Source organism: Myotis myotis, unplaced genomic scaffold (assembly GCF_014108235.1).
Source record: "Myotis myotis isolate mMyoMyo1 unplaced genomic scaffold, mMyoMyo1.p scaffold_m19_p_39, whole genome shotgun sequence".
In the NCBI taxonomy this organism is placed as follows: Eukaryota; Metazoa; Chordata; class Mammalia; order Chiroptera; family Vespertilionidae; genus Myotis; species Myotis myotis.
In genome coordinates this window covers 1,541,902-1,680,492 of record NW_023416345.1, presented here as the reverse complement: position 1 = coordinate 1,680,492, position 138,591 = coordinate 1,541,902, and the positions used below count along the sequence as shown (strand labels likewise).

Below are 138,591 nucleotides of genomic sequence, written 5' to 3'. Positions count from 1 at the left end.
CCCCTGACCTCCTGGGATCACCCCTGACCTCCTGGGATCACCCCTGTCCTCCGGGTGTCACATTTGTCCTCCATGCAGTGAGATGTAGTATGACATGGGGGGCCCCAGTGGGAGGGGCCATTGACAAATGCAATGTGGGTCCAGACCCAGGAGTCTCCCGGGCAGATCAGTTCTAGAAAAATCTGAAAATTGGGTCCCTTAAAACTCCTTGTGGCCACCCCATTACTTATTTCCAAGGATCCCTGTGGCCCAGTTTGAAGATTCTGGCAGAAAAAGGAAGGGGATGGAGATGATGGGAGCTGAGTTGGGAAGGAAGTGGGCGGGAACCAGAGGACAGCAGGGTCTCATGGGACATGCAAGTGGCTTTGGACTTGATCCCAAGGTCCTGGGAAGCTACTAAAAGGCTGCAAGGAGGGGAGTGACATGATTAAAGGCGATTTTTTATAAAAGGAGAGCAGATGGGAGCCGTGTGGGGGCTGGTACTCGAGCACCAGCTGGGGTGCATTCCTCATGCCCAGCCCCCGGCAGCAGGTGGTCTTGCCTGATGCAGGCAGGTGGCCTGGTCCCTGAGCCTCCCTGCATGAGCCCGAGTGGCAGATGGGGACGTAACCGTGAGGAGGACACGGGAGACGCTGAGCAGCATCCGGAAGAGGCAGGTAGAGCCACACCCGTCGTTGCTCTCCAGACACCAGCGGGAGGACAGGTGCTGGTGGTACACGCACCGCCATCTGCTCCTATTTCTATTCACAAATGTCCAGAAACCCCTGATGCCAGTCTCTCAGGGAGGAAGCAGGGTCAGCTGAGGGTCAGCTGCACTTCCCGAATTGTTTCGAGGTTTTACCAGGAAGCACTGACGCAGCAAAGGCAGCCCCCGTGCGGCGTGTGTGTGTGTGTGTGTGTGTGTGTGTGTGTGTGTGTGTGTGTGTCCCGCCGCACGGCCCTGCCCCGTGTCAGGTGAAGGCGGAGCACGGGTGCAAGCCCTCAGGGCACGGCCTGCGTCTGGGCGGGGAGTGGGACTTCTGACACAGGACTCAAGTGGACAAAGAAGGAAAAGAAGCCAAGAGTGACCCTTCCAGGGCACTGCTACAGGTGTGGCCACGGGAGCCAAGACGCGGTGCCGGAGGAGGGGCCCGAGGAGGGCTTTCCAGCTCGCGGGCCACCCGGAGGGAGGCAGACCTGTGGCCTGGGACCCAGTCGCTGGAGGAGTGGAGCCCGTAGAGAAGAGAGTGCAGGTTCGCCCACACGCAATTCAATCTGACGTGGAATTAATTTAGAATGAGAAAAAATCTCAAAAAATAAGACTTTAAAAGCTGACCTGTCCAGACAAATTCCTGTGTACTGTAAAAGCGTGAGCCTTTCTTAGGATTATGAAACCATCCGACACTCCCTAGTCTGGCGTGGTAAGTAGGGATTCGTGTTTTACCACCGATTGTTAGGATGAGTGGAATAGCCACATGCTTTGGCTCTAATGCATATTCGATAAAATCATGATGTTCTTATGCAGTTTGAATGTAGCTCCCGGTGCTTGTCCCACTCGGCAGGTGAAGCCGACGGTGCGGTGAGCACGCCGACTCTGTCTGCACTTCCCTTCAGCGTCACGGTCGTTCATCCAGCCGGACCAGCGTCACACTGAAGGACGTGGTGTCCGGTTAACTTACTGGTTTACAGACAAAGTACAGGCTTGGCCCAGCTTCCTCCAGGGGCAGGTCTCAGTCTGTGACTCCGTCACCAGCGCTCGCCTCCCTCGTCACCCCCTCGCTGTCTGTTCTTATGTCTGTAACCCAATCACACATTTGCTAGACATGGTGACAGTATGTCATATTCCGTGTTTATGGCCTTGCATGCTTTATTTTGTTTTCTTTCTTGGGGCCTTTCGTGCTTTAAAACAATACTGAAAAGTGTTAAAATTGTTTTTCGCAAGTGTCTTCTCATAAATGGCTTCGCCCGCACCCTTTCTCCAATCTGTGCTCTCCTCCTCCATGTCCTTCGGACACTGACCTTTCTCTGCTGAAAGGCACGTGCTGTGCAAGCGGTCCCTCCCTCACTTCCCGCATGTCTGTCAAGAGGACACCAACGTGGCCGCCAGACCCTCCGGATGAGCTGTCGCCTCGGGGCCTGCGTGTCCGTCAGCGCTCTGTGCACCGGAGAACCCGCAGGGTCCCCCTGGCCATCTGCCAAGGGTGTCGGCAGCGTCCTGTGCGACGTCACTTCCTCCCTGGGCACCAATTACCCTGGACACGTGTCACTTGCCTTGACCTGTGGCCTGTTTGTTACCCGGATCCTGTCTCTCTGATGCCTCTGGGTGCCTCCCGGGCAGCAGCTCCACGCCTCCACCTCCCAGGCCTCCTCTGAGGTGTTCAGAGGGAGGACAAGCACTTCCTCTCTCACCCTCTAGTGCAGCTTTTCTTTTTAACATTTGTATTGATTTCAGAGAGGAAGGGAGAGGGAGAGAGAGAAGCACCGGTAATGAGAGAGAACCACTGATCGGCTGCCTCCTGCACGCCCCCTACGGGGGATCGAGCCTGCAACCTGGGCATGTGCCCTGACCGGGAATCGAACTGTGACCTCCTGGTTCATAGGTCGATGCTCAACCACTGAGCTACGCCGGCCGGGCAGTATAGCTTTTCTTATCAAAACTTAAAGTCCAGATTTTTCAGAAAAATGATTGTTTTTTCTCTTTTGGAGAACCATGCCAATTTCTATTGTTTACTGAATCGTATATCACTCTCAGATTTGTCCTCTCTGCCAAGAGCTGTATTTATTAGTTACTATCACTCCGCCAAACCCTCCCCTTAAATCTTTCAGAGCCTGGTGTGTCCACAGAGTTTTCACCATTAATCTCATGTTTTCAGCAAAAGATGTATTATTCTTACAACACTCTCACGTTCAGACTCCCTACACATATTTTAGGTTAAAATTTTTTTCTTACTCAGTATTTTCTCATTCTTTCTTCTTTGCCCAATATCATGTAATTTAACAAGTATTTGACCTTACCATGCACCACCTGGACCAGGCACCAAGGACACCACTGGAGAAGGGAGACGGGTCTTACCCTCGGGAGCTTGCGGGCCAGGCAGGAAGGAGGCAGGTCAGATGGACTTTTCTATTCACTAAACACTTGTCAGCGCCTCTCTCTCACTGACTAGTATCTCTAAAGGGAACACAATAGCCACCTGAAGATTAAGCAGTAAGTGACAGCAAGCCAGGGGGAGGGAGAGAAAAGCGTGGAATGGCCAGCACAGCCAGTGTCCACGGGTGTTTTTACCTCCTGACTCACCCGTGGCCTGGCCACTCGACACAGGACAACGCCGTGTTGCAGAGGGAAGCCCTCTGAGACGGCGGCAAGAGACCCACTTAAGTAGAGTGATCGCTGAGAAGTAAAGCTACGGGAACTGTAATAGGCAAACACTAACCCTCTGAAAGCTGGGGGGTCGTATTAACATGACAGCGGGTTTCAGAGGAAGGACAGTTAACACAAATAAAAACAAAATATACCCGGAAGACACTCCGAACGCTGTCCCCTTACGACAGAGCCTCAGAACACGTGAAGGAAGCGCTGACAATTACGCGAAAGGCCAGCAGCCGGCCTCAGAGCCATAAACAATGGAGCGAGGTTGCGGGATACCAGCTCAGTGTGCATTTCTATACACTAGCCAGGATGGTCCAAAGTAGAGATTAAACAATTTCATTTATGAATAAAAAAACAGCCCAGCTGGTGTGGCTCAGTGGTTGAGCATTGACCTATGAACCAGGAGGTCGTGGTTCGATCCCCAGTCAGGGCACGTGCCCAGGTTTCAGGTTCGATCCCCAGTGTGAGGCGTCAGGAGGCAGCCGGTCCATGATTCTCTCTCATCACTGATGTTTCTCTCCCTCTCTCTTCCTCTCTGATATCAGTAAAAATATATTTAAACAACAACAAATCTTAGGAATGAAATTAGCCGAGGAGACAAGGACAGACGCAGGGACCAGTGGCAGGGAATAGTCCAGGAACGAATCGCTGGTGTCTGGTTGGTCACCTTTTGACAAAGGCGCCCAGACGGTCCAATGGGGAAAGGCCAGCCGTCTCACATGACTGCTGCCAGGAAAACTGGATACTCACCAGCAAAGAATGAAACGGAGCCCTTCTCTTACACAACATACAGAAATTAACGCAAAATTGTTCAATACCTACACTTACGAGCTAAAATGATAAAACTCTGACAAGAAAACGGAGGGGAGTCGTCACGACATTGGAGTTGGCAGTGACACCAAATGCACAGGCAGCACAAGAAAAGACAAGCTGGACGGACATCAAACTGAGCAGCGTCCGCGCAACAAAGACACTGTCGAGGGGGAGGGGCAGCCCAGCATCGGAGGAGACACTTGCAAGTTACGTACCTGGTAAAGGGTTACTACCCAGGACATGGCGAGCCCCTAAACTCAACAATAAACACCAACCCAATTCGAAGATGGGCAAAAGACCCAACTAGACATTTCTCCAAAGAAGATACACAAGTGGCCAAAGAGCTCCTGAAAAGATGCTAACCGTCACCTCTCATCAGGGAAACGCACATCAGAACCACACGAGGCCGCCTCACCCCAGGAGGATGACTATTAAAACAACTGAAAAGGACAAGAGGTGGCGAGGCCGTGGGGACATCAGTCTGTGTGGCCACGGGGAAGGGGAACGTGCAGTCGCTGTGGCAGACAGCTTGGTGGCTCCTCAGAAACTGGAATAGAATCGCCATGTATTTTATAGATTTGAAAGTACATGTATGCCAATGCCCACAGCAGCATCGTTCACAATAGCCTAGAAACGTCCGGCGGAAGCAGCCTGATTATCTGGACGGGCAAAGGGACTGTGGAACAGGGAGCCCGTACATGCCCTGAAATAGCATTCCTCCCCAAAGGCGAGAATTTGCTGCAAAACTCGGTGGGCCTGGAAAATAGTCCGGGAAGTGAAATTAGCCAGACACAGCATGACAGACGTTTCATGATTCCCTGAATGCGAGGCACCCAGAACAGGCCGTGATGGAGAAAGAGAAAGAAGAAAAGAGGCCGCAGGGACCCTGGGCAGGGGCGGGGCTCTGCTTGGGGCCTCAGAAGACCCAGAGAGTGTAACTACGGACTTCAGTTAATAAGAATGTGTTAACATTGGCTCATCCAGTGGTTCTCAACCTTCCGGCCCTTTAAATACAGTTCCTCATGCTGACCCAACCATAAAATTTTTTCGTTGCTACTTCATAACTGTCATGTTGCTACTGTGATGAATCGTCATGTAGATATCTGATATGCAGGGTGGTCTTAGGCGACCCCTGGGAAAGGGTCGTTCGACCGCCAAAGGGGTCGCGACCCACAGGTTGAGCACCGCTGGGCTCATCAGTTGGAACAAATGTACACTAATGTAGGATGTTAAAAACAGGGAAATGGGTGGTTGGTGAGGGGCTGTATGAAAACTGTAGCTTTTGCTCAATATTTTCTGTAGATCTAAAACTGCTAAAATGTCTATTAATTTTTATAAATATCTAATTAAAAATATGTTATAGCCTCTCATTCCTCCCCTGGTTATTTATTTTTTTGCCAAAGTATAAAACGGGGACATGCATTTCACTCACGTCACGTGTCCTTGTCCCTGTTCCTTCTTGGCTCAATGTCCTTGCCATTTCCTGGCCCATTTTCTTCTTTCTGGTGGAAAACAGCCGCCAGCAGAGGACACTAGGAGGCAGGCGTCCCCTCTGCCGAGAGGGGCCTTGGGCTCCCGCTGGCTTAGCTCCAGCTGTCCCCTGCCCCCCGCGGGCACCCTAGGGATGAATCCGCGCTCAGAGCGCTCAGAGACCTAGGCTCTGTCTACAGGGCGGCGGGAGTATCTTGAAGAAAGAAGGTGGGCGTCTGGACGTGGGGAGGGGACTCCCAGCTTTTCGGGATGTTTGTGTGTCAGGAGCATTGAAAGGCTTTTGTTTGTTTGTTTTTTCATTTTGTAGACACCAGAGTTCCCCATCCAGCCAAATTCTCAAGAAAATAGAATACATTTCACTTAAGTTAAACACTGTTTGGTAAGGGATTCAGGTTTTGGCTTAATTTGCTGTAGCTTTTCAAAGGAAACTCCCAGTAATGAGAGCAAATAAATGAAGATATTAAAAGCTTCACTAAGAGTCTGCTTCTCAGAGCCTGTAATTAATCTGTAAAATCATTTCATGTTCAGGTCTTTACGTAGGAACTCGGTTCATTAAGAGTTTCGTTCGACTGGCTCATAAAATTCTGAATGTGACTGCCCTGTATTCCCAGAGGTTATCCAAGGAAGGACGTGGGCCGATCCCGCAGAGACATGACGTGGGAAAATGCTTGGACTATTTATAGCAGCTCTCCGCTCTGGAAATCCCAGGCCTCGCGGCTATTTATAGTCACTCTTGGGGTTAAGGGTGAGCGCAGAAATCTTGAAAATGCTGCCTGCTCTTCCCCGGCGTGGAGGCGGGGCAGCTGTCTCCCTGGGGTTTGGGCACCAGGCCCTTCGAAGAGTCGTTCTGGAAATGACCATAAACGCATCCTTGTTGAGAACAGCAGTCTTAGTCCAGGCGGGCGCTGTTTCCCGGTTCAGTGATACTGTGTCCAAGTTGACTGCAAACTGGACGCTGTCCCCAGCCAGGGGCCTGCCTGGTGAAATGTGGGGAGGGGAGTGGGGTCGCAAACATTTGCAGAGGGGCTAACGGAGACTCCCCAAGGCTGGTCGATTAAGCTGAATAAAATGACCAAATGTTCCTTCCTCCGAGGGAGACCAATTCTGAGAATTCCCCAGACCTCAGGCCCCCCTCCTCCCGCTGTGATATGGGGCACAGGCCTCACTGTAGGCAGCACGGACTGCGGGACCTGCCGGCGCTGGGAGCCTGACTGGTCGCTTCTCAGTGTGTTCTGCGGGGAGAGAAATGTTAGGGTTCCTGCAGTAGAACGTCCTGAGAGCTGGCCTGCTGAGCTGGGGGCTGGGGGGAGCGGCCCTGCTTCTTCAGAATGGAATCGGTTGGTTCAAGGGCTCAGAATGAATGGCCATGACTGCCATCAACACACTACAAACACCCAATGCTGGGAGGATGTGGAGAAAAGGGAACCCTCCCGCACTGCTGGTGGGAATGCAGACGGGGTCAGCCACTGTGGAGAATAGTATGGAGCTTCCTCAAAAACTAAAAATGGAACTGCCATTTGACCCAGTGATCCCATTTCTAGGAATATATCCCAAGAAACCAGAAACACCAATCAGAAAGGATGTATGCACCCGTGTTCATAGCGACACAATTTACCATAGCTAAGGTCTGGAAACAGCCCGAGTGCCCATCAGCAGACGAATGGGTAAAAAGCTGTGGGACATGGACACCAGGGAATCGTAGGCAGCAATAAAAAGAAGGGTCTCTGGCCCTCTGAGGCAGCACGGAGGGGCCTGGAGTGAAATAAGCCATCGTGCTGAGTGAAATAAGCCAGTCAGAGAAGACAAGTGTCACAGGATCTCACTCATGTGTGGAATCTAAGGAACAAAGTAAACTGATGAACAGATGGATCAGGAGACAGGGAAGCAGGGAACAGAGTTTGGACTCTCAGAGGGAAGGCGGGGGTGGGGGTGGGAGGTAATCGAGCGAAGACCTTGTGTGCATATATGCATGGCCCACGGACACAGACAGTGGGGTGGGGGTGGAGTGGGCTGGAGGGGCCAATGGGGAAAAGGGGACATGTAATACTTTCAACAATAAAGATTTATTTAAAAAGGACTCCCAGCAGAAGGGAACATAGTGCCTTGATCCTGACGGGACTTGTGCGGAAGCTTAGAGACGATTAGGGATGGAGACGTGCCAGCTAGGAAAACAACACGACAGGCGTGGCCTTGGCTTCCCCTGCACACGCCCCGTGCAAAGTCCCACCTGCCCAGAGGTACCAGTCCTCCCCAAGGCAGAGCTGTGAGCAGGGCCCTGGGTGGCAGTCGGCTCAGACCGAAGCCGCCTGCACGAAGCCGCTGTGCACGCAGTGCGCCCTCGGCCTGTGCCCGCTCCCGCCGTGTCCTGCTCCTGGTCCAGCCGGACTCCCTTCCCACAGCACAGGACCCTGAGGGCCATCCATGTCGCCTCACATGCAACACTGTTTCTCGCTGCACATCATCCACCATCCAGACGCAGCCCATCTACCCATCCTCCTATCGGTGGGCACCGGGGCTGCTTCCCGCCGGCTCTGCACCCACCAGCAGGGAGGAGGGCACCCTTCCCCACACCCTGGCCAGCAAGGTTGCTTCTTGATGTGCTGATGGCAGCCATCCTGACAGGCGGGAGGTGACAGCTCGCTGTGGTTTTGACATTCATCCCTCTGATGCTTAGCCACACTGAGCCTCTTTCTATGCGTCTGTTCGCTGTCTGTCTCTCGGAGAAATGTTTGCTCACGTCCTCTGCCCGTTTTGATTGGATGCCTTACTTTTGCTGTTGAGCTGTATGAGTTCCTATGCGTTTTGGATCTCCACCCCTTCTTATATGTATCATTGGTAGAATCTATCGCCCCATTCAGTAGCTTGTCTTTTTGTTTTGTTGACAGCTTTCTTCTCTGTGCAGAAACAAAGACTAACTCCATAGGGTTTGACTGATATGTGGAGTCCACAAAAAACAAAACAAATAAAACAAAACCAGACAGAGAAACAGAGATTCAACGGATGGTTGCCAGAGGGGAGGGGCGTGGGGAATGGGTTAAAAAGGTGAAGGGGACCCGGCCGATGTGGCTCAGTGGTTGGGCATCAACCTATAAACCAGGAGGTCAGGGTTCCATTCCAGGTCAGGGCACAGGCCTGGGTTGTGGGCTCGATCCCCATTGTGGGGCATGCAGGAGGCAGCCGATCCATGATTCTCTCTCATCATGGATGTTTCTATCTCCCTCTCCCTTCCTCTCAGAAAACAGTAAAAACATATTAAACAAAGAAAAGGCGAAGGGAACAGAGTCAACAACATTGTCGTAGGTTCAGGGTGACAGGTGAGTCCTAGAATCAGGGTGACCACGGGGTAAGGTATAGGAGTGTTGAACCACCATATTGTACATCGAAGCTAATATGACATTGTGTACCAACTCTACTTAAAATGAAAACATGAATTTCAGGAAAAGAAAAGTGGAGGTTGAGTCCCCCGAGCACAGGCCACGCTGGGGGCGCACACGTGGGCCAGTCTCAGTTTATCCTGAACGTTCTTGCACTTTCACGTGTCCTGAACAGAAGACACCAGGAGATTGTGGACGAAAGGGGCCACATGCTGACCTGACAAGCTCAGGAGAGGCCTGCATGGCAGTTTTGCAGACTCGGAGACCTAAAGTAACCACAAAGGATGGTCTGAAATTAAACCTTAACTAAAAGCAGTGATGGTGGGCAGTTATGTCCTACGCCGATTATCTTCACTGATAAGGTCAACCTTTACTGTAACTGAGCCTATCTGTCTTTTTGCATCCATGATAACATACCCTTGAAATGCCATTATAAACTTTTGAACAATAATAGATACAGAAGCAGAGCAGCCTCAAACAGATTGTCAAACTGCAGCGGGAAGGCCGGGGAGGGGTGGGGGGCAGGAGGGAGGGGGGTAAGAGATCAACCAAAGGACTTGTATGCATGCATATAAGCATAACCAATGGACATAAGACACTGGGGGGTAGGGGAGGCCAGGGGATTGTCAAGGGCGGGGGGAAAAAAAGGGACACATGTGTAATACCCTTTGTAAGACTGTAAGCAATAAAATAAAAATAAAAATAAAAAAATAAAAAAAAATTAAAAAAAAGAAATGTCTGGGTAACTTGTGATTTCCCTGTATCTGGAGCCCCTGGGGCACGGCCAGGTGTGCTGGGCCCAGGACAGATGCAGCAGATTCTTTCATTTGTCATGTTAATTGTTCCTGCACCCACCTAAGTATGTGTCCATCCTTTTACTTTTTATCCTATCACAGAGGTTCCCCACTTGGTTTAATCCCACCTCCTTAAATCTGTCACCAATGAATTTCATGTATAAATACGGATGTAACCCTGCCATTCTCCGGAGCACTATCTCAATTTGTTGAGGTTTTGCTTCCCGGCATATGTCGACAGTTTGGCTCAAATAAACTCACAAAAATTCTTTACAGGTTTCAATGGTTTTTTACGTTAACATTAATTGGCGTAGTCGTGGCAGGATTCCAAAGAAGCTCACCCAGGACCATCCCTTGGACTTTGACTCGGTACTAGGATCCAGCAAAGGGCCCATTGAGCCCCCCGGTTCTCCGCCCATTGGGTGAACGTGGGTGAGTTTTTCTCTTGGATCCAGAACTTTCCCTTCCTTTGGTCGAAGGTTGGACTTTATTTGAGCTGTTTTAAAATCCTTGAGGTGGAACCAGGGTTGCTAAGACCCCAGGTTAAGGGTTCATAGTGGAACCCAGGGTAAGGCAGGATTGGAGGAAAAAAATGGGAGGCTAGGTTTGATTTCGGCTTTTTAATTAAAACAGCTTTCTGAGAGTCTGAGCAAAAAAAAGAAAACCTTCGCTGTATAAATGGCTTATCTAAGGGGCCACCTTAAGGCTTGGTCTGCCCGGGCCCTAAACCTTTCCTGTGGTTTTAGACAGCCGGGAGAGAAACTGAGGCCACATTTGACGCACAGCATAACATGTCTAGAAAGTTTGCTCAGACTACAGATATTCAATAATAATAAAAAAAATTAACATGGGAAATTGTGCCTCCAAGGCTAGAAGCTCCCGAGACACCAGCCCTCATTTAATACTCCTGATAGGAAGCCTTTACTTGCAAGTACTTTAAAATATTAACTGAGAAATGGCTAAAATGCAGTTTGTTTGTGGTACCTATGGTAATATTTTGCATGCAGAAATTAGAAAATGCCAGCTCTGAAATTAAACTGAATGAGTACATGGGAAGCATATCTTAATTTAGAAATTAGAAGCTTCTAGAGGAAAACATAGAAAAAATTTATTCTAATAAGATGGATATTAATAAAATTTTAGAGACTGCCTCAGAACTATTCTGAAGTTAATTAATGTCTACACCCTGTTTTTCCTTTAGCCCATTGTTTGTTTGTTTTTTGAATAGTCCATTGGGAATATACTGAAATTCTAGAGAGGGGAAGTTCCTGAACCGGGGACAAAAGACACTGCTTTGGTAGTTTCTAATGCTGGACATTCTCTGCTGTAAACTTTTAGTGTGTTCTGTGCGCCTTGATGTTTTTGTGTCTTTGTTGTAGTGAAATAGGAAAAAATTTAAAATGTCTTTCTATTAATCATGACTTTGGGAAAAATACGCCATTTGAGTCATTTGCTGAAACTTCCCCAAAGCAGGATGTGGGGAAGGGAAGAAGGGAACACATGGCGATCCAATATGGACGCCTCCTCCCCAGGTATTCTAATTTAAAGTCTCCTTGTAATTGAAAATTTTATAAAATTCAAAAAAAATGCGTCTGGTACTTCTGTTCACATGTAAAGAGAAAAGCTGGTTTAAAACTAATGCGTGCAATTGTCCTGTTTTTGGACATTTAGATAGAGTTTTGAACTGGATTCTCTTCACAATGTACAGAATAAAACCCAAGACTAATTATTTCCTAAAGAAAATGGCGAGTTTTACCCAGGGAAGAAATGCAGGCTTGTTTTAGCAACAAGCCTCCAAAAGAAAATTCAGTAAAATTGTCTCTGTTACAAAAATTTGCCAAAGTAAATGCCTTAATAATAATAATTGGATTTGAATCTCAAGAAATTATGTAGCTACAAGTTTCCTTCTTGACTTTCCCCAGAGAAAAATGGTTGTTTTAAAGTCAAGGGCTGTGCCAGGCATGTTTGCCAGCCTCAGGTATGGTTTTCCAGAGCTGCTGGGAACTTGAGACCTTAAAGTTTACTGAATCAAACGATAAAAACTTATGTCTAGGTATTTTGAAGTGACATAATACATAATATTGATCTGAGTGTGCCTCATACGAAATCTAGAGGGTAGAATTGAATCTGTTGGTTGATTGTGTCTTATATTTTTGAAGTTTATTCTTAAAAATGTTACTGATTAAGAAATGCTAAATATTTGACTTGCCAGCTAAAAGTTTAAGGTTCGGATTGAATTGGGAGAAATTGTGTAGTTGTGATATTTTTGAAAAAAAATAATTTTGGCTTTCTCTGAAATAATTAGGAATTCAAAATATGCTACTTATTGGTCTGATTAAAAAAAAGATTAACTCTGTGATCTCAACTGAAATTTTTAATACAAAAACCAGTTTAAATTTAATTGTAAAGAACAGTGCAGACAGCCACCACTTTGGGCTGTGTGACTTGGCAGCCGCCATGATGGCCACATGGCTTGCCCCTCCCCTGGGGGCCACCATCTTGAAACAGCAAAGGCCAATCGGTAGAGACCATGCGCCTGAGCTCCAGTCAGGAGTAAGGGATGGTCACTGGGTTGTTAAGGCATCTGCATCAGAAAGAACTCGCAGAGCCAGGTTCAGACAGGATGCTCTCAATGGGGTAGGGTAGCAGCTGTCCCATCAGGGACTGGACAGCCAAGAGTCAGGATCCCCGTGTGCCGGGAGCCGGTCCATGCTTGCTGTTTCAAGGGACCTGGCATATATGGCATACTGTTCTTAATATGTTTGCTCACCTTCTTGGCACTATGTGTTTTAACCAAGGTCTCTGAGAAAGGGTGTTTCCCCAGGTAGGGATTTTCCCCTGAAGTTAGGGAGGGAATAAAACCTCTTAACTAAGTGCCAGGCGGGTAATTAATCACTTTAACTATGAACAATCATGCTTAAGCTACATAATCTTTACTCCCTGGAATGGAGATAAGAAACGCCCTAACCTTTGTAATAGAGATTGATAGGATTGAATCAACTGGTATAAATACAGATGTAATAAGACAGCAAGAGACAGAACTTAGAACACAGAACTTAGAATACAGAGCTTAGAACACAGAACTTAGAACACAGAACTTAGAACACAGAACTTAGGACACAGAATTTAGAAGACAGAACCTACACAGAACTAGAGACAGAAGAACTTCGCTGGAGAGAACATGACAAAAGATCCTGGACTGAACCTGACTACAGAAATGGGCAAGAGAACCTGACTAGAACCTGGTGACCGAACCTGGCTGGAGAACCTAGCAAGAGAACATGGACACAGAACCTGGCTGGAGATCTGAAGCAGAACCTCTCTTGAGATCCAGACCAGAACTTGGCTGGAGATCCTGGCTGGAGATCCTGGCTAGGCTGCTGATCAACTGAACGCTGCCTCCACGTCATTCCTTCTTCGCCGACTCCATCCACACCTTTGGGGACCCCTGGACCCGCTGGGGTTGGACCCCGGCAAATGGCGCCTGAACAGGGACCCCTTAGGTAAGCCCCCCCGCACTCGGGACGGATAGGACTCCACCATAGGAAGAGGGTGGATAGTCTTCACCGACTCCGTCCACACCTTTGGGAACCCCTGGAACAGGATTCCCCTAGGTAAGCCCCACCCCCATTGAGAACCCCCACAATCGGGATGGATAGGACTCCACCAGGGTACTGCAGACCCCCCTATAGAGGCTAAGTAGGGTAAGAAGGTGGATAGTACAGAACTTAGATTGAGAAGATGTGCCATACTGAGTCCAAAGAAAGAAGACTCTGTATAGATTTTTAGATTGAGAAGAAGTGCCATACTGAGTCTAAAGAAATAAGACTCTGTATTGATCTTTTAACACATATGCTTGCTAGCAGAGGAATTAAGGTTACTCCTAGTCAGACAGAACGTTTTATACAAGAAGTATGTCCATGCTTTTCTGAGGAAGGAAAGGTAAATGTAAAGGCATGGGAGGAGGTAGGCCCAAGGAGCCTTATCCTTAACCCCACTGCAGCCTTTCCACCCTGGGAAAGTGCAGGATTGGCAAGCTCTCCCTGGGGTGATAGATCAGGACTCAAGTAATATGGCATACTGTTCTTAATATGTTTGCTCACCTTCTTGGCACTATGTGTTTTAACCAAGGTCTCTGAGAAAGGGTGTTTCCCCAGGTAGGGATTTTCCCCTGAAGTTAGGGAGGGAATAAAACCTCTTAACTAAGTGCCAGGCGGGTAATTAATCACTTTAACTACGAACAATCATGCTTAAGCTACATAATCTTTACTCCCTGGAATGGAGATAAGAAATGCCCTAACCTTTGAAATAGAGATTGATAGGATTGGAATCAACTGGTATAAATACAGATGTAAGAAGACAGAACCAGAAGAAGACAGAACCAGGAGGCACAGAACCTACACAGAACGTTCTCTAGAGACAGAAGAACTTCGCTGGAGAGAACATGGCAAAAGATCCTGGACAGAAACTAGCCTCAGAACCTAGAGACAGAACCTAGCGAGAGAACATGGCAAAAGATCCTGGACTGAACCTGACTACGGAAATTGGCAAGAGAACCTGACTAGAACCTGGTAACTGAACCTGGCTGGAGAACCTGGACAGAACCTGGCTGGAGAACCTAGCGAGGGAACTTGGCTACAGAACCTGGCTGGAGAACCTGGAGAACCTAGCAAGAGAACATGGACACAGAACCTGGCTGGAGATCCTAACCAGAACTTCACTGGAGATCCTGACCAGAACTTGGCTAGAGATCCTGGCTAGGCTGCTGATCAACTGAACGCTGTCTCCATGTCATTCCTTCTTCACTGACTCCATCCACACCTTTGGGGACCCCTGGACCTGCTGGGGCAGGACCCCGGCACCTGTGGGGGCGTCTGCCAGTGATACTCTGGTGTTTGCTTTTCACAGATTGGGAGTTTATGAATTATTTTCAATGCTGAAAACGCTGCTTGCAATAAGCCATGTGCCTCATTTTAAAATCCTACATATTATTTATTAATTATAATGGAGTCTAAAGGTATACAAATTTTATATTCTCTATGTCATTTTACAGAGATTATTACTTACCAAAAAATTGTTGTCTTGGAATGTTAAAAGCAAAGTTTTTATCAAATCTATAACCATGCCACTTAAATTTTGCCATTCGTGGACAGCTTTATTCTGATGCATTTGTAGGTATATTATATGTTTGGAAAAAAATCCAAAGGACTCTGACTTAATCTAAATTGCAGGCTTGTAAGCAGGTCATATTTTTTAACTGGATGAAGATTTATAGAACTTCAAGGAATAATTGAATTCAAAAACCTACTGGCAAATAATCAGGATAAACAAAAATAACTATGGGACTAAATGAATTGAGGATAATTATTCTTATGACTGTTTAAAATATTGTTGACTTTTAAATCTTTTGTTTCCCAAATATAAGGAAAAGTAAAGAGCAGACATTCTGCATTGTAGGAACTAACAAAATTGGTAACAGATTCATTTCACAGTGCACTCCCGGGCGACGAAGATTTCAAAGATCATGGCTTACAACCAGGAGATTTGGTGTGGTGGAAAAGACACCAAATAAAAGACTCTCTCCAACCTCGTTGGAGACGACCTTACCAGGTATTACTAACTAACCCATGTGCAGCTAAACTTAAAAGAGTTAGCTCTGGATTCACATTTCTCATTTGAAAAAGGCACCTGACTGTGAATAGACATCTACTCTCTTCTCTGACACCCATCTCCATCTGCAGCGGAGATAAGAGACTTTTCAAGGACGAGAAACAGCTGAGGCCTTTTGAGGACGAGAAGTCGCTGACCACGGAGGCAGACAGCTATCCCAAGACATGTCAACAAGGCCTGTATACTCACAAACTGATATTGCTTGCTGTGGTGATTCAAAGTTTTTAATGGGGAATGTTATCTGTCTTTATTGTTTAAATATGTCTTTGTTGTTTAAAATTATTTAGCTAGTGAAATTTCTGTTTGTGTCTCTTAAAAAAATATGAATGTATTGCTAATCTAAGGAATGTTAATTATTTACATGTCACCTAAAAATTAAGGCTAAGAGTTCTAACTAACTGGAAAGTATGGCTTAGGTGTGACAGAGGAAGGTAAAGAGAAATACTTAATGGAAGGTCTGAGGCATGGTTATGCATTTTTGAAGGACATAGAAAGGTTTGAAGGCTAATTTGAAAGTGAAATTTGTGAAGAAAAAGAGAAATGTTGAAAGAAAGTTGAATGCATGATAGGCCAGAACAAGCTGGAACAAGTAGAATAGGGAAACTGAGCAGAAATCCTATCTTCCTTAAACCAAGGACACTTGGGAGTAAATAATTTGCATTTGCATCCCTAAACAAAGGTTAAATCGTTTATGTCAATCTGATTAGTATCATTTGCCGCCCACACCCAAGGACAAATGAAGTTAGAAAATAAGCCTTATTTTGATTAGTTCTTTTAGAATGTATGTTAAGGAATTTTAAAATTGCTCAAACCTTGCTGCCTTGGGTCCGGTTCTGCGTGTGTAAGAAGGGACAGAGTAAGGTTTAGCAGCAGGAGTGAAGAGGCAGGCAGGGCAGGAGCAGGCCAGAAGAAGCCGGCAAGGCCATCCAAACCACCCAGCCGCTATTGGCCAGAGCCGCCTCGGACTGGCAACAGCTGACTCTGACTGGGACAGACTGGGCTCTTTCCAATGGGCCCCCATGAGCCGATGGTCAAAATGAAAATCGGGGGCCAGACTGTGAACTTTATAATTGATACAGGAGCAGAGCACTCGGTAGTTACTCAGAAGGTAACTCCCCTCACCATTATTGGAGCTACCGGGACCACAGCTGCAGACTGTTCTGCCGCCCCCGCTGATGTCAGTTAAGCGGCCACCAGGTGGTTCATGAATTCCTGTATTTTCCAGAATGCCTGTACCCCTTTCTTGCTGGGGTCCAACCCCAGCACGTCCAGGGGTCCCCAAAGGTGTGGACGGAGTCGGCGAAGAAGGAATGACATAGAGGCAGCATTCAGTTCATCAGCGGCCTAGCCAGGATCTCTAGCCAAGTTCTGGTCAGGATCTCCAGCGAAGTTCTGGTTAGGATCTCCAGCCAGGTTCTGTGTCCATGTTCTCTTGCTAGGTTCTCCAGCCAGGTTCTCCAGCCAGGTTCTGCAGCCAGGTTCCCTCGCCAGGTTTTCCAGCCAGGTTCTGTCCAGGTTCTCCAGCCAGGTTCAGTCACCAGGTTCTAGTCAGGTTCTCTTGCCATGTTCTATAGTCAGGTTCAGTCCAGGATCTTTTGCCATGTTCTCTCCATCGAAGTTCTTCTGTCTCTAGGTTCTGTGTAGGTTCTGTGTCTCTTGGTTCTGTCTTCTAAGTTCTGTCTTCTTACATCTGTATTTATACCAGTTGATTCCAATCCTATCAATCTCTATTCCAAAGGTTAGGGCGTTTCTTATCTCCATTCCAGGGAGTAAAGATTATGTAGCTTAAGCATGATTGTTCATAGTTAAAGTGATTAATTACCCGCCTGGCACTTAGTTAAGAGGTTTTATTCCCTCCCTACCTTCAGGGGAAAATCCCTACCTGGGGAAACAACCTTTCTCAGAGACCTTGGTTAAAACACATAGTGCCAAGAAGGTGAACAAACATATTAAGAACAGTATGCCATATATGCCAGGTCCCTTGAAACAGCAAGCATGGACCGGCTTCCGGCACTTTCTTGGACGTGATCTCTTACAGAAATTACAAGCCACCCATAAGCTTGTTCGAGACGCCCTGCGAGTGCCACCTTGGACTCTGTACATCCTTTCCAGCCTGGGGACTCGGTGTGGGTAAAGAAGCTCACTACCCAAGGACTCACCCCAACTTGAAAAGGACTATACACTGTCGCCCTGCTGATGCATCCAGACCTGGCTACCCCACTCCCAACTCCTGCACCAGGAAACAGCCTTGATCCCAGCAGCCAGCGGCCTCACCTGTGAGAGCCAGGAGAAGGCTCGACGTCCGCAAGAGTGGAACTGGACTTCAGTGAGGACAGTACTAATGGGGACCGTGGCACTAGGGCACTTGGTAACTGTAAGAACATTTTTTTTTTCTAGCCAGTGAGAAAGTCCAGGGACAAGTGGGGCTAGATGCACAAGGGGACAGGAGAGCAGGAACAGAATAGAGAATGCCCCTAAAAGAAGTGGGGTGAGTAAATGAAAATTAAATGTGCCAAACTGGCAGTTTAGAAAAATTAATTCGGTCTAACTACTTGTAGTTAGGGGGCAGTACAATCCCCTAACTAGTAAAGATGAGTCCATGATTTGACTCATGTACATAAAACCAGTGGGGAATGAAGTATGGTACCTATTTGCTTTGCTTAACAGTGGAAAAGTTTTTTGATTTTCTGAATTGTATACATCATCCCATTCAATTGAATAATTATCCCATTGATTATTATCTTACTGGTTTTGGAAAGCACATTCTTCTGTACCTGGGAAACAGGACAGCGCAATTATCCTAGGTCGTTTTAGTGATCACAGATAATGCATTCCAGTTGACTCAGTGGTCCCAAGGCCAGGGCAGTGCAATTACTCTAAATTTAATGAGTTCCTGGCAACTCAGTGGTCTCAAGACCCGAGGGCTCTGGATAAGGTGTTTCTGTCAATTCAGTGACCCCAAGACCCAGAACTATAATTCTGCTCCTGTAAACTGTTTTTTTTTTTTTGTTTTTTTTTCGAACCAGGTTCCTCATTCCAAACCCTGGTATATAATCAATACTTTGGTGGTTTTTGTGTTCATAATATGTAAATATTACACTAGATGCAGAAAAGCAAAACTTAAGACAAACAGCAAAACTCAGATCATGATGGCTCAAAAATTAGAAATGATCCAGAATACTTTTTAACAAGGACGTATAGGACCTGACTGCCTCCCATTTACCTGCCCTTTTTTAAAAAATAATAATAATTCGACCTTAAATGCCATCTAAGGTTACGGTCTTGCCCCATCCCCAGTGGTCCACCTGTTCAGCAAGACATGCTGACACTGAGACATCCTAGGAATGAGCCTTCCTAGCACCGTGGGACTCCATTATCCAACCAAAAGGTTGGTCATCAAATGCATCCTTTGGATTGTTTTATGACCAAAAGGGGGATGTGTGGACGAAACGGGCCACATGCTGACCCGACAAGCTCAGGAGAGGCCTGCATGGCAGTTTTGCAGACTCGGAGACCTAAAGTAACCACAAAGGATGGTCTGAAATTAAACCTTAACTAAAAGCAGTGATGGTGGGCAGTTACGTCCTACGCCGATTATCTTCACTGATAAGGTCAACCTTTACTGTAGCTGAGCCTATCTGTCTTTTTGCATCTATGATAACATACCCTTGAAATGTCTGGGTAACTTGTGGTTTCCCTGTATCTGGAGCCCCTGGGGCACGGCCAGGTGTGCTGGGCCCAGGACAGATGCAGCAGATTCTTTCATTTGTCATGTTAATTGTTCCTGCACCCACCTAAGTATGAGCTGCCCGCAGACATCCTATTACCTCGGTAGCTGGCTGCTTTTATCCCCGAGGATCGCGGGCAGTGCGAGGTTGGGTTGGTTCTGATGATCTCGGAGTTGGCACTGGGGTTTGAGAGCACCCGTGGTGACTGAGTGGGTGAACCCTCCCCTTCCCTTCCTGAGGCTGTGGTCAGTCACAGGGCTCCACCTCCAGCAGGTGCTCCCCAAGGAGCGGCCTCCAGCCACGCCTAGAGCAGGGCCAGCACCCCGAGAGCAGGGCGGCGCCCCAGTGGGGCTGGTACCCCCGAGCGCGGGGCTGCGCTTAGCGTGGGCCAACCCGAGCCCCCGTCCCCCCCACACTCCCCCCTTCCCCCTGAACTCCTGTTACAGAGATGTCCCGGGTGCCAGGAAGTCCAATGCGGCTGCAATGTGAGTCCTGAGCGTGGACTCCAGGGGGAGGAGGGGGTTAGGCCCAGCACTGAGAACCCAGCCTCCGCCTACGTTCAGGCCCAGGGTGATTCTACCAACCTCCTGCCTCAGCCCAGGGAGCGAGCGTGAGCCTGGGGCACAGCTGTGCTTCCTGTGGGTCTAGGCTGGGCCCCAAGGGTACGACTAGGGGGCCCTGGAGCCAGTAGCCGCAGGAGGCCTGCTGGGAACTCTCAGGCCCTCACAGACGGGAGGGAAGGGAGGGGCCTCCGTGCGCTCGAGGAGGCTGCCTGAGCTTCCACTGCCCAGGGCCCAGCAGGTCCAGGCCTGTCCTGTCCCTCCTGTGCGGCCCCAGAACCAGGCTCTGGCCCTGAGTCCCGCCCTCCGGCCGGCCCAGCAGCTCTGCACACAACAGTGAACGGTGGGTTTCACCCGCTGGCAGAGACGCGTGGGCCGACAGCTGGCTGCATGCACCAAGCCCAGCCTGTCACCCCCCAACCCCGGCCCCCCGTGCACTGAGTTCACGGTGACAGAGAGACGGAGGGACAGACGGAGGACAGCTGGGGGAGCCCAGGACGGATTCCTCCCCAGCAGGCGTGGCAGCAGGAGGGATGCAAAGTGAGCTTGGTTTTAGTACATCTTCTCTCTGGGATATTAAAGATGTAAACTCCCCGTTCCCACAGAGAAGCTGTGAGTCCAAACGTTAACACTGATCGCAGATTAACAGTGACGATGGGAGCTGGGGTGGGGGGAGGGGGCGGGGTCGCAGGCCCGAGGCTTCGGGGAACAGGAACCCCTGACGACCAAGCAGGACCCGCGAGCCCCTCAGCAGGCTCGCCGCCGGGTCTGCTCGCGTTTGCTCCTCTCGGTTCAGTCGCTTCCATCGTCGTCTCGGGGAAGCGCTCACATGCTCCCGGGACAAACAGAGCATCTCTCTTCCTGGGACGGAAAACAGACTCCTCGTCTTCAATGACGTGAGACGCCAGGCTGGGAGCCGGGCCATGGGACTTCAGTCACAGCACGGGCCCCGTGAAGCGCATGCGCCCACTCCCAGAGGGCCGAGCAGTTAGGCAATGACCACACACACACACACACACACACACACACACAGTTGTAATAAAAAATTAGCCCTCTGTCTTCATGGTTTTGTTTATTATTTAAATATATATATATATATCTATTTACTGATTTCAGAGAGGATGGGAGAGGGAGAGAGAGAGAAACATCAATGATGAGAATCAGTGACTGGCTGCCTCCTGCACACCCCCCACGGGGATCGAGCAGGCACCTGCCTGCAGGAGGGTGGGAAGCCGCAGCTCTGGCCTCCAGAAAGGAAGGACTCAGCAGGCGGGAGAGAGGGCAAAGGGGCGGAGCTGAGCGCAGACAAACAGAGACAAAGGAGCTCCAGGAGATGCAGTGAAGGGGGAGGAGCAGGGAGGGAAGGCCGCTGGAGAGCTGGGCCTCCTTCATGGGCAAGGAGCTCTGAGCAAGGGGCGGGGTCTGCGTCGGTTCCTTCCCCTGTGGAGCCCAGAGACATCAGGCCTGGGGTGGAAGGGCCTCGGCTGCAGGAGGCAAAGCCACAGGAAGGAGGCAGCGAGCACCTGCCAGCGCGTAAGGCTTGGGCAGCGACCCGTTTCCAACAGGCAGGGATCAATCCCTTTTCAAAACGACAGCCACATTCCTGGACATGTACCCCAAACCAACCACAGCCCAGCGCCCACTCAGATGCCTCCACTGGGAACGTGCGGGGCTCTGGCGGCAGCACCAGGAACAGCATCTTCCCGCCTCAGTGTGAACGTGCCCTCAGGTCTGCCTCCGTCCGTGACTGTGACCGAGCCGCTGGGAGGCACTGTCCGGCGATGGGCCCGGCGATGGGCCCGACTGGCTGGTCCGTCCCAGACGCGGGGCCTGCGACGCCTCCCATGCTTCTGTGCACACAGCGCTGCGGCCTCTCCGTGCGCCTCTCCCCTAAGGGACGCTCTCGAGAGGAATGACCGGGAGGGGCTGGGTGTCCTGCTTCCAGGCACCGGCTAGAGAGACCTGCGGACTTCAGTCCTCACCAGTGACCTGCCCGGGAGGAACCAGGTGCCGAAAGGAGCGCGCGCTGCCTTCGGAGGGACGCCTGGGCCCGCCCGGTAGGTGTCCTCTAGGGCAGGGGTGGCCTCTGCTGGTCCGCGAGGTCCGAAGGCCTGGCGACCGCTGCCCCAGGCCCATGTTCTTACCGGTTTCTGCCTGACGACCTATTGCCGTGGTTACACCGAATCCACAGACCAACCTGAGAACCGCTGCTATCAATGTCGACTTCTAAAACATGAACGCGGGGCATTTCTCCATTTATCTAGATCTGTAACCTCTTAGCAATGTTTCATGGTTTCAGTACTTTTGTTAAATTTATTCCTATTTTAGTTTATTTTTAGATGCCATTATAAACTAATTGTATTTTTCCATTTTCAAATTGTTTATTGATAATATATATAGAAATACAATTAACTTAGTTTGGAATATTGGCTTTTATGTCCTGTAATCTCCTTAAAGACTATGTTTTCTTTGACTCCTTATATATTTACATATAGTGTCATGTGACCTGAGAACAGTCTTACCCTTCATTTCTAATCTGCGTTCTCTCATGTCTTCTTCTCTGGGTGGGATGTGAGGAGCGATGGTGAAAGCCGGCACCGGTGGGAACCGTAGAGACCAGGCCCCCAGCCCTGCAGCCTGGTGAGGGGTGAGGCTCGCCTGCGGCACTACCAGCAGGACAGGAGGCTAAAGGCGCTTCCAGGGCCGGGCCGGGGGCACCGTGAACCCGGCGGCTCTCGGGAGTCTCCCTGCGGCCCCGTGGTGAGGGGCCTGGGCGCCATGAGGGGACTGCGTGTGTTGGACACGGTTTTGAATCCAAGAGAAAGCCCTCCTCACTTCCATGCTGTCATGACCTCGACTCTCGAAGGTGTAGCCCAGCAGTTGATCTGTTGCCACGCCGAGGGACTTGAATCCTGGGGGGGTCACAGCTACGTGAGCAGCCGCCCCTCCCGCTCGCTCGGGGACTGGGCAGCGCTGCCCCTCAGGAGGCGACCGGGCGGCCGGCCAGTTCCCTCCGGGGACAGCAAGCCTGAGGCCAGCGTGGTGGACCCGCCCCTGCTCCGGCCCTGGCGCTCAGGGCCCTGTGCCGCTAACCTAACCGCTGCGAGTCTTGCTGCACAACCAGCACCTCACGACCCAGGGACAGCGTGGCCATCTCTGGTGACGGGGGCTAGAGAGACCCAGTGTCTGATGGAACTGAGGGCGAGACCATTCTCTGCAACGAGACCATGAACCGATCGCACTCTTTATTTACCAGGCGAGAGACCACGGTCTGGAGCTCTGATCACGGCCACTGCCAGACACAGGTGCCGGGCAGCCCGGCCTCTGGGACGCGGGGCCACAGGAGGACGCGGGCGGCGGCGGGACGGCCCTCTGGGGGCTCCTCCCACGGCCTCCGTCTCCGGGAGCGCCGGACCGGACGGAGCCGCCTCAGGTGCGGGCGGCCTCACTGCCGCAGCAGGTAGTCCTCGCAGGCGCAGACCGTGTGCTGGGTCACCGAGTCTGGGGAGAGAGAGGGCATCGGTGGGTCAGGGGCCAGGCGCACAGACGCCGTCCCCTTTCTATACAAGCCTGAGCTGTCCTGTGAGGTCTGCGGTGGCCCAGAGCCGCCTCTCCCCGCGTCCCCGCGGCCACAGCACATAAATCAGCAGGACATGAAACGCAAGGAAAGACCAGCCTCAGGCACACGCACCCCACGCTTGGCAGCCACCGGTGCTGTGAGAGCTGCTGGTTTAGCTCCTCAGACCACCGAACGGACCACGGGGGTGACGCCCGCGCCGGTGAGGGTGCGGGAGCTGCGGTCGGCATGGAGAGCACAGGCCGGCCCAGGAACGCCACGGCCACGCGTCCATTTCACAGACACACTCAGGCCTGTGCGGGCGAGTGAAGCTCCTGGGAACGCCTTCAAGAACGCAAGCATCACATCCAGGTAAAAGCAACACCTCGCTTCCTGGTGCTGGGAATTTAACGCTGTTTTCCTGTTTATTTTCATACACATTCAAGTGCCCAGACGGGTTTCTCTCTAAGAAAATCCCCATTTCTCCTGCTGGCTGAATGAGTCACTCCGAGTCGTGGCCTTGGTGTCCTGCGTGTCAGCAAAGACGGACCTGGGACTGAGGGGACACAGACGCTCCCAGAGCCTGGCTGTGGGGCAGCGGCACCTGTTCTCAGGGCTTCCCAGAGGCAGATCAGGCGCTGGGGGGGGGGGGGGGGGGTGCGGAGCAGGCGCTTGGGGAGGAGCAGGAGCTAAGAGTTAGGGGACAGAGCCGTAGATTTGGGGCAGCTCTGGGTAGATGGTCTCAGAGGACTCCTTGCCCCGCAGGCGGCACTTGGGCCGACAGTGAGAAGCAGGCAGGTCCACGTCAGCCGTGAGGGATGATTGCAGGGTTCTGCCGAGCAGGCACGTGGACACAGACGTCCACCAAGGCCCAGGCGCACGGAGGGGCGTGGGCAGGAGGCTTCCCCCTGGAGAGCCCTGTCCTATCCCAGGCAGCACTCTCAGGGAACGCCAGGCGACACTGCAGTCAGAGGTGCCCCCGACTTCTCTGAATCCCCAGAACCCAGCTGTCCCTGAGCCTGCAGTCAGAGGCGCCCCTCAACCTTGTGTTTTGTCCCCCAGAACCCAGCTGTCCCTGAGCCTGCAGTCAGAGGTGCCCCTCAACCTTGTGTTTTGTCCCCCAGAACCCAGCTGTCCCTGAGCCTGCAGTCAGAGGCGCCCCCAACCTTGTGTTTTGTCCCCCAGGACCCCGAGCAGGTTCCTACCAAGGATCCACTTCTCCGACAGGTACGTGACGGTCTCCTTCCTCCTCCCCTGGCAGGGCCCGATGAAGAGGCTGGCCTGGCGAGGGACCCCGGTGACCCGACCCCCACACAGGAGGACCAGCTCCCACAGCTTGGCTCTGGGGGGGTCGCTGGCTGGTGAGATGAACATCGTGGGCTGATCGGCGAACAGCGTCCCCTGGTACTGTCCCGCGGACAGGTGGCGCTCCTGGCGGCAGAGCTGTGGGCAGAGACATAGGGTTAGGCCTGAGCACCTCGTGGGGAACAGGCATGGCGATGCTCACGCCCTCTCTGGGGGGACAGGTGGCACAGCCAGTGAGCCCCGAATCTGAGGACCCAGAGCAGGCGGCAGCACACTGACATTCTCTGAAGCCAACAACTCACAGGCAAGAAAGGGTCAGGTCTCTGAGCTGCTTCGCGTTCTAACTGAGCTGCTGGGAACACCCAGCTGTGCAGACAGTGACCATGGTGTCCACGCGGCCGGGAGGGACGGGCACAGGGCTGTCAGGGGCACCGGGGACGGGGAGGCGCAGGCCTGGGCAGCGGGGAGCTCTCGGGACCCGGGAGGCGGGAACGAAGACGCCTGAGTGTAATGGAGCTTCTCTGCGTGGCTCACGGTGGCCGGAGTCCCCACGCCGCCTGTCGGAACTCTGAGCTCAGGCCTCTCGCCGTTCCCACTCCGGCCGCGCCTGCCCGTCTTGCTGCTGGCATGTTCCATCACTGGCCACGGAGCAGACAGGGCCCAGGTCGGTGTGAGAAGCACGGCTGCAGTGTCGTCTGAAAACAGCACTTTTAAAGCTGCTCACGTTCAGAACGAAAGCCGCTGGCACTGGAAGGGGCTGAGTCCCAGACGAGCAGGCCGAGGCCAGGAGTCAGGCTCCGTAGCAGTCTGACCGGCACTCCCCACCTACGGACTGTGCCCGGGACGGGTGGGAGGGAGGGAGACAAGATGACAGAACGGGTGCTCCCCGGGCAAATCCCACCTCCGCCACCTACTCTGTGACCTGAGCTCAGTGTGCGGGGCTGCCCAGGGCGGGGACAGGCCTCGCCCCCAGCCATGCTGCCAGGTGTTCACAGGGGCACCCGGCAGAAGAGCCTTCAGCCTGATGGACTCCTCAGCAGCTATAGACTCCGCAGCTCAAGCCCCTCCCACCCGCAGCTCAAGCCCCTCCCACTCTGAAACACCTGCCCCTGGGCCCCAGGACCCCTCTCTGGGTTTGCCCCTCCCTGGGCCTGGGCCCACCCTCTCCACCAGGCCACGCTGTCCGAGAATTCTCGTTCCACCGCAAGCTCCCTTCCACCAACGCGGCTCATTCCCGGCCTCAGCACAGAGCTCCGGCCCTCAGACCAACCACCCCCTGGTTCCTTTCCGATGACCTGCAGGCCTCCCACAAGCCACAGGCCCGAGTCCTCACTCACCCTCCTCACCCCACACCCGGCCCCTTACCCAGCAGCTGCAGTGACTGGGGGCCCACGGTGTGCTGGCGCCAGGAACCAGCCCGGGCACCCCTTGCCATGACCGAGGAGAGAGTCTTGCTGTGTCCGGCTCAGGGCAGACAGAGGGCCAGGTCCCACCAGGTCACGGAGCCCAAGTGGAGGCCTCGGGTTCCCACCAGGCCGCTCCGCTCTGAACAGACACACGGCTGCTCCCAGACTCTCCGGCCATGGCACCAGCCACCCCTGGTGGAAGCCGCGCCCAGGGAGTGCCCTCGCCCCCCCCCCCCCCCCGCCCCTGCCTCCAGGGCCGGATCTGGCGGAGCAGAGCTGGTGCAGGCACGGTGCCTGGAGCAGAGCTGGGGCAGGCACGGCGCCTGGAGCAGAGCTGGTGCAGGCACGGTGCCTGGAGCAGAGCTGGGGCAGGCACGGCGCCTGCTCTCCGGGAGCCCAGGACGCCCATTTCCTGGAAGACTGACAGCACGCAGGGGGTGAGCCGGTGAAGGGGAGCCGTGAGATGGGGGACGACGGCACCCACGCATGAGATGCCGGGCCTGAGCTCCGGGACAGGCAGTGAGGCCTGCCCCACCCGCTCCTAACGACACGACGGGAGATGAGGGGACGGGAGACCCAGTGGCCATGCCGGCCGCACACCTGCACCGACTGCGAGGTGCGCACACACACCACCTCGCAGTCTCAGGAGGGGAGACGGGAGGGTGTGGACGCAAAGCCAGGAAGAGTGGTGCCAAGGACGCCAAGAAGCCAGGCCTGGAGGGCGCTCCCAGGGTCAGTGCGTTTAAGTCGCATTAAGTTACTTTCTCTGGCTTTCCTGAGTGACAGGACGTGTAATCGGCCCTGACTTGACCACCACCACGTTTCAAAATGTTTCTCCAAACATGGAAACCGGGGAAGGAGGGGGGGATGGGGCCCAGCAAGGCGCGTCTCCCGCCACGGGCACGTCCACTAGTGGAACGTCTGTGCTGGTGTCCGGAGGAGGGGGGAAAGGCCTGCCTGGCATGCAGGGGTCTCCGACGACGGTTTCCGGAAGTTCTCGTTTTGGGAGGAAAGTGGAGTCAGGCCCCGGCGGGCACACTTCTGGCCCAGCCCCAGCCCCAGCCCCAGCCCCAGCCCGCACCGAGCCTGCCCTGTTCCCTACAGGCGGCTGCAGTGTGAGCCCAGGAGGCTGCTGAGCTGACCGTGTGAGGCCTTGGATTCTTAAAGCGCCGTTGGCGTTTGAAAGGCTCATGCGTGATGGGAACAGTCGTCCTGGGGACCCACAAATAGCCTCTAAGAGCCCGGAGCCTGGGCCTCCTGCCTCGCAGCGTTCATCGCGGTGAGAGGGTCAGCGCTGCGGCCCTGCCTGTGCGTCCGGCCGGCGCGGGCCTCCCTTGGCTTCATCATGTCAGCGAGCCGGCCACACGCCTCCGGGTCGCTTTTCGCTCTCAGTTTTCAAAAATCCCGGAAAAACACACATTCGGAAATCGCTCTGGATTCCACAGAGCTTTTTATCTGACCCTTAAACTGCCCGGTACGTGGCAAGAAATGTGTAAACCTACGGGAATCTGGCGCCCATGGTGTCAGTGGACATCGGGGCTCGGTGGGGGCCTGTGGCCTCAGAGCCCCTGGCAGTGCCATTAAGTTGGGGCGGCGGCCTCAGAGCTCCCGGGGTCTCCAGGGGCCAGGGCTGCGGAAGGACCCAGCAGAGGCCCACAACCCGGGCAGCAAGCAGGTCCCAGACGTTCTGGGGCAGCGAGGGGGTGTGGCCTGGGCGCAGCAGTTCACCCCCAGGTGACCTGTGAGCCACGCCATCCCATCACAGTCGAAGGGGCTCCGCTCAGCCAGTGTCCTGCCCTGAAAGGCTCTTTGCGGTTCTGAGGCCGGGAGCCGCGCACACATCTGCGAGGACGTAAGGAGTGGGTGCCATCTGCCTGGCATGGACCCGCCCCACCGACCACACAGCACAGAACAGGCTGCTGCCTTAGGAAGCTTGAAAGAGGAGGGAAAGCACGCACCTGAGCGCGGCTGCCAGGCCTCCTCCCAGGAGGGATTAACAGGAGGCGAGTTTCCACCTCGTGTGGCTGTCCACATTACCAAAGTGCTGGGGAGTTCACCACCAGCAGGTCCCCCTGGAGGCCTCTTAGGGGATCGGCTTCTCATCTGTGGGGTACAGAGCCCCGCAGACCCCGGACCAGCATGGTCAGTGCCCACTTCTCTTTCAGAGGCTCCCACAGGGGCGGAAGCTGCAGAGGCGGGAGGGCCACATGCCCTGCGCCGTGGGCTGACGCTGTCCCTGGTGCTCTGGCCACGGGCAGTGAGGACTGAGACCGGAGGGCTGAGGGCCAGCCCAGCCCAGCTGCCAGCCACAGACGGACGCACAACCCATGTCATGTCCGAAGAAGGAGCCCTGCAGGGGCCCGCCTCCCAACGCAGCGGGAACGCCGCACACAGAATGCGGGCTCTGGGGGCCCAAGAGCTGGTGCTGGTTCAGATTTGTTCCTGGCTGAATCAGCTTGGGTCTCTTCTGAGAACCCCACAGCCCACGTTCAGCGGGAACCATGGCCAGAGGAATCAGTGCTGCCTGCAGAACGTGCCGCGGGCGGGCACCCCTCCTTGCTGGGCCTTCCCCAGGGTTATCTCTTCCAATGCACACGTCCCAGAGGGACTGCACGGGCACATAATTCCATAAGCAACGATGGTATGGCTTCCAGGCATGTCCACCAGCTGCTGCCGCGCCTCTGCACCGACTCTGGGCCCGAGGTGTCCCCGAGCTCCCGGGCGGGCGGGCGGGGAGACAGCAAGGCTGCCTGGCGCCTCGGGCTCAGCAGCACGTGGTCGAGACTCAGCCACGTGGCTGCGTGTCCTCTTCATGCTACAGACGTCCTATCACTTTCTGACTCACCACAGTGTTCATCCCCTCACCTGGCATGGACACTGGCTGCTCCCTCTCCTCAGAACAGGACATGCGTCTGTTTCCCTGGGAACATACCCGGGAGTGGAGTGCTGGCCATGGTAAGTACTCGTTTCATTTCAACGAGAAATTGCCAACCTCTGAAGTTCCTGCCATTTTATACCCAGAAGCAAAGCATGAGTCCTAGTGGCTCCGTGTGCCATTAGCTTGGCACTAACTGGCTTAGCAGGTGTGCAGACGTGGCTTTCTGTGGTTTCCACAGCGACTCTCCTAGCATCTTCTCCTGTGTCCCTGAGCAGATTCCAGGACAGGAGGTCCATGTTTAAGAACTTGGATTGGGTGTAAGAATTATCTATTCTGACTGCAACCTCCTTTTCAAATATATGGGCTAGACATAGTTTCTTAATTCTCTCAACGCTGTCTCACTTCTATAATTTCTTTTCTACTCTAAGACCACACACCCGGGGCCCACTGAGTCTCGATCACTCTCACCATGGCGACGGAGTAAAACCCAACAGCACACCCAGGGCTGCAGAGGGTGGCCGGAGGTCGGGCCCAGGAGCAGAGTGTAAGTGGAGCCGCACTGGGCGGGTGACGAGGAGGGAAGGAGACAGATCTGGGTGCGTAGACCTGGCTGTGTGAACAGCGAGGAAGCCACGGAGCAGAGGGCCTCAGGCTGACCAGGTCGCCTGTGGGCCCGCGGGGGAAGGGACGGGCGAGGAAGACGCACTGGCCCTGCTGAGCAGGACCCAAGCCGGCGCCCCTCCCGCCCTCCCCCACCCTTCCCGCAGGACTCTCCCGTGTTCAGGTCAGGTCCTCCCCGCCCGTGGTTCCCGCCCACAGGTGCTGCCGGCACCTCCCACAGCCTCAGACTCACTCCGCCTGCCTCCCTTCACTGCCGGGTCCTCACAAACCCCGCCCAGGCGCGCCTCCCTCGTTGGTCGGAAGGCCTGTCGGACTCGAGGCAGCTCCGAATGGGCCGTCCTGCCCACGGGAACCTCCTGTCCTGGAATCTCTGCTCAGGGGCCCGGCCCCTTCCAGGCAGATGCGACTCTAACTCCAGATGCTGCGCAGGGCCCCGCACAGGGGCAGGGGCTGAGGGAACGGACAATGTGCACCCGCCTTCCAAACCTCGGAATCCAGCGGGAGAGACAGCCGTGAGCAGCCAGCCAGATGACACCCATGGTCCTTCTTTCTGAGTGTGGATGCTGGTGCGGTGAGAACAGCACCCCAACCACAAAAGGGGGGACTCATTCCTCCTGGGAAGAGTGGGGAACGCTTCCCAGAGGAGCCCGTCCCGGGGAATCAGGGAAAGGCTGTGTGTGGGGCCCTGTGAGGGGCAGAAGGGCGGGTCAGGCCGAGGTCGCCGCGTGGGAGGAGGTCTGACCTTGACCTTGGAGGCAAAGGGAAGTCCTAGAAACGTGGAAGCAGAGGGCAGCGCGCTGAAGCCTGGGGTCGGAGGTGACCGGGGGCAGCGGGTGGAGAGGCCAGCTGTCTAAGGCTCAGCAACATGCGTGGGCGAAGCGTGAGGGCGATGATGCCGGCGTCCCGCCTGCGCCCGTGTCCCCCGGGCCTTGCTGGGAGCACCCACAGAAGATGAGGCGGAGCTCTGCCTTCCCGGGGCTCAGTCCCTGCCTTCTTACCGTCTCTGCCTGTGGGGCGGCAGCAATGACCGCCTCACGTCCCCTCTCTGTGGTCACCCCACACCTGCCCCCCGACTGTGACCAGGCACTGCCATCTTCTCCACCTGGTGTGGGCTGTTCGTTGGGGTCGGATTGCACAGGCCTCCCAGCGCCCGGCGCGGGAGGGGCACCTGAACCATATAGATGGGGGCCTGGCCTCCTGCACCTCCCATCCCCCCGGAGCAGTTACCTTCTGAAGCTCTTGCATCGCTTACGTATCCAGACAGTGTTTCAAAGCCCACCTGTGCTTACACACTCGCCGAGGACCCATTCCTTCCGCTCATAGTAACAACCACACCCTCTGTTAAAGTGTTAGTAACTTAGACCCGTGATGAAGAGGCCTCTCCACAGAGGGCCACCAAGTTCCCGCCCGTCACATGGACAGTCTCGGTCAGACTAACACGCGGACACGGGGCATCGCGAGCCCGGGCCTCCCTTCGGGTGGGAAGCCGGGAGCCCGCTCACGGTGGACCTGAGCAGTGTGCCCACTGAACCCCGGATGTCACGGAGCAGCAGAGGGCTGGCCACACCCCCAAGGTCACGTCCACACGCCAGGCGGTCACTAAGGTGCCCACAGGGGTGGCTCCTCAGCCTCAAAGAGAGGTGCTGCCCGAGACCCTAGCAGCCACCTCACCAAGGGCGTTCACAGACCGAGCTCACCAGAGAGCAAATTCACCCGCAGGAGACAACACCACGCCTGTCGGAGGGCAGAGCCGGACTGACACCACCACGCCTGTCAGAGGCCAGAGCCGGACCGACACCACCAGCGCCTGTCAGAGGCCAGAGCCGGACCGACACCACCCTGTGCCTGTCGGAGGGCAGAGCTGGACCGACACCACCACGCCTGTCGGAGGCCAGAGCCGGACCGACACCACCACGCCTGTCGGAGGCCAGAGCTGGACCGACACCACCAGCGCCTGTCAGAGGCCAGAGCCGGACCGACACCACCACGCCTGTCGGAGAACAGAGCCGGACCGACACCACCCAGCGCCTGTCGGAGGCCAGAGCCGGACCGACACCACCAGCGCCTGTCAGAGGCCAGAGCCGGACCGACACCACCACGCCTGTCGGAGGCCAGAGCCGGACCGACAACACCCAGCGCCTGTCGGAGGCCAGAGCCGGACCGACACCACCAGCGCCTGTCGGAGGACAGAGCCGGACCGACACCACCAGCGCCTGTCGGAGGCCAGAGCCGGACCGACACCACCCTGTGCCTGTCGGAGGGCAGAGCTGGACCGACACCACCACGCCTGTCGGAGGGCAGAGCCGGACCGACACCACCCAGCGCCTGTCGGAGGCCAGAGCCAGACCGACACCACCCTGTGCCTGTCGGAGGGCAGAGCTGGACCGACACCACCCCGCGCTGGCGGACGTGAGCGGCAGGAACCTTGCTCGCACTCGCAGATGCGACGGTGCATGGCACCGTGGGCTGTTGCTTATACAACCAAACACGCTCTCCACACAACCCAGCAACCACGCTCCATGGTACTGACCCAGAGCTGAGAACTGGGGCCACACCAGAGCCCGCACACGGAGGCGGACAGCAGCGTCATCGCCGAGACCCCTTCCGTCGGGATGGACAGCGAGGCTGTGCTCCCTCCAGACCACGGACGGGTCTCAGATAAAAAGAACGGGCTGTCGTCATGGGGAGTCAAGGAGGGACGTGAATGTGCGACTGACAGCCCCCTGTCAGCGTGTGAGTCCCACGCTGTGACGTCCGGGGAAAGGCAAGGCCACGGGACATGGGAACAGGGGGTTTCCTGGGGGGGGGGGGTGAGCAGACACACAGGGCTTTTCCAGGTGTGACCCCTCAGCGTGACCCCATAAGGATGGACAGGCGCCACCACACACCTGCCCACACCCAGGACGCACAGCACAGAGGGACCCGCTGCCCTGTGGGCTCTGGGGGACGCCATGTAAGTGCAGGCTCATCGGTTGTGACAAACGTCCCCTCTGGTGAGTGAGTCTGAGAACGAGGGAGGCTGGAGGTGAGGCTGAGAATGAGGGAGGCTGGGGTGGGGTGGGGGAGAGGATATAGGAAATCTCTGTACCTTCCTCTCAATTCTGCTCAAAACCTGTAACTGTTCTTAAAAAAGTCTTAAGAAGAAAAACAAAGGCGCTTCGTGCTCCGTGCCTGTGAGAACAGCCGGTGGGCACCTGCCCCCGAGCCCGCATGGCCCCGGTTTAGCACGGGCTGGCCAGGGCCACACAGCCAGGCAGGGCCGGGCTCACTCCCGGGACCCCATTCCCCAGCACGTCCGTCCGTCCACGGCCCCTCCTGGGCTCCCCGTGACGTCCTGCGACGGGCGGGCCTGTGAGGGCAGCGGTGGGTTTCACACGCGGCTCTAGCCTGCGGCCGCAGCGTCTCCACGTGTCCAGGCAGCACCAGAGCTGCCTCCTTCAGGGCAGGACGACCCTGACCAGGGGCTGCTGTGTCCGCGCCAGCCCTGCGCTGAGCCCCCATCGCTGCTGCCAGACGGCGGAAGCCTCCCTGGCAGCACAGACAGAAGGAACAGGCCTCTCTTGGTCTTGGCTGTCCCCGCCCCTCCCGCCCCTCCCCGCCCCTCCCCACCCCTCCCTGCGGCCCTGGAGGCAGCAGAAGCTGCGGGTCAATCACTGTGTCGCACCCACAGACAGGACAGGAGGACAGGCAGCTGCATTTTAAAGACGTGCACCATCTCCACAGAACCTCCGTGGTCCCCACCCCCGCTCACGGCCTCAAACACAAACACGAAAACAAACCCAAACGAAGGTAACGTGAACCGGGGAAAGGGCGCCGGCTGTCCCCCACAGTGACTCAGCCCGCACCTGAGAATGCGCGCGGCCGCTTCCTGCCCAGAAAACACCAAACAAGTGGTTTCCTCTGCAAACACGCGATGACATCAGGCGCGGTTCCTATCATCCCGGGGCCGTCTCCCGCCCGCGTTTGCTTTGGCAAACGTAGAAACGCTCTCATCACAGGGGAGGAAAACAGCGCCCTGCGTCGCGATAAGAACCGCGCAGAGCACATCCCGGCTCCGCGCGGCAGGCTGCCTGCGGGGACAGGGACGGGGGACAGGGGACGGGGGACGGGGACGGCGTCTCGCAGTCCCGGCCCCGCGCCCAGGTACTGCCGAGTCACTGGGAGCGAATTCCAAAGGTATCGATGATTCCTGTCACAGGTTCCCGTTCTCTTAGGCATATCCTTCCGGCAGGAGGGCCGGCATTCCTGTGGGAGACACGTAACAGCCTGGAGGCCGCTTTGTGGGACTCGGGAGAGGAGATGGCCTTCCTTTCACGGCCTGGGGTGGGGGTGGGGGGTTCTCCCTGCACAGGGCTCCGTGCACGTCCACGTCTCTCCAAGCTCCGCACGGCCACGTGGCCGCTCCTCACAGCACCAAGGGAACCTGCTTCACCCTTTTTTAAAATGTAAATTCTTTATTGTTTAAAGTACCACATGTCTCCTTTCCCCCCTTGGCCATCCCTGGCCACTCCTGCCCCCCAGCACATGCCCTCACCCCACTGTCTGTGTCCATGGGTCAAGCTCACAGGCAGGCATGCAAGTCCTTCGGTTGGTCTCTTACCCACACCCTCCCCTGCCTTCCCTGAGGCTGGACCGTCTGTTCGTGCTTCCGTGCCTCTGGGCTTATTCTTGCCCATCAGTCTGTGCTGTGCATGGGTTTCACGCTTTCGGGGTTCACGGCCTGACGTCCTCTTGTCCCCTCGGGTCAGCGGGTGCCTCGCTCCTTGTCTCCTAGTGGAAAAGCACTCGCTTTGGAACTCGGGCCCTGAGCGGCGGCCGCTCCCTCCGTGAGGCTGGAACTGGTGATGGTTCCCGAAGGGCCAGCACCCGCCTTCTCTGGGGCTGCAGTGGCCAACCTCCAGGGCACATCCCTCTGTCTGTCCAGATCCCTCAAGATCCCGTGCGGGGAGCACGCGGGGGAGGGGGGGTAGTGGCCACACCCCGCTCTCTGCCCTCCTCCCGTGCTGGCCAGGAGAGCAAGGCAGGCGGGGGCAGAGGGGAGTGAAGAGCTGGCAGCTCCTCACCTCCTCTCCCCGCTCTGTCGCCTGCAGGCGGACTGTGGCGCAGCCGGCGAAGGACACGGCGTCTGCGTGAAGCATGCGAGGCACCTTCCCGGAGAAGCAGGGCTGGGCCGCCGTGCACAGCGCACCCGCCCTGAGCGGGACCGTGACCCCAGACGGCTTCCTAAGGGCGGGAGACCCCAGCCTGGAGCCGCGACCTGAGTGAGAAGACAAGAAGGAAGCTCCCTGTTTATTTGGGGAAAAGGAGAGAGAAAAGCAAGTGCCTAGATCACCTTTAAAGTAACGAAGTGCAGCCAAACGCCGAGCAGCTCCGATTTAAAAGGAGACACTGAGTCTTGCAGGAAAACCACTCTGTGTCTGGATTAACTCAAAGAGGGTGAGGACCGAGGTGGGGCCCATGCAGGGCGGGGCGGGGGCGGGGGGGGGGGTGCAGAGGAGGACGAGGGGCGGGGTCCCCTCACTTGCGCACCAGGTGCTGCCGGTCCTGAAGGGCCACCAACCCGGGTCTGAGCAGGACGGAGCCCTTTAACCTTCCTGGGCTGCACATCCCAGGCGGAGCCCGGGGTCCTCGCTGGGTCCCTGGGGCTGAGGGTCAGGACTCAGGGCCCCTCCGTCTCTCAAAGCCACTGTGAGTCTCCGCGGCTTCACTCCCCACCGCCTCCTGGAGTGAGGCGTCTGCAGCCCATCTCCCCTGGCCGTGAGGTCACGTCCCGGCGACCTCATGGGTGACTCCTGGCCGCGCCCCCCCGCCCGCCCCGCGGAGCTGAAGGAGCAGAGTCAGCCATGCACCAGGAGGAACTTGCCCTTCAAAGCCGAGAATTTTAAAATTTGTATTTTTTTTCTTCAAGAGTTAGTTGTGCAAAGAATGAACAGAACACGCGATGACAAGGGGCCTCTCCGATAGCAGTGCCAGCTCTAACCGCTCAGCACGGCTCTGACACGCGGCCCGCTCTCCTGTGGACGCCTGTCCTGCTCCTGCCACGTCGTCCCCTTAGACGGCACCGACGCGCGCAAAGAACCCGTGGCTCCAGAGCCACGTTCCCCCAGGCCCCTGGCTAGTGGGGGCCCAGGACCCAGCAGATCCTCTGGTGGCCACACATGGGATTCGCCCGTGCCCCCCAGGATGCCTGTGCCCCCCAGGACGCCCGCGCCCCCCAGGACGCTGAGCTGTGCCCCTGCTCTGCCTGTGGCCACATTGGCTCACAAGCAACACAGAAAACAGCAAAGGGCTTCCTCCTGCCCTGGAAGTGGTCCCTGGCCGATGCGTGTGTCCGGGTCATCCTCCCCGTCACACCACCCCACCCGCTGCGGGTCCACTCGGGTCCCAGAGTGACTGCCACGCGCCTGGGAGGGATCCCTCCCCCGAGCGAAGGAGACGCTCCTGCTCCAAGGCGCTTGGCTCCCCGTCCCTGCCCCTCACGGCGCCTGGTCCCCACGCCCTCGCTTCCCTGTTACAACAGGCTCCATGTGGCCTGCGAGGAGGGTGGCAGGTGCCATACGCTACACGAATCGCGGGCACGGCTGCCGTTCTGTGCGCATCCTGGAGGGACGTGAGGTGACACGGATGGACCGAGACTTCTCCTCTGAATTACTTGCATCCAAGAAGCACAGACGGTCGACTCCTGCAGGTGTTCCACCGCAGCTCCCCGTCTCCGTCGGAAGATGAATGAGACGCAGAGCGCGCCAACGGCCGCACGCAGATGCCAGGGGAATAGACCCAAGACCACACCCCGAGCTGCTGAGTTGCCACAAATGCCGGGGCAACCCCTGCAGCACCGAGGGCGGCGGGTCCGAGGGCCTGGGCACCCTTGTTCCCACTGCACAGCTCCTTGTGGTCACAGGAGGCGCAGGAGGCCGGGCGAGCGCGCAGTAGGCGCGCAGGGAGGGCTGCCCCCCTCCCCCCTCCCTGAAATAACCCCCTTGTGCAGGGTCCTGTCTCTCCAGAGCGAGGGCTGACGTCACCCAGCCTGGAATTCCTGGTGGGAAACGCGGATGAACTCACTGGATCCGAGATCCTGTTTTCATGCCGATATCCTCAGTCACAGAATGTGAGGAAAGAGAGGAAGTGAGACCAACAAACAAACATTCCTTACGCACTGTCAGTGTGTCTGTGCCGAGGAAGATTCCCGTAAGCTCAGGTACCGCTTGTTTGTCCAGAAGGAGAAAACGCTTAATAAGTGACAAAACTGTCATTTGAGTCTGAGTTCTGTAAAACGACCTTTTCTCCATGTCGACGTTTCTCCCATCTGTCACCACAGAGAAACCTGCCTGACCCTGGGCCCCTTCACCCCATATCGTCCCTCCTGCCCCTGTACCCCCCTCATCCCGCCCCGACCCTGGGCCCCTTGAGGCTCGCTGGAGATTACCCTGTTAGCCATGCACTGGGCTTTCTGAATGGGTAGCTTGGTGCCTGTCACCAATTTGGGAAACTCTCCAGCCGCTGTGTCTGAAATGCCTTCGTCCCCCCCCCCCCCCCCCCCCGGCCCCCGCCCCCGCCCCCACCCCGGGTCTCTCCCACTTTCCTGCGTCTCCGGAGCTGCCATGCCACCCTCTCAGTGACTTGTTTTAACTTATCTCTCAGCTCACGGAATCTCTAATCTTTCGTTAAACACGACCTTAAATGGCGATAATTGTACTTTTTAGTTCTGGGAGTTTTCTTCTCATATTTGTAAGATTTTTTCTTTTTTACTTTTCTGTCTCATTGAAGTGTTACCAAATTTTACTGTATGTACTTCAGCCTGGTAAGTGTTAGGGGTTGAATGGTGGCCCCCCTCCCCCCAAGATGTAAGTGCCAGCTCATCTCCAGTGCCCGAGACCTGGTCCCCAATGGGAAACGGGCTGTCACAGAGGTCCCTGCAGCCACGGGCCACGGAACGGCTTTTCCATCAAAGGCTCATGCGACCACGGGTCCCCGCGGCTGCGACCGGCTGGGAGATCCCTGCTGCTTGGTGTGTGCGCACAAATGCACGAGTGGGACTCGACGTCTAGATGTGGCGCGGTGTCTCTCTGCGTTAAACGTGACGAACGCATCCTGGGTGGTACGTTAGTTGCTATTGATGCGCGTCCTTATTAGTTGCTCCTCATTTCTGTAACTGACTAATGAAAACGGTCAGTTTTGCTCACTATCCTACACAATAAAAGCATAGTATGCAGCCCTGACCGGTGTGGCTCAGTGGATAGAGCGCTGGCCTGCGGACTGAAGGGTCCCAGGTTCGATTCTGGTCAAGGGCATGTACCTTGGTTGTGGGCACATCCCCAGTAGGAGATGTGCAGGAGGCAGCTGATCGATGTTTCTCTCTCATTGATGTTTCTAGCTCTCTATCCCTCTCCCTTCCTCTCTGTGAAAAATGAATAAAATATATATTTTTTAAAAAAGCATAGTATGCAAATTGTCCCCTCGACTGGGAGTTTGTCTGGGAGTTCGACCAGGGGGTGGGGCCGGCCAGGGGAAGGGAGAGGCCCAGCTGGTGGTCGAGGTGGCAGGCGGCCGGGAGAAGGGAGGGAGTACCCGGCCAGCAGCCGCTAGGGACCCTAACAATGCACGAATTTTGTGCCCTGGGCCTCTAGTCCTATACAATAAAAGAGAAACATGCAAATTAACTGTCCCTCCGCTATGCTCAAGCCATGCCCACAAGCCACACCCACCAGCCAATCAGGAGTGAGTATGCAAATTAACCCAACTAGGATGGTGGCAGCCAGGCCAAGGAGCTGGACTGATCAGGAGGCTTGGGTTGCCCCCAGTGATGGAGGAAGCCAAGCTTCCCGCCTGCTTTGGCCAGCCCTCAGCTCTGCTCAAGGCTACAAAGGTTCAATTATAGAAGATAAATAAATCCCAGATACCCGTTTCCAGACCAAAAGGAGACGCTGGGAGCTTGGGTCGCTGGGGGACGTGGCCAGCCTGAAAATGGCCCTCAGCCCCTCACCCAGGCTAGCCAGGCACCTCAGCGGGACCCCAACCCTGATCTGGGACACCTTTCAGGGCAAACCAACAGCCCCCCCCAACCCAGCCAATGCACTAGGCTTCTATCCTATATAATAAAAGGGTAATATGCAAATTGACCCTAACAGTGGAACGACTGGGAATGACTGGTCACTATGACACACACTGACCACCAGGGGGCAGATGCTCAATGCAGGAGCTGCCCCCTGGTGGTCAGTGCGCTCCACAGGGGGAGCTCTGCTCAGCCACAAGCCAGGCTGCCAGCTGCCAGCACAGCGGTGGTGGTGGGAGCCTCTCCCGCCTGTTCAGCAGCACTAAGGATGTCCGACTGTTGTTTAGGCCTGCTTCCCGCTGGCAAGTGGACATCCCCGAGGGCTCCCGGGCTGCCAGAGGGATGTCTGACTGCCAGCTTAGGCCCGATCCCCCAGGGAGCGGGACTGAGCCAGCAGGTGGACATCCTCCGAGGGGTCCCAGACTACGAGAGGGCACAGGCTGGGCTGAGGGACCCCCCTCCCGAGTGCACAAATTTTTGTGCACTGGGCCTCTAGTCTATATATAAAAGGCTAAGTGACTGGCCAATCGGCCAGTAGCTATGACACGCACTGACCACCAGGGGCAGATGCTCAATGCAGGAGCTGCTGAGCTTCGGTCCCTTGGCAGTGGTGGTTCTTGGGTGACGCACCTGGAACCGGAAAGCAGGGAGCCCAATTCCGGGCTGTGTCACCAAGAACCAGCCTCTTGCAATCTGGGGCCCGCGGGGGATGTTGGAGAGATGGTTTCGGCCCGATCCCCACAGGCCAGGCTGAGGGACCCCACCAGTGCACGGATGGCCTCTAGTTTGTTATAAGACCAGCAGAGGGAGCAGTGAGCATCACCAGTGGATTTGGTATCTGCATTCTCCTACAGCAAGCATGTCAAACTCACAGGCTCACACGGGCCAGATAAACAAGGTTGAAGTTTACGTGGCTGCAGAAGAGCAAAAGCTTCCATTTTCATAGAAATGTGGGTTTATTTCGATAGAGACATGCTGACTACAAAGGGCTGAAATAAATGAGTCATCATTAACAAAAATGGAACATTTTAATAAAAATTAATTTTTCTTGAACTGAATTATTCAGGCCGGGCTGAGGGACCCCCCTCCCGAGTGCACAAATTTTTGTGCACCGGGCCTCTAGCCTATATATAAAAGGCTAAATGATTGGCCAACCGGCCAGTAGCTATGACACACACTGAATAACTGTATAAATTAATAAGCGTCACACAAATAAACCTATTTTTCTTCTCCGAAAGCAAAATATTTCCTGTTGGGCACACCAAACAAATCAGTACAGACTAATGACTGGCAATTGGCTGCTAAAATATTTGTTGCTGGTATTAGTGGCGAGAAATGGTGCGCCTGCACTAAGGCGCAGAAGTGAAATGAATGCAACACGGTTATAGTAATCAGTCATTAGTGACCATTGTAGTTCATTATTAATAACTAGAGGCCCGATGCACAAAATTCGTGCAAGAGTAGGCCTTCCTTCCCCCGGCTGCCGGCACCAGCTTCCCTCTGGCTCCCGGGACCTGGGCTTCCCTCGCAGCCCGGCTTCGTCCAGAAGGACGTCCGGTCTAATTAGCATATTACGCTTTTACTATAGATAATGTATAACAGGATATTATAAAAATTAAGTTACGAAGTCTCTCTTAGCATGTTTCTTTTTTTTTTTTTTTTTTTAATATATTTTATTGAGTTTTTACAGAGAGGAAAGGAGAGAGATAGAGAGTTAGAAACATCGATGAGAGAGAAACATCGACCAGCTGCCTCCTGCACACACCCCACTGGGGATGTGCCCGCAACCAAGGTACATGCCCTTGACCGGAATCGAACCCAGGACCCTTCAGTCCGCAGGCCGACGCTCTATCCACTGAGCCAAACCGGTTTCGGCTCTTAGCATGTTTCTTACATACCGTCATACTGACTGGGCCACACAAATATTCCTGGTGGGCTGCATGTGGCCCATGGGCTGCGAGTTTGACATGCTTGTGCTACAGGTAACATTGCTAGTAGATTTTTGTTTTAGTTTTCATTGAAGTCAAGCAAAACTTTCTGACGATAAGTTAAAGAAGGTCACTGCAATGTGCATCAGGATTTTGGGGACAGCAAACTTATTTTTCTGTAACATCCTACTCGTGTCAGGGCTTTCGCAAACAGAGGTCAAAACGAGGTACTTAACACAGTTACCAATGTCCTCTCCTGACAGTCTCGGCAAAATGAACTTCCTTTCATCTTCTTTTTGTTTTTTTTTTGTTTTTAAATATATTTTATTGATTTTTTACAGAGAGGAAGGGATAGAGATAGAGAGTTAAAAACATTGATGAGAGAGAAACATCGATCAGCTGCCTCCTGCACATCTCCCCACTGGGGATGTGCCCGCAACCCAGGTACATGCCCTTGACTGGAATCGAACCTGGGACCTCTCAGTCCGCAGGCCGACGCTCTATCCACTGAGCCAAACCGGTTTCGGCTCACCTTCCTTTTGTATCAACCTTTCTTTGCATTGAGTCTCTTTCCTCGAAATAAAATATTTGGGGACGAACAATTCATTATTTTAGAAAAATAATTAAAAATTTTTTTTTTTTCATTTCAGAGAGGAAGGAAGAGGGAGAGAGAGAGAAACATCCATGATGAGAGAGAATCATGGATCGGCTGCCTTCTGCATGCCCCGCACTGGGGATTGAGCCCACAACCAGGGCATGTGCCATGTCCAGGAATCCAACCGTGACCTCCTGGTTCATGGATCGACGTTCAACCCCTGAGCCACGCCGGCCATGTGAAAACGGTTCATTATTAATGGTGTGAGTGCCAAGGCATCGCATGCGATGGGGCTTAGGAAGACAAGAGGTGCACGTATTGACTGGGTCATCAGGAAAGACGTAGGTCATAGGACGGCCACGCATGGATTTGTGAAGGAATAAGAGACGGAGTATTTTTATACACTTGATGCAAACATCACATCTTTTTATGCACAACTATTCTAACATCATTCTCCAAAAACTATAATTCCTCAAAAACACTTTTAATACATGTAACACCATAATCAAGCCTAATTTCCCAAAGGAAGATTTTTTTAATATCGAGTCAGACCGATGGGAATCTCCAAAGGGGGTCTGTGCTTTTATTTTTTTACTTCTTGGACGTAAGTGATTTTATTTATGTTAACCTATCACCAAGAGTGATAATATATCATCATGTAAATAGCATGCATGACATTTTTCTCTCTCTTATTTTGAAAGGCTTCTCAATAATTAAGATAAAAATTTTATAAAGTTATATTAAACAAAGAGTAATCTAGATGGCATTAAGCCCTTTCAAAAGAAATTCACTCTGAGGGAAATTAGGTTTTTTAGTAGAATGAGTATGACAACAGGCTAGACACATTTTTTTCACAAGCAACAGCACTTGAATTCTCTACACTGCTGTTGAAATAAATTTAAAAACATTTAACATAAAATTATAACTCATAAACCCACCTCAAAATCTCTAATATTGTTAGTCAAAGGAAAGCCTTTATTGACTTTACATTGGCCATGTGTAAAGCAGTTACCACTGACATCAATCCCTGAAAACAAAATGTTTGGCATTTTTTCTGTGGGGAGAAAACAGGACACAGAATTACGGGCAAAAGTATTATCAGGCGAACGCACTCATCTGTTGTTTTAGAATTTCACCCACCGGCTTTTTAAAGTTATGATTTGTACCTTAACCTTTCAGGCATTTTTTTGATGAGATGATAAGGCATTCCACAAAAATATTAGAGAATAAAAATATTTAAAAATCAGAGCATTTGAGATAACGTGTTTTTCTTAAATAACAGGAGAATTATATAAACCAAAATATTCCTAAAAATTCAGGGAATTCATCCTGAAATCTTAAACAAACAAACAAACAAAAAAAGCAGTTACTTGGCTGTTTCCCAAGTCCTCACGGTCACATAGCTATACAACGTAGCCTTCACTGCCACGGCTCTTCAGAGGGTGCTATGCTGGTTTTGGCAGAACAAAGAAAAAAGTCCAGGAATCTTTTAAGTTTCTTTTTTTAAAAAATGGGTCCTCAATGTCTTTTAGACATAACTTCCCAAGGTGTACTCTCGGACAAGTAGAATGATGAGTGCGTTTGGTTCCTTTGTGATTGAACAACCTCAGTAAGAAGGGCAGCCACCTCAGCCACCACCTGAGAACCACATTCCCTCAGATTATTACTCCAACTCGTCCATCAGGACCCGCCGCTAACCAGCAGCCGGTGCCTCCCTGTCCAGCAGCAGTGGCACAGCTGCAGGGGAGATGAGGCCCACGCTGCCCGGTCTGCCCCCACGCCGCCCATCTACCCGCTAGCCTACCCACTCACCTGCCCGCCCGCCTACCCGCTCACCTGCCCATTCAACCACCTGCTCACCTACCTGCTCACCTACCCGCTCACCTGCCCGCTCACCTGCCCATTCACCCACCTGCTCACCCACCCGCTCACTTACCCGCTCACCTACCCGCTCGCCCTGCCCACTCACCTGCCCACTCACCTACCCGCTCACCTGCCCACTCACCTACCCGCTCGCCCTACCCGCTCACCTACCCGCTCACCTGCCCACTCGCCCTACCCACTTGCCCTGCCCACTCACCTACCCGCTCGCCTGCCCACTCGCCTGCCCGCTCACCTACCCACTCACCTACCTGCTCACCTGCCCGCTCACCTACCCACTCACCTACCTGCTCACCTACCCACTCACCTACCCGCTTGCCCTGCCCACTCACCTACCCGCTCACCTACCCGCCCACCTGCCCGCTCACCTGCCCGCTCACCTACCTGCTCACCTACCTGCTCACTTACCCTGCTCGCCCTGCCCACTCACCTGCCTGCTCGCCGTGCCTGCTCACCTTGCCCACTCACCTACCCACTCATCTGCCCGCTCGCCCTGCCTGCTGACCCTACTTGTGTGAATGGAAACACCTGGAAGCGCCAGGAAATGGCTGCTCCCCAGGAAGGAGAGGGCCTGAGAACACGCCTGGCAAAGGGCTCTCCTCCCCTCGGCAGGCAGGTCCTGGTCCCTCCTCCCACAAGCTGGGTGCCAGGAGCCGAAGCCTCACTGAGGGGGCATTTAGGTTGTTCTCCAAGTCATGCCAGATGCCAGACATGCTCACCTGCAACCAGACAGGGACCCACGCTCCTCGAGGCCTCACACTTCATTCCAGAAACCGCCTACACTCTAACAGCGCAGCAGGCCCTCTGCCACCTCCATCGGGGGCACTGAAGAGGCAGAGAAAGGAGAAAACCTGTCCAAGCGGGAAAGCTGGGCACCAGCTTAGCTGATGCCCCTGGGAGGCCGCACCTGGACGCTCCCGGGCTAGAGCGAGGCCAGTGTCATGCCTGCTGCCCTGGGCGCAGCCAGGCCTCTGCCACTCGGATGCCACAGGCCCAGGGGCTGAGGCAGGCACACCGTGGGCCCTAGCGGCCTGGCAGCGCTAGCTAGCTCAGGGACCCACGGTCACCAGTAGGGAAACTGAGGCTTTAAGCATTGGCTTCCGATCTCACTGAATCTGGGTTCTAGTAAGTCTTCAAAACCTGCAGGCTTCACCTGTCCTGCTCTGTGACCAGTGCCCCGTGGGGACCAGGCGCCCCTGTCCTGCTCCGTGACCGGTGCCCCGTGGGGACCAGGCGCCCCTGTCCTGCTCCACGTCCAGCCTTCCTGAGTCGGCTGAAGACACAGCCCCTCGGAAAGACCCGGGTGCTCTTTACTCAGACACGGGCAGCACGCGCTGTCGGGGACGAGGGCGGTAACAGTGGGCGCCCGGTGGCGGACAGCCTGGGTGCCCACGAAAAGCACCTGGGACGTCTGCTGACGAGAAAGACCAGACACGGTGCTGCTGTGACCTCAGCGGAGACAGGCGGAGCCTCAGGGAGAGCCTGGTGCGACCTGGGCGGGACCTGCTGCCAGGGACCCTGGGGCCAGCGAGGGGGTGAGCTGCCAGGTGCAACGGCGTCTCGTGAGAACACATCCCCGAACGGATTCTCTCTGCAAACGCACATTCACCCAAGAATCGAGTCACAGTTCCGTGCTCCCCTGCGACTGAGAAGTCCGAACCTGTACAGAATCTCTGCGAGTTTATTTGAGCCAAACTGATGACAAGGCTGGGAAGCAGGATCTCAGCGGACTGGGCAAGTGCTCAGGGGCACGGCAGGTTCCATCTTCCTTCAAACATCGCCACCGGAGGGGCGGCCTGCCATCCCTGGCGGCCGGGGAGGGACACACCTCGTGTGCACGGGGGGGGGGGGGGGGGGGGGGCACAGGGCGGTAACTGACGATCAGCACCCACAGCGCGTGGAGGTGGTGAGGGGACAAGGTGGGCCCTGAGGGGTCTGGCAGAGGCCCCTCTGACCCGGCACAGGTATGCCGCCCAGGTGCGAAGGGCAGCAGGTGCTCACGCAGGTGAAGGGGACTTGGACTGAGGATTGTGCGCGAGGGACCGTCCCCTGGGTTCCTCTCGGCCCCTGGGTCTGGGAGCCACACCGGGAGCCGAGCTTGCATGCAGCTGCCTGGCCCTGGCTTTCCGGGAGGGTGTGGTCCCTGGGGCACCGCAGTGCCTACCAGTGAGGGGCGCCCGCCGGCACGGAGATGCAACAGCCACCTCCCTGGTGCCCTCTGCTGGGGGTGAGCGGAGCCCGGTCTCCCAAGGGCCGGGCTCAGGGACTCCGGGAGAGGCTGGGGACGCCCGGCCTCGGAACCCAGCCAGGCGAGTCCGCCTCACAGGCGAGGGCCTGAGCCATTCATTACACGGGGGCGATGGACGGGACCCTGGCAATGTCACACACTACGGGCGGGCGAGAGCGAGCCGGTCTGCACGCGCAGGTCTGCTGCTCCGCTGCCCTGCGCGCCTTTGGAGGCACCCTCTCCGGTCGCTGACATCGGGGCGGGTGTTTGTGGAAGAGACTGGGCGTCAGGGCTCAGATGGGACCTTCCCACAGGACTGAGCGAAGCGCAGTCTCCCGCCGAACGGAAAGGAAAACTCCGTCCTGAGCTGAGGGTCCGAACCCAGGCAGCACCCAGCTGCCCGGCCGGCCAGGTGGGTTTCTCCGCGGCTCCCCCTCCTGCTGTCACACCAGCCAGCCCTGTCACAGCTGCAGCACTTGGCTCCCGAAGGGACACAGGAACTTCACGTGCGTTCCAGCTGCTACCTCCGCTACCTGGCCAGCTGCACGGGGCGGGGCGGGCAGACGGGAGAGCCGGGCTCTCCAGGAAGCGCTCAATTAGGGAGGTGCCCATGCAACGGGGTCCTGCAGCCTCGCGTTCCCAGCGGGCTCCGCAGCCGGGCGGGAGGCAGGCAGCCAGCGGCGGGGTTTTTCCTGTTGCCGGGCTGCTGACCCCCCACAGGAAGATAACGGACCAGCCGGGGGCGGAGCAGCTCACACACATGCCTGGCTGCGCCGATCACTCATCATATAAGGAGCGGAGCCAGCGCCTGGATCTGGACACGCAGCTCTGGGCAGAGAAAGACAAGCGACTCTGATCCCGGGAACTCAGCCCAGCGAGCAGGGTCCTGGCCGGCTCAGGGACCGCTCCCGCAGGACGGGGCCGCTGGCTGCCAGGGGCGCAGCACAGGGCCGCGGATGGACCCTGAGCCCAGCGGTTGAGCCCGGCGTCCGTCCGTCCCACGCGCCCGGTGGGCTGCTGAGCGGCGGGGCCAGCGCAGACGGCAGGCATGTGGCAGCTCCTGTTCCTCACGCTGAGCTGGGACCTGGTCCCGGCCGCCGCCCACAGCCTCCACAGGAGCATGGACGGCGCGGGGCGGCGGCAGTACCAGGTGCAGCACGGCGCCTGCAGCTACACCTTCCTGCTGCCCGAGACCGACAACTGCCGCCCGCCCGCCGGCTCCTACGTGTCCAACGCGGTGCAGAGGGACGCGCCCCTCGACTACGACGACTCGGTGCAGAGGCTGCAGGTGCTGGAGGGCATCATGGAGAACAACACGCAGTGGCTGATGAAGGTAGGGCCGCGGCTCGGGGGCGGGGCGGGAGAGGGGGTCGCCGCAGTTTCCCGGGTCCTGGGGGCGTGGGTCCTGGCGAGGGAGGGTATTTGAAAGAGCCTGACTCCACAGCGAGCTCTGCGGGAGGGTCTCTGCGGAGGAGGGGCTCCGGCTGCTGCTTGTGGTTAAGCTCCAGCCCCGGAGGCCGTCCACGCTGGCAGGCGGGGCCAGGAAAGCCGTGACAATCCTGCTAATTGCTGATACATAACGGATGAGGAAAGTGCTTTACCAATTTCCTGAATTTATTTACTAAAACGGACTGGGGCTCTTGGTAAATGAGAGGAAATTCACTAATGCAGACCTCACGCTTTTCCGAGCCCTGGCTCCCCCGGGGCTGTCGCCTGTGAAGGGCGGACAGGCTGGACCCAGGCAGCCCCCTTGCCAGCGCCGCCGGCTGTGAGGGTGGCCCACGGGGGAGGCGCGGGCCGGAGCCCTGCACTTACTCCGGGACAGGGGGCCGTGTTCCCACGCAAACCCGGGCGCTATGTACACAGAACCCCGGGGGCTGCGTTCACGGGGTGTGTGCGCGGGTGACTGTCAGCCGGCGCCGCTCCGTCCTCCGCGGGAGGCTGGGGGCAGAGGACACAGGAGGGCAGAGGACACAGGAGCGCACACGCTGGCTCCATTCACAACTTCGCCCCAGAGACGCCCATCCCCGCCAGGCCTGCCTGTCACAGGAACGCTCGCTCAGGCTGCCGGATCCTAATCTCAGCCTCGATCTGGCCCTCATCTGCGTTTCTCATTAACTGGGCCTCCGGAGAGGAAGGGGCCAGGAGCCCAGGGTCGGAATGAATGGGGCGCGCGTCTCGGCTTCACAGGGAGCAAGGGCAGAGACCGTGCGGCTTCCCCTCAAAGAGCAGAAGCAGGAGCGCTGAGCGGCCTGTCCCCCCCCACCCCCCCGCCCCCGCTCCCCCGGGGTAACTTCCCTGAGAAGGTCCCTGTCTGCCCTTTTTAAATCGTCTAAAACGCACAGACATGGACACGACGACATTACACATAGAAAGCGCCCACGACAGACACCCCTGCCTCCCAGCCCCCTGCTCATGGCCCTTCTCTCTGGGACCTGCTCCCAGTCAGCACAGCAGCTCCCTGCCCCTCAGGGGCAGCGCCCACAGCCGGGGTTGGGGGCAGAATACCCTCCGTCCTGCGGCCCGTCCATCTCAGCTGAACAGTCAGGACAGGAAAGAGTGTGTGCACGCGCCCCACGCAGCCCCCCCCCCCCCCCCGACCCCGAGGCCCTGGGCAGGGCTGCTTTTCTTCTTTAGACACCCCCCCTGCCCCCGCCCGGGGGTCGTTGGGGCTCCGTTTAAAGAAGGAAAAGGACAAGGAATTCCACGTTGTGTTGTGTTGACAGCGGCATTTCTAAGCTCCTCCGAGCGGAGCTGAGCAGCCCAGGGACGATGTTGCCTCCTGGCTCTTGGCACCTGCCCGGCCGTGGGCCCCGCCCCAAGCGGCAGCCTGCACGCCCCCTGGGCCTGTGTCATGTGTCAGTGTGTGTGTGGGGGCTCCTGGTTTGGGAATAAAAGCACAAGAGCCAATACGACCCCCTGGGAAGCGAGCCGTAATCTCTCCGCGTGCTCTCCTCTGTGCTTTGTCACCTGTGACAATAAACATCGCTCTTTTCAGAAGAGAACAGAGATAACGGGTGACAGACAAGCCGCAGGATCAAAGGGTCGGCACCGCGCTCAGCGCCTCCTCACGACCATCACACAGCACCCCCGTGTTATTCGTCGTTTCCCACACTTCCTTCCTCTTGGGGCCGTTTATATATATTTTTTTGTTTCCATATTTCCTTTCTCTCCCTGACCAATGCTGAAAATGAGAGGGAGGGAGGGAGGAGGGGGGAGAGAGGGAGGGAGGGAGGGGGGGCCTTGACGCTTTCAAGAAAACCTGTCAAGGAGGAGAGTGAGACAAGTCCCTGGTGACGGGCAGATGAGCAGCCCTGCCTCTTGGGGTGGGCAGCGTCGCCCCAGGAGCTCGCACCTCGTCAGAGCTGCTGCTGCTGCGCCCCTCGAGCCGGCGGGCGGGGTCGGACTCAGGTCGGACTTGGGTGGGAGCAGCGGGGGGCCGGCGAGGCAGAATGGGCCCCGTGGGGGCGGACAGCCGCTCCGGAGGCCACACTGCCCGCGACTGCCCACACCTCTGCCCAGATGTGAGACACTTTGTAAAAACAGACAAATGACTTCGCAGAATGGCCTGTGTCTTGCTGGGAGACCAAATGTTTTCCCCAGTGAGCGGAAACAGGAACGGAAATAAACAACCACTTCACACTGATGAACACCTTACACTCGTAAACAACTGCGAGCCCATTGTGCCCAACAACAGAGCGTTTGAAAACAGCTCCTGCGAGGACCCGACGGTAAACACTTCCTGTGCTACCTCGCTGCTCTCAGGGCAGAGAGCCGGCTGGAAGCAGGCCTGCCCGCAGGTCCTCTCTCTGCCACGCGCCTGAGGGCGCGGCTAAGATGTGAGGCTGCGTGTCCCTCCACATGAGGCCACATGCAGCTTTGCTCCTAGAAACAAATTGCTGCCCGTTCCACGGGGGAGGGGACCCTGAGGCTGGGAGGCCCAAAGGCACTCGGCCACCAGCCCCTCCCCAGCCCCACCAGGGACTGTGTCATGTGTCAGTGTGTGTGTGTGTGTGTGAATGTGTGTGTGTCAGTGTGTGTGAGTGCATGTCAGTATGTGTGAATGTGTGAGTGCATGTCAGTGTGTGTGTGTATGTGTGAATGTGTGAGTGTACGTATGACTGTGTGTCAATGTGTGAGTGTGTCAGTGTGTGTGTGTATGTGTGGGTGTATGTCAGTGTGTGTGTGTGTCAGTGTGAGTGTGTGAGTGTGAGTGTGTGTCAGTGTGAGTGTGTGTGGCTGCACCCCGTCCCCGCTTGGCTCACTGATGAGAGGAGGAGCCCGTCCTGCCGTGGCCGTGCCCGCTGCGCCTGCTGGGAGGCGGCCTGGGCCTGCTCAGTGGGAAGCAAGTGCCATGCTTCCAGAGGAGCGGAGGGCCCTCTTTAAGGCGACAGAAGGGCCCGTGACTGACCATACGGCGGCTCCTGTGGCGGGGAGGACGCAACGAAAGGCGTCACCAGAAGGGCCAGTGTGGCCAAGGCACGTGCACGACAGAGCCGAGTGTGAAGGAGGGGTGCTGACTCTACGAAAGCCATGTGGGGGACACGTGCTTTCCACGGCCACGCAGCCGCTGCTCGTCACGCGGGCTGTGTGCTGCGCCGACCAGCTCTGGGGACCACACCACGGACGGGTGACCGTTGGCCTGCAGAGCCGAGAGCTGAGACGGCGGCCCGTGACTGCCTCCTGGAAACCCCACGCCCGCGGGGCCTCCTCCTGACACGTGGGAGGGGCCTGCCCACAGGCCGGAGCGAGTCGCTCAGAGGCAGGGCTCCCCTGAACGTGGAGGACGGTGTCGGAGCCACAGGCCTCATTTCAGGCCACAGAGCAGCCGCAGTTCAGCTCATTGGAGTGGAAATCCTTTCTGACCCACCTGCCAGCACCGCTCATTTACAAATCAAACCAAGAGACTACGGAAGCCACTGGCAGGCACTGAAGCTAAGCAGTCAGAGCCCTGAGACGGCAGAAAAGGCAAACCCTCCTCCCTGCTCTTCCGTCGCCTTCCTGCTTTCTCTGCATCACACGTGACCAAGGAGCGCGCTCGCCGCCAAGACGCGCCCCAGTCGCTGCTGTGACCCACGGACACACCAGAATCCCCTCTCTGGCTCGTGGAGGACGTGAGAGAGGCTGCGGGGGAGACGTTCATTAGGGGAAAGAGCAGAGGCACAGGAGGCAGGGTTAGAGGGCTGTGTGTGCGAGAGACAGACGGACACAGCTCCTCGGGAGGGAACCCATGGAGACGAGGGGCCACACTGCCCCCCGAGGGCACAGCAGACGCCGCCCTCACCCGCCGCGAACGGCTCGACACAGGCAGGCCCCGGCCGGGCACACAGGGACACGGGCCAGGGCGTCAGCGCAGCGCAGTCAGCGGAGGGGAAAGTAAACGCGGGGAGCACGCGCCCGCTCGCTGTCCGGGAGGCTGTGGCGAGGAGTGTGAGTGCATGCGGCTGGAGGCTGATTTCTGAGCGCGCTAGCGTCACTGGGCGGAAAGGTCGGGCCACCAGGTTCACTGCTTCGTCAACAGGCCAGCGAGCATTTGCGGGAGGCCCACGCGTGTCCAGCCCTGAGGGGCTGTGTACACTGATGTACACACACCCGCATCTACCGGGTCACTGGCATATTTTATCTTAAAGTAAAAAGGAAGTGAGTCTGAGAGGTTAGGGCAGGAGTGGAAGCGGCCCGCCCACATGCATCCAGGGTGTTCAGGGCACGAGGACCAGGCACAGCCGGGCACCCGAGGGCCACTGAGCGGGCAGCCTCTGTCCCCCGTGCTTCCAGGTGAGAGAGGCGACCTCACCGAGGGGCTGAGGGTGCGGGGAGAAGGCAACCGGGGCGTCTCCTGTGCAAGACGATTACATGCCTTTCCACTGGAGCTCAGAAAAGCAAAACACATTCTGTGACGACCAAGAGATCATGACCGACCGTCCCGCGGGCAGCAGCCCTTTCCCGGAGGGCGGCTGAGGGCGTCACCTGCATCTCCCAGACCATCTCCGAGCCCTGCCCTGAGCCCACGGGGATTTTAAAAACGACTCGAGGGCGTCTCCCACCGGCTGGTTTGAGCAGCCTCAGCACCAGCAGGACGCTGGTGAGCAGAGAACACACAAGCCCAATGACGACGGACCAAGAGCGCATTTCAGGGTAACGTGCAGAGCCACGCCCCGCGCCCGGGTGACGACGGCCGCGTCCGTGTGGCCTGAGAGCGGGGAGACGGGCTCCGCGCACGCCGAGCAGTGAGGCAGCGCTAGCTGTCGGCTTTAATTAGTATTTTAAGCAGATATTTCCCCTGAAATCGCCTCCCTTTCTCGTCCCGATCTGGGCGGCACCGCCAGGGTGTGACCCTCAGGAGGGGGCCTGCCCTTGCCCGTCTTCACTCCTCCAGCAGCCACACATCCTCTCTCCCTCCCCCGAGGCCTCAGGAACCGGATGAGTCCCCTGGGCCCGCCCCAGGGGCACCGCTGTCCTCCCTGCAGACTTCCACGTGCCTCCTTACCGAGACGCCTTACCACAACCAAGTGTCCACATCCAACACTTACTGAAAGAACCGACAAGCAAGCACGCTGAATATACACGTTACGAATATAACCTGCCATTTTAATATTCAATTTTATGTGGGTTGTGTGTGTGAGCATGTGTGAGTGCACGAGTGTGTGTGTGTGTGAGAGTGTGTGTGTGTGCACAGGAGTGCATGTGTGTGAGCGCATATGTGTGTGTTGTGTGCATGTGTGAGAGTATGTTGTGCGAGTGTGACTGTTGTGTGTGTGTGTTGAGTGTTGTGTGTGTGAGTGTATGTGTGAGTATGTGTGTGTGAGAGTGTGTTGTGTGTGTATTGAGTGTGTTTGTGTTGTGTGTGTGTGTGTGTGAGTATATGAGTGAGTGCGTATGTGTGTGAGAGTGTGTTGTGTGTGTGTGTTGAGTGTGTTGTGTGTTGTTTGTGTGTGTGTGAGTGTGTGTATTGTGATGTGTGTTGAGTGTGTGTGTGACTGTGTGTGTGTGTATGGGAATGTGTGTGTGTGTGTGTGTGTGAGTATATGAGTGAGTGCGTGTGTGTGAGAGTGTGTTGTGTGTGTGTGTTGAGTGTGATGTGTGTTGTTTGTGTGTGTGTGTTGAGTATGTTGTGTGTTGTGTGTGTGTGTATTGTGATGTGTGTTGAGTGTGCGTGTGACTGTGTGTGTGTATGGGTGTGTGTGTTGTGTGTGAGTGTGTGTTGAGTGTGTTGTGTGTTGTTTGTGTGTGTGTGTGTGTATTGTGATGTGTGTTGAGTGTGTGTGTGTGACTGTGTGTGTGTGTATGGGAATGTGTGTGTGTGTTGTGTGTGAGTGTGTGTGTTGTGTTGTGTGTTGTCTGTGTGTGTGTGTGAGTGTGTGAGTATGGGTATGTGTGTGTGAGTGTGTGTGTGTGTTGTGTTGTGTGTTGTTTGTGTGTGAGTGTGTTGTGTGTGAGTGTGACTGTGAGTGTGTGACTGTGTGAGTGTGACTGTGAGTGTGTGAGTGTGGGTATGTGTATGGACAGTGGTGATGGCTAAGGGAGAGATGGTGAGACACGGAGGCCTTGGGAGCATTGCTTCCCAGCGGTTACACGTGCAGAACATTCGGAAAGTCTTTCAAGGTGGCGTGCAGCCGGCGGCATTCCTCAAGGGGCTCCCCCGTCGGGACCACGTCCACGCTGCTCAAGGAAGGGTCTCCCTGGTGTGAGGGCGGTTCCCAGGGGCACTGCCCCTGCCCCTGCCTCCAGGACTCAGAATCCTAGGACATACACTAGTCAGCCTTCCCCGAGCCTGTGCCCGTGCCCGCGGGAGGGCAGGCCTGGCTCTGTGGTCTCTACCTGCCCCCTAGCACTGGGCTCGCTCCCTTGGAGCTTCTCTTCTCGCCCAGAGCTTGGTAGTCAGGTCGCAGCACAGGGGACAGACCTGCCAGGAAGGTGGCTAACTGGGTGGCCCCTAGCGCGGAGGCCACAGCCCTCGGCACAGCCTGCTCACTGCCTGTAGATGCCTGTGGCTCTGCCCGTGTGTCCCAGCATCTCCCCTGGTGCAGCATGCAGGTCCCAACGCGGGAGACTGTGAGCATGGCACCCCAATGGCCTCTCCCGCCGCATGCCTCTCCCTCCGCTCAGGGAGCTGGCTGGCCCATGTGCACCTCTCCCTGCCGTGAGGCCTCGGGGCGGATCAGTGTCCCAGGTGGGTGGTGAGTGTAAAGTGCCTGAAGCTGCCAGGTGTCGCCAGAGACTGTGGTCGTGTAGCAGCAGGAGCACCCGTGTCAGGACCTGCGCTGCTGCACGCCAACCCCACCCGCGGAGGCCGCCCGCGGAGGTGCCCTGCGACAGTGACCTTCCCAGCGCAGAAAAGCACGCCTGCAAGTGGTGGCAACGCTTGCACTTCTATCATTTCCATCGCACGGACTGGGCCCCTAGAAGCGCCAGCTCTGAAACCTGCCCGTGCCCGTCATGCCCAGAGGCCGCCCGTGAGCCCATCGAAGCAGCCAGGCTTTCCCGTGACCCTCGGCGTCTGTGCTTCGCTCTCGGGGCCACAGCAATGCCGCCCGGCCGTCTGCTGCTGCTCGTCCAGGAGCAGGGACCGGGGCCGGAGCCTCCTTCTGTGGCAGCTAATCAGCCCGCACCTCCTGGCAGGAAAGGTCCAATTCCCAGGAGGCAGACTCCTCTGAGCGCCGGACAGCATGTTCTCCGTCGTTAACTTTGTGGGATCGACAGACGGGATCAGCTCTTGGTTATGTGCTGGGTAATCAGAGCACTAGTCTGTAGCTAATTGAAGTATTCCTTTGAGTTTTATTAACTACGATCGAGTCTCTGAACAGTTATTACAAACAGATGTAGCTTAAAACTTCCCTAAGCAAAACTTAATGAGAAATTCTGGTGCAAAAATGCTGCGAGAGAGAAGATATTTTGCTGAATCACAAAAAATAACCAAACTTCAACCACAAGCTAATGACCTATGCTTCACATTTAGTGGGAGGGTATGCAATTCCTAATCATTTTCAGCTACGAAGGAGTATTCTGAAATTACCTTTAAAAAAAGCTTACCCAGTTTTAACCTAATACAGTGTTAGTGATAGGAATTCCTGACCAGAACTGGTTTTAACTCAACCGTAACAGTGAGGTGCTCCTAAAAGCAGCGATGGCTGGGACAACTCGATGGCAAGTTAACGAAACAAGATGAACCAGAACCCATCTCCCCAAACGACAACGGGAGGTTTGCGATCCGTAGGAGCTGCCACATCCTCCCGTGAGGCTCTCTCAGGGTCTTCGCTGGCACAGGCGTCGCTCCCTGCTCCCCTCTGTTCGGAAGGACGATGTCGGAAACGCAGTGGCATTTACAAGAGGAGCAGCCCCCCGCCGAGGTCACAGCTGCAATCCCCGGACTGGCTGACAGCTGCTTCCCCTTCCCCTCCCCAGCGCCCACCATCCACATGCGGAGCCTGAGGAGGGGGAGGACGGCCGTGCCTGATGGATAAACCACTCGCTCTCGACCCGTCTGTTCTCAGGGACTCAGAACCCCGAGCCGCATCTGGTACCCGGCTCCACTGCCCACTGTCCCCCTCCCCACGGACAAGGGGTTAGCAGCTCACGGCTAGGGCGCCAGCAGCTTTTGCTTGTTTGTTCACAAAGCCTCAGAGTCCTCGCAGCGGGATGCTGCTCACACAGCAGCAATGGCGGGAGTCAGAGCCGAGAACTCGCCCCTGGCGCTCTGGTTGTCTCTGTAAGATGACGTGAGGATGCTGCCGTCGTCATGGCGACGTGGGCTCAGTTACGTTCACCCGGCCCATCGAGCTCCGCGTGGCAGGGGACGGCCCACAGCTGGCAAACCTCCACTCAAGTTCTTGGTTTCGGACCTTTGTACAATGTCAGATTTTCCAAAGATGGAGAGAAAGGCCCACCTTTGTGTGTATCAGCAGAGCTCCCAGACCACCGGGTTTCCCAGCACCCAGCCTCTGACCCACAGGCACTCCGCCAGAGCTGCCCACCCCCAGGGCGAGAACCATCTGGGGGTGGGGGGAAGAGCCAGGGACCCCGGGCGGAGGGCCCGCCCCCGGTTTACCCTGGGGAGCGCGGGGAGAGCTGAGGGTCCCACGCCTAAGGCCCCGTCTGCCCCAGCTTCGCCTTTCACTCTCGGGACGAACCTAGACTGACAACGACGGCAAAACGCAGCTGTGACAGGGCGCAAGCACGTGCCCGAGAACAGCCACTGGCAGCCCCATCGTGGCACGGCTTCCGGCCTCGGGAGGAACGCACGCGTGAGCAGGTGCAACGCTCCTTGCTCCCCGCCAGCCCCCCCTCTTCATCCATCTGTCGTGCCCGACTCTGGGATTTCCCGTCTGCATTACAGAATGAACCCCACTTACCTTTCTTGGGGAGGGTGCACACAGGAAGGGGGGAGGGTGATGGTGCACACAGGAAGGGGGGAGGGTGCACACAGGAATGGGGGAGGGCGCACACAGGAAGGGGGGAGGGGAGGGCGCACACAGGAAGGGGGAGGGGGAGGGCGCACACAGGGAGCGGGGAGGGGGAGGGTGCACACAGGCGTAACTCGGAATAGCAGGAGCAGAGCCTGAGTGTCTGCCTGGGCGACTTCATGCCCCGTTAGCGGTCGGCCGGCAGTGCCGTCACCGGCCCTCTGCTGGGTGAGTCTCGCAGGCCTGGTGATCAGCCTGGGGAGTCTGTGCTGCAGCATAAACCCTCCCCGGGCAGTAAGGGCGTCGTGGTCAGCACACGGACGCGGCCTGCGTCCCGCTGCCCCTGCGGGCCGTGCCCCTGCGTCCCGCCTGCCCCTGCGGGCCGTGCCCCTGCGTCTCGCTGCCCCTGCGGGCGGTGCCCCTGTGTCCCGCCTGCCCCTGCGGGCAGTGCCCGTGCTTTCACGGGAGCCAGGCCTTCCCGGGTGGACAGCCCTGTCCTGCGTCTGTTGTCCTCGGAGCCCAGCAGCTGGGCTGACAGGAGCTGCCTCAGATCTCCCGGACCGGACCGCCCACCGCTCAGCACCCACTGCTCCCCGGGCCGGTGAGGCCTGGGCTGGGTTCCTGAGGGCCAGGGAGAAGGGACCTCCGCCCAGCAGCCTGCACGGTCCCGCCCAGTTACACTGCAGGGCGCAGGGCGGGGAGGGGACCCAGCCCCACAGCCCATCCTCTGCCCGATGGCCCTTCTGTCTTCCCCTCCCAACACCCCAACCCCAGGATCAGCAGAGCCAGATGGCCCCCCACACCTCCCCAGGCCAGAGCTTGCTTCTGGGGGCACCGGGACCCTCCTTCGTCCCAGCCGGCCTAACAGTCCAGCCTCAGCGAGTGCCTCTACCACTGGGAAACCCACCGTGAGCCCCGTAGCCTCCCCCACTTCCTAGATGCCTCTCCCCCCTCTTCCTGTGTGCACCCTCCCCCACTTCCTGTGTGCACCCTCCCCCACTTCCTGTGTGCACCCTCCCCCACTTCCTATGTGCACCCTCCCCCATTTCCTATATGCACCCTCCCCCACTTCCTGTGTGCCCCCTCCCCCACTTCCTATGTGCACCCTCCCCCACTTCCTGTTTGCACCCTCTCCCTCCCCCACTTCCTGTGTGCCCCCTCCCCCACTTCCTATGTGCACCCTCCCCCACTTCCTGTTTGCACCCTCTCCCTCCCCCACTTCCTGTGTGCACCCTCCCCCACTTCCTGTTTGCACCCTCTCCCTCCCCCACTTCCTGTGTGCACCCTCCCCCCTCTTCCTGTGTGCACCCTCTCCCTCCCCCACTTCCTGTGTGCATCCTCCCCCCACTTCCTGTGTGCACTCTCCCCTCCCCCACTTCCTTTGTGCACCCTCCCCTCCCCCACTTCCTGTGTGCACCCTCCTCCCTCCCCCTGCTTCAATATGCACCCTCCCCCATCACCCTGGTTCCTGTGTATACCCTCCTCCCTCCCCCTGCTTCAGTATGCACCCTCCCCCATCACCCCACTTCCTGTGTGCACCCTCACCCTCAATCCCACTTCCTGTGTGCACCCACGAGAGCTTGTAGCTCCCACTCAGTGAGTCATATGTGAGTCCTGAGTGACCATGAATGAGAGTCACTCTTCTGAAGATGAGGGAGGGAGGGGGTGGCGTGCGGCCTGTCATGCTGTCACTCAGAAAGCACCAATACATGCAAATACCTGACTCCCTAGCGACCGAGCCAGGCCAGCCCACCCTGCCATCGTGGCCGGGTGATGCTCAGCCCGCTGCTAAAGACGTGTCTCTTGAAATGACTTTTCCCCTCAAGTTGAGAGTAAAAATTCAAGCATGCGGACAAAAAAGTCAATTCTGAACGACATGCTTTTTATAGCTCTTGCAGGGCCAGGAATTTTCCACTAGTTTCCCCCAACGGCGGGCGGGGGAGGCGCGGACTCCAGAACTGAGGCTGATTCTGGGAAAGGGCTCGAGGGCTCGCGCTGTGACCACAGGCATTCGGAGCCTCGCACTGAGAACGCTCCCCCAGCGGCTCGGGTGTCCGGTGACTGGGTTTTCTAAGCTACGGGCTCGTTCGCCTGGACCACGGGAGGCGGCCAGCATGCAAGCTCACCAGCCACATGCGGAAACGAAGCACCGATGTGACAGGCACGCGCCCTGTCCCCCCCACGCCACCGAGCACCACCCAGGCCCCAGGCCGACCGCTGCGCAGGGCGTGCTCAGAGGGCTCCCCAGGCCACGTCAGCCCGCAGGAGACGCGGCAATCAACGCTCGCAAGAAACACGGTCGTTTTCCTCAACGTTTCCGCGGTCGGGAGCACCTTCCAGTGCACGTCTTGATGAAGAGCTCGCTTCAGTTACCAGCTCCTCACCACTCACTGGCTGCCCCACAAACACATGAAACCGCGGAGATGGCAACCACGGACCGCGCGTCTGCCCTGGGGGCGCCAGGCTCCACGTGAGATGCCGGCCATTTGCAGGCAGGCCCCTCTCCCAGCAGTGTTTGCTCACGGCACCTCTGGGCCAAGAGGAATACTGAGCCGCTCACATTTAAGAAGTAATTACGTCCAAACAACTCAGGTATTTCTGTCCTGACAATTTCGTAGCCAGTTAAAAACATAAAGACACATAAACAGAGAGAAAAGGGATGAACTTTACTTCTCTCTTAAGCGAACCCAACCACTCAGAGTGGAATATGGTTGCCAGTTGGGCATTGGCAGCTGCTCACACGCGGGCAGACGGGAGCCTCTTTCCAGCTCCAGCCTGATCTCCGTGCAGGCCTTGCGTTCACGACAGCACCCGAGCCCAGCTCTGCACGGCCATGGTCGGAACCGAGCCCCTGCAGAGCTGCTGATTCTTCCAGGGCCGGCAGGTGTAGCGTGCTGCTGGGGGACCCCCACATTCAACTGTCTCCCGGGCTCCTGTGAGGGTGCCGTGGCACACAGTCTGGGAACTGTGCTAAGTGGCTGCATTTAACTTTCACACTAACGCAGCCCAGGAGGCGCTCACGGCGCCCTTTATGCATGACGCACCTGAGCTGACCTGACTTCCCCAGGTGGCCGAGTCCCCACTTCACCCCAGGCACACAGAGCGTTTCCACTGATGCTACAAGTAAGAAATACCTGAACTGGAGCAACTCAAAATATGACTACGTTCAAAAGGCTAATTCACTGATTTCACTTTCCCAGAGTGATTCTGAACTTGTCCCTCGGAGGGTAAATCACGTCTCCCTGCACTGGAAGCCACCGCGCCCAGCAGAGCGAGCCGTGGCGCAGACGTCTGCTTAGTTGCTATTTATTTTTAGATCAATGGGAACGGCACGACTTCTTCCTTGGTCTTCCAAGAGCAAATGCCTTTTATGCCTGATCCGGACAGAGCGCCGCTGCCACCAGCAATGCACCCAACGGGGCTCTCCCCTCTGTGGCGGCCGCCATGCTGCAGCCGGGCTCTCCGCAGTCACTTCCAAATCACAGGTCCGAGGCCATCGTCTGGACATCTCTCCGGGGCGAGCAGGAGAGGCTGCCGACGGGGCACGCCCAGAGCAGCGAGGCCGCAGGAGGGCAGCGACTGGTGTGGCACTTCCCTCTTCACACGCTCTCCTGAGAGCTTTGTGCTGAGGGCTGCACTTCGGGGGCCGAGGCCGCAGGAGGGCACGCCCGGGAGGCCAGTGCACACCGTCGTGTGGAAAAGGGGTCCCCGCTGCCCGGGAGCCTCCTCACCCTCCTCTGGTGGCCGGAGGAGGCGGCCAGCAGGAGGTCTGGCTTCTGAGGCTCGGCTTCCCCAGCCACCCCCACGCCCGCCGCAAGGACCTACGGGCCGCCCGCTTCCTCAGGAGCCCGTTGGCCATGGACGCACTTTAGGAGGAGAGTCGCTTACGTTCCTGCAGCCTTGTCCTTCCCACCAGTCGCTGCCGTGTAACCATTTCATGTGAAAGAAGGAAAAGAGCCTGCTCTCGAGGCTGCAGCGCCGTGCCGCCAGCCGTCTACCAGGACTCGGCAAACGCACGCCGTGTAGGCAGAGACACAGCGACCTTTGGTGGGAAGCCGGTGGCGGAGAAGGGCGAGGAGGCAGCACGAGCGCTCGCTCAGCACGCGCACGGCCAGGGGTGTCCAGGTGCGCTGGGCGTGGCCCAGGGGCGGCTGCGTGTTCATTCTCACTCTCCTACGAGCTCTCACGGTGACCCAGGCCTAGGTCCTAATTCACAAAATGCGAGCTCAGCGATGCTACTGATTTACTGAATCTAAAGCACCCCCCGCCCCCCATGAACTGGAAGGGGGGGGGTATATTCGCATCCATGTCCACACAGGGAGACACATGTGTGTGTAACGTGCATGCCTCTGAAGGCGCGTTTCAGCCCGTCTGCCACAGAAACACTGAAACGTCTACTGTCTCCTCTCGGGCACCTCGATCTCAGAGGCAAGACCTTCAGTTTCATTAAAAAGACATGCCCGGCCCTGGCGGTGGCTCAGCTCCCAGCGTCGTCCGTGCACCAGAAGGTGCGGGTTCGGTTCCGGTCGGGCACACACCTGGGTTGCGGTTGGATCCCCGGTGCATGCGGGAGGCAACGGGTCGATGTTTCGCTCTCACATTAATGTTTCTCTCTCCCTCTCCCTTCCTCTCTCTCAAATCAACACAAACACACCCTCAGGCGAGGATTTAAATAAAAAAGAAAGCCCAGTATTGTCGCCTGAACTCATCCCCCTCTTCCCAGAGCTGCGTCCCAGCCGCGCCCCTCTGCACCAGCGATGATCCTGTTCACTTCATGGAGAGAGTTTAGGTCCCTTTACCGCATCTCAGCGTCTCCTCAGCTGAGAAGGTGCGAGAATACACCAGGGAGCAGACGTGGCGAAGGTGGGCAGAGCCCACGCAGGGGCCGCAGAGAGAGGCGTGAGTCTCTGTGGCTTTGGCCGGCGGCTGTTGGGCTCGCGCTGACCTCCTCACACACGGCCCCTCCGCGGTCTCAGCCCCGCCTGTCCTTCCTCCGGCCGTCCGAGTGGTCAGCCAGGGCACCAGGCTGCTGAGGGAGCTCTACCCACAGACCCCACGCTGCGGGGCCATCTGTCCCAAGGCCCTGCTCTGTCTCAGGGCCTCTGGGGGGACGCGCATCCTTTCAATCCCTCCCCACCCCCAGGCACTCCGCATGGACAGGCCCGGCGGCTCCAGCAGCACGTGGAGGGCAGCTGCTCCTGCCCAGCTATGCAGCCGACCCCAGCGCCTGGGGGCCTGGTGGGAACCCCTGAGTGTGGCGGGTGGTGCCCAGGACTGCCCTGGCCCAGAGGGATGGAGTTCTCTGTGCCAGGTGGGCGGCTCCTCAGACGCAGCCGGGGGCTCCCCTGGTCACCACGTGGCCCCGCTGCCGCCTCCCGGCCTGTCCGCGGCTCCTGGGACCGCGTCCTAAATAAACTTCCTGCATGTGGCCTGTGTCTCGGGCTCTGCTGGGGGAAACCCATGCGAAGGCCGTGCGAGTCTGAGATGGATACACACGTGGCATCGGCAACTGCAAGCGGGTCTCACTGTTCTCGCAGAAGCTGCACACACGGGGCCTGGGGCATCGCTGTCCCGCCTGCCCCGGCCTGCCCGCCGTGAGGGGCTGTGGCCGAGCCTAGCGGGCGGCAGGGAGCAGAGGCTCGGGTCCATGTTCACGGACCCAGGAGCCTCTACAGCTTTCGTGCCTGACACACAACACGTTTGCCACACGCGGCTCCTCCAACTTGCATAGGTTTTAAAGGGAAAAATAGTCATTTCATCGGCAGGAAACGAGCACAACATTTTAAGGGGAAATTACATTTTCCCTCAGACTTTGGACTGATGGTGAGGGAAACATACGAAGAGGCAAAGCCACTGATGGTGAGTGCGTGTCATTAACCCCAATTATGTCACAAAAACGACCACGGAGTCTCAGGTAGAAGCGAGGACGCGTATGTGACACTGGAGCACAGGGACACTAAGCCATGTTACCCGTTATCTGCACAGGAGGAGGGGACAGACTAGCGACGAGGCCCCACTGGTGCCCGCAGCTCTGCTCCTCATGCCCTTGAGCTCAAGGTCACCAGCGTGACCTTCAGTCCCGGCAGAGCAGTGAACGCAGGAAGGGCTCCCAGCAGTGTCAGCGGGAAGTCGTCCCCTGTTCCTCGCAGAAAACAGCGAGAAGCACTCAGAGCCGATCAGTCCCAGGAGGTGCTCCTAGAGCCCGAGCGGCGGGTCCATGCAGCAGGGGACGGGGATGGGGACGGGGACGGGGGTGGGGGTGGGAGGGTGGGGGGCGGCTGGCTATGACCACACCCTGCAGCCCGCCTGCCCGAGGGAGAGGGGCCAGAATCAGTCACCAGGCACAGGACTCAGGCCTGCGAGGCTGGGACACCTCCCACGAGAATAAGAAACTTCGCAAGGACGAGGAAAGCCCAGCTTTGCCACTGTTCTGTCTGAAGAGCTCATGACAGGGAACCAGGAACATCAGGTGACAAGCCTTCCAAACAGAAGATGCCTGATTCAGGTTTTCCAACAAGCCACAAGGGCCCGTGCTCTGCTCCTGCCAGCTCCGTGCCTGCAGAAAGCCCCCAGGGCTGCCGCCTCCCAGCAAGCGAGCACACGCCTCGAGTTCCAGGAGGTAGCAAGCGAGCACACGCCTCGAGTTCCAGGAGGTGGAACCGTGGGACCAGCCCAGGACGATTCCGGTGTCTCGATGCCACACAGGTCGTGGGGGTCATCTCAGGAGAGAGGACCAGGCAGAGGAGCCACAGGCCAAGGCCAGAGAGGGAAGTGGCCCAGGGCCAGATGCGGCCGGAGGCACGGAGACAAGGCCGGTCCCGGAGCGGGAGGGGTGTGGCCCTCCAGGGAGCCTGCATGCCGCCTGCAGACTAAGGGGCAAGGCTAAGGGCCAGGCCGCGCCTGAGCTGCCCAAGGTCAGGCCTGCACGGAGCCCGCAGCACCCGGTGGGCTGCGTGAGAGTCCGGAAGGACGGGTGGCGGCGTCTGAGGAAGCAGGGAGTGAGTCGGGGCTGCTAGGGAGAAGAATCAAGCGTCTCTAAGTTGCAAAGCTGGAGGGTAAAATGCTGCCAATGAAACCACAGGTATCTGTCAGTTCACTAGGAACTAAGGCGCCCAGGTGAGCAGAGACACAAGCTCTATAGAGCAGTGGTTCTCAACCTCCTGGCCCTTTAGATACAGTTCCTCCTGTTGTGACCCAACCATAACGTTATTTTCGTTGCTACTTCATCACTGTAATGCTGCTACTGTTATGATCGTCATGTAAATGTCTGATACGCAGGATGGTCTTAGGCGACCCCTGTGAAAGGGCCGTTCGACCGCCAAAGGGGTCGTGACCCACAGGTTGAGAGCTGCTGCAGAGAGGCAAGTGGTGGACTTTTTAAATTAAATTCTAAATGTCAGGCAGTTAACTGGTTAAGTAACGTCAGGGACACGCCTGGCAGCAAGGACCTGGTGGTCGGTGAGGGACCCACATCCGAGCCTCGAACCGGGGGCCTTTGTGAACGGTCTTCCTTTCCCCAGTTTCCAGATCACTTTCCTTTTGGTAGAAAAACGAAGGCGAGGATCTCGGTGAGGAGAGCGCAAGGGAATGACTTCCACGTGCACTCCATCTGCCCGCTGCCTCGCAAACGGTCACTGCAGACGCAGGAGGGCGGGGGGGCGCGGCCCGTCAGGACGGCTTCTCGCCCAGGACAGACGTCTGTGTTAAGGCATTTTGTTCTGTCCCTGGAGCTTCATGTGGTGCCAACTCGCAAAGACTGTGTCTGAGGCACAACTGCTCCTTTTAGCAAATGACAAGGACAGGCAGCAGCACCAGCACAACCGAAGGGACAGTCGCCTCAACGCGCCCACGGCATGCGGGCCGCTCGCCCGCGTCCTGGGGAGGGGACGCGGCACCAATTCCCAGAGGACAGAGTGACGTCCCCACGGCCCCTCAGACGCGCCCGGGGCCTCAGAGGGACTGGGACCTGCTCGGCACTGGGCCTCGTCACTGCAGACAGGAGGGTCCGCCATTCCCCAAGCGCCTGGCGAGCCGCCCTCCCTGGGGCTCGGGCTCTCCGCTGTTCTGACAAGAGCAGCGGCAGGAAAGGCCAGGGGGCTCTGCCTGGGGGCTCCTGTGCCTCCGCTCGCTGCGTCCCTCCTCGCGCCAGCCTGGCATTTCGAGGGCGGGGCTCTATGTGTGGGTTCCCTTGTGGACAGTAAAAACCAGGAACTACACAGAAAGGCACTTCAGGGCCATAAACTGGGAGGGAATGCACTGGTCCCGGTGCCCCTCCCTCAGGGGGAGCGACCAGCAGACGGGGTCAGGCAGGCGCCCAGGGCTCGGCCTCCAGCCCCGGGGTGTGCGGGGGGGGGGGGGGGGGGGGAACGGGCGGAGAATGACGCACCTCGTGGGCGCAGCCTGTGGAGGGGAGTCCCCTCTAAAAATTTACTGCTCATCTTGGGAGGGAAACGGATGCCTTTGTCAAGAAGCTCCCAGGAGACGGGAGGCGGTCATGGACTCCAGGCTTCTCTGCTGGTAACATGGCCCCACCTGCCGACAGCAGGGTAGGTGGTCGCTGGCTTTCAAGGCTGCCACTCCGGGCTGTGGATGGCACACTCACGCCAGCCTGGGGACAGGCCACCCAGAAAGGTGCTGAAAGGCAGGAAAATCGTGGGGTGGCTGGTGGGCAAAGCTCCTGTTTGCTGACATGCCAGCCCTCAGAGTGCTCACCCGCGATGCCAGGCACCCGGAGTCCTGGTGGCTGAGACGCGGGAGGAATCAACAAACTGGAACCGCAGTCACTGCGGCTGTCACTGCCTCTTCCTTCTAGAGAGCTCTCCCCGCACATCACCCCCGTCTCCTACACCGTCATTAATCTCATGGCTTCAAGGGCGAGGACAGGAGTCTTTCTGAGAATCAACACAAAATGTCTCATACCTGACGTTTCTGTATCTGGTCTCTTTCTCCCAAGGCTAGTTAGCAGCTGGGCCAGTGCAGGGCGAATTCCACTTCCTTTTGCTGCATACATTGTATACGGAGACTATACATATATATGACATCCACTCACACATCAGATGTACACACACGTCCCATGTACACACGTCACATGTACACACATCTGTAATTTGCTTCAATGTAAGAGGACCCATATACACGAGCGCGCGCGCACACACACACACACACACACACACACACACACACTATACATACACTTTGTCATCCTGAAAAGTTGAAAAGCAGTTGGGTTAAAAAGAGTTTTGCATTCTATCATTTTCAAACTTAGACAAAGTGATGGCAACAACGCTAAGAAATTTCATTTTTAAAATTAGGTCTTTACTGTCTTTTAAAGCTCCTGAGTCTAACGTGTGCTGACATCGTGACTCTCGAGGTGCAGACACAGCTGACCCAGCAGCTGCAGAGTGGGGCTGGGAGGGCTACAGAGCTCCGTCCCCTCTGGCCACACACACAGGGACAGGGAAGGAACAGCCCTTATCTCGCTCCTCAGGGCGACTCAGTAAGATGAGGCCCTTTATCTCTCTGAGCTGGCAGACCATTCCTCGGAGCACAGGCGTGACCCAAACTCCCGCCAGCATGCCTCCCCGAGCTCCAAACTTCCCAGGAGAAGGCTTTCTAAATACGACTTTGCAGGGTGTTGGAGTAACCAAGATGGCTTCTCTGGATGACTTATATCGCCCTAACTTCACCCTCAAAAACCCCACTATTCCCACGGTGAAGAGCGAGGTGAGCGTGGGCGGGAGGGGAATGACAAACTGCCATGTGAAGTTCCCTTAAGTTGGGCATCAAACCATGGACGTTTGTGAAGCGGGGAGGCCAGGACGCACCAGGAAAGAGCTCGCCACCGAAAGCCGGCGGTCATCAGGGCGGCAGGCGCTGCTCTGGGCCTTGGTGAGGCCCGTGAGAGGGTTTGTGGGGCTGCCCAGGAAGAGTGCCTGATATGCTCATGCCGGTCTAGTCTATTTCACTCACATGGAGAAGCCCAGGCCTCAGCAAGGTTTACAAATGGTCAGAGCCCAGTGTTGGTCAGGTTCACGCCCTGGGATCTGCCCAGCGGCCCAGGGGGAGCCGGGGGCGACCAGGAAGCATCCAGATGTGTGTGTGTGTGTGCGCGCGCGCGCGCGCGCGTGCATAGCTCCGGGAGTGGGAACAGTGCATGGTGAGCCAGCCAAGGGAGCCAGGAGGTACAGCTCCAGGGAGCATCCTAAGACCTCCTAAGGCCACCGGAGTCACAGTTTACAACTCGCACCGATGACCGCCCTTGAACTCCAGGAGGAGCTCCTGCCTGCCCACCTGTACCCTCAGGCAGGTGCATGGAGGGAGGGATGGGCGCCCCCACCTGTACCCTCAGGCAGGCGCAGGGACAGGCAGGCACCAGGAGGAGGACCCCTGGCCCGGGACTGTCTAGTGAAAGGATTCTCTGTGGTTTTACTAGGAGAGAAAGGCACGATAAGCAGTTTTGTGATCAAATTTTATTCATTCAACTTAATAGAAAGTATTTGAGCTGTAATTACGTGATAAGAAGATGAAAACAGGGCTTCTGTCCTCATGATCTGACAGTTTGGACCAAGGAGTGGAACTGTGGCTCCGTCACTAGTCATTACAGAAAAAGAAGAAGGAAATTGAACTTCAAGTGCCTGAGTTATGCGCACGCCGACTTTCACAGCACAGCTTAGCTCTATGGGGCAGCCTAGTGCCCATGGGCGTGGGAGGGATGCCAGGCTGTGGCACAGACACACATGGAACCTTAATCCGCCATATAAAGGAACGGAATCTTACCCTTCGCAACAGTGTGGGGGGACCTAGAGGGTGTTGTGCTGAGCGAGATAAGTCAGACAGACACATACCAGATGGTTTCACTCAGATGTGGAATCTAAAGAAAAAAATAAACAAACCAAACAGAAACAGACTCAGAGACACAGGGCAGACTGATGGCTGGGGCAGCACCGAGAGGGGAAGGTGAGGCAGTGAGCAGCACAGATGGGGGTTTCGGACGTCGAGGGGAGGTCAGCACAGCACAGGGACTTGTCAATGACACGGGAACAACCAGGCACAGTGCCAGGTGGGCACCAGTCCTGCTATAGGGGTCATTTTGTGAACTACACACCGTCTAACCACCCTGTCAATGAATCCTGAACACAGGCCTCTGGCCCATCAGAAACATGACTTTCTATATGAGGACCTGGGGCCTGAAGGTCAGCCAGCTCCTGATCAAAGGTTGCAGCGTGGGGAGCAGGCGCCCATGCCCGACCGCATGGCCTGCCACCCGCTGTCCTGCGTGGACAGTTCCCTATGTCACTCGTCAGCCGGGCCAGCTCCCCACACCCACACCCACACCCACGGGAGGGAAACGAGTGTGCACCCTCATGGCGACTCAGGCAGGGGAGGCGAGCAGCAGACAGAGCCCTGGGATGGGGCTGGCCGTCCACCCCAGCTGAAAAACCTGAGCAACCTAATGTGTGATGAATTCAGTAAGGGGGAGGGCTCAGAATGGGGGGGCGGTCCTGACAGTCTGGGCAAGTCCGAAGGCGGCCTCCCCTGCTCCGTCCGCGTCATCTACACTGCATTCTGGGAAACACATCTAGAATGAGGCGCACACAACGCTTCTCAGGACCAACTTTCCATTCCCTACAGCACAGGGACCCAGCGCCAGGGCGTGGCAGGGCAACCCTGGGGTCCCTCCCGGACACCCCGCAACTGTGCGCCCCAGTGCGGCCTCGCTCCCTCTGCCTGTCGCGGGGCGGACACCCAGGTGGCCTCCTCTGCACACGTGATGCCTCCTATCTGACTGCTGGCGGCTGAGGTTCCGCCTGACTAATGCCCCCCCTCCATGCCGTGCCCGCAGCTGGAGAGCTACATCCAGGACAGCATGCGCAGGGGCGTGGCCGCGCTGCAGCAGAGCGCCGCGCACAACCACACGGCCGCCATGATGGAGATGGGCTCCAGCCTCCTCAACCAGACCGCGGCGCAGACGCGCAAGCTGACGGACGTGGAGGCCCAGGTGAGTGTGCGGGCAGGCAGCCCACCCGGCGACGGCCGACAGCCGACAGCGCACGCGGCCAGGAAGCACAGTGGGCGAGGGGAGGCCGGGAGGACGGGAGGACGCGGGAAGGGCAGGACTCGCGCTAGACAGGAGTGACATCAGGACACGCAGCCTCACGGTCAGGGCTGAGGGTGAAGGGCGTCTGCTCATGTGCCTCTGCTCAAGGCCCTCGTCCTGTTCCGGCCCCTCACACGTGCGTCTGCCTCATGTGCCTCTGGACTCTCGAGGTCTCTTCCTCCGAGCCCTGAGCTGCTCGTGCAGAGAACGAGGCCCCAGGCAGAGGCCAGGAACCGCTCTCCTAGCTGATCTCAGGGGCCGTCCCAACGGTCTGCGGTACAAGCCTGTGCCATTCCTCGTGCGAGTCTACACCATCTGTCCTACAGGTTCATACAGTCACCGTCTGACTCGACAGAGAGGCAGATGGGGAAGCAGGGAGCACAGAGAGGCAGACAGACAGAGGGGAGCAGGAGACACAGAGAGGCAGAGAGACAGAGGGAGCACAGAGAGGCAGACAGACAGAGGGAGCACAGAGAGGCAGACAGACAGAGGGAGCACAGAGAGGCAGACAGACAGAGGGAGCACAGAGAGGCAGAGAGAGCACAGAGAGGCAGAGAGAGCACAGAGAGGCAGACAGAGGGAGCACACAGAGGCAGACAGACAGAGGGAGCACAGAGAGGCAGACAGACAGAGGGAGCACAGAGAGGCAGAGAGAGCACAGAGAGGCAGACAGAGGGAGCACACAGAGGCAGACAGACAGAGGGAGCAAAGAGAGGCAGAGGGAACACAGAGAGGCAGACAGACAGAGGGAGCACAGAGAGGCAGAGGGAGCACAGAGAGGCAGACAGACAGAGGGAGCAAAGAGAGGCAGAGGGAGCACAGAGAGGCAGAGGGAGCACAGAGAGGCAGAGGGAGCACAGAGAGGCAGACAGACAGAGGGAGCAAAGAGAGGCAGAGGGAGCACAGAGAGGCAGACAGACAGAGGGAGCACAGAGAGGCAGAGGGAGCACAGAGAGGCAGACAGACAGAGGGAGCAAAGAGAGGCAGAGGGAGCACAGAGAGGCAGACAGAGGGAGCACAGAGAGGCAGACAGACAGAGGGAGCACAGAGAGGCAGACAGAGGGAGCACACAGAGGCAGACAGACAGAGGGAGCACAGAGAGGCAGAGGGAGCACAGAGAGGCAGACAGACAGAGGGAGCACAGAGAGGCAGAGAGAGCACAGAGAGGCAGAGAGAGCACAGAGAGGCAGACAGAGGGAGCACACAGAGGCAGACAGACAGAGGGAGCACAGAGAGGCAGACAGAGGGAGCACACAGAGGCAGACAGACAGAGGGAGCACAGAGAGGCAGAGGGAGCACAGAGAGGCAGACAGACAGAGGGAGCACAGAGAGGCAGAGGGAGCACAGAGAGGCAGACAGACAGAGGGAGCAAAGAGAGGCAGAGGGAGCACAGAGAGGCAGACAGACAGAGGGAGCACAGAGAGGCAGAGGGAGCACAGAGAGGCAGACAGACAGAGGGAGCACAGAGAGGCAGAGGGAGCACAGAGAGGCAGACAGACAGAGGGAGCACAGAGAGGCAGAGGGAGCACAGAGAGGCAGACAGAGGGAGCAGGCGGCACAGAGAGGCAGACAGACAGAGGGGAGCACAGACAGACAGAGGGAGCAGGCACAGGGGGCTCACTCCCGCCGGGAGCCAGGCTCTGATGGTCCCGCCTCCGCGTGGCTGGGTAACAGCTGAGCGAGGCCCTGGGCTCCGGGACCTCAGCCGCGTGGCTACGGATGAGGCAGGGCCACAGGAGTGACTAAGTCCCTTTCAGCTTTAACAGTCTATGAGTTAATGGTTAATAGTAGAAAAGACCATGAAACATGAAAATATTAAAAGAGTAACTGCAAAACAGCAAAACAAAATTCATGGAGCTGCTAGCGGCGCACACAGGACAGCAGGTGAGTGCGGGGGAAGTGCTGCTGGAAGAACGCCCCCCCCCCCCCCCCAGCCTCTCCCGCGAGTGCTCCCAGCTCCCGGGCCGCTCCGCTGGGCGAGCACCTCCCTGCTCTGAGGACCGTGATGCTCAAGGAGCAGCAGTCCTAGTGCAGGCAAGTCCCGCGCAGTTCCCAGGGGAGTGGCCGCCTCAGCTCAAGGGCCGGCCAGCAGGTAGGAGCTTCCCTCCCCTGAGCTGGGCCGAGCTCTGAGCTCTGAGGCAGGAGTCTCCTGTCTCCCTGGCAACTGGGAGAGAGGGGAAAGGACACAGCAGGCGGTGGGAGAAGCCCACGTCAGCTCGTGTGAGGACAGCAAGAAGGGACCCGCTCACCTAACCTTTCCACCTTATTGAACAGTTTAGGAAAAATAGGATTTACACGATGGATCACAAGGGACCAAAAACTGTAATCCAAAGAGGTGATAAAAGGTAAGAATGAAAATGTGTAAAACGTTTAAAGGGAAAGTGTCAGGATCCCCAGCCCGTTATTACAGTAAGTGGTTGTGACGAAGCCACGCTGCCTGCTTCCGAGGGAAGGCTGGCGGGTGTGGGCTCGCCCCCATGTGCCCGGAAGCTGCTTCCTGTGCTCCCAGGCGACAGCAATGGAAGTGGCAGAGGCAGCCAGGACGCACACCTTCCTACATCCTGTGCAAGACCTGCCGGCTCTTCACAAGCCTTTTGTGGTTGGGCCCAGGGTTTCTAAACATCTGCTGTGAAGCCACATGTCACAGAACCCCGCTGGAACACGGGGACGGAGTGTTCGAGTGGACACGTGAGAACGCGGCCCGAGCCGGGGCCACACGGCTGCACTGTGTCGCCAGCAGTGACCGTGCGAGGCAGGGCTGAGTCCAAGCATGGACGTTGCTGTACAAAGCGTGACTCCTCGAGCCTGTGAGACGACAGCTGGGCCGAGGGGCAGCGGGGCCTGGGGTCCTGGAGACTCAGTGACGGACAGGCACCCGCAGCTGGAGGCCACGTAGGCGATGAGGCACTGCGCTGGGTGCCGGGCGAGAAGGGACCCACACGCCGCCCTCCGCACTCCCCACGTCCTCTCTGGGGCCCCGGACTTTCCACTCCCTCCGAGCCAGAGCCCACGCAGGATGCTGGGGCCACAGGGAAAGTGTGTGTTCAAGCCCCGCCCCAGCTGGCCAGGGCCTGCAGTTGCCGAGGAGTGGGCCCGGCCCTGCCCTGCCCACGGCCGGGCGAGCCTTTTGTGAATGTCATGGGCGCCGAGCAAACAATGCTTCCCTCAGTCAAGGACCCTGGTTCCTGGGCAGCCACTCTGCCCCAGCTCCCACGAGACCGCTCATCCTGTAAGGCCACCCATGCGGGATGTGAGCAATGGATGCTTCCTGCCGCAAGGCAGCCAAACGCGGAAGAAGGCGTCCTCGGTGCTGGAACGCGGTGGGGGCCACGACAGTGCATGTGGCCCTGCCAGAGGCCCCCCGAAGAGCCGGGCTCCGCCTTCCCACGTGGGCTGTCTCTTGACCAGCTGATGCCAGGTGTAGGAAAAGAAATGGAGGAGGCAGAAAATGCCAACCGCGAGACCAGCGACAAGGAAACGCTGGGAAAAGAGCTCTATGTGTCGAGGGGAGCAGGTGGCGTCCACCAGGTTGGCTGCGGACAGAGGGGAGGCAGGGCCTTTGCAGTCACCACCAGTCCCGCCATTCGGTGTGAGCGTTTCACACCCACCGCCTCACCGTACACGGCAAGCACGCAGGACCAGGAAACCAGCGCTTTGTTACGTGACACAAACACCACTGTCCAGACCTGGGAAACTCTCCCAATAAAGGCCAGGCAACAGGGCCTTCCCACACCCCCTGACGTCACCAGGCAGCCAAGCCTCTGACCCCAGGAAGGCCCGGGGTGAGCGCCGCTCTAGGGCTTGTCCCCTCCAGGGGGCCCCGTGTCCCACGGGGAAGCTGACCAGCGCGAGTCTGCTGTGTCGCACGCAGGTGCTGAACCAGACGACGAGACTCGAGCTCCAGCTCCTGGAACATTCCCTGTCCACCAACAAGCTGGAGAAACAGATCCTGGACCAGACCAGTGAGATCAGCAAGCTGCAGGACAAGAACAGGTAAGAAAGCACAAAAACGTCTACTTTGGAAAAGCGAGTCCATGTTTAGTCCAAGTGTTCGTCTTTAATGTTTCAAACTTCCGCTTCTGCAAAGCGGGAAACACGCGCGAGACCCATAACTGAGCCGCAGCGTCTCTCGGCGCATCGTGCTGAGGCCTCTTCACAGGCTGTGCCGCGCGGTCCTGCTGGGCGGGCGGGGCCGGACGGCGGCACGGTCACTCGCCGACGAGCCCTGGCCAGCTTGCTGACACACCGAGCAGCGGACACTGTCCCGCTCTGTCGCATTCACGACGCCGTGCTAGCACCCGCGGGCACGTTACTCCGCTGCCATCCGGGGAAAGGTCTGTCCAGTCTTACTGCCCTTTCCCCACAGACGTGGGACCCGGCTCCCGAGCTCAGACACCCCTAGCCCTGCACCTGCGGCCTGAAACAGCGGGAGTGGCTTCAAACGTGACCACGACTCCACTCCTTCAGCCGCCCTGGTGGGTGGGACTGTGTGTGACGCTTTACCACGTATGGACCGGCTGGCCCTGCCTTCTGACTCATCTGGTTTACAGGGCCCTCCACACTCTGCCACACTTTTTCGCAAACATGCTTCCCATCCCCCAATCAACTCTGCTTTCCCAGTGATGCTCAGCCAGTGTGCGCGAACTGAGGCTTAAACACCACAGGCCCTTACTGGAAAAAGTCCACGCACAGGCGGACCCGCAGTTCAGACCCGTGCTGTCCAAGGGCCACTGTGTTGATTCCTTTCATTGAAAGTGCCGGGTGCGGCTCCCTGAGCTGAGGTCTCGGCCAGCGCTGGGCCCCGCCCTGCACGTGCAGCGCTGCTCTGACTAGGACGAGCGGCCTGGAGCGCTGGGGGCATCTGTGCCCGCACTCCGGGGCGGCCGGCCAGGCTGTCCTCTGGTCGGGGAGGACCGAGCCTGGCGTGGCTCCTGCCTTCGAGAGGAGGCCTTTGAGATCAGCATGCGGCAGCCTCTGCAGCTATGCTGGTCCAGTCGGGGAGAAATAAACTCATTTCTTGAGAAAACTCCTGCCCGCGTGTCCCCACATCCACTCACGCTCTGGGCCACGTGACCCCATCTCTCACGCCCCCGTGGAACAGTGTGCGGGCGGCAGAGGCAGGACGGAGTGCCCGCAGGAGTGGCTCCAAAGCTGGAGCCCGGGGGCGCTGGCAATGACGTCCGGCAGAACGCTGACGCTTTGCGCATTTATCCTTGTTACCTTCTGCTGTGGTGAGTCACCTTGGTTTTTAATTAATGATGGTGACGTACAACTGAAAGTGACTTGGCTGATATCAAGGAACCTGTTCAGGAATGGCCACTGAGAAGGATATGGGAAACGGTGCACGTCGAGTGCACGTGACCGCGTGGAGAAACGGGCTACTTGCCGGCGAGGCGCTGACAGGAGCTACTGTCCCGATTCCCAGGGACCGAGGGCTGGGTGCAGCTACCAGATACAACTGAGTGTCTGATGGTAACTGTTCATGCTGAATGCTCACGCTCACGGTGAAGGCTTTACTGGGTGGCCGGTTCCGTGGCTGAGTAATGTCCACCGGGGTAAGATGGAGATATACTGCCCCAAAGAAGCGCAACCGAGTCAGACCACAGAGCAGAAGGGCCTCTGAGGCCACGCACCTCGTGCCTTCGTTTATAACGTCACTGTGATAGGCAGGGCATTCACTGAGAGCCAGAGAGCGCAAGGCCTGCCCAGGTAACATGCGAGGTCATGTGAGGAGGGGGGGCTCAGCCTGCTCTTCCCACGGCCCCGCCCACCTGCGCTCCCAATGCTGAGGCACCTCTGCATGGTCCACGCTCCTCTCCGCGAGGCCGTGGTTGCCAGCGTTCCTACCACAGACATCCTGGGACAGATAACCTGCCGCAGCCCTGACGTTCTCACTAGGACATGTCCTCCTCAAGTCCCTCCAGAGGGACGGCATGGCCACCTGCTGCCCCCAGAGCGGCCTGAGAGCTCCCTCAGGGCTGCGGCCACATCACCGTGCAACTGCTTGCTCTGACATCTTTAAAAGCTATGTTTATTGATTTCAGAGAGGAAGGGAGAGAGAGAGACATCACTGATGAGAGAGAATCAGTGATCGCTGCCTCCTGCATGCCCCTGCTGGGGATCAAGCCCGCGATCCAGGCCTGTGCCCTGACGGGGAATCGCACTGTGACCTCCTGGTTCACAGGTCGATGCCCAACCACGGAGCCACGCGGGCCGGCTCCTCTGACATGTTAACGTGCCCTGGAGAAGCAGGAACTCCAAGGACATGAGCCCCTGGGCGAGTTATGGGAGTGAGCGACGGCACGGCCTGGGCTGTGGGGCGCGGAGCACCTGCATCCCTGACTCGCTTCCCCTCCCCAGCGTCCTGGAGAAGAAAGTGCTCGACATGGAAGGCAAGCACACAGTGCAGCTCCAGTCCATGAAGGAGGAGAAGGACCAGCTGCAGGTGCTGGTGTCCAAGCAGAACTCCATCATCGAGGAGCTCGAGAAGCAGCTGGTGACGGCGACGGTGAACAACTCCGTCCTGCAGAAGCAGCAGCACGACCTCATGGAGACCGTGCACAGCCTGCTGACCCTCGTGTCCACGTCGGGCGGTAAGTGCGGCCACCCCCCCAGTCATGCACACCCTGGTGTCCACGCCAGCTGTGAGGGAGGCCACCATCCCTCAGTCATGCACACCCTGGTGTCCATGCTGGGCTGTAAGTGTGGCCATCTCCCCTCAGTCATGCACACCCTGGTGTCCACTCCAGCTGTGAGGGAGGCCACCCCCCCAGTCATGCACACCCTGGTGTCCACGTCAGCTGTGAGGGAGGCCACCCCCCCAGTCATGCACACCCTGGTGTCCATGCTGGGCTGTAAGTGTGGCCATCTCCCCTCAGTCATGCACACCCTGGTGTCCACGTCAGCTGTGAGGGAGGCCACCATCCCTCAGTCATGCACACGCTGGTGTCCATGCTGGGCTGTAAGTGCAGCCACCTCCCCTCAGTCATGCACACGCTGGTGTCCATGCTGGGCTGTAAGTGCGGCCACCTCCCCTCAGTCATGCACACCCTGGTGGCCACACCCACCTTAGCTCCAGTGCAGTGGAATTCAGTCAGTGAAATTCTCAACATTCTAAAAAATTCTCATCTTTCAGAAAAGGCATTTCTTCTCTTACATATCCTATATAATAAAAGAGTCATATGCAAATTGATCCAACGGCGGAACGACTGGTCACTATGATGCGCACTGACCACCAGGGGGCAGATGCTCAACACAAGAGCTGCCTCCCGGTGGTCAGTGCGCTCCCACGGGGGAGCGCTGCTCAGCCAGAAGCTGGGCTCATGGCTGGTGAGCGAGTGCAGAGGTGGTGGGAGGAGCCTCTCCACAGCAGCACTGAGGATGTCTGACTGATGGCTTAGGCTTGCGGGGAGTCGGACATCCCCCGAGGGCTCCCGGACTGCGAGACAGTGCAGGCTGGGCTGAGGCATGCCCTGCCCCAGTGCACAAATGTTGTGCACCAGGCCTCTAGTCCTAGATAATAAAAGAGAAACATGGTAATTGGCGTACGACTGCTACCCTTCCCATTGGCTAATCAGGGCAATATGCAAATTAACTGCCAGCCAAGATGGCGGCCGGCAGCCAGGCAGCTTGAAACTAACATGAGGCTTGCTTGCTTCAGTGACGGAGGACTCCAACGTTCCCCACCTGCTGCCTGCCGCTGCAGGCCTCTGAGCTGCAAGCAACTATGTAACAAACATAGAAGCTAAACAAAACCCCAGAAACCTGCCGGGTTTCCAGCAGGATCGCAACATTGTAAGCAAAGGCCAGAAACCTACTTTCAGCAGTGGAGGCCTAAGAGCTGGAGCCAAGCCTCAAAGCTAAAGCTGGCCCAGAATAAAAAAAAGAAAAATAAAGAAAAAAAGGAGCGGTTGGGAGCTTCAGTCACCCACCAGCCTGAAAACAGCCCTCAGCTCCTCACCCAGACTGGCCAGGCACCCCAGTGGGGACCCCCACCCTGAAGGGTTTGTGACCAGCTGCAAACAGCCATCATCCCCTCACCCAGGCTGGCCAGGCACCCCAGTGGGGACCCCCACCCTGATCCAGGACACCCTTCAGGGCAAACCAGCCAGCCCCACCCGTGCACCAGGCCTCTGTCCTATATAGTAAAAGGGTAATATGCCTCCCAGCACCGGGATCAGAGGAGCCGCGAGGCCTCCCGGCACCGGGATCAGCATGACAGGGGGCAGCGCCCAAACACCCTGATGGGCCCTGCTCTGTGAGTGACAGGGGGAAATGCCCCAACCCCCTGATTGGCCCTGCTCTGTGCATGATAGGGGGTGGCGCCGCAACCTCCCCATCGACCCTGCCTTGAGTGTGACAGGGGATGGTGCCCCAACCCCCCAATCGGCCCTACCCTGAGCGTGGCTGAGGGTGGAATCACAACCTCCCGATCACCCTGCTCTGTGTATGACAGGGGGCGGTGCCCCAACTCCCCAATCGGCCCTGCTCTGAGCCCAACCAGGGGCTGCACCTAGGGATTGGGCCTGCCCTCTGCCACCCGGGAGCAGGCCTAAGCCAGCAGGTCGTTATCTCCTGAGGGGGCCCAGACTGCGAGAGGGCACAGGCCGGGTTGAGGGGCCCCCCTCCTCCCCCAAGTGCACAAATTTTTGTGCACCGGGCCTCTAGTTTGATATAGAAGCTTTACAGGGTCTCAATACAGAACCAAGTAAAAAGGACAAAATGGAAGGAAGGGAGAGGGATGTATTTACACAAAATAACTGTTATGAAGCAAAACATCCCAAACATACTTTTGATCCATGGGCTTCACAGAGCCTATGAGTTAATTCCATCAATTGCTGGATATATGAGGCTGGGCAGGGTAATGTCTTCACCCCGAGGGCTGTGTGAAGACTGAAGGAGACACTGTCAGTCACTGGGTAACGCTGCTCCCTCCTCTAACACCCACATTTCAGCAGAAGCACATAGACAAGGATCCTACTCAGCCAGGACGCAAACACAGGGACACAGGACTAACCTGATGCTCAGCGCCAGGTCTCTCACGGGGCCAGGGTACCACACCCGGCCTCCAGCTAGTTTCAAACTCGTGCCATTTAGGAAAAGTGTTCTTTTCCTAAAGGCCCAGACTCTCTGCTCTGCTCATCCCAGCTAACATGGGGTGAGGGCTGAGGGATGCGTGCAGCCCTGGCAGGTACACTGCTTGGGGCATGTTCTTTTATTCTCCTGTAATAACTGTATCTGGTTCTACTCAAGATGGAAGAATTTGAAAAGTAATAGTTTGTTCTAGCTGATGGTGAAGCTGATGATGAAGCAGGGAGCATGGTCTGCAGGTAATGATCACTGAGGCCGCAAGAGTAAGGTTTTTGGAAAGGGTGGAAAACCAGCACATCCTTCCTACTCACTGTGAGAATTCAACCGTAATAAACTCCCCAAAGGAGTGCCTCTCGGAACCCACCTTCCATCTGCCACGAGCCCCACGTAAACGCTCTTGTATCTCTGGAAGCAGCTAGGCCGGCCCCGGCCGCGAAGGAGGAGCAAGTCACTTTCCGAGACTGCGCGGAGGCCTTCAAGTCCGGCCTGACCACCAGCGGCGTCTACACGCTGACCTTCCCCAACTCCACGGAGGAGACAAAGGTGAGGGCTCCCCCGGGTCCCCCAGCTGTGGGCAGGGCACTCTGCCCGTCCCACGGGCTCCAGGTCCGCGCTGACCGCACGGCGCGCTGCTCCTTCTCACTCCCCTCTCCTGGCCTCCGGCTTGTCTGCTGTCTTCCTTGAAGTGTGACACCCTTTCATTAAGTTTAAAGAAAACACCTCCCAATGAACAGCCACAGTTCCCCTTTCAGTAGTTACTTCAAGTATCAATGGGGCACCCCAAAGGCTCAGGGGCCACACCTCCTCCCTCCCCCAGGGCTGTTCTCTGGGACCAGCACAGCCAGGTGTGCAGGTGAGCAGACATTGCCTTCAGCACACTCCTGCCTCAGCACACACCTGTCCCCGGCAAACACCTGCCCCGCCACACACCTGCCCCCGCACACACCTGCCCCTGCACACACCTGCCTCGGCACACAGACGTGAGAAGGCGTGCACTCTGCTCTCAATCAGCCTTGGAAGCAGCTATGTCCCGGTGCCCTAGATGCAGTGCATCAGGGGAAAACCTGAGACGCCCGGCAGGAGGAGGCGTGAGGGCCGGGAGGGGGGAGGCGTGACGGCTGGAAGTATGAGGATGGGTGCTCCTTTCAAACATTAGCAGTCGCTCAGGCCCATGGCAGGGAACAGCCTTCTTTCTCAAGTTCCTTTTCTCTGAAACGGTCCAGGTGAGTGCCTTAGATTCCCTTCCAGCCTGAGACTGTGGCGACAGATGTGGGCTGAGATCCTGGCTCTGCCTGTCTGTGTCTGAGTCCGTCATTGCAGCTGGACGAGCTCCGGTTCCTGACCTGTAACGTGTTCCCCCCGAGGCCGGGGCTGGTGCTCACCGCCCATCCCACAGACGGGAGTTGTTACCCCGGCAGTGCCCTCAGCCGCCAGGCCGCCAGCTGCCTGCATGGCGGGCACCCCACTCTGCCCTGTATCAGCTCATTCCAGCGATGGACGCTGAGGAGATTTCTGGGAGATCTTTTCCAAAGCGGCCTAAATATTTCAACTTCGTTTCTGAAAATGCCCGGGGTCTCGGTACAGATGCTCAGGGTGGCGGAATGGAAAGCACTGCAGTGTCTGCTAGTTGGAGACGAACAGTTTCCTTCCAATTTCACGGGATCCCTGTCTGTGTGCTGTGAGCTGTTCAGTGGGTCCCGTACCGTGACCGCAGGCTGACCATTATCTTGCAATTGCTCGAGGATTTGCAGAGCCCTCCAGCTCAGAGCCGGCATTCTGAGCAGCCTGCTTCCCACCCTCTGTCACCTGCTCCGCATCCCCCAGTGCCGCTGGCTGCGTGGATGACTCTGACAGTTTCATGACCTAATTGGCCACAATAACTTCGCTTTCCATGAGCTCTGTTCCTGGAAACCTGGACAAAGTCTCGGGCGTCAGAGAACCGGGGCTGCATGGCTCACGCACACGCAGGGACCCTCCCCGTCCCAGAGGCTCGGCTCTGATTTCCAAACCAAGATGGACAGCTGTGACTTGACCCAGTGACTTCCGAACGGAGGGTGGGCGCCAAAGGACCCCACCCTGTAACAGGGCAGGCGCAGTGAGGGCCAACCACCTGCCCGGCCCGGGGGCGGGTCTGGGATCCACATCTCTGCGCACACACAGCCTCGCAGCCGGCAGCATGTGCAGCGAGCTCACCCGGTGGGTGTTACATGACACACGACGGACATGAGTGGCCGAGCCCTGGCCCCCAGCAAACAGGAGAGGACTGTGTACGGACCCACGTCGACGCAGACCTGCTGCGGGGCCTTGGGCCACGTCCCCATTTCTGGGGCCACGTGAGGTGGACAATAGTCCATGACAGTCCTGTGTCCCACTTCACGGCTGGACCCAACTACACCTCCTCCACTTCAGAGGCAGCCACAGCCTCGCAAGCCGCTGTCTGGCTGGAGAACAGGAGCAGGAACAGCCTCGCAGAGCCGCTGTCTGGCTGGAGAATAGGAGCAGGAACAGCCTCGCAGAGCCGCTGTCTGGCTGGATAACGGGAGCAGGGGCTCCACGGAGCTCTGCACAGGTGTGCCCAGCGGCAGCCATAATGAACAAGGTGCTGCAGCCCAGGGCGAGGGGTTCCCGCAAGCAGATCAAGTCTAATGTCCAATGACCTGAATATGGGAAATCACTTTATTCTTAACTAGAGGCCCGGTGCATGAAATTTGTGCACAAGTAGGGTCCCTAGGCCTGGCCGGGGATCAGGGCCGGTTGGGGCCTTCCGGCTGCCGGCTTGGACCTTCCTTCATTCTGCGCCGCCCCCTGGTGGTCAGCACATGTCATAGCGAGCGATTGAACTCCCGGTCTCCTGAATTCTAGGGGAAAATTTGCATATTAGGCCTGTGTATATATATATGTATGTACACACACATATACATCATACACATACACATATGTATATGTATGTGCATATGCATGTATGCATAGATAAGACGAATTTTCTTTTTTTATTTGTTAATCCTCACCCAAGGATATTTTTCCCATTGATTTTTTAGAGAGAGAGAGGAAGGGAGGGGAAGAGACAGAAACATCAATGTGAGAGACACATCGACTGGTTGCCTCCTGTATATGCCCTGACGGGGCCGGGATGAGCCTGCAACCCAGGCGTGTGCCCTTGGCCGGAGTCCAATCCACAACCCTCCCGTCTGCGACCAACACTCCACCCGCTGACCTAGCAGGCGAGGCTGCATTTTTCTTTGCAATGGACTTGTTTCCTAAGGGAGAGGCTGGGAGAGGGAGGAGGCACCGGCGCAGGCAGCCCTCACGTGGAAGAGTCCCAGGGCCTCCCGGTGCTCCAGCCCAGCTCGCTGGGAGTTTAGCACACAGAGCAGCACGTTTAAACCTGCCTGTCAAAATGTTCGCCATCATCACCGAAAGGGCCGTGGAAAACATCAAAGCAAGACTATTCCTCATTGTTCTGAACCTTAACTTCCACATTTACTACCTGGTATGCTGCAGGGAGTTTCTCTTCATTTTCAGGAAAACGTTTCGTTCCACCATAATCTCATTATTTAGAGCTTCTTTTGTGATCTTATCTCAGGGGGTTTTAGTTTCATAAGAAACCTCCAGCTGAGTTGAAATGGAGCATGCATGCTCCCATCCCCAAAAGAATTCCGTTCTGACAAAGTTTAAACCCGCGAGCCGGCGTGGCAGCAGAGCTGAGAGGCGCTGGGGGAGAGGGGTGGGGGGTGCCCCGGGCAGTGAGCAAAGGGCAGAGCCTGGCGCGAGTCGGAGGCAAGCGGCCAGGCCACACTTGGATCACGCCAGCACGTGGCCCTCAGGCCCCTGGTGCTTGATGCTGAGGGACGGCCGACAGTCTTGACCCCACGTGGGGAAGCGGGGTGGCCCCAGGACACACCATATCACGGGAGTCCTGGGAACCCAAACTGCACGAGGACCCCTCCATCCCTCCTGCAGAGGTGCAGGGACTGGCTGCCGTCACCAAGGTTTTCAGGGACGTGGATGGGTCCATGCACGTCTGCAGGGGGGAGGCGAGAGGGCGGGGCCGCCTGCGATGCCCCTCACAGCGGCTCCGAGGAGGGCGCTCCGCGTCAGCAGCTGGTGCGTCTCGCCTAAAACAGGACAGTCATCCCTTCATCCATCACTAGCCTGCGTAGTATCACTGTTCACCTTCGTCCTTTTAAGTCATGGCTTTCAATTCACTTAAAACCATCTGTTTCTTGGAAGACCATGAGATTCACCCCAAAGAACCCACCAGCACATGCTCTTGGGCACCTACACGAACCTCGCTCCTCACATTTAGCAGGAGACCCAGTCGCACCCGCACACCCGTCACCGCGCCCTTCCCTTGCAGGCCTACTGCGACATGGAGTCCTCTGGGGGCGGGTGGACCCTCATCCAGCGACGAGAGGACGGCAGCGTGGACTTCCAGAGGACGTGGAACGAGTACAAAGCGGTATGAACAGTCACTGAGCCACCTGGAAATCTCTTTGTGAAAGTAACTTTCCAGACCCGCACAACTTGCACCACAAACGCAAACCAACCAATGACTCAGGACAAGTTTTTAACCAAAGGGTTGTGTTACCGGGTGTGTCCGCCCCCTCGCCCACCCCCCATTAAAGACCAGCCCTGTCGGTACAGTGTGGGCCACGCCGCGAGACAGAGCGCGTGAGCACGGGGCTCGCGTCCGGGCAGCTCGTGGCTGGCCAGCCCGCTGTCTGGTGCGCTTCGCTGTCCACACACCAGCCGCTGCCCCAGCACGAATTCCCTCCCGTGCAGCTCAGTTCCTTAACACTGGCCTCGCCCGGGCCCCATTCTTCTCTGGAGGACCCCACGTCTCCCAGCACAGTGACATCTGAGGTCGCTGCACGGGAGGGAGGTGGAGGGGTCACTCAGCTCAGACACGGGAGCCCACGGGGAAGCCCATAGGGAAGCCACGGGAAGCCCTCACAGGGGAGCCCACGGGGAACCCCATAGGGAAGCCCACGGGGAAGCCCACAGGGGAGCCCACGGGGAAGCCCATAGGAGAGCCCACGGAGAAGCCCACGGGGAAGCCCACAGGGAAGCCCTCACAGGGGAGCCCTCACAGGGGAGCCCTCACAGGGGAGCCCACGGAGAAGCCCACAGGGGAGCCCACGGGGAAGCCCACAGGAGAGCCCACGGAGAAGCCCACGGGGGAGCCTTCACGGGGAGCCCACGGGGAAGCCCACAGGGAAGCCCACGGGGAAGCCCATAGGAGAGCCCACGGGGGAGTCCACAGGGAAGCCCTCACAGGGGAGCCCACGGGGAAGCCCACAGGGGAGCCCACAGGGAAGCCCATAGGAGAGCCCACGGGGGAGCCTTCACGGGGAGCCCACGGGGAAGCCCACAGGGAAGCCCTCACAGGGGAGCCCACGGGGAAGCCACGGGGACTGACTTCCCGCTCGGGTTGCAGGGCTTCGGGAACCCGGCGGGCGAGCACTGGCTGGGGAACGAGTTTGTCTCCCAGGTGACCGCCCAGAAGCGCTACGTGCTGAGGATCCGCCTGGCTGACTGGGAGGGGAACGAGGCCCAGGCCCTGTACGAGCACTTCTCCCTCTCGGGCGAGGACCTCAACTACAGGTGAGGACTTGCTGGTGCCGTTCCCTGTGGTCACGGGTCCGGCCACCCCGAGAACACCTCTGCTTCCTAGAGCTCTTCGCCCTGTTCCGGGGGCTTCTCCGACAGGGGCCGCTGTGAGGACAGGGTTTGTCTGTGGTCCCTGCTCTCTGTCTGCAAGGAGCCAGCGGCGCGCCTGGCAGGTGCCGGGCACCGACACCCTCCGTGGGCGTGGAGTGTGGCCTACAGGGCAGTCAGGACGGCGTCCTACATCACACACCTAGGGCGGTTTTATTATTCACCAAAGGCTTTCAGACCACTCTGTCTTCTGCAGGTTAAACACACCAAGTTGTATGATTCAGCCCAAGGTCAGGGTGCCTGCCAAGTTCAAAAGTGCAGAATTGGGGGGACGGTGGGCAGTCACCCCTGCAGCGCTCTGCTACGGCTCCCTTGCCCCTCACATTACCTTGCACGCCAGCTGGTGGCACTAATCCTGAACGCTCTGAGAAACAGGGCAACCACGGCCCAGAATTCTCTCTGGCTCTAAAAGCGGTAAGAGCCGAAGGGCAGCAGGGGCTCTGAGAGCCAGGACCTTGAGGCTGTGTGGGTGAGGCTGTGCGGGCGGGTGAGGCTCTGTGGGTGGGTGGGGCTTGCAGAGAAGGCACTTATGGGTGTGTGGTTCCTAAGGACTCAGAATGTGCCCGTGATGGGAACAGGGAGAGGGGGACCTGCAGGAGTGTCCCAGGAGCTGGTCTGAGGGCCCTGTGGATGTCAGCCAACCCCACGCCCCAAGGAGCCTGGCAGGCAGACTGGGGGTGAGTGCCAACCACGCAGCCCACGTGCACCGCCCACGCTGAGGTCGGAGATAAACCACGTGCAGGGGACTTCACGGGAACCGTCACTGCCTGGCACAGCCCCACGCGAACCCTGCCGGGGCGGCTCACACCCTCTGCCACCAGGACAGTCTCGGGCCCGAGCTGGCTCCCAGGGGAGGGACGGCCAGCAGCTGAGCATGCGGGGACCATGCGGGGCCGTGCAGCTCCTCAGCGCTGCCCCCTCCCCCAACCTGGTGCGTTGTAAAGGGCCCAGCAGAGACAGAGACACGCCCGAAAGCAGGCAAGTGACATCCAGCCAGCGCTGACCGCGGTCGGGAGTCCTGGACAGTCCACAGGCCCACAGGGAGAGCGGCTCCCGGAGAGCCTGCCCCCCTCGGGCAGCGGCGAGACAGGTGTCGGGCCTCACCCCCCACCAAGGACGCTCCAAAGATCGAAGCCTCGAGGAATGTTCAGACACCAGTGGTTGGTCACTGTTTTACCTCCAAGCTAAATATTTTGTCAACTGGCAACAGTTAGGAATCTACAACAGAGGAATTTAAAAAAAGAAACACAGAAATTAAGGATTAGACTGTTTATATAAGATTTTAGAAAACGGGTCATTACCCTCGTATGCTGACATTATAAAAATGTTTTAATCTGAGTTGGTTCATAACAGATATTTCCTTTAGAAATGTAACTCCATTTCTGAATGTGCCGTTTTATAAAGCGCGCGTTTGTTTAAAGCACAGTTTAACGCGCTGGCAGTATGAGACAGAGGTCACCCTGAAAACATTACCGTCCCGGTGAAACATGCCTCGTTTTATCAGAACAACTGCCGATGGCTCAGAAAGGCACCCGTCCACGGAAGCTGCAATGTATGGTCCCCAAATGGCAGAAAACTGAAAACCGCACCAGTAAAAGACAATTCTTTTACTAAAACTGAAACTATTTGCACATTAAACTTTATCACTGGCCACTGGTCAGGCCCTGAGGCAGTTCCGTGGACACGGAGATGTCATGTGACCTGCGTGTCCCTCCGCCTTCACTCCTCTGCTCCGCGAAAGGGACGGACAGCAGAGCAGCTGAGTCCTCCAATCCCAAGGCCAGAAGAAAGCGACTTCCTGCCGTGGCCCCACCTGCGAGTCTCACAGAGACGAGTCTCAGAGACAGTCAAAAGCACAGCCCTCCCGGTTTGCTCCCCTTTGGGGAGGCAGGAGGGTGAGGAGGCGGCGGCAGCCTCAGGCTGTGGGAGGCTGAGGAGAGGGCCTGCGAGAAACCCAGGGCCTGAAACCAGCAACGAGCAGGGCCTGCACGAGCCTTTGTGGCAGGCGTGCCGGGGGCCGTGCGGGGACCATGGGGCAGCCGTGTGGCAGGCGTGCCGGGCCATGCGGGGACCGTGTAGGGGCCGTGCGGCAGCCGTGCCGGGGGCCATGTGGAGGCCGTGCAGGGACCATGTAGGGGCCATGCGGCAGGCGTGCGGGGGCCGTGCGAGGACCATGTGGGGACCATGTAGGGGCCATGCGGCAGGCGTGCGGGGGCCGTGCGAGGACCATGTGGGGACCATGTAGGGGCCGTGTGGCAGGCGTGCGGGGGCCGTGCGAGGACCATGTGGGGACCATGTAGGGGCCGTGTGGCAGGCGTGCGGGGGCCGTGCGAGGACCATGTGGGGACCATGTAGGGGCCGTGTGGCAGGCGTGCGGGGGCCGTGCGAGGACCATGTGGGGACCATGTAGGGGCCGTGTGGCAGGCGTGCGGGGGCCGTGCGAGGACCATGTGGGGACCATGTAGGGGCCGTGTGGCAGGCGTGCGGGGGCCGTGCGGGGACCATATGGGGGCCGTGCAGGGCACCTTGGAAACAGGTTAACACTGAAATTCGGAAATTCAGTCAATGCCTATGATCGTGTGTCCAGAGCTGCCACATCTAAAAACTCTGAAATCTAAGTCACTCACACAAAGGTGCCGGGACCAGCGCTTCCTGGACTCCATGGGACAGGCTCCCGCCCGGCCTCCATGGCCGCCGCCTCAGTGAACAGCCCCCCCCCGGAGGAGTGTGTGCCTGGGACCCTGAGGCGTGCGGGCCCGCCCTGCTCCACGACGAGTCCCACCCGGAACCACAACCACCCGTGTGTGGAGACGGGAGCGCGGGCTCTCGGGCTGTGCGGTGTGGACGCTCGCGGGAGGGCCTGGCGGAGCCTGGTCACTCGGTCCCTGACCCATCCCTTCTCCACCCTCGTCCCAATGTGGTTCTTGGAAACAATCTCCCAGGTCGTGGCTGGCAAACGCGTGGGCGTGAGCGGGCGTCAGGGACGCCGTCACCTGGAGCTGGAGTGCGGTCCTCCCTCCGGCTTCGCAGGGTCTGTGCCGTGGACCCCAGGACGGGCAGACCCGGTGCCCAGGCTCCACACCCCACCCAGCACGTGGACCCTGCTCTCGGCCCCCGGCCAGCCTCCGCCCACGGCTCCCCTGAAGGGGGTTTGCCCACCGCCTCCGCGTCCCATTCCCTCCCAGCATAGGCACAGGCCAGCCAGACGCTGCTGCCTTTGACAGGAGGGGCCGTGCCCACTGTCTCGCGGGTCAGCACCTCTGTTCCTTCCCCAGTGCCCAGCGGGTGCCTGACCGACTGCACAGACACCGGGCACAGCAGCACGAGGACTCGACTGCCTCTCGGTGCTGTGGCTCTGCTCTAGACCCAGTGCCCCTTGCTCGCTCCTGCTGGCCTCCCGCCCACTCCCACCGACAACGGTGCTGAGGTCGTCCCGTCACCACGACGCGGTCCTGTCTGGGTGAAGCCTGCAGACCTGGACAGAGCCCCCCTCCTCCCCCCCCACGCGCAGCCCCCTTCCTGTTTATCTCAGAGCGGCAGGAAAATGAGTGGAAGGGCCCAAGTCCCGCTGAGGCCTGTGCCAGTGATATCCGCGGCAGGTTTCCCCAAACACGCTCTGCCTAGGGACCTGACGATAAGCGGGTTCCTGTTTATTCCGGTGGGAATGCTCGGTCCAGGCTGCTGGGGCACAGCGGGCCCGGCGCCCTTGGGCAGAACGGCTTCTTTGTGGGAAGTGTTCCTCGGCGACACAAACCCCCGCTCATCCCCCCTCTTCTCCCCTCCGTGCCCCCAGGATCCACCTGAAGGGCCTCACGGGGTCGGCCGGCAAGATCAGCAGCATCAGCCAGCCGGGGAGCGACTTCAGCACCAAGGACGCGGACAAGGACCGGTGCATCTGCAAGTGTGCGCAGATGCTCACGGGAGGTAGGCCCTTCCTGCTTGTGTGGGCGAGGGCCCTGCACCGGCCGGGAGATGACAACATCCACATCCATAGACAGGCCTGCCCGCGGGAGACGCTCGCTTTCCGCTTGTCCACCTGGAGCTGCTCCCGCAGGATAGAACTCACGGACAGGTGACTCAGTCCCGGGGCCACATCGCAGAACATAACAATGTAAACACTGCACCAGAGTATTTTCCAAAGAAACAAAACATCCAGCTACAAGTACAGCCCCTGCCCCAACCCCGCCCGAGCAAACACTGCGTGAGGTTCATTCACACCAACAGCCACGCTCCCGCCTTCCGTGTCTTAGTTTCATATAAATGGCATCACTCTCTCTGTCCTTCCAACACGATGTTTCAGGATTTACTCAGAACCACGCCCTCTCTGCAAACCTGGGCACCTGTGGGCTGGGTCAGGGTGAGAGCAGGTGCCAGGCACTGGGTGCCACTGGGTGCGGATGGGGACCCAGCCCCCGCTGTGCCACACACTCACCCAGCTTCACCCAGCTAGCACTGCTACGGCCTTAAATTTTTCTATCTAGCTCCACTGGACACTTAAAACTTGGGGTTATATTTTAAACAAAAAGAATTTCTCAGGGGGCGGGGGGAGCCTGGATCAGTCCAGTTCACTGAGCTGGGGAACTGGAAAGGGTGTGGCTGCCGAGAGCCACCCCGAGGCCTTGGTGTCCCCGTCCAGATGTTCTGACTCCCGTGCGTGGCCGTGGCCTCCCCTCCCAGAGCCAGAGCAAAGGGGAGAAGCCTGTCCGAGCCCCGCTCACAGTGCAGGGGGCACCCTCCCTTCTGCGGCCCCACCCAGGGCACTCAGGACACCCTCACGTAAAATGCAGTGAGTGTGCCGCGTGGACCGGCGGGTGCTGCTCCCGGGAGGGTGGCCCATCCTCACCCTCTGCTGCACTTCACAGGCTGGTGGTTCGACGCGTGTGGCCCCTCCAACCTGAACGGAATGTACTACCCGCAGAGGCAGAGCACCAACAGGTTCAACGGCATCAAGTGGTACTACTGGAAGGGCTCGGGCTACTCGCTCAAGGCCACGGCCATGATGATCCGGCCTGCGGATTTCTGAGGCCTGCGCCTGCGGTACCCCTCCACCTGAACCCAGGGGACACAGCTGCGTCGTCCCTCCACCCCAGAGGGACATGCCCGGGGCCTGAGTCAGAGCCCTCGAAACTCCCCACGGACACCTGCCCTGCTTGGCAACCCCAGCACAGCCCGACCTTCACCTCGTGACCTGCAGGCGTCTGCGCAGATGAGCTTAAGCTGCAAATGAGAAGGTGGCTCGCGGGCTCCGTGTCACACCGTGTCAAGCACATCAGTGAATAACTGGAAACAGCTCTGGGCTCCGGGGTCGTCTGGCTGCACCCACGCCCCACCCCGTGCACAGACTCAGGGGCTCCCTGGGAGGGTCACAGTGTCTTTGCCCTCCTCTTGGGTGCTTTACATTTTCATCTGAAAATAGCGTATTTGCATAGGCGTCGCCAGCTTAGTTCTAAGCTAATGCTCAAAAACACATGTCAAGTTTATACGGAGAAATTCCCAGGATGTATTCTTTTATTTTATGTAAAGATTGTACTACTTTTTTTGCTGCCTGTTAACTATGAAGTTATTTTAGTAATTAAATATAACTTATGAGATGACGACATTGAACTTTCATGATAATATTTACAATCCCATTTAATTCCAAATCAACGGCCGTGCGTCCTGACCAGGACTCTCCCTCTCAGGACAGACCCGCCCTCACCCACCAGCCCCCCGGGGGCTCTTCCCTGCGGGGCGGGCAGGCCGAGGAGGGGAAGCCCAGACGTGGGGCGTGCACGAAGCTGTACCGCTCGAGCTAAACGCCCTCCTTAAGTTATTTCAGGAAAAAAGAAATCTGTATTAGTACGGTATTTACAAATGTCTACCAGGAAACTTTGAAAAAGGGGTTTTGACGCACAAAACCGAAATCTGGTGCTCACCTCGCAGTCGCTCGCCCAGGCCGCACCCAGGCCCCGACCAGGTCTGACGCGGCAGCTGCCCCACGGTGAGCACGGCCGCTCTGAGCTGCGAGGCCCTCGGGCATCTGGTTTCCACCCAGTTGCCAGGCAGCTCAGCCAGCTGGACAACCAGCCACTGTTCACGGGTCTTCACCCTCTTCCGTCCCCCACCGCCGTGTCCCTTAGTCCGTGCTCTTCTCTAACTGCTGTGGCCCCACAGGCCGCCTGCCCCCGCAGCTCATCACAGACCGGCCGGTCGGGCGCGCTCCTCGCTCCGTCCCTCTGACCAGCGTGAGGCTTTATAGCCCATCAGAGGCGCCCGCCTGTGTGGAGGTGAGAGCATCGATGAGACACACGGCCGGAAGGGGCAGCACGTTCCAGGTCTCAGTGAGCCCGCGGCAGAGCGAGGGGAGGCCGACACGGGAGAGGCCGGCAACGCCACCACGCACACGGCTCGCCCACGCAGGCAGGTGGGTCAGGCGCATTTAACGGCGACCCGCCCGGCGCACGCGGGGCTGCCCGTACTCTCGTGCGGAGGGGACCTGGTGCGTGACTCTACGCTTCACTTCCTTACATGGATGTCAAAGGGCCGCGCCGAGAGGACATTTTTCTCTCCTTAAGAAAACATTTATGAAGTTGACAGGAAATCAAAGCAGTCATCTTACAAATGAAAACAAAACAACCCAACAAGCTGAGAGCCACAGCGATTCAGGGCAGAGGGCAATGTCTTGTCACGTGATCATCACCCCAAACACTCGAGCGGCCAAAACGCACCAAGGCTGGTGCCGAGACCATCGCCGTCCGTCTTCCAGGTCATAACCTTCTGCGTGAACAAACCGTCACACACCAGTCGACAGCTGCGCGGTCCTGCTCCCCAGCCGCCCGAGACCACCTGCGGGATCAGGCCTCAGCCTTCGGAAACCAGGCCCCGGAGCCTACCCATCCATCGGGAGTTTAGGGAAACGGGAAAACAAAGCCGCGGCACACTGCAGGAGGCCACGTTTTCACACCGATCAGTTCTGTCTCTACGGGCAGCGACAGCATCACCTTTCAAAGCTGCGAGCGAGATACAGAGTTCCTTTTCAAGACCCCGCCTTCTCACTTTTGTTTCTCAGTCCCGAGGGCTCCATAATTAAGACTTTTTGAGAATGCATTTCTCAAAACTTTTTGCAAAGATTTTCACATTTGTTCTCACAGATAAACAGATTAAAAAGTATTCAGTTCTGTGGATGTTTTAAGTTTTTTTAGTTATGGGCATAAGTGTTCTGATTTAATAAACATCTGAGCCCTCAGCTTCGCTAATAACAGTTTCTCAGGAAATTGTAGTTGTGGCTCCACCACAAAGTAACGCGTGACTCACCGGAGCGGCAGGAAAGGAGTCGGAGAGCTCGAAGGGCTCCTCAGAGATCCAGTGACCCAGCTCCAAAGACCACAGGACCTGCAACGGCACAGAAAGCAGCATTTCAAATATTTATGTTAAATATTCTGCGTGAATAACAAGCCATCTCGAAGATCGAGCAAAAGGAAAACCCAGCGGCGAGTGCACCCCCAGATCGGAGCAGGCGTGTGCTGCACCCCAAAGGGCCCCAGCACCTCCAGCTGCACACACGGCACACGGGTAAGGGCCTGGCCAGGTGACGTCGCGTGCTGACTGGACGCCAGGGCTATTGTCCCATGGAGGCCAAGGACGGCCAGAGACCACCCTGCTCCTGGACCCGGACCAGGACGTTTCTTTAAGGCGACACGTTTCCAACTTAAGGGGGCAGGCGGACGATGCTCAGGAAGTGTTTCCAGTCTTATTAAAAAGAAAGGCACACAAATTAGGGGAAGACAGGCCACAGGCCTAAACGTATGCAGCAGCCCCGTGGTGTGTGACTGTTCCTAACATCGTCTGACTTTCAGAAGTTCCCCGGAGCACACGTGAGACTCCCCGACTGTGAAGAGGACGTAGCTCATGAACACGCTTCCAGCAGCTGCAGCATCTGAATCCACTCATTCAAACAATCAAAACGACGTTTTCATTTTGATTCAGCAACGCCCGAGGCTCGGGCGCCGTCTGCTCTGTGACCGAACCCCTCCAGCCTGTCTCTACGCTCCGGCAGGATTCACAACCGGAGTCACCACATAACGCACGTGTCAGTCACGCCACGTCTGATATCCCTTCTTCCCGCAGTGGCTGCACAGAGCTACGTCCTTGTGGCTGAACTGCTGGCGATGGGGCGGAAGCCTCCCTTTGGGAGTTCCTACAGCTCAGCACCATCTACGGGAGCCGGCCTGAAGCATCCCCTCCTGCCAGCACAGCCAGCACGACCCACACTGGACAGCCACGCTGTTTCTAAGCGCAAGTGCGTGTGGCAGGGAGGTCGGGCACAGGGCACGGGGTCCGAATGCTACCCCCAGCACTGGCCTGGGCCCGACAGACACGTGGAGTCACCCACAGCTCTTTCCTGGCTCATATATCGCTCATCTGTGACCATGAACAGGATCCCACGCCAGGTCCTGGAAATACACCCAGACCCCGAGGAGGCCAGGCTCCGTGGGAGGCGGGGGGGGGGGGGGGGCGGACCACAGGGGGTGCTCCAGCACAGGCCGTGGGAACCCAGAAGGGAAGCCAAATGGCTGCCTAGCAGGGGTGGGGAACCTTTCTCGCCAAGGGCCGTTGGGAGATTTACAGCATCATCCTTGGGCCACACAACATTAGCAACTGACTTGGTCCAACATTTAATGAACTCGGCAGGGCCAGACCAAACGATTTCCTGGGCCTGAGACCCATGGACGCGAGGCTCCCCACCCTGGTCTAGGAGAACCCAGAAAGGGTCGGCCACGAGCTGACGTTTACACGGAGCTCAGCAGACAAGGGGGAGGGGACGCCAGCGGAGAGAGGACTCCAGCCAAGACGGCCCCTTTTCCGGCTGGAGTGGGGGTGCTCTAGAAGAAGGGTAGGAAGATGGGGGGGCCATTGGGGAGGCATGAGAGATGCTGTTTCTTTCCCCGTGTGCTGGGGGCCTCGGCTCGGAGCAAGAGGATCAGGAGAACAGCCAGCAGCGCGCTCCCGGGCTGGGCCCTCCACGGCCTGGGGGCAGCAGGCCCAGGGTGCCGGCCTCCGTGGGAGCGGGGGCGCAGGCTGTGTGCTCGGGACCCACTCCGCCTCCAGGTGGTCCTGTGAGGCCGCCAGCACTTTGCCAATTAGGCCGCTTGTTGGTTGTCCCTGGTTTTCACTGCCTGACCAGCATTAAAAAAAAAAAAAGACTTGGGAAGTTCAGTGAAAGGAGGTTGGATAAGTATGGAAACTCGACCCTGAGCCATGCTTCCCCGCTCTCTCTGGGTGGTTAAACACTCAGAACAACTGTGTTCCTGACTTTATCGGCCACGGCCACTGACAGAACACGCTCGCTGCGTGGTTCCTCACAGTCACATGCTCAGCCCAGGACCCAGGCTCAGCGTGGACAGGAGGCAGCGTGGCCAGCAGGAGGCCAGGAGCGCCAGAGCCAGAGCCAGAGTGGCACTGAGTTCAAGTAGAAGCCACACAAAAATGCCACCGGGTTCAAAAGCCTCTGGGGAAACTTGTTCTCTGAGCTGGGCCCTCTAAATGTTATGGAAATAAAGCCTAGGGCATCGACAGCACAGCTTTGGTAAGTGAACTGTTTCATTTCTCTGTGTACTCAAAGAATGAATATTTACAGAGATAACAGGAAATAGGTTCCACTGTAAGGAAATCAAATGAGAAATATACTACAGAAAGAAGTACACACTTTTCCTTAGTACCTTCACCAGCCAAACTGATCTTTACCTCCGTATTCAAAACAGAGACAGTATCTTCTGCCAGACCACAGTCAGGACCATAAGTGACCTTAAAAATAAAAAGTTAACCCAACGTACTTCCCATCAGATATGTGACAGGAAGTCACTAAGAAGCCAAGCAAAGCAGGGATGGAACTGAAGGGGTACAGAGGGTGCACCCCATGTGTCACAGCCCTGACAGGAGGGTATTTCAGATTCACCACACATGAACATATTTCTCACACTTGTAAAGCATGAACCTTGTGAATTCAACGAGAAACCATTTTCTTGCCTTATTGTTCCCTCGATAGCAACTGATGATACCAGGTTCCATAACGTGGGAGCCCTGGCTCCGTGCAGCAGACCCGCCGCACCCATGCTCTCCTCGCTTTGTGTACATCATTCCACTGGGGGGGGGGGGGGGGCAGTGATTGCAAACCAGCCGGAAACCTGCTGTCAAGTGCACGGCAGGGAGGGCATCCCACACGAGGACAAAGTCGCCTCCGGTCACACGGCACCTTCAGCACATGCCCACAGGCAGCTGAAACGATGGGGTCAAAGGCAGGGAAGGGTCTGCAGCAGAGAGCTGGCCGAGAAGCTGGCTCCATGGTCAGGGCTCAGAAGGGCGGAGCACAGCTGGGATGCAAGCGTCCAGAGAAGGAAGTCGACAGGGAGTGTCCAGTGACCGCTCCCGACTCCCCGAGACAGGGACAGGCGGCAGGAGAGAAGCCTGAAAAGGGTGTTGAACAGGGAAAAGGGGCCTCTCCTCCCCGCCCACTCCCCCCGGGACGAGGCAGACGTGAAGCCAGACGGAGCAGAACTGGACGGTCAGCCCTCACGCTGGACACCGGCGAGGCCCTGAGCAGGACACGGGCGTGCCTTCCTGGGGCAGTGACTGCCGCGGAAAAGGCAGACACACAGACACGACGCGTGGCCTCCCTCCATCCAACCCCACCCACATACATCCCACCGTCCACACGCCGCCCGGCACGCAGCTCACAGCACGCGTCAGTGCCGGACATCACCCGCGATTCATGCCACGAGCTACGTCTCTACAATAAAGACACGGGCCAAACCAAACACGGGCTTCCCGGGACCTCGCTGCCGACAGGCCCGGTACCAGCGGCGCCACAGCCTCGTGAGGACCCGTCTCGGGGGGAGCGGCAGGGCTCCCGGGTCGTGGTGCCCAGCAAAGCCTGCGGGACTGGAAGGCTCCCTGGAGGCGGGCAGGGTGGGAGAACCCAGACTTTCTGACATCCCCATCCCAGCAGCGACTCGACAGGCACACAGAGAAGGAAGCCATCGAGACAGTCAATGGTCACCTCAGGAGAAACAAACGAAACTACCCAAAAGGAATGGAGTCAGCACATACACGGTTCAGCTCAAACAGCACTCGCAGAAGACCCACACGTGTGCGTGTGCGTGTGCGTGTGCGTGACTGCGTGTGTTCATACTCCTCTATAGAACTTCACACAGAAACTCTCACCACAGGGGCAGACGGGGTCCTGGTTCAGTCTTCCTCAGACGCCTACAGATAATACCCCAATACAGCAGGAGGGCGTTTCCATTAGAAACACGCGGGTAAACCATCGGAAGGCTGTTTAAAGGGGGGAGTCGGGCTCGGAAACAACGGGCAGGCAGTGGCAGTTTCATGATAAGCCTCATAGATTACACTCGACTTTCTCAGCACTGCACTTCGGAAGACGTCAGCCGTGCAAGAGTCGCCCGCACGGTTCAGAGCGTCCTCATTCCGTCCCTGGAGTCTTCCCCTGTAGGTCCCTCCAACTGGCTCGTTTCAAAAGTGCTTTGCTGACCAGACCCACTTGTCGAGATCTGCACACACCTCATGCTGGGCTTGTCCCCAGAACTGGGGTGAACCCACAGACCAGACGCGTAGAGTGCCACACCCTCCAAGGCACAGCCTCTGCCCGTTTATCTTGGTCTGGTTTGATTTCTTTCACAAGTTTTGTAGTTTTCAACGAACAGATCCTGCCAGTGTTGTCAGATGTAAACTTAAGTACTTTCATTTCTGGGGTGTAATGTAAATTGGGCTAAAAAGTATTAGAATTCCAGTTGTTCATTTCTCGTAGACAGAGATACAACTGAATTGTGCATATGACCTTGCCTGTAACCCCGCTGGGCGTGGGCTACGAACTGTGGGAGCTTCTCTGTGCATCTCCTGCGTGTGGGCAGTCGATGCTCCCGCTGCCCCCCCCCCCCGCCCGCCCCGCCGGCGCCTTTATTTTTCTCGCCTTGTTGCCTCAGCTAGGGCTCCCCAGCGAGAGCAGCCGAGCCGCGTGACCCACCCTGTGAGGCAGCCTCGTGTGGATTATAAGACGGAAGAGCATACACCCGTGTCCTGTGTATCAGTTCGTGTTTCTACGGAACGTGGAGGCTTTCCCCCTTAGTTTGATCTTGTTTTTAAGTAAAAAAGCATAGACTGTTCCCCAGTCCTGGTGCTGGCGACTGGTCATGGTGCTCTCGCCCACCGCCTGAACTTCCTGTTCCCCAGAGAATCAGAAAATTCCGAGGGGTCTAAAGTACTACGGCTCAACCTCCGTAAGTGTCCCTTTCCAGGACAAAAACCACCAAATTACCTTTCCTAACATTCACCTTAATTTCTTAATATTTTCTTAATTTCCTAAGAACTCATCTTAAGTGTTTAAAAAAGATTAATGTAGTCACAAAAACAAGGTACACTTAATTTTTGCCTTCTCAAAAAAGAAAAAAATTTAAAGCAGGGAAAACAACACAGATTTCAGTCTGAGTGATGAGAGAAAGCTGGGATTAAAGAAAAAGCGACCGACAGGGAGATTTTAGGTTGTACTTGAAAAAATGAAACACTCCGTGTAATAAAGACCGACTCCTGGTAGAAAAATTACAGCTGCACTATGAAGCTGATTTACTGATCATGTTGAAAATATTCACGAGGACTCAGTGTGAGCTATTATAATCGCATTGTTAGGTTTACTCCAAATTCCTAAGTGGTCAGCTGCATCCATCGCTGTTGTGGATATGTGTTCAGAGCACACCACCTGCCGTATGTAATTGTTAACTCCCACAGCAATATGGCACCAGGAGCACATGGGAGAACACAGCAGGCACAGAAAAGGGAGTCCAGTCCGGCCAGCATAGCTCAGTGGTTGAGCATCGACCTGTGAACCAGGAGGTCAGGGTTCGATTACGGGTCAGGTCACACGCTTGGGTTGTGGGCTTGATCCCCAGTGAGGGGCATGCAAGGGGCAGCCCATCAATGATTCTCTCTCATCATTGGTGCTTCTATCTCTCTCCTTCTCCCTTCCTCTCTGAAATCAATAAAAATATATTAAAAAAAGAAAAAAGGGGGCCGCTGGAGGGGATACGCCAAGAAGAACTTATACAAAACACCAGCTGACACTGAGAACCTGTGCCGCGGATTTAACCCACGGGGATCCCGTTAATTCCAACAGCTCAAGCGTCTGTCTGCTTTCCCCTCACTCCACCACCTTCCTCCTCCAGCTGGGCAGGTGCAGGGACAAACACTTGCATTTGCCAAGCCTGCCTTTCCTACAGAAGAAGAACTCAAACAGTAATTGCCATTTTTTTCTATTTTAAGCTAACACCAAGATTACAGGATTTTTCTCATCAGACTTCAGAGGCTTTGTCTCAGCTGTGAAGGTCACAGTGTTCTCAAACAAGAGAATCTGCTACTGTGTACATGGCCCTTATTCTTTTCTAGAGGGAGAGTGTGTGTCTCTCCCACAGCTAGACAGTGTAGTGAGCCAAGAACTCAGAACCCTCACACCCGGGTTAAACCGATCTCCCCCTCTCCACAGCTTTGTGACAAAAGACAAGTCTGTCCCATGGAAACACCACGCGTCACTGAGAATGAAAGCGTCCCTGTGGGCAGGGAACAGTCGTGCACAGAAGTTACACGGAGGTTAAACTTCGGGAGGAAGACCGGCTGTCAATCGTGTAATTTTCAAGACTAAATAGCCGAGTGCTTATGTCCTGGACACTGTGGAGCCAGGAATGAGGGAGAACTAGACTTCCGAGAAGACCCACTTGGACTGGCGAGGTTTCAAGGCAGTAACACGGGTTCCAAAGTAAGCCATTCCTCCTCTTCCCAACCATCTCTGAGAACCAAGGAAGACTTTCTGTAACTCATCAGGTTTCTCTAAAAATACAGACCTATGCAGCAGACGGAAGGCTGCCTCCCAGAGACTCTGTAACGGAGTGCAGCTCACACGCTACCCACGAACTATCTAAAGGGCAGTGGCCTTCAGCGGACGCGCATGCTGTGCAGCCACTGCCTCGCCCAGCTTCAGGGCCTCTCACGCACTGGGAGCATGCCCGGTGCCCACTGGGCACCCCCGGACTCACCCAGTGGACACGTCACACGGAAGGACACACAGCACGTGCCCGCCCTGCTCCCCTGCCTGCACGGTGCAATACTCAGAGCTGCCTGAGCAGCTGACTTGGATACGGAAGCAGCTCGGTGGGTCCAACGGCCTCCCTGCCATGGGCAAGGTCGGCACTAACAGCACCTCCCACCCGTTCACCATTCAGACCCACACATGCTGCGTGCAGTCACGGAACAAAGACACCGGCGTTTGGGGGGGGGGGGGGGGTGACCCAGGCTACCTTGGGAAGGGGGGTGCCTGGGGAACAGGGGTTCGGAACTGGGGAAACGCCGAATTCAAGTTCAAGACCCCCCCATTTCCAAGCACTGTGAGCCAGTGACTGAACCCCCAGCAACATCCCAGCTGGGACGAATGCACGTCCCGGGTCCCCAGGACGGCTGTGCCCGCTGGGTGTGCGCGGGTCTCCTGACAGGGCAGCTCCGAGCCAAGAACTTTCTAGGTGAGGACCACGCACGTGGTCGGGAGCGGCCCGTCCCCCACCCGCTCGCTGCCCCCAGCACCGCCCTGGGCAGCGTGGTCCTGGACTAGCTGCCCGCATCCCCTGTGAGCTGGTGGCAAGCAAGAAGCTGGGGACCAGCCCTACAGAACCCGGACCTGGTCTCCTGTGTCTTTAAGGCTCAGAAAGCACCACGCAGCTGGCCCCAAAGTGGCACTAAACCAGGGCCTCCACACGACCTACGTGACCACGACAGAGAAGATAAGCAAAAACGTCCTAAAAATAAGTAGCTGGGAACCCTTTCCCTTTAAAAAAAAAAAAAAAATTTTTTTTATTGATTTTTTTACAGAGAGGAAGGGAGAGAGATAGAGAGTTAGAAACATCGATGAGAAAGAAACATCGATCAGCTCCCACCTGCACATCTCCTACTGGGGATGTGCCCGCAACCCAGGTACATGCCCTTGACCGGAATCGAACCCGGGACCCTTCAGTCCGCAGGCCGACGCTCTATCCACTGAGCCACACCGGTTTCGGCCCTTTCCCTTTTTAAGAGATGTGAGCGGACAGACACTAAGCCTCCGATGGAGGAGCGAGGAAGCCGCACGCAGCACGGCCCATGGCGACAGCGATGGAGACCACAGGATGCTGAACGGCTATTCTGGGGCTGGGAGCTCCGCACGCCTGGCGGCCACGCCTTACATCTCACCAGCACAGAGCAGGGCGACCCCGCCTCCCTCCAGCAGTTACGCGCGAAGGCCAAGCGTCTTTATAAATAACACGGGCTCCTATGTCCCTTATCAAAATGAAAACAAAAATAAATGTAACACATTCCAACGCAAGTGAGACAAACAGCAGGGGCATCTTTATGGAAACAAAGCAGAGCTCTCAGCAGCAACAATCGTCCAGTGTCAGGCGCTGGGAGCAACTCGGGCTCCTGCCCTTCTTCCCATGAACTTGGGCTGCAAAGTCCTTTTCTCACAGGAGCCCAGGTCACCCGACTGTCCTGAGCTCTCACAGGAACTCACGTAAAGGACACGCTTGCAGTTTATGGTGATGCACGATGCCTGCATGGGACATTCTCAGCTCAGAGGCCAGAAGCAATTCTAAAATTCTTTTTGAAAGCTTTATTGTTGGAAGTATTACCGATGTCCCCTCTGTCCCCCAATGACCCCTCTAGCCCACCCCACCCCCACCACACGGTGTCTGTGTCCATGGGTTATGCCTACACCAGTGATGGCGAACCTATGACACGCGTGTCAGAGGTGACATGCAAACTCATTTTTTTGGTTGATTTTTCTTTGTTAAATGGCATTTAAATATATAAAATAAATATCAAAAATAGAAGTCTTTGTTTTACTATGGTTGCAAATATCAAAAAATTTCTATGTGTGACACGGCACCAGAGTGAAGTTAGGGTTTTTCAAAATGCGGACACGCCGAGCTCAAAGGGTTCGCCATCACTGGCCTCCACCCATAAAGTCCTTCGGTTGATCTCCCCCCCCACCCCAACCCCCACCTTCCCTCAGAGATTCCAGCCGTTCCAGCCTCCAGGTCTCTCGTTCTGAGATTGTAAAGTACGTTCAGCCTCTCTCTCGTTTACTCTCACAGGTGAGTGCTGGCTTCGGGTCCCCCTGGTAGCAGCCAGGGAGGGACCCCCACACCTCCTCCCGCGCCCCCAGGCTCTGCTCCAGCTCCCAGAGCGCGGGCCTCCCCGGTACCTCTCATGAGCACACAGCCCCAGGTCAGATGGCCGCACGACACCCCAGGACGGGGGAAGGCGGCGATGTCCGAGTGGCCCCCGTCTGGCCAATGAAAGGCCTGCACCGACACCGAGCTCAGACCCCCCTCCTCCCCGACACAGCTGACAGGCTCGCCGGCTCCCTCTCCCAGGCACGGACTCCACCCCTGGGGACAGGAGGGAGGCGGGTCACCCTCCCCGGAGGCCACACCGAGAGCGCGGGAGACACCAGCCCGTGACGGCGAGGAGCCGAGGAGCGAAGAAGGATCCACGGAGCCCACGGCTGAGCACAACACGACGGAATGCGGTGTCTCAACCTAACGGGGCCTGTGGTCAGGCCAGTTCCTCCTTTCCCGCTGTGCCGCGCCCGCCTGCTGCCCACGGACACGCCACGCCGCCGTCCTCTCTACCTCCGGCACCAGCGGGAAGCGGAGACCCAGGAGCGGGAGACCCAGCGTTCTGGGCCGCCAGCGCGCTTCCCAAAGAAAAACACGAAACACATGGGTTTTGTTAGAAAAATCACCACAGTATTTGAGAGACGGCGTGGGCCACAGACAACCGTCCGTTTGGAATTACGGCGAGGATGCGACGAGAAATTTCCAGAGGCCACCACACGGCCCCGAAGTAAACACTCCCGGCCGGTGTGCCTTGGAGGCGAGCTGCTCACCAGGAGTGCTGAAGAATCCCCCACGCTGCACTGGGGCACTGGGGAAGGGGGGACCACAGAGAGCCGTCCTCTCGCACAGACGGGCTCCCCGAGGGGCACGGCGGATGCTGCCACCTTGGCCCTGACAAACTGCCTCCTGGGCCGCTCGGCGCGTCACCAGGCCGCTGTCACCAGGCCGCGGTGAGCTCCCCACGGGCGGGGCGGCAGCTATGCTCCCTCCAACGCTGTGGTGCCGTGGTGCCGTCACTCCCTCGGGCCTGAGTGGCTGCTTCTTCCAGCAGACCCTGGGGACCCGGCAGGGACCGGCCCTGTACAGCGGGGCCGTGACTTAGGAGTGTCCCGACCAACGAGTTTTTCGAGATATGAGCCGTCTCTCGGCCGATTTCTTGCTTTGAGTTGCAAGTTAAAATTCGGGTTATGAGCCAGCTTCAGATACCCCGCCGCTAGCTGGCGCAGTGAATGCCACAGTGAACGCCACCACATCAGCCCAGCATCACGTGTCTCACTCGTTCACTTTATGATTTGATGTAAGAGTAATTTGAGTTACGAGCTCCGTCACGGAACGAATGAAACTCGTAAGTCAAGGCCCCACTGTATTAGCCATGCACTGACTCCCCTTCCCCCGCCCCCCCACCTTCCTCACACTCAGCGGCAAACCCCACAGAGAGGAGAACCCCACAGACAGGAGAACCTCACAGGCAGGAAAATCCCACAGGCAGGAGAACCTTGCACCTGGCTCCTGCTCCGCTTCTGCAGAGGGTTCGTGGGAGGCCCAGGCTACACCCTGGGGGGCGCAGAGGCGCCCAGGGAGGCAGAGGGGACACGCCAGGTGCCAGGGGGGCAGAGGGGACACACCAGGTGCCAGGGGGGCAGGCTGGCACAGAGGCATCTCCATAGATACAGGACCTTCTTCCTCTGGGACGTGAGGGGAGGAGCCGCTGTCTGAGGAGGCCACGTCGTGACCAGGAGAGAGAACAGGGCATCACTCACGGAAGCCGACTTACAGGTGCCATCTCATGCCCGTCTGTGTGGGTCAGTCCTGACATACGATCAGGCACAGTGACCCCCAACCGCCACCGATGCGGACAGAGCGTCCCAGGCCATTTCCCTCCCACTCGGGACCTTAAGCTCTGATGTCTTCTGCTTCCCAGGCCTGAGAGCTGGTCCAGAGCTGCCGCAGGGCAGAGCACTGACAGCCCTGGAGGGAGCGAGCACAGTGTTACTAGGAGTCGTCTCGGGAGGCGCCGGGGTGGACAGTTAGCAGATGCAAGAGCCACGCAAGGAACGGTCGACACCACTTGCCCGACCGCGAGGCTTCGGAGTGACTGGGTGAGGAGCAAGTAAAAGCAATAGATAATTTCATTTTTTACGAATAACATAAACAATGATTAAAAAAAGTAAATGGCCTTTCATTCACAGAAATGAGGGCAAGTAATGCTTCCGGTAGATGTGTAAGACAGAACATGTCCAAGTGGACACCTGTACATGGCTCACCTCAGGGAAGCCATCTGCAAAACCATCAGCCAATTCTGGGGGCTTTTGAAACCACCCCGACGTAGGTCACATTACCTCTCGCTCAGACGTGGGAACGCGGGAAAGTACGTGCAACTGTGAGAACATGCACAGGGCGTCTCCCTTCCCTTCGGCTCTAATCGGGCTTCTTCCGGCGGCCGAGGGTCCTCCCCCCGCCCCCGACCCGAGAATGCAGGCAGGGCCGCAGGAAGGTGTGCAACCAAAACGGTGTGCAGGGCACGACTCTCCTGCCCACATTTCCGGGCAACCCAGCCCACTGCAGCACCATCAGGGTCAGAACCTGCGGCCCAGCACAGACCCCCACTCCCAGGACGGTCTCAGTGGGAACTCGGGGCCCAGCACAGACCCCCACTCCCAGGAGGGTCTCAGTGGGAACTCGGGGCCCAGCACAGACCCCCACTCCCAGGAGGGCCTCAGTGGGAACTCGGGGCCCAGCACAGACCCCCCCTCACAGGACGGTCTCAGTGGGAACTGGGGGCCCAGCACAGACCCCCCCTCCCAGGGGGGCCTCAGTGGGAACTCGGGGCCCAGCACAGACCCCCACTCCCAGGATGGTCTCAGTGGGAACTCGGGGCCCAGCACAGACCCCCCTCCCAGGAGGGTCTCAGTGGGAACTCGGGGCCCAGCACAGACCCCCACTCCCAGGAGGGCCTCAGTGGGAACTTGGGGCCCAGCACAGACCCCCACTCCAGGACGGTCTCAGTGGGAACTCGGGGCCCAGCTCAAACCCCCACTCCCAGGAGGGTCTCAGTGGGAACTTGGGGCCCAGCACAGACCCCCACTCCAGGACGGTCTCAGTGGGAACTCGGGGCCCAGCACAGACCCCCACTCCCAGGACGGTCTCAGTGGAAACTCGGGGCCCAGCACAGACCCCCACTCCCAGGAGGGCCTCAGTGGAAACTCGGGGCCCAGCACAGACCCCCACTCCCAGGAGGGACTCAGTGGGAACTCGGGGCCCAGCACAGACCCCCACTCCCAGGAGGGCCTCAGTGGGAACTCGGGGCCCAGCACAGACCCCCCTCCCAGGAGGGCCTCAGTGGGAACTCGGGGCCCAGCACAGACCCCCCCTCCCAGGAGGGTCTCAGTGGGAACTCGGGGCCCGGCACAGACCCCCACTCCCAGGAGGGCCTCAGTGGGAACTTGGGGCCCAGCACAGACCCCCACTCCAGGACGGTCTCAGTGGGAACTCGGGGCCCAGCTCAAACCCCCACTCCCAGGAGGGTCTCAGTGGGAACTTGGGGCCCAGCATAGACCCCCACTCCAGGACGGTCTCAGTGGGAACTCGGGGCCCAGCTCAAACCCCCACTATCAGGACGGTCTCCGTGGGAACATGGGCCCAGCACAGACTCACCCACTCGTAGGAGAGGATCCAGCAGCCGCGGGCCAGGCCCAGCAGCACGTTGAGGGTGCGCAGCGCCTGCCCGGCCAGCACGTGGGTGGTGCTCTCACACACTTCTCGGGCCAACGAGAAGCCTCTCAGTTTGGCCACCACCCGGGTGACGATGCTCTGCTTGCTGTCGGAGGGAAAACAGCACCGTCAAGGCTTCCTGCAGGAGCATCGGGGACGCAGCCCATCGAAAGGCCAGGACGGCTGCGCTTCTGCACCCCTTTCAGCTGTGCTGCCACGTCCCCGTCTCCCACGCCATCACTGGGACCCCGGGAGACACAGGGTGTCGCTCTCACTGAGCGTCGCGTGAAGGGCTGAGCGCAGGCCCGGCTGCGACGGCTTCGCCACGCCCTAGACGGGCAGGAACCAGCCGGGAGTGTGCAGCCGGAGCGCGCCCACCAGCCGCGGCGGGCCTGCCTCTCAGTGGTGGCTCGGCAGGAAGGGACCTGCTCCTGCGATGCGTGGAACTCGCACGCCTGATTTTCACGGAAAGGGCCCAGGTTTCGATGAGAATCTCAAAACCTTAAAACCTATGGCTGACATGAAGAAACACAGGGGTCCCTGTAAACAGGAATTCCAACATCTGTCACGAAGATGGTGCCGCATTTCCGCTGAAGTGCCGTGCTGTCCAGCGGCTCTGCACCCTCAGGACACGTGTGGACGCGCACCAAGCATGCAGGGAGCTCCCGCCAGAGCCTGCTCAGCACTTCAGGGAAATGGGAGCGGGCTCCCGGCCGAACAGGTGCGACCCTGGGCTGGGTGCTCACACTCGCGCCAGCTGAGCAACAGGCAAAGCAACAGGTGCGAGCCCTCCGCCCGCTCCGCACCCAGCTTCAGGGCGGACCTGCTCGGTCTTCTACTTTTTCAATCCTCCCCCACGATATTTTCCATGGATTTTTCGGAGGGAGTGGAAAGGCGGGGGAGAGACACACGGACTGGCTGCCTGCCGCCAGCGCCCCTACGGGCCGGGAGCCAACCGCAACCTCAGGACGTGCCCTGCACCCCGCGACCTGCCAGGCCCTGGGCTGATGCTCTAACCACGGAGCCTGGCCGGGGCACACTCAGTCTTTCAGGTGCTGAGGGATTTTCTAACTCGATGTTTGTGATATAGCACAACTGAGAGACAGTCCTGGCCGGCGGCTGCCAGAGCCCAGCCCCCGGGACATACAGGAAGCCAAGGCTACAGCGCTAGATGGAGGAGAAAGCCATCCAACGGCGAGTACTTACTCAGCGGGCATGCTGGTCATGACCAACGTTCTCACTGGCTAGAGGGTTCAAGAGAAGAAAAAAGGGTCAAAAATGTAAAAAACATTTTCCCACATAAATAAACAGTGACATGTGTTTTTCTACAGTGACATCACTTAAAAATAAACAGTTAAGCAAATATCAAAGGAAAACAGCTTTGTCTTCCTGGAAACCAACAGCCTATGAGATAGAAAGGGGGATAGTGTCCCCACACCAACCCAGAATAACCCAGACGTGAGGTGGAAGAGAAAACCCAGTCCCCTCCGGATGCCCGCCCCCCGGACGGCGAGAGGCCCCGGCCACTGTGCGCGGGCTCACGGCTGCTCCTCGGAACAGACAGACCAGCTTTGTGGTCCCATCATGAGTGAATGAGCTAAACAGTCATTAACACGTGTCCATTTCCTGCAGTGAGAGTTTGATGCACCTTCTAAAAACCCCCTACGAAGGTCGTCCACGGATGAGGCCCAGACTCATGGGCAGAAGCAAACGTCGTGGCCAGAGATGCACAGTCCTCCCTCCCCCCGCTGCCCGGCTCTGATTGGCTCCCAGAGGCCCATCCAGGGGCCATAGGACTTGGCTGGCTACCTGGTTTTCTGAAGTTACTTTTCCTCTCTACTAGTTTTTGTTTTGTTTCGTTAACAGATAAACAAAGGCAGGCCCTGGAGGCAGTGTGGGCTCCGCACCAGACACGGCGAGGCGTGTCACAATAAAGCAAGTCACGCATTCCCGTCTCCCAGCGCACGTAGGCTGTCTGTGCGACACCACAGTCCACTGAGTGTGCGGCAGCATCACGTCTAACCAGTGTGCGCACCCTGATAAAAACACTTCGCTGCTAAGAGAGAAAGCAGCAGAGCGAGTGAAAGGTCTTCAATGTGCACACAATGCTAAGCTCCGCCCGCCCGTCCCTGCCTCCTGGGAGCAGAAAGGCCTGGGCACCCGCACCCAGGGCCTGGACACGCCCACGGCTGGAGGCCGAGCCTGACCCTTCACTGAAGGATGGGTGGGCTCCTCACCTCCTACCCCTCAACGTTTGTTCAGGTTATAGAACAATTTCTGGCACAGCCGACACTCTCGCCTCGAGAGGGGCCATTGGCATCTCTACAAGCCACACGGGCCAGGAGCCACAGGGCCCCAGCCTCACACAGGAGGACAGCTCCCCCCCCCCCAAGCTCCCCCCCCCAACCCTGCGAGCCGGCCTGGGGACAGTTAGTGGACCATCACACACCAACCTTGGGGCCTCTCGCTCTCTTCTTCGTGGCCGCGGGTCTGGCGAGGTCCTCACGGCCTTCCTGGGCGCCTTCCGGGACATCCTGCCTCGCCGGTCCAGGCCTGACACCTGCAACCAGGGCCTGGAGGTCAGTCAGCACTTGCCACGCACTGAAGGCCCAGGCAGCCCAAGCAAATGGAACGTCAAGGGGCACTTGCGCGGGTCCGGAGGCAGAGCCTGCAAACAGCAGCGCAGCCTCTCCCGCGCTGAGGTCCGCTCCGGACCTTCCCTTCGCGCCGCCCAACGTGCCACACAATCCCCCGACTCGGGGGTCAGGTATGACTGCCGGATGGGCGACAACGTGCTGCTCCACCGGCCCAGGCGTCCACCTGCCCGTGAGGACAGACGCCTGCATCTCCCGCAGTTCTGTTTTATACGACGATCCAAGCCCGCCCTCCAGAGGAGGACACAGGTCTCAGCCCTGGGTGAGTGCCAGTGGCTGGAGATGAGCCCCCTCCACCCCCGGGCACCAATCTGCAAACTCCCTACGCATCTCTGCATCTCCACCCGACACCAGCGTCCGCTGTGAGGACACACACCCTCAAAAGACCCCATCGAGCACTGGCCGGTTTGGCTGTGGTTAGAGCGTCAGCCCCAGGGGCTGCGGGTTGAGTCTGGTCAAGGGCACACATCTGGGTTGCAGGTTCAAGCCCCTGCCAGTAGGGGGGGCAACCAATCGCTGTGTCTCTCTCATCCATGTTTCTCTCTCTCCCTCCACTGTCCTGAAAAAAAAAAAATCCATGGAAAAAATGTCCTCGGGTGAGGATCAAAGAAAAGAAAGACACCCATCCAGTGACGTGGCCTCATGTGTCTCCTTGTCCTTGCTTGCCCTCCCTGGATGGCCGCCCACGCTCTGAACCAGCTGCTGTCCTGAGGCCTAACACCACCACCACCTGCCTGGCCTCCAGGGTCCAGCAGGCAGCGGCCTGGGGTCACTCCCGCCCCAGCCCGGGCAGGGGCTGCTCAGCCGGCCCACGCGGCCGGTGACGCACCTTCCTGTAAACACTGCTCGCTGCAGATACGAGGCAGAGCACGGCCCAGCCTGGCAGCACAAGCCAGCAGACAACGCAGCAGACGAGTCAATACGAGGCAGAAACAACGCAAGCACCAGCGAAACCAAGTGACCCAACACGAGAGGGGCTGACGCGGGCACTCTGACACGAGGCACAATGACGCTGAGGGTCAGACAGAAAGTGTCAGCCCTTCTTCCAACCAAGTGCCAAACGAGGGCTGAATGTTTTCCTGAATTAAAACTAGTTCTTTGCAACTCAGGCCCTAAAAACGCCAGGTCCTGAGCACCTAGGAGCAACTTACCCGAGGCCTCTGGAGACACAGCTGACCACATGCTGGCCCCACTGTCTCCTCAGCGAGCTCTACACTCGACTTGCATTATTCAGCTCCCTCCTGGCCTCCTGCATCCCAGCCATGGCCTCAGGGGGAGAGACCCGGCGTAGCGCAGGTGGGTCAGGCCATGTCCAAGGGCGTCTGGCCTCTCATCGCACTGCCAAACCACAGCGAGCCCCAGGCTGCCGCGGCCTTTCTGACCTCACCCCGTCCCCGCCCCCTTTGACACGTAGCCGATTCCCAGGGGAGGTGATACCATGGCTGAGGATGGGCCACCGCAACACCACGGGTCTTGACTCCATCACCACAAAGCCAGGCTCAGATCAGACCAGACGATGCGCAGGCCTCCTTGGCCCTGAAGGGCCAGGATCTTGTCCCTGTGGCATGACAGGGGCTCCGAGTCACCCTCTGCGTGGCAGCCCACACCTGGCGGTGGCTGGACTGGAAGTTCCTGGAGGCCTGAGCTACCGACCTCACAGGGCGCGGGCACTGGGTGAGTCCCCCAAGGACCACCAGCCGCCTCCTGACACCCCAGGGCGCACTGCGTCCCGACACCAGCTCGCCACACCTGCGTGTACGTGCTTTGTACGTGGGTGTCACAAATAGCACTCGAAGCTCTGAAATACACAGGGCACAGCCAGGGATATCCTGAACCACCAAAACTAGTCTATGGCCCAGTGTTCTGAACTCCCTTTACAGTCCACACCATTTTAAAATAAATATTTGCAAACACATACTAAGCATAATGGAATATAAGATACACTTTCTTGTCAAATTTTATATATTTTCAGAAAAATGAGACATAAAAATTAAATTAAAAACATACAAAATCCTCTTTGTGAGATGATTTTGGGAAGTTCATTTACTTCCAAGGAAAAGATATACAATACATCTACGATTATTTCAACCCCAAACTTTCCATCTTGAAAAGGGTGGTTAACAGCATTTGAGGAACAGAAAAATGGGGAAGAATACACTTGGTCTTAGTGAAACATTCAGCCCAACCGTTGGTAAAGACAGTTGAATTTCAAGGTTTCGCATTCTGATGGCTGACGCACAGTTCTGCTCAAAGCCGGAAAGCGCAAAGCGTTTTCTGATTCTGCTGCCTTTGCTGAAATTACTACAATGCAGAGCTCGCTAATATGGCCACAACTAAGTTACAGAGTGGAATAAATCTATCTGAATGACATTTAACCTATTTAAAGCAAAATAAATAGAATTAAGGAAGGCCTGCTGCCATGAACCCCTTACGAAGGAAAACATTATCTATGTCTTTATAGCAAACAAAGCCCAAAGCTTCTTCAAAGCAAATACTGATCACATATGTCCATGCACTTTCCACACCTTCCCTGTCCCGACAGAATCGGCCGACGCCACCTTCACTTCCCTCTGAGGCGACAGCCCCCCGTGGGGAACTGCGATCACCCGAGTGGCCTGCACAGCAGCTGCGCCGAGGCTGCCGGCGGTGCCTCCGAGGATGGCTCTCGCCTGAGAAGGTAAGGGTGAGAGAAGCAGGTCCGTAGCAGCAGGTGGGACCCAGAAACCCCACAGAGAGGTGAGCCAGGACCCTAAAGAACGTACCATTGGAGAGTGTCAAGCCCACAATCTTTAAAAAGAAAAATATGTTCAATTACAGAAAAGCTCTGATGAATGTAAAGATGGATACGCCATGCCACATTCCTGTAACAGACACGGGCCGCCGTCCCCTCTGCACCCTCTGGCTACGTCTTCCCGTTCTCTGGATCCTCCACACTCCGTCACCTACAACACCCAGCTCCTCACTGAGATTCACCTGCAGGGGAACTCAACCGTCCAGAGGTGGCGTCCTCTTCCCGCGGGTGCCTCACATCCGCCGGGTCCCCGCTCTCCTTGCCGCCGGGGGTGCCGGCCCCGTGGTGTCCCTCAGGGCTCCCGTCTCCTCTCTGAGCATCCTCAGGGGGGCCGCGCCCCGGAGCGGCCTCGGCAGCAGGCATGTTCCTCGGGACAGGTGCGTGGGACCCCCCACTTGCAGGTGCATGAAGCCCCGGGCTGGCCTGGGCAGTGGCACTGGCAGCGGGGACCAAGCTGGGGTCCTTGCCCAGGCAGGAGAAGTCGGACATGCCCAGGATGCTGGCTCGCTCCCGCCTGGAGAGCCCGGCTCTGCAGGGGGGGTGGGCGGGGCCAGGAGGCGACTGCAGCCCTGGAGGGAGAGTCCCCAGGCTCCTCTCCCAGAGGTTGTCTGGTGAGAAGTAATCCTCATAGGAGGACGTGCCCCCAGGAGGAGTCCCCAAGGCCGGGCTGGCCGGGGCCTGGCCCCTGGGGGAGGAGAACAGCCGCACAGCAGACTTCCGGCCGCACTTGGGCTTCTTCGGCCTCCCCTCCGGGGGCGCGTGGGCGTGCTCCAACGGGCGCTTTCTCTTCGCGGAGGAGCTCCTGGCTACGTGTCCCAGATGGTGGCCTTTAGTTACCGAAGGCTGCTGGTCAGGGGTGGCCGCCACGCCTGCAGGGTCCGTCTGCCAACCCGCGTCCTCCTCCGCACGATGGCGCTCAGGCATCTGAGGTGCGAGCCGGCCGAGGTACCTGGGAGACGCAGGTGCGCGAACGCTGCTCGTTTCCAATGCCGGTGACGAAGCACACAGGGGGCTTCTAGTGTCGTCAGCGGGTCCTCCCGATTTCCTCTCCTGATCCCCATGCCCCGAGTCTCCACAAGGATCGTCAAAAGATGACTGCAGGCCGCCAGCCCAGGAGTCCTCTGGAAAACAGGGAGCGAGTGCACTTAGAAGGTCTCCATCCCCACGGGCACCGGAGCTCCCTCACAGTGGCACCTTCCCAGCACGTCCTCGGGTCAGGGAGACCCCAGCCTGTGGGGGACGCCCGGGAGGTGTGTTGTGACCCATGTGATCACACTCTCCCTGCACCCACTGCACAGGCTGCGGAACCCGCTTCTGCAGCTCCTACTGTGCTCTGTACTGGACGCTTGAATCGCAAGTTAGCTCACCTGAGATTGTAACTGTTTGTTTTCTTTTAATGAGCAACTGATTCTGTGCCCAGAAAGAAAATGCCCAAGAGAAAAACCACAGGAACCACAAACACGTCATGTGCTTATTACAATGAACTACTTCTTACTATAATTCCTAATTTCAGGGTAAATTCAGGGAATTCTAGTTTTAAGTAACTAGTCTTCTCATCAAATAAAATTCCAAATAAGAGAAAACATAATATTCTTAAAGCTAAAATATCACAGAAAATGATCTACCTGAACACAAAGTGTCATGTGAGATATTCAAAGAAGCTTCACAGGAGGCGTGAGCTGGGTTATCGAAAGACTTTTCCATCATCTGGGAAGCTGGAAGCATAATCAAAACATTAGATACAATTTTGTTATTTTTTCAGATGCAGCCAGCAGAAAGCCCACATTCTACTCTTAACCCTGGAGAATACTAACTATACACTCAATATACGCCTAAAATAAAGGTGTTCCAAAAAAATGTATACACACTTTAAATAATTATTAATTCCAATGGGTTAAATCTGAAAAGAAAGAAACATCAACCGAGCTACTAAAAACTGTCTGTGTATATATTTTGGGGGGACACCTTATATTAATGAAGCATAAGGAATTTCTGGAAGAAAATTTCAAGTCTACCCGGAGACAGATTAAAATCTGTTGGAATCGGGTAACTTTAACTCAAACACTTCCCACCACAACTGATGGGTCAGCACAGCGCTCATCTGACCACGTGAGGCTTACAGGTAGGGGAGAGGTTTGCCCGCTTCTCCTTCATCTCCTGCAGCCTCTGCTCCATGGCGCGGTGACGACCTCTGTACGCGGTCGCTGTGGGGCTGTACATCAAGGCACCATTGGATTCAAACAAGAGGACAGGGACGTCGTTATCTGGAACAAAGACAAGCCATAGCTACAGAAATGCTTATTTGTACCCATGATGTACAGGGTTGGTCTGAAACACTGAATTCAGAGGCCGGGTGACACAGGCAGAGAGAAATACCCAAACACATAGAGTACTTCAGAGTTTCACGACATTAAAGTATGTGTCCAAGTCATTAGAAGGATATATCTAGTGAATAAATGGGCAGAGGTGCCCGGCCGGCGTGGCTCAGTGGCTGAGCGTCGACCTATGAACCAGGAGGTCATGGCTGGATTCCCCGTCAGGCACATGCGGGAGTTGCGGGCTAGATCCCCTGTGTGGGGTGTGCAGGAAGCAGCTGATCAATGATTCTCTCTCGTTATTGACATTCCTCTTCCTCTCCCTTCCTCTCTGAAATCAATAAAAATATATTTTTAAAAAATTTAAAAACAGAACTGCCATATGTCCCAGCAATGTCACCTCCAAGGAGGTAACCAAAGAAAATGGAAGATATGTGCACCCATGTAAAGGCAGTGTTGTTGATAACAGTAAAGATATAGAAATAATCCAAATGTCCACCAACGAGTGAATGTGGTACACATATATACAATGGAGCATTACTCAGCCATAAAACAGAACGGATTGGACCTTGAGAGCATTATGCTGAAGGAAACAAGTCAGACAAAGTAAGGCAGATTCTGTATGAAACCACTAAGATGTGGACTCTGAAAGAAACAAAACAAACAAAACAAGCAGCCCCTGAACGCACTGACACAGAGGACAGACTGTGGCAGCAGGCGTAGGGGCCGCAATATGTGAAGCCTGCTGAGCGAGCGCACCTCCAAAGCACGCCTGGTGCTGGATGTTCACAGGTGTAACTGATGCCAACCCATCAGGCTGTTCACCTGAAACTGACATCCTGCTCGATGCCAATTACAGCTCAATAAGCAGAAACTGTTCTGGGACCGACTAGCTCAGCCACATGGCCCTGCAATGGCCACTATCAAGTCACAGGCGACTTTATTCTGTTTTCTCTCCCTGGCTGGAGCCGCTGCAGGCCCCCTCTCGAGGCCGTCCCACATGCCACTGGCTACCTCGGTGTGCAAGCACAAACACAAAGGAGGGTGCCATATTTCTTCTTACCTAATGTTGTTTTTTGCTTTTGTAGCTCATTAGCCATTTTCTCAAATTTCTTTTGAAGTCTCTTATCATTTTCTGGTGTTTTAGGAGTAAAATCTTTGGGCTGCATACACCTATGCTGTGCAAAAAAGAACACAGACATTAACTCTCAGTGCTGCCTTTGTGCAGGCCAGGAACGGGACCTGCTCATGTCCATTCCGGGCATCTCTGATCACAGTAATGACGAAACCCTAAGGAGGCATTTGTTGCACTACATGTGAGTTTGTACGATTGTGAAAACATATAAGGGCCCTGGCCGGGTGGCTCAGTTGGTTGGAGCGTCAGCCCGCGCACCGAAGGGCCTCAGGCTCAGTTCCTTCCGGTCAGCCACACACCCAGGTGTGGGCTGAGGCAATCCACACGGAGTCTCTCACATCAGTGTCTGTGGTCCTCCCTCTCCCTTACTCTCTAAGAAACCAATAAGTACAACCTCGGGGGAGGATTTAAAAAACACGACGATACATCACTAGGGCTGGCTGTACCAGCAGCTCTGCTTCTGGGGCACTCAGTACCCCAGCATTCTTCGTTCCCATGAAGATGGTGTCTCCTTCTTACTTTTGCTATTGACATTTGCCATTCTCATGGTCTCTCCCTGCCCCACAACATTATGACGTAGTAGTAAAACACAAGAGCAGTCATTTCTTAACTGCCAAAGGAAATAAACATAACTTAATCTTATCTCTAAATCACAGTAACCCCACTGAGCCAGTAAAAAGCAAGACGTGTAACTACACATACACAAGGTGACAGAGTCATGAACCTCAGCCTACGAAGCCCTCGGGAAGCGGGTCCCCATCGGCACAGCTTTCCTGTGAGAACACCCGCGCTCTCCCGGCTCTGCATTCCAGCCGCACGGAACGAGGGCATCTGACTCCACCCAGCTCCTCTGCCGTAGCCGCAGGGCGCCGAGCTGGGCGCGGGTCCCCTGACTTGGTTTCCTCTTGGCCGACAGCAGTCCCGTTTCTTACAGGTCCCCTCAAAGCACCCAGAGGGCAAAACCACCTCTAAACCACTAAGGACGCTGTGACAATGGCAGCATCAACAGTGACACTGAAGGCAGTGCCGGACTCCACTGCTAAAAACTTCCTTTCCAGGAATAAAGTAAAAGAATGAATAAATGAGTAACTGCCTACACTGGGTCAGATACTTACTTTTTTTTTAATGAGGCAGGGCAGGTGTTCGTGGGTGTTCGCCGCAGGAAACAGGGCCTCATCGATGTGCGCCCCGGCCGTCCTGCACCTGTGTGAGGAGACAAGTCCTTGGTGAGCATCTGTCTGCTAAACGCGTAGTGTGAAACCTGCACGTGCCCGTGTAACGGAGGACACCCACACACAGGCCACCTAACAGACACGTATACTAAATAAGTGCCCACGTGGCCAAGTACAAGAGCCGATGCCTTCTCACTTCCCAACATCTCCTCCACCTGGTGTTTCTGAGGCCGAGAGCCAAAGCTAGAGGCACGCCCAGGAAGCATCCTTCTTCTGCAATAACTTCAGATTTGTAACCCACTTCAGAATGACCAGTGCACGGTGCTCAAAAAGGTGTAAGCACGTGCCATGAAATGCATAATGAAAACAGAATGAAAAGGAGTGATTTAGGGCTGGAGGACCCCAAAGAGGTTGAAGGCAGAAAGCTTATCTTCCCTCCAAAGCCAGTTCTCTCTGTGTTTCTCTCCATACCTGTCCCCCCAGCTGGGCTGGGAACTGCTTTCCAAAACAGACAGTAGAAGAGGGGAGTGGCAGGATCCCCCACTCTGCAAATGGCACCAGAGCTGGGTCCTCACACCGAGTTCACACCCCACGGGCTGTGGCTTCCAGGGCCTGGCCGGCACCTGCCCTCCATCCAGCAAACATCACCTTATCAGCATCATGAAGCTGCACCTGGCTGACCCCCGACTCTGACCACTAGCTGAGGGTCCTGTGGACGCCAGGCCTGTCTCCTCCACAAACCTGTGCTGAGACCGGGAACGTCTGTGACTGGTAACAGCGAGATGGTGCGCGCTGCTTGCTGTTTTTGACTCACAGCGTCACCAAACGTTTGCTGCTAGCAGGACGGTCCAGCTGGCAGGTGGTTTAGAAGCACTGCTCCTTTTCACCCCGCTTTTCTCCGCAGGAACAGGCTCGACAAACTTCAGGTTGAAGAACAATCTTGAACCTGAGATCTCAGTTGTCTGTTCTTAGAAAGGAAACTCCCAGAAATAACCCCACGAGTGGGATTCTAGCGACACCTAGTGACCTTTCCTATGTACTGTTCACGTTTTCAGTGGAAAACAGGAGCCATAGCCTGGACAGCCCCTAACAAAGCAGACACAGAACCTAACATAAAGGTCTAAGTTCTGGTGAAGGAAGTTCAAGTGCACTGAAAAATAAGGGAGCAGCATGACACCGACTTTACGTTCTCACCTACAGAGGGGGGACGGCGAGAGGGCGCGGTGCGAGGGAGGCTGTGGGGCAGGTGCCTCACTGCGGGGAAAGCACGGAACTGGCACTTTCCCAAGAGGTAATCTGACAGCATCCACCACAAACGCAGCATGCGAGCCCTCGAAACCCAGACGCCCACCTCTGGAAGGGAACCCACGGAAAGACGTGTCATGCAGGCAGAGCCTCCTCGCCCACCCGTGGTCACTGCACCGAGGATGAGCCAGGGGAGTTCAGATGGCTCAGTGGAAGCACAGCCATAAACAGGACAGGCACGGGGGATGCACTTTACTGCCGGAGTCCAACCCCAGCAGGTCCAGGGGTCCCTAAAGGTGTGGATGGAGTCGGCGAAGAAGGAATGACACAGAGACAGCGTTCAGTTGATCAGCAGCCTAGCCAGGATCTCTAGCCAGGATCTCCAGCCAAGTTCTGGTCTGGATCTCCAGCGAAGTTCTGCTTAGGATCTCCAGCCAGGTTCTGTGTCCATGTTCTCTTGCTAGGTTCTCCAGGTTCTCCAGCCAGGTTCAGTCACCAGGTTCTAGTCAGGTTCTCTTGCCAATTTCTGTAGTCAGGTTCAGTCCAGGATCTTTTGCCATGTTCTCTCCAGCGAAGTTCTTCTGTCTCTAGGTTCTGTGTAGGTTCTGTCTTCTTAGTTCTGTGTTCTAAGTTCTGTGTTCTAAGTTCTGTGTGTTCTAAGTTCTGTGTTCTAAGTTCTGTGTGTTCTAAGTTCTGTGTCTTGCTGTCTTGTTACATCTGTATTTATACCAGTTGATTCAATCCTATCAATCTCTATTCCAAAGGTTAGGGCGTTTCTTATCTCCATTCCAGGGAGTAAAGATTATGTAGCTTAAGCATGATTGTTCATAGTTAAAGTGATTAATTACCCACCTGGCACTTAGTTAAGAGGTTTTATTCCCTCCCTACCTTCAGGGGAAAATCCCTACCTGGGGAAACAACCTTTCTCAGAGATCTTGGTTAAAACACATAGTGCCAAGAAGGTGAGCAAACATATTAAGAACAGTATGCCATATATGCCAGGTCCCTTGAAACAGCAAGGATGGACCGGCTCCCGGCACTTTACATGGGAGCAGAAAGACCACAGTCCCCCGCTACACAGACACGTGGGTGACAGAACAGAGTGGGTTTTAACAGCACAACCAGGGAGCAGAGCGCCCAAGGGGCCTCCTACAGACTGGGGGACAGAGAGAGCCTCTGGGCCGGGAGCCCTTCCACTGCGACAGGGGGAGGAGCTGCGCACCAAACAGGGGAGAACCGGGGCGAGGAGGCAGCATGAAGGGATCCAGAGTCCATAACACGCACAGTGTCCAAAACTCAGCCCAAAGCGATGTCATGAGGAGCCAAGAAGAAACCCACCGACAGATGCCAACTCCATGTGCTGGGATTACCAAAGACGCAGTTACTGAACGACAACAGGACTCTGCACGGAAACGCTCCTGCAGTGAGACAGGGAAGCTGAGACACAAAACACACACGTGAGAAAGAACCGAGGGCCCGGCCGGCAGCTCAGTGGGTCAGAGTTGTCCTACACCCAAGGCTGTGGGTGCGGTCCCAGTCGGGGCACCTTCAAAATCAACCAAGGAGTTTGTGTGAATACAGGGAACAGCAAATCGCTGTTTCGCCCTCCCCCCCACGTCTGTCTGTCTCTCTCTCTCTCTCTCTCTCTCTCTCAAGTCAATAAAAACAAAAATAAAAATAAGACAAATGGAAATGTTACAACTAATATTGCCCAAAATAATGTACTAAGTGGACATAATGACAAAACAGAGTTGACAAAGAGTCAGTGAACTTGAAGATTGATTTGGCGAGGAAATAAAAACTGAAAAATAATGAACAAAGCCAGGCCTCAGGACAGTGGGAAGATGTCAAAGGTCAAAGGCTGCTGACACAGGAGGGACTGACACGGAGGCCCAGGCCATCCCGGCCCCATCACACCCACCTCTGCTGCTTCTCCAGGGCTCCCTGCGCCCGCAGAGCCGAGCAGCTCCATAGACACCCAATGGCTCTGTCCCTTTCCAGAAAAGCCGGATCCCCGCTGTGCAGCGATCCAAGTTCTAGGCAAAGAGGGTCAAGGGGCAGAAAAGCCACTTGAAAAAACGGCCAAAACCTAGTAGCTCATACGTTCAAGCACCTCTGCGAAATCCACACAAGACAAGGAGGAAAGCACTTCAGGGAAACGTACGAAAATCAACGTTAAGAAGAAAAACTAAGAGAAGGCAGAGGAAAAGGGCACGTGACTTCCAACTGAGAAAGGAGGGGCATGACCAGGCCTCCTGAGCCTGAGGACAGCAGGCTGTGGGGCACCTGGACCTGCTGAAGACGAGCCACTGTCCCCGGAGCTGCATGTCCCTGCAAACGGCACCACAGACGAACCGGAATAAGGGCATCTTCAGACAAGGAAAACGAAGGACGTGTTGCCATCTCATTAAAGAGACGCTACACTGACAGCCCTGAAGTGAGAAATAAGCCACTAACAATGCCGTTTGGAGACGTCAATGTGCCATTTAATGGTGGACAGATCAAGAGGAGGACACAAAACTTAAAAGAAATATGGACCAACTACTATTGACCTGTCAGAAAGGCACAGAGAACATCCCTTCCACAGCCACAGAACACAGCCTCCCAGGGAGACCAGTGTGAGGGCGCGGAGCACGTCTCAATTACCTGGAGGAGACTGAAAAAATACAAAACATGTTCCGACCACAGCAGAACAAAGTGAGGAATCAAAAATAGAATGAAGTTTGGAAAACTCAAAATATGTGGAAATTAAACAAGAACCTCCTAAACAACCAATGGGTAAAATAAACTGCCAAACACACATTAGAAAACACTTTGAAGTAAATGACAACCCCTCAACCCAGCTAAGACCTACTGCCCGCTCACCACACCCTCCCCCACCCCCCCTCCCTTCGGGGCAAGCCTGGCGTTGGCTGGTCCTTCATTATCACGGCTTTGCACTCCCCTCCACTCCCTCCGTGGAGGCTGCTGGCAAAACCCAGCCCTGATTAACCCACTCCGCCCGCCTCCTTCCAGCTGTGGGCTGCTGGGTAAAGAGCGTGCCTGCTCCACCAGCCTCACGTTCAACTTACAACCACCATCCTCACGTGAGCTGCCGCTGGTGAGCGCCTGCCTCCAGCCTGGCTCACTCAGTGCCTCCGCCCCAGACCTGGTCCCACACCTTCTCCTCCCTCACATCCCACAAGAACTGCATCATGGGATGCCCGTGACCTCTCCCACCTCAATCTCCTCTCATGCTTCCCCTCAACACTCCCATCAAGGGCTCCACTGGGCCCCAGAAAATTTTTAAGCCCTAACCCCCAGAACCTCAGAACATGACTGTATTTGGAGAGGGGCCGTCAAAGACCTAGTTAAGGTTAAATGAGGTCATATGAGTGGGCCCTAATCCAATGGGACTAATCTATATATACTAGAGGCCCAGGGCACGAAATTTGTACACGGTAGGGTCCCTAGGCCTGGCTGGCGATCAGGGCCTATCTGTGGGGTGACTAGTGGGGTGATCAGGCCCCCCTCCCTGCTCAGACCTGCCTTGGCTGGCCTGGTGCCGCTTGCTCGCTGCCGCTGGTCAGGGCCTGCGGGCTGGGGATACTCCGGACCCCTCGGGGGATGTCAGAAAGCCAGTTTTGGCCCCATCCCCACAGGCCAGGTCAAGGGACACCACCTGGCGGAGGGACCCTGCTCACTCCGCAGACGCTGGGGAGGGACCGTGGGAGGATGGCTTCAGGGAGTGTCCGGCCCTTCTCGCCCAGTCCTGCCCCACTGGCCACCTTCTAATTAATTTCCTTTCAACGTGCAGGAACCTGTGCACCGGGCCCCTAGTGTCTCTGTAAGAGATTAGGACATAGACACTCAGGCACAGCCATTTGCAGACCAAGCAGAGAGAGAGGCCTCAGACGAACCCTGCCTTGCCAGTACCTGACCCTGAGCTCCAGCTCCCAGAACAGTGAGAATTACATCTGTTGTTCCAGTTCGGGAACACTGCTATGGCCACCCGGGCAGCTGATACAATCACTTCATGGCATTTGCTCCCTTATTGTTTCCTGAGCACTCCAACCACAAGCTTCGGACTGTGTGCTCATCACCCTCCAGGCGGGAGGTGGGGGTGGGGTGGGGTGGGGAAGCTATGCTATAACCACCCTCCAACTTGGAAACTGAGGCTTGAGGGTGTCAAATGACTTGTCCAGTGAGAAGCAGAGAAAAGACGGCAATCAAACATCACCCGATTCTGTGATCCATGAAAAATATACTGCTCTGCTTTACTAACACTAGATACTCAGGAAAGAAAGGACTCACTTTTCGACCCAGAGCACAGAGACGAGCTTGACGCCTCTCTCTCGGGCTTTGTCCCAGGTGCGTGGGTATCCGTCTTTGAACACAACGTGAGTTACTTGCTTGTTAAAAGTTTTTGAGACCTGTGGATAAAGTGCAGGAAAAAGAATTACATTATTATTATTTGCACACAATTTCATAAAGTATAAGCGAGTGCCATTCATGGAGACAGTTGCAAAATAAGCAACAAAACAGCAAACTGTAGCAACCTACAAAAAGGATAATACTGGGTGGGCAAAAGTCGGTTTACTGTTATTCACATGAAAAAGAGTACAGGAATCTATAATAATAAAAGCATAATATGCTAAGTCGGCCCGACAGCCGAACGACCTTCCAGACGTCCTTCTGGACAACCTTCTGGACGAAGCTGGGGCTGCGAGGGCCAAGCCCCTTGCACGAATTTCATGCATCAGGCCTCTAGTTAATAAATAACAACTCGAGAATAAACTGTTTTGCGTACCCACAACTGCAAACCTACTTTTGTCCCTGAACATCCCCACCACTTGAATGTATTCCAGGACTGCAATACATAGGTTAACATGGAAAAAAAAAATCAATAATGATTATCCACTATATTAACAAAATAAAAGGTCATTACGATCATCTCAATAGATGCATACAACACACCTGACAAAATTCAAAAGTTTATTCCGAACGACAATTCTTAGTAAATGAGGATCTCAATGCTGGTACAAAATGCAGTGACTAGCCTTAACTACCTCAAGTTCCAGTTTGGTACACCTAAAATCTGTCAGCTATGCCCAATGTCCCAACTTCGCAACCATTCCCTAAACACCTGTTCCCTCCCTGCATACCCCACCTGACCAACAGCATCACGCCGCCAAGGAACCAACGGCAGGATCCATATTCTCACCCTGGAGCCCTCTCTCATTAGCACAAGACCAACCGTTGCATAAATCCTACTGCGCCAAACTCTTACTGTGGTTCTTTTTTCTCCTGTCACTTTCCCACTGTCTTCTTTTCCCTTCATATCTAATAACTCCCCAAATTATGTACCAGAGGTCTAATACATGGAGCAATGGTGAGGTGAATCTGTTACATGTAGCGATGGTGGCATGAATCTGTTACTCACATGTAGCGATGGTGAGATGAATCTGTTACTCACATGTACGATGGTGACATGAATCTGTTACTCACATGTAGCGATGGTGAGATGAATCTGTTACTCACATGTACGATGGTGACATGAATCTGTTACTCACATGTAGCGATGGTGAGATGAATCTGTTACTCACATGTACGATGGTGACATGAATCTGTTACTCACATGTATGATGGTGACATGAATCTGTTACTCACATGTACGATGGTGAGATGAATCTGTTACTCACATGTACGATGGTGACATGAATCTGTTACTCACATGTATGATGGTGACATGAATCTGTTACTCACATGTAGCGATGGTGACATGAATCTGTTACTCACATGTACGATGGTGACATGAATCTGTTACTCACATGTAGCGATGGTGAGATGAATCTGTTACTCACATGTACGATGGTGACATGAATCTGTTACTCACATGTAGCGATGGTGAGATGAATCTGTTACTCACATGTACGATGGTGACATGAATGTTACCCACATGTAGCGATAGTGAGATGAATGTTACTCACATGTACGATGGTGACATGAATCTGTTACTCACATGTACGATGGTGACATGAATCTGTTACCCACATGTAGCGATAGTGAGATGAATGTTACTCACATGTACGATGGTGACATGAATCTGTTACTCACATGTATGATGGTGAGATGAATCTGTTACTCACATGTAGCGATGGTGAGATGAATCTGTTACTCACATGTACGATGGTGACATGAATCTGTTACTCACATGTAGCGATGGTGAGATGAATCTGTTACTCACATGTACGATGGTGACATGAATTTCTTACCTTTGCCCCCATCTCCACAAGTTGGTTTGTAAATGTCTTTGAATAATTTTCTGTTCCATTGGCTGACCACACTTCCACATAAGCCACTACATCTGAAAACAAACAAGGTGTCAGCATGAAATATACTGAAATCCCATCATCCCTTGCCCGAGTTTTTCGATACATTTCTCGTTATATTTACACCAAAAACTTCTTTTTAAATTTCTCCAATTACAAGCCTATTCAAAATAGCATCCGTGCTATTATGGTTCTTAAAATTTCAAGCAAAGAACGACGTTAGACACGCACATGGCCGTGGACAGTTTACATGAACCCTCCATGCGCTCCCCAAGTGCTCAAACCAGGCTCAACTCCTCCGGGGCGCGAGTCCTGAAAAGGTCGGGACAGTAAACAGTTCAGACTCGGGGCCAAGGAGACGTCCTGGCTGCAAAGCAAACACTGCCACAGACAAAGCTGAGGAGGGGGCAGAGCTGTCTTCCCATGAAACGTCACAGGCGGTGAAGGGAGAATCGGAGGGCATTTTCCTGTCTCCCTCCTTCTCCTGTGCCCCCCCCCCCCCCTTTAGAGCAGCGGTCACAGCCCCAGCTGCCGGCCTGCGGGGACAGGAGCAGCTTGGGGTCGGGAGCTGGGGGGTCGGGGGGCGGGGAGCGGGGTGCGGACGCCGCGGCTTTTCCTCCAACCCAGGGCCGGAAAGGGGGCCCAGGTGCGCGGGCGGAGCAGAGGGAAGTGGCGGAAGCGCGCACATGCCGCAAGAGGAACAGCCACGCGGGCAGCGCCTGTCGGGCGGCCTGGGTCTCCCCCTGACTCGGGGCCCGACCCCGCCCAGCGCCTAACTCTGCCCCCGCCCGCCCTGCCGCCCGGGTCAGGACCGAGGGGCGGGGGCCCGCACGCTCCGGCCTCAGTTTCCCGCCGGCCCAGCACTCGGGCAGCTCCGGGCACGGTCGCGGGGGGGCGGTGTCCGCACGGCAGGGACACGCGTGGCCGAGGGCGGCTTTCTTTTCCTAACTTGTCACCCGCCCCGAAGCCACCGGCCCCGGCGCGGGGAGCGGGGAAGCGGGGATCTATGCCCGTGGGGCTGGGGGTGTCCGCCTCCCGGGCCCGGGGCCCCGCACACGCCACGGGGTCCGGGAGCTCCCCGCCCGCCCCCACCCGCCCCCCGAGGAACCGGCTCTCACCTTTCAGAACCAAGCCCCGCGGGGCCCCGGGGGCCGCCATGAGGGCCGCAGGGAGCCGCACCGCCGACCGCGCCGAGCCGGACCCGCAGCCCCGCGAGTGCGCAGGCGGGAGCCGCTCCCCGGCCCCGCGGACGGCCGCTCTCCCGGTTTTCTCCGCGGCCGGGGTGAAGGCGGGGGCCCCGGGACCGGGGCCGGGCGTTTCCTGCGTCGAGCCGACGCGTCTCCCGCGTTCCCGCGGGTCCGGGTCCTGCTCCGCGAGGCCTTCGCTCTGTCCTCTCGTCCGCTGGGAGGGCGGACGGCCCGTCGGTCCGAGCCGCACCCCTCGGTGCCCAGAGGAGACGCTGACGCTCTCGGCGCCGCACCGGGGCCCACCTGGGAGCGGGGCGGGAGGGCGTCGTCCGCTCAGGCCCGCGGGGGCCGCGGAATAACCGCTCAGAACCACCGCGCCTCGGTTCCCCGCGCTCCCGAGCGCCGCCCTGTCGTTCGCGCGCGGAATGGCCGCTCGGGACGCCGGCGCGGGTGGGGAAGCCTCGCGGGCGCCCCTGTCAATCAACTCCGCCACTCGCAAACCCCGGATAGGACGTCGTTTGACAGGACCGGACGGGCTCCGCGCTCCGAGACCACACTGCGTCCAAGCGCTCCGCCGTCCAGCTTCAAACCTCCCGCCCGCGGAGCCCCGCCCACCCCGCGCAGGGCGCAGGCGCAGTCCCGTCCCCCGAGGCTCCGCGCAGGCGCAGTTCCGCCCCGAGGCTCCGCGCAGGCGTCTTCCAGGAGCAGGCGCCGGGCCGGTGCACCCGGGAAGGTCCCCTGGGGCGGGTCTGGGGCGGGGCAGGGAAGGTTCTGCTGTCAGTCTGTCCTTCGTTCTATCTGCTCTCCCTGCGACTCGGGACCAGTTACGGATCGATACCGCCTGCCGTAAAGGATGACCCCAAAGCGTGAGAACGTTCCCTTCCGGGGTGGGTGGGGCTGGGAGGAGGGCGGGGAAGGGCGGGGCAGATGGAGATATAAGACCATCAACAATAAAAATATATTAAAACCCGCTGTCAATTCCAGGCCGTCAGGACCAGCTTTCGGTCTGTCGCGGAGACTAGACACACTCCATTCCAGCTCCACGGGAGACGCGGCCTGAAGGGTGAAGGGCCCCTGGTCACCTGGGGTCAGAGGTCAGGCTCCAGGTGGGGTCAGCTGGGTGGGTCCCGGTGGACCCGGGTGGAGACTTGTCTCCAGATGTTTCAGAGCCAGCGGTCCATGCGCCATTGATGAGCTGCTAGATCTCGCCGAGCTTCATTCCTGCAGAGGGGCCTTAGAAACGGAGCAGCCTATGCGTCGCCAGTCATCCTACCGAGGAGGCGCGTGCATCACCCTGCATGTATTTCCCTCCTCGGTCCTCCCTGAAATTCCATTATTGTCGAGGTGTTTATCCTGGTACCGGGAGGCTAGCCGAGCCCCCGCCCCGCTGCCTCCCCAGCTCCTGACGAGCTCTCAGGGCTTCCTCTTGTTTCATGGGATTTCATGCGATGCTCACAAGGGGACTGTTGCACAGAAACTGTAATTATAGGCATCGTACATATAACTATTATACAGATACATAAATAGTAGAGGCCCGGTGCACGACATTCATGCACGGGGAGTGGGGGGCCCTCAGCCCAGCCTGCACCCTCTCCAATCTGGGACCCCTCGGGGGTTGTCCGACTGCTGGATGGGGCCTAAACCGGCAGTCGGACATCCCTCTCACAGCCCCCAACTGCCCCCTGCTGCCAACCAGGTCGCCCCCAACTGCCCCTCCCTGCTGGCCTGGTCACCCCCAACTGCCCCTCCCTGCCGGCCTGGTCGCTCCTAACTGCCCTCCTCTGCCGGCCTGGTCACCCCATGCAGCCTGCTGTTCGGTCCTTTGGTTGTCCTTCACTAACCCCTCTGCTGGCCTGGTTGTAGGCAGCCATCTTATGAGGGCGTGACAGTCAATTTGCACATCACCGCTTTATAGCATGGTTCTCAACCTTCCGGCCCTTTAAATACTGTTCCTCATGTTGTGACCCAACCATAAAGTTATTTTCGTGGCTACTTCATAACTGTAATGTTGCTACTGTTATGAATCGTCATGTAAATATCTGATATGCAGGGTGGTCTTAGGCGACCCCTGGGAAAGGGTCGTTCGACGAGACCCGCTGTTATATAGGATGCCGTTATCATACTGTTAAGCAGCAAAAGGTGAACCAAGTACATTGTAAAGGCCTAACGGGCTGACTGAGGGTTCGCAGGTGAGGCGACGTCCCAGCCAGCAAGCAGGAAGGCTCCCGAGGCTACAGGAATGGGAAGGGGGGGTGGGACAGGGAAGTCCCACTTTTTAAAAAAGGATTATGTTCCTTCTTGGGGGACAGTTGGGAGGATTTAAATTTAAATTTTGGGTATTAACACCTCCTTGATGCTGACCAGGAGACGCCAAACTGGCGGGCTACGATTACAATCCCGGGGAGGCTGGAACTAGAGCAGTGATGTGTCGGCGTGTCAGCATTTGAAAAACCCTAACTTCACTCTGGTGCCGTGCCACAAATAGGAATTTTTTGATATTTGCAACCATAGTAAAACAAAGACTTATATTTTTGATATTTATTTTATATATTTAAATGTCATTTAACAAAGAAAAATCAACCAAAAAAATGAGTTCGCGTGTCACCTCTGACACGCGTGTCATAGGTTCGCCATCACTGAACTAGAGTTAAGTCTTGGTTTGCAGATGTGGGGCTTAGCATGAGTGACCCTGTTCTGGGCCTGTTGTTTCTTTATTATTATTACTGAGTTTATTGGGGTGACATTGCTAATAAAATGATACAGGTTTCAGGCGTACAATTCTGTAAAACATCATCTGTATTTGTATTGTTAGTTCGCCACCCGAAGTCAGGTCTCCCTCCATCACCATTTACCCCTCCTGTACCCTCTTCTACCCCCACGTGCTCTCCCCTCTGGTAATCACTGTGCTGTTGTCTGTGTCTATGAGGCTGCTTGTTTGTTGTTGTTTTGCTTAATCCCTTCACCTTTGTCACCCAGCCCTGCAGCTCTCCTCCCCTCTGACAGCTGTCAGTCCGTTCTCTGTATCTAAGAGTTGGTTTCTATTTTGTTTGTTAGTTTATTTTGTTCATTAGATTCACATAGAAGTGAGATCATATAGTACTTGTCTTCCTCTGACTGGCTTATTTCACCCAGCACAATGCTTTCCAGGCCCCACCCTACTGTCCCCAAGGTTTCCTTCTTTTTTACGGCCGAGTAACATTCCATTGTGTAAATCAGGGGTCCTCAAACTTTTTAAACAGGGGGCCAGTTCACTGTCCCTCAGACCGTTGGAGGGCCGGACTATAGTTTAAAAAAAAACTAGTCGGCTGCTAAGCAACAGACAGCGGCGGCAAAAACACCCGGCGGGCTGGATAAATGTTTTCGGCGGGCCGTATGTGGCCCGCGGGCCGTAGTTTGAGGACCCCTGGAAATGAAACGCTGCTTTTTCATCTACTCATCCACTGATGGGCACTTGGGCTACTCCCGTAGCGTGGCAACATAACTCTGCAGTGAACATAGGGGTGCATATAGGCTTTCAAACTAGTGTTTCTGGTTTCTTCAAATACATTCCCAGAAGTAGGATCACTGGTTCATAGGCAGTTTCGTGTTAATTTTTGAGGAAATGCCATACTGTTCTCCACAGTGGCTGCCCCAGCCTGCATTCCCACCAGCAGTGCAGGAGGGTTCCCTTCTCTCTGCATCCTCAGCAGCACTACTTGTTTGTTGACGTACTGAATGTAGCCATTCTGACAGGTGTGAGGTGATATCTCACTGTGGTTTTAATTTGCATCTCTCTGATGATTAGTGATATCGATCATCTTCTCATATGTCTATTGGCCTTCTGTATGTCTTCTTTGGTAGTGATTCTCAACCTTGGCTGCACATTAGAATCACCCGGGGATCTTTTTAAAATCCTGATTTCTGGGCCTCATCCTCCAGAAATTCTGTGTCTTTGTTATGGGGTGGGGCCACAACATTAGTAACAAAGAAACAGAATTTCCGGAGGATGAGGCCCAGAAATCAGGCTTTTAAAAAGATTCCCAGGTGATTCTAATGTGCAGCCAAGGTTGAGAACCACTGCTCTTTGGAAAAGTATCTATTCAGGTCCTTTGCCCATTTTTCAAATTGGATTTGTGTGTGTGTGTGTGTGTGTGTGTGTGTGTGTGTTGAGTTTTATAAGTTCTTTGTAAATCTTGGATATCTTGGATATTAACACCTTATCAGATGTACCTTTGGCAAATATGTTCTCCCATTCGGCGGGTTGTTTTTTCATTTTGTTGATGGCTTCCTTTGCTGTGCAAAAACATTTTAGTTTGATGTAGTCCCATTTTGTTTATTTTTTCTTTTGTTTTCCTCACCTGAGGTGCTATATCAGGAAAAATATTGCTGTGAGAAATGTCTAAGATTTTACTGCCTATCATTTCTTCTAGGATTTTTATGGTTTCGTATCTAACATTAAAGCTGTTGGGTTTTTTTTAACTGAACCACAAGAGGGGCTCCCTTGACAAGCCCTACAAACTCATTAACTGAAAGTAACAACACAGGATGTGTTAATCAAAAAATTCCTCACTCAGTGGGTAGTGATGGGAAGTCACATCGTGCAGCCTATATGATAGACTGAGCTTTAGTTGAGCAAGCTCAGCCCGTTGTTTTTGTATACAATGGAACCTCGATTCTCAAACTTAATTCATTCTGGAAGGCTGTTCAGGAAGTGATTTGTTCAAAAACCAAAACATTTTTTCCCATTAGAAATAATGTAAGCCCGGCTGGTGTGGCTCAGTGGTTAAGCATCAACCTATGAACCAGGAGATCACGGCTTGACTCCTGGTCAAGGGCACATGCCCGGGTTGTGGGCTCCATCCCCAGTAGGGGACGTGCAGGATGCGGCCAATTATTCTCATCATCGATGTTTCTATCTCTCCCCCTCTCCCTCTCTAAAATAAATACAAATATCCTATCTAATAAAAGAGAAACATGGTAATTAGTGTACAACCGCTACCCTTCCCATTGGCTAATCAGAGCGATATGCAAATTAACTGCCAGCCAAGATGGCGGCTGGCAACCAGGCAGCTGGAAGCGAACATGAGGCTTGCTTGCTTCAGTGACGGAGGACTCCAGCATTCCCGCCTGCTGCTGCCAGCCTCTGAGCTGCAACTCTAAGCAACTATGTTACAAATATAGAAGCTAAACAAAACCCCAGAAACCTGCTTTAGTCCGCCGGGCTTCAGCCAGCAGAATCGCAACATTGTTTCAAATACAGAAGGTAAACAAAGGCCAGAAACCTGCTTTCAGCAGCGGAGGCCTAAGAGCTGGAGCCTCAGAGCTAAAGCTGGTCCAGAATAAAAAATAAAAATAAAAAAAGGAGCGGTTGGGAGCTTCAGTCACCAGCCAGCCTGAAAACAACCCTCAGCCCCTCACCCAGACTGGCCTGGCACCCCAGTGGGGACCCCCACCCTGATCCAGGACACCCTTCAGGGCAAACCAGCCGGCCCCACCTGTGCACCAGGCCTCTATCCTATATAGTAAAAGGGTAATATGCCTCCCGGCACCGGGATCAGTGTGACAGGGGCAGCGCCCAAACCCCTTGATTGCCCTGCGGCTCTGTGTGTGACGGGGCGGGGCCACAACCTCCCTATCCTTCCTGCTCTGTTCGTGACAGGGGAAGGTGCCCCAACCCCCTGATCAGCCCTGCTCTGTGCCTGATAGGGGGAGCTCCCCAACCCCCTGATCGCCCTGCGGCTCTGTGTGTGACAGGGTGCAGCGCCCCCAACCCCCTGATTGGCCCTGCTCTGTGTGTGACATGGGGCAGCGCCCCAACCCCCTGATCGGCCCTGCTCTGTGTGTGATGGGGTAGAGCCATAACCTCCCCATCAGCCCTGCCCTGAGCGTGAGAGTGGCAGCGCCCCAATCCCCTGATTGGCCCTGCTCTGTGGGTGATAGAGGGCAGCGCCCCAACCCCCACCCCACGGGCCCTGCTCTATGTGTGATGGGGTAGAGCCATAACCTCCCATTGGCCTTGCCCTGAGTGTGACAGTGGCAGCGCCCCAACCCCCTGATCGGCCCTGCTCTGTGGGTGATAGAGGGCGGCGCCCCAACCCCCTGATCCGCCCTGCTCTGTGTGTGACAGGGGGCGGTGCCCCAACTCCCCTATTGGTTCTACTCTGTGAGTGACAGGGGAGAGCTCCTCAACCCCCTGATCGGCCCTGCTCTGTGCGTGACAGGGGGGAGCTCCCCAACCCCCTGATGGGCCCTGCTCTGTGCGTGACAGGGTACGGAGCCCCAACCCCCCTGATGGGCCCTACCCTGAGCGTGACTGAGGGTGGCATCGCAACCACCCAATCCGCCCTGCTCTGTGCATGACAGGGGGCGGCGCCCCAACTCCCCAATAGGCCCTGCTCTGAGGCCAACCAGGAGCTGCACCTAGGGATTGGGCCTGCCCTCTGCCACTCAGGAGCAGGCCTAAGCCAGCAGGTCGTTATCTCCCGAGGGGTCCCAGACTGTGAGAGAGCACAGGCTGGGCTGAGGGACCCCCCCTTCCCCCCGAGTGCACAAATTTTTGTGCACCGGGCCTCTATTATATATATATTTTAGTATATTTTATTGATTTTTTACAGAGAGGAGAGGAGAGGGATAGAGAGTTAGAAACATCGATGAGAGAGAAACACCAATCAGCTGCCTCCTGCACACCCCCCACTGGGGATATGCCCGCAACCAAGGTACATGCCCTTGACCGAATCGAACCCGGGACCCTTCAGTCCCCAGGCCGATGCTCTATGCACTGAGCCAAACCAGCTACGGCACAAATATATTTTTAAAAAATAAATAATGTAAATTGCATTAATTCATCCCATTTCCCCAGATGATGCCCTGTTTTAGCCTTTCTTATACACTGTGCACATCTAATGTACTGTTTAACCTACAAAAAAACACTTCTTTCCTTTCATTTATCCAATCACCCCCCTCTTGGCCTTAAGCAGTCACTGTCAGCACCTGGCCCTGGGGTGCCTCCCATGCTGTCAGATGCAGCAGCTTCGCTGCCTCCGTCCCGTCCAGATCCTGCCACTGGCTCCCTGCTTCTCCCTGATCCAAACCAGCAATGTTCTTCTGCCTCTTGCATTGCCTGTGATCCTTGTCCCTGTGCCACCCTCAGCACCATCAGGGTCTTGATGGCCTCTTTATGTTTAAAATTGTGCTAAATGTCCATTTTGCCAGCAACAGAAACAAATATTATGGAAACGTGTCCTTTGGGTGACCTTACCTAAAGCCTAAATAATTCTTTTTTAAAAACATTGGATTTCCCTGTCCCACCCCCTCTGTGCTTTTACAAACCTCCCGTTTGCGTAGCCCCTGGAGTGCCTGTCCACTTGCCAGTGGGACGCTGCCCAATCCGTGAATCCTTCAGGAAAGCCAGTTAGATCTTTACAAGGCACTTGGTTCAGTTTCTGTTGCTGAACAGTACGACACGATCATATCCCTATATCTATATAACAGTTATACTTATCCTATATAATAAAGAGGTAATAGGCAAATTGACCATCACGCCCTCGCATAAGATGGCCGCCACAAGATGGCCTGCAGGGGAGGGCAGTTAGATCTTTACAAGGCACTTGGTTCAGTTTCTGCCGGGAGCCGGTCCATCCTTGCTGTTTCAAAGGACCTGGCATATATGGCATACTGTTCTTAAAATGTTTGCTCACCTTCTTGGCACTATGTGTTTTAACCAAGGTCACCTCTGAGAAAGGTTGTTTCCCCAGGTAGGGATTTTCCCCTGAAGTTAGGGAGGGCATAAAACCTCTTAACTAAGTGCCAGGCGGGTAATTAATCACTTTAACTATGAACAATCATGCTTAAGCTACATAATCTTTACTCCCTGGAATGGAGATAAGAAACACCCTAACCTTTGGAATAGAGATTGATAGGATTGGAATCAACTGGTATAAATACAGATGTAACAACACAGAACTCAGAAGACAGAACCAGGAGGCACAGAACCTACACAGAACGTTCTCTAGAGACAGAAGAACTTTCCTGGAGAGAACATGGCAAAAGATCCTGGACAGAAACTGGCAACAGAACCTAGAGACAGAACCTAGCGAGAGAACATGGCAAAAGATCCTGGACTGAACCTGACTACAGAAATTGGCAAGAGAACCTGACTAGAACCTGGTGACTGAACCTGGCTACAGAACCTGTCTGGAGAACCTGGAGAACCTGGCTGGAGAACCTAGCGAGGGAACATGGCTACAGAACCTGTCTGGAGAACCTGGAGAACCTATCTGGAGAACCTAGCAAGAAAACATGGACACAGAACCTGGCTGGAGATCCAGACCAGAACTTCGCTGGGGATCCTGGCTAGAGATCCTGGCTAGGCTGCTGATCAACTGAACGCTATCTCTGTGTCATTCCTTCTTCGCCAACTCCGTCCACACCTTTGGGGACCCCTGGACCTGCTGGGGTTGGACCCCAGCATATGGCGCCCGAACAGGGACCCCTAGGTAAGCGCCTCGCACTCGGGACGGATAGGACTCCACCATAGGAAGAGGGTGGATAGTCTTCGCCGACTCCGTCCACACCTTTGGGAACCCCTGAAACGGGATTCCCATAGGTAAGCCCCCCCCCCATTGAGAACCCCCACACTCAGGACGGATAGGACTCCACCAGGGTGCTACAGACCCCCCTATAGAGGATAAGTAGGGTAAGAAGGTGGATAGTACAGAACTTAGATTGAGAAGATGTGCCATACTGAGTCCAAAGAAAGAAGACTCTGTATTGATCTTTAGATTAAGAAGATGTGCCATACTGAGTCTAAAGAAATAAGACTCTGTATTGATCTTTTAACACATATGCTTGCTAGCAGAGGAATTTAGGTTACTCCCAGTCAGACAGAACATTTTATACAAGAAGCATGTCCATGCTTTTCTGAGGAAGGAAAGGTAAATGTAAAGTCATGGGAGAAGGTAGGCCCAAGGAGCCTTATCCTTAACCCCACTGCAGCCTTTCCACCCTGGGAAAGTGCAGGATTGGCAAGTTCTCCCTGGGGTGATAGATCAGGACTCAGGTAATAGCGGAAAGCGCCAATCCTACTCTTAAAATGGATACAAGAGAGCATTTGGGGTTTTTCTTTTTAATGCCTGCTTTTAAAAAATAAAAAAGGGGGAATTTGCCGGGAGCCGGTCCATCCTTGCTGTTTCAAAGGACCTGGCATATATGGCATACTGTTCTTAAAATGTTTGCTCACCTTCTTGGCACTATGTGTTTTAACCAAGGTCACCTCTCTGAGAAAGGTTGTTTCCCCAGGTAGGGATTTTCCCCTGAAGTTAGGGAGGGAATAAAACCTCTTAACTAAGTGCCAGGCGGGTAATTAATCACTTTAACTAGGAACAATCATGCTTAAGCTACATAATCTTTACTCCCTGGAATGGAGATAAGAAACGCCCTAACCTGTGGAATAGAGATTGATAGGATTGGAATCAACTGGTATAAATACAGATGTAAGAAGACAGAATCAAGAAGACAGAACCTACACAGAACCTAGAGACAGCAGAACTTCGCTGGAGATCCAGACCAGAACTTGGCTGGAGATCCTGGCTAGAGATCCTGGCTAGGCTGCTGATCAACTGAACGCTGTCTCCGTGTCATTCCTTCTTCGCCGACTCCGTCCACACCTTTGGGGACCCCTGGACCTGCTGGGATTGGACCCCAGCAGATCAATGCTGTTTTAGGGGCAGTTTCAGGCTGCAACAAAAAGCCTTGCTTGTGAAAAAGGCAGAATTTGCCCTGGCTGGCGTAGCTCAGCTGTTTGGGCGTCCTACCGGGCACCAAAAGGTGGTTCGGTTCCGGTCAGGGCACAGGTCCGGATCGTGGTTCGGTTCCTGGGGGAGGGGAGGCAGGCAGGAAGCAGCCTATTGATACACATTGATGTGTCCTTTTCTCTCTCTCAAATCAATAAAACGGGACTCTTCCCCTCCCCACGTGGACGTCTGTACTTGTTCTTCAATAAATCTCCATCTTTGCTAAAAAAATAAAATGAAATCAATAAAAATATTCTAATGAAACATTTAAAAGGGAAAGGAAAGGCTTGAGCCAGCCACAGCATAGAGACCCGTGCCCACAGCACTGCGTGTCAATGATGTTCGTATTCAGCCCAGCACCGTAGAGATCAGAGCAACGAGGCCACAGCTCAGAACCACAGGCTCCCCTCCCCTCAGGGTCCGGCCCGAGCCCGGCCGCGGGCACAGCTCCAGGCCCTGGGTGTTTTCATGCCTCACGCCTTCTGTGGCGCCTACTGAACACTGTCTGTGCACCATGAGCGGCTACATGTAAATACATGGTAACGACCTTCCCTCATTTGCTCCACGACCTCTTCACATCAGGAGACTGTGTAACAGCGTCATCCAAGCGAAGGACCACACTCCTCAGACCCTGGCCAGTGTTGCTCAATGGTTAGAGTGTCAGCCTGCGGACTAAAGGGTCCTGGGTTCGATTCTGGTCAAGGGCACGTACCTCGGCTGCAGGCTCCTCCCTGGCCCAGGCCTTGGTCAGGGTATGTGCAGGAGGCAACCAATTGATGTGTTTCTCTCACATGGATGTTTCTCTCTCTCTGTCTCCCCCCCTCCCACCCTCTCTAAAAATGAATGGAATAATATCCTCGGGTGAAGATTAAAAAAAAAAAAGGACTATACCATTCCTTATTAAGGACAACGTTAGTTGAATTAATGAGTTCAAAGAAACTCGGTCTCTGCAGGAATACACTCCAGTTTTACTAGCATATTTGTCATTGCGTTTCTGGTCAGGGTTTAAAACATATTTTATTGAACTTATTGGGGTGAGATTGGTAAATAAAATTATGTAGGTTTCAAGGGTACAATTCTGTAACACATCACCAGTATATCCAGGGTTTTAAATAAAAACCACTTAATCTAAAGAAAGGGTTTATCGAAGTCTAAAGTAAGTCATCTGTGCCTTTTCATGTTTCCTCTCTGCAGAGGAATAAGCGGTGAGAGGCATGTTCTCTGCCAGCCCTCCCGCGAAATGAAAGGGCCGGAGACTGGGAGCTGCGTACACACCGGGCCGCGAGGCTGAAAACACTGCCTGCAGCTCCGCGGCGGGCGGCGGGTCTGGAGGGCGGGAGGCTCCTGCCTGACAAGCTGAGGCCGCGGGCAGGAGCCAGGCCGGCGGGTCCCTGAGAAGTCCCGCAGGAGTGAGATGAAAGGCCCGGGGTCAGGAGGAAGCGGGCGCCCAGGGGCTGACCTTCCCCGGACCCGTCCTCACCAGCTCTGCAGACACTCGGGCAGGGCTGGGCCCACAACCCGGGATGTCAGCCTCCGTTTCCCCACTCCACTTGCCAAGGCGTTTTCCAGCTTCCTCCTATCCTCCCTCCCTCCCAATGTGACGTTTTTATTATTTTTGTTAACCCTCACCTGAGGATATTTTCCCATTGATTTTTAGAGTGGAAGAGAGAGGAAAGAGAGAGAAATATCGATGTGAGAGAAACACATCGATGGGTTGTCTCCTGCACGTGCCCTATCAGGGCCCGGGCCAGGTAGGAGCCTGCAACCGAGGTATACACCCTTGACCGGAATCCAACCCGGGACCCTGTGGTCCACAGGCCGACGCTCTATCCACTGAGCCACACCAGCTAGGGCCCGATGTGACTGTTTTTAGAGTCTCAGAAGGTAATGAAGGTTACAGGAGGTCCTGAGGGCAGGGCTCTCACCCGGTGAGACCAGCACAGAGGAAAGGCCGCATGTGGGCACAGAGAGGAGGCGGCAGCCTGCAAACTGGGAAGGGGTCCTCAGTGGAAGCAACCCGCTGGCACCCCGACCGGGACCGCCAGCCTCCAGAGGCGCGAGGAATAAGTTCTCGTTGTCTGAGCCGCGTAGACTGTGGGGAGGGCACCCAGGCGACTGATACCACAGGCCACCTCGATACCATTTCCTTCACAACATCCACCGCATATCGGAAGCCGGAGGGTCTTGAGCTCCGTGGGACTGCAAACAAAATACTATTGTGGTGGCCAGCGTGGCTCAGTGACTGAGCGTCGACCTAGGAACCAGGGGGTCACCTGTCGATTCCTGGTCAGGGCACACGCCCGGGTTGTGGGCTCAGTCCCCAGTAATGGGCGTGCAGGGGGCAGCTGTAAATGATTCTCATCACTGATGTTTCTGTCTCTCTCCCTTCCACTCTGAAATCAATAAAATGTATTTAAAAGCTAAACGTAGAGACAGAGACCATCGGGGACTCGGCTGAGAGCATTTTGGGGAAGTGAGGTGTGAGGGCAGGTCTCAGGCTGGGTCAGTGCAAATGAGCTCAGTGGGATGAGCAGAGAATGGGGGTCGAGCTTTGCACCGCGGCCGACCCTCTGCTGAGCATGAGCTTCAGCAACTTCAGTTTTGTGTTCCTCACCTGTGACACGGGGATAATAATGGTACCACCTGCTGGGATGCTGAAGAATCTATAATAATAGCGTAATATGCTAATTAGACCGGACAGCCAAACAACCTTCCGGACGTCATTCTGGACGTCTTTCCGGACAAAGCCCTGGGGGTGGGGGCTGAGGGAGAGGCAGTTAGGGGTGATGAGGCAGGCAGGCAGAGTGGTTAGGGGCGATGAGGCAGGCAGGCAGAGTGGTTAGGGGCGATGAGGCAGGCAGGCAGAGGCGGTTAGGGGTGATGAGGCAGGCGAGCAGTTAGGAGCCAGCAGTCCCAGTTTGCGAGGTGGATGTCGACTGCCAGGTTGGGCTGGGGCCTGACTGGCAGTTGGACATCCCCTGAGGGGTCCTGGATTGCAAGAGGGTGCAGGCTGGGCTGAGAGATCCCCCTCCCATGCATGAATTTTGTGCACTGGGCCTCTAGTTAGAAATAACGAAGCCACAGATATGTCTCGAGGGGCTCCTTGATAAAGGGTGGCAGTTGTTATAATCTAGCTCAGTGTCTGCATTTACATGGACTGTTCTGGGAGAAGGAAGAGATCTAACGAAAGCGATAGAGGCTGATCTCGGCTTAAAACGTTTACCAGGCACGTTAATGGGAAACCCTGACCTCACAGAGCCTGCCCCAGGAATAATTTCTAAAAAACTACTGAGTTATAGACTAGGGATCACTGTGAGTGATTCTACCAACGACAACGCGTCTGTCTTTAGGCAAAACGTATCTGACTTCACCGTGACCATCCCATCACTTGCAAAAAGATGGGAACGTTGTGGACGTTTCCTACTTGGGCAGAGTTCTCAGGCTTCGACATTGTGGGGACATTCAGAAGACCTGGGTCCCCACCACAGCGCAAACTTGACTGATAATCTCTTCTCCACAAAAGGAGAACAGGATCGTGTAACCCAGGATGCGCTCCCAGTACCAGCACCAGGAGAAAGGGAGCCAGCACCTCTGGCTTTCAGCCACGAGGGGGCGCTGCTGCGCTTTGAGAAATCTACGGCCCAGGCGGCTCCTAAGAAAACACCAGCAGGAGGAGTTCAGGGAAACAGCCCAGCCAGCCAGGCTCCACCTGGGAGACGGGCCTGACTTCCCTGTGCTGGGCGGCCTGCACGTTGCAATTAAGCGTATGGTGTGCACGTGACTCAAGCCCACTGTTCAGCCACCGACATTCGCACACAGCTGCTCGGGGCCATACAGAGATCACACACACACACGTACATACTGTCACATAGGTGCTCTGTGTCCACTTTAGCACATGAGGGAGGACTAGCAAATTAACCGAGGCGAACCAGGGTCACGCCTCATCGCTTTAAAAATACAAGGCCTCACACTCTGAATAATATTAAAGGCAGTTTCTTAAAATACATTTCATGTCTTGGCTGGTGTGGCTCAGTGGATAGAGCATTGGCCTGTGGACTGAAGGGTCCCGGGTTCGAGTCCGGTCAAGGGCACATGCCTGGGTTGTGGGCTTGATCCCCAGTAGGGGGCATGCAGGAGGCAGCCGATCGATGATTCTCTCTCATCACTGATGTTTCTCTGTCTCCCTCTCCCTTCCTCTGAAATCAATAAAAAATGTATTAAAAATAAAATAAAATACATTTCATTTTCAAACGTGAGCGGTCAGCTGTGGAAGCGTGTTTGCATTTTGGGGGACACCCTGTATGACACAAGTAGTCCAGGTTCCATGTAGGACAGCGGCTCTCAACCGGGTAGCGACCCCTTTGGGGGTAGAACGGCCCTTTCACAGGGGTCGCCTAAGACCAACGGAAAACACATATATAATTACATATTGTCTTTATGATTAATCACTATGCTTTAATTATGTTCAATTTGTAACAGTGAAATTGGGGGTCACCACAACAGGAGGAACTGGGTTAAAGGGTCACGGCATTAGGAAGGTTGAGAACCCGCTGATGCAGGAGAATCAGAACGTGCAGAGCAGCCAAATGACAGTAATGACCGTCCCCTCCCAGCACGGCTGGTGCAGAGCGGGCGGCCTGCTCCCGTGGCCCGGGAGGCCAGGGAACATCGCGCTGCGGGTGTTAGCCGCCCGCCCTTCACTGCGCTGGGCAAGCCCCGTCTCTGACCCCCAGGTCTGCGGTGACTTGGGGTCCCAGGTCTGTGGTGCACAGGCCTCTCCTCCTGCATTTCCTGAAATTGTCTCCGATTGAGGCTGCCTTACCGCCTCTGAGCGCCAGGGGGCAGTCGAGGCCCGGCCATCAGGGTCCCAGCCCGGGAAGGCGCAGGCCCCCAGTTCCCTGGGAGGAAAATGGGGAGCAAGCGCCGCAGGTGCCCCTGTAACGTCTAGAAACCAGGGTGCCGGGAGTAGGTGAGGAAGGTGGTGCAGGAGGCGTGCTTTCTGCATCCCCGAGGCAGGGGCGGAGGTACACCAGGGCTCTGACCGCAACGCGGGCCCAGCCGCCTGCACCAGCCAGGGATTCTCGGAAGAAGCCATCACTAGCCCTTTAAATGACGCAGAGGCCAGGCTGGGTGGCTCAGTGATTGAGCATCGACCTGTGAACCAGGAGGTCAGGGTTCGAGTCCCTGTCGGGCACATGTCTGGGTTGCAGGCTCGATCCCCAGTGCGGGGCGTGCAGGAGGCAGCTAATCCATGGTTCTCTCTCATCACTGATGTTTCTATCTCTCTCTCCCTCTCCCTTTCTCTCTGAAATCAATTAAAAATATTTAAAAAATAAAGTTAATGTTGCTCAACATTGGCGGGACCTGGCTTCATAGTAACTAGACGCACCTTACAGAGGTGCCTGGACAGCAGGTGGGTGGCTGCTAGGAGGCTGACGTCCCCCAAGCGGCAGGAACGCACAGTCACGGCAGCGAGAGGCGGTGGACGAATCAGAACGAGGTGAAGGGACTCACACCTTCCCCTCGGGAAGGTCTGGGGTGTGGGGGGCAGAGGAGGGAGCTCCGCCCAAGCAGGCGCTGGCTTGAAGCTCAGGGAATCCGACACTTGATGCCTCACAGCCCAGCCGGCCACGACGGCTGGAAAACGCCATGTTGCTCGAGAGAGAACCGCCTTCTAAGGGAACCAGAACCCACTCCTGAGAACACAGTTTTCCGAGACAGTTTTGTGGATATTAAAGTTCTTACTTTTCTATCGAAAGATTGTGGACTTTGGAGTCAGATGCTGACTCGCATTTCGGCTCTGTCCTTGGGCAGACGGCGTAGCCTCCGTGTGCTCCCGTGTTCCCCCGCGGAAGGCGAGCGCTTCCCAGAGAGTGTCTGGAAAGTCAAGGAGAATCCTGGCTGGGAGGCGGGTGCCTGAGTCACCCCACGCTCCGTCTCCCAGGCCTGCACGTGGCAGGAACTGGCGGGCCCTCCCCCGAGGCCGGGCTCTCCTCCGCGAGAAGCAGCACCTTCAGTGGCCACAGGCGACCGCGTCGGCAGGTAGCTCCTCCCGCAGGAGACGGAGTCTGTGACAGACCTTCCTTCTCATTTTCTTCCGGAAAATGGCTCAAGTTCACGTTTTAAAAATGTTTTTATTGATTTCAGAGAGGAAGGGAGAGGGAGAGAGAGAGAGAAACAGCAATGATGAGAGAGAACCATGGCTCGGTGGCCTCCTGCACGCCCCCTACTGGGGATCCAGCCCACAACCTGGGCATGTGCCCTTGACCACATTCGAACCCATGACCCTTCAGTCCGCAGATCAATGCTCTATCCATGGAGCCAACCTCCTAGTTAGAACCTTTGAGGGTAGCCTGCTGTTGACCACACAGCCTGCCTACAGATACCCATGTTTGCAATAACTAACCAATGGTGACAAGAGCACGGTCCCCATGACCTGTCTTTATTTCGACGGACGTGCAAACACAGTCGCACGTTGGAAAAGGCCTGTTTGGAGAGAGTGCACCCCCTCAGAGGCAGACGAGCTGCTCTGTCACTGTTACAGTGCTGGGCTCCGGGGAGGTCGGCCGATGTTTGTTCTCACCGCCTTTTCTCTGTGGCTACAGTGGTCCTTGCCGCTTCCCCAGCGTGACTGCGAAGGCCCGGGAGTGAAGATGGGTGGCTTTGTGAGGAATAAGTAGCCACCTTCAGGAGGAAAGCAGGCCGCTGATAAATTAAGTGAATATGGGAGCTGACTGACCACCATCCGTTAGCCACCTTGTACCTGACGGGAGTTCCGTGTGAGAGCGGCAGGGGTCGGGTCGTCTGCCCGGCTGCTGGGATCCCAGAGGACGCGGGCGTTGGTCCTGGACCTGCCTTGGGCTCTCGGCTCTGAGCCGGATAAACTCCGCTACTTTAGGCAAAGGAATGAGTCCCTCGGAGCCTTAATTTCCTTATAAAAATTTAAAAAAGGGTTAAGATTTGTTGATGCTTTTAAAAAAATATGTTTTTATTGATTTGAGAGAGGAAGGGAGAGGGAGAGAGAAACATCAATGATGAGAGAGAATCATGGATCAGCTGCCTCCTGCACGCCCCCTACTGGGGATTGAACCCACAACCTGGGCACGTGCCCTGACTGGGAATCGAACCCTGACCTCCTGGTTCCTAGGTCCATGCTCAAGTACTGAGCCACGGCGGCTGGGGGTGGTTTCATTTTTAACCCTTCTGCCCCGCGGCCTTCCTAAAGAAGAGACGCTCTGGCACGCCAAGCGCACCTGGTTTGGGGAGGGACACGCGAGTGTGCGTGAGACGGCCCATGTTAGGCGACCCTCCTGGGTGCCGGCCGATGAAGAATATACGCCCGAATTTCAGGACCAGAACGCTGAGCAGGAAAGGAAGTATTTTAAACCAGGAAACAGTGAGTCCGTCCATGTGTGGGGAAGCAACCTCAAACACGTATCCCCGAGAAACACGCTTGGAAAGAGTGTGGTGAGTCGCGTTAGGGGATCGATCCCGGCCCCTCCGGCCCTCTCCCGGCACCTCAGCCTCATCTACAGACGGCGAGATCCCCGAGTCGGAGGCCCAGTCTCCAGGCGGTGGAC

General features: G+C 56.3%; 2 protein-coding genes and 1 long non-coding RNA gene across 6 annotated transcripts; 1 reads left to right on the top strand and 2 right to left on the bottom strand.

The window, feature by feature from the left end:
* Positions 1 to 22,209: 22,209 nt before the first annotated feature.
* On the bottom strand, positions 22,210 to 121,810 carry MCPH1 (microcephalin 1). Of its 3 annotated transcripts, none has more exons than XM_036303908.1 (14): positions 121,173 to 121,810; positions 119,998 to 120,089; positions 118,037 to 118,155; positions 112,442 to 112,529; positions 111,255 to 111,364; positions 109,997 to 110,140; positions 109,502 to 109,591; positions 108,059 to 108,997; positions 104,885 to 104,991; positions 103,638 to 103,675; positions 102,375 to 102,537; positions 89,827 to 89,904; positions 24,541 to 24,778; positions 22,210 to 23,280 (listed from the first exon to the last, which is right to left on the bottom strand). In XM_036303908.1, the coding sequence occupies exons 4-14, from the start codon at positions 112,501 to 112,503 to the stop codon at positions 23,225 to 23,227; spliced, it is 2,025 nt and encodes a 674-aa protein (XP_036159801.1). In that variant the 5' UTR covers positions 112,504 to 112,529; positions 118,037 to 118,155; positions 119,998 to 120,089; positions 121,173 to 121,810; the 3' UTR covers positions 22,210 to 23,224. The 3 variants fall into 3 exon arrangements, with proteins under 3 accessions (XP_036159801.1, XP_036159799.1, XP_036159800.1); XM_036303906.1 differs by having other exon boundaries at positions 22,212 to 23,280; positions 111,255 to 111,369; positions 121,173 to 121,809; XM_036303907.1 differs by lacking the exons at positions 22,210 to 23,280; positions 24,541 to 24,778 and adding an exon at positions 88,304 to 89,522 and having other exon boundaries at positions 111,255 to 111,369; positions 121,173 to 121,809.
* Positions 46,133 to 88,094, top strand: ANGPT2 (angiopoietin 2). Of its 2 annotated transcripts, none has more exons than XM_036303909.1 (9): positions 46,133 to 46,561; positions 67,471 to 67,626; positions 71,597 to 71,718; positions 74,086 to 74,318; positions 77,231 to 77,358; positions 81,173 to 81,274; positions 82,253 to 82,419; positions 86,327 to 86,457; positions 87,396 to 88,090. In XM_036303909.1, exons 1-9 carry the CDS (start codon positions 46,277 to 46,279, stop codon positions 87,554 to 87,556), a joined length of 1,485 nt encoding a protein of 494 aa, XP_036159802.1. In that variant the 5' UTR covers positions 46,133 to 46,276; the 3' UTR covers positions 87,557 to 88,090. The 2 variants fall into 2 exon arrangements, with proteins under 2 accessions (XP_036159802.1, XP_036159803.1); XM_036303910.1 differs by having other exon boundaries at positions 46,262 to 46,561; positions 77,228 to 77,358; positions 87,396 to 88,094.
* LOC118653234 lies at positions 64,529 to 66,815 on the bottom strand. Its single transcript, XR_004966815.1, has 3 exons — positions 66,405 to 66,815; positions 66,140 to 66,218; positions 64,529 to 64,831 (listed from the first exon to the last, which is right to left on the bottom strand). It is a non-coding gene; the product is annotated as an uncharacterized LOC118653234 (long non-coding RNA).
* Positions 121,811 to 138,591: the final 16,781 nt, after the last annotated feature.

Excerpts from the sequence above, each read along its gene's own strand:
- ANGPT2 (XM_036303910.1), top strand. The coding sequence starts at position 46,277 with ATGTGGCAGCTCCTGTTCCTCACGCTGAGCTGGGACCTGGTCCCGGCC. Across the intron at positions 67,627-71,596 it reads TGACGGACGTGGAGGCCCAG|GTGCTGAACCAGACGACGAG; the intron begins GTGAGTGTGCGG and ends TGTCGCACGCAG. Across the intron at positions 71,719-74,085 it reads AAGCTGCAGGACAAGAACAG|CGTCCTGGAGAAGAAAGTGC; the intron begins GTAAGAAAGCAC and ends TCCCCTCCCCAG.
- MCPH1 (XM_036303906.1), bottom strand. The coding sequence starts at position 121,212 with ATGGCGGCCCCCGGGGCCCCGCGGGGCTTGGTTCTGAAAG. Across the intron at positions 112,530-118,036 it reads TCTGTGCTCTGGGTCGAAAA|GTGCAGGACGGCCGGGGCGC; the intron begins GTGAGTCCTTTC and ends CTCCTCACACAG. Across the intron at positions 104,992-108,058 it reads ACGGTTGAGTTCCCCTGCAG|GTGTCAGGCCTGGACCGGCG; the intron begins GTGAATCTCAGT and ends CCCTGGTTGCAG.